A 142,952-nucleotide genomic window follows, 5' to 3' on the forward strand; every position below is an offset into this window, starting at 1 on the left:
AAACCCTAGCAAAAGTGGCTAAATACAAGTTTATTTTCTCATCGGATAAGAGGTCTGAAGGTGGTGAGCCTTAGCTCAGTGCTCAACAAAGTCATGAAACATACAGGTATGTTCCATCTTTCTCTTGCACCCTTTGCAACGTGGCTTTTGCCACCCTCTTGTGCAACTCGTGATTGTAAGGTGACTGCTGCAGCTCCAGAAGAAGGACAGAGACAGTGTCCTGTTTCTTCTATCACACCAGCAAAAAGACTACCAGAATCTGCCTGCCTGCCAGTAATGAGTGGAACAGACCCTTTCCTGCACTCGTGGTTTTTATAATCTAGTGAGAGAGAGACATGAAGCAAGTGCCTGCACAAAGAAAGAAAATTACAGGCTGGGTGTGATTCACACCTGTAACCCCAGCTACTCCTGAGACTGAGGCATTCGAGGCTGCAGTGAGCTATTATGGAGCCACTGCACTCCAGCCTGGGTGACAGAGTGAGACTCTTATCTCAAAAAAAGAAAAACTGCCACAAAGTTGTGCTTGCTATGAAGGAAAAGAACAGGGGAGAACACCTTTAGAGTGACTTGCCACCAATGGCAGCAGGATTTGGAAATAAAGCTATCATGGCATAAAGTGCATGCCATGTTCCCAGTCCAGGGGTTCCTTTCCTAGAGCTTCACTTTATCCAGCACTCAGCACAATGCCGAGCACATGGCAGGCATGACATAAGTAATCATAATGGCAATATTATTCGCTTAAAAAGTTAACTACACCTAGGCCGGGTGAAGTGGCTCACGCCTGTAATCCCAGCACTTTGGGAGGCCGAGGTGGGTGGATCACGAGGTCAGGAGATCGAGACCATCCTGGCTAACACGGTGAAACCCCGTCTCTACTAAAAATACAAAAAATTAGCCGGGCGTGGTGGTGGGCGCCTGTAGTCCCAGCGACTCAGGTGGCTGAGGCAGGAGAATGGCATGAACCTGGGAGGTGGAGCTTGCCGTGAGCTGAGATTGCGCTACTGCATTCCAGCCTGGGTGATGAAGCGAGACTCCGTCCCAAAAAAAAAAAAAAGTTAACTACAGCTGGGTGCAGTGGCTCACTGCTGTAATCTCAGCACTTTGGGAGGCTGAGGCCAGTGGATCACCTGAGGTCAGGAGTTAGAGACCAGCATGGCCAACATGGTGAAACCCTGCCTCTACTAAAAATTCAATAATTAGCTGGGCGTGGTGGCAGGCGCCTGTAATCCCAGCTACTCGGGAGGCTGAGGCAGGAGAATTGCTTGAACCCAGGAAGTGGAGGTTGCAGTGAGCCGAGATCGTGCCATTGCACTCCATCCTGGGTGACAAGAGCAAAATTCAGTCTCAAAAAAAAAAACAAAAAACAAACAAAAAAAACAAAGTTAACTACATTTATTGAGCTGTTATATTTCAAACACTGTGCTAAATGCTTTATATGCACAAAAATTGTTTACATTTAGATATATGCTATCATTAACAATGTTCTTTTTAATAATATAATTTAATGATTTTTAAATAAATTTACAAACGCATGCAACTATCACCCAATCCAGTTTTGGAACATTTCCATCACCTCAATAAAATCTACCACCTCAAAAAGATTACCCGTGCCCAGTTATAATCAGTCTCCATTCCCACCCCCAGCCCCAGGCAATCATTAATCTATTTTCTGTCGATATAGATTTGCCTTTTCTGGACATTTCATATAAATAGAACCATAGACTATGTGGTCTTTTGTGTCTGGCTTCTTTCACTGAGCATAATTTTTTTGAGAGTCACCCATGTTGTAGCATGCATCAGTATTTCCCTCCTTTCTATTATTGAATAGTATTCCACTGTAGTGTTGATTGATGTTTGGGTTGCTTCCACTTTTTGGCTATTAGGAATAGTGCTGCTATGAACATTTACATGCTAGCCTTTGTGTAAATGTCTGTTTACATTTCTCTTGGGTAGATAACAAGGAGTGGAATAATTGCTAGGTGGTATAGTAAATTTGTGTTTATCTTTTTAAGAAACTGCCAAACTATTTTCTAAAGTAGCTGTACCATTTTACATTCCCATCAACAATACATGAGGAGTCCCATTTCTCCATATTCTTGCCAGCATTTGGTACTGTCTATCTTTCTGATTATAACCATTCTAGTGGGTGCGAAGTAGTATTTCACTGTGGTTTTAATTAGCATTTCCCTAATGACTAATGATGTTGGGCATCTTTTTATGTGCTTATTAACCATTCATATATCCTCTTTGGTGAAATGTCTATTCAAACCTTCTGTCAATGTATTAATTGGGTTGTTTGTCTTCTTATTATTGAGTTGTAAAAGTTATTTATGTATTTGGATACAGATCCTTTATCAGATGTAGGCTTTAAAAATATTTTCTCTCCTTCTGTGGCTTGCCTTTTCATTTTCTTTAGTGTCTTTTGAAGCACAAGAGTTTTCATTTTGATGAAGTTCAATTTATCAGTTTATTGTATGAATTGTGGTTTTGGTGCATTGACATTAACATTTACATAGTTCTGCTCTGCCCCTAAAATATGTCCAGAATTCAACACTTCCCTTCATCTCCACTCCATCACCCTGCTCCAAGCCATCCTTAGCCTGAATAGGATAATTGCCACAGCCTGCTAATGTCTCTGTATTTCTGCCCTTGCCCCCTGCAGTCTCCTCAACACAGCAGACTGATTCTTTTTAATTTTTTAAAAAATTATTTTCTACGCTGGGCATGGTGGCTCGTGCCTGTAATCCTAGCACTTAGGGAGGCCGAGGCAGGTGGATTGCTTGAGGTCAGGATTTCAAGACCAGCCTGGCCAACATCTACTAGAAATACAAAAATTAGCCAGGTGTGGTGGCATGGGCCTGTAATCCCAGCTACTCAGGAGGCTGAGGCAGGAGAATCGCTTGAGCCTGGGAGGTGGAGGTTGCAGTGAGCTGAGATCTCGCCACTGCATTCCAGCCTGGGGAATGGAGTGACACTCCATCTCAAAAAACAAAAACAAACACAAAAACAAACAACAAAAAACGGGTTTTCTAATTTTTTTTCAAGTGATTCTCCTGCCTCAGCCTCCCGAGTAGCTGGGATTACAGGCGCCCACCACCACACCCGGCTAATTTTTTGTATTTTTAGCAGAGACGGAGTTTCATCATGTTGGCCAGGCTGGTAGTGAACTCCTGACCTCAGGTGATTCACCCGCCTCGGCCTCCCAAAGTGCTGGGATTACAGACATGAGCCACTCCGCTCAGCCTAGAGTGATTCTTTTTTTTTTTTTTTTTTTAAGACGGAGTCTCACTCTGTCACCAGGCTGGAGTGCAGTGGTGTGGTCTTGGCTCAATGCAACCTCTGCCTCCTGGGTTCAAATGATTCTCTTGCCTCAGCCTCCCGAGTAGCTGGGACTACAGGCGCGTGCCACCATGCCCAGCTAATTTTTGCATTTTTAGTAGAGACGGGGTTTCACCATGTTGGCCAGGATGGTCTCAATCTCTTGACCTTGTGATCCACCCACCTCGGCCTCCCAAAGTGTTGGGATTACAGGCGTGAGCCACCGTGCCTGGCCAGAGTGATTCTTTAATACTAGAAGCTACATCATGTTACTCCTCTTCTTACAACCATCACATGACTTCTCATCTCATTTTGAAGAAAAGCCAAATCCTTTTATTCTTTTTGTTTGAGACAGAGTCTTGCTGTCACCCAGGCTGGAGTGCAGTGGTGTGGCTCACTGCAGCCTCTGCCTTCCAGGTTCAAGCAATCCTGCCTCAGCCTGCCAAGTAGCTGGGATTACAGGTGTGCACCACCACACCTGGCTAATTATTTTTTTTAGACGGAGTCTCACTTCTTCACTCAAGCTGGAGAGCAGTGGTGCGATCTCAGCTCACTGCAACCTCCACCTCCCAGGTTCAAGCAATTCTCCTGCCTCAGTCTCCCAAGTAGCTGGGATTACAGGCACATGCCAGCATGCCCAGCTAATTTTTTGTATTTTTAGTAGAGACCAGGGTTTCACCATGTTGGCCAGGCTGGTCTTGAACTCCTGGCCTCAGGTGATCCACCCATCTTGGCCTCCCAAAGTGCAGGGATTATAGGCATTGAGCCACCGCTCCTAGCCGAAAAGCCAAATCCTTTTAACAGCCTACAGAGAGTCGTCCCCCACCCGCTCTCTGCACACTCTCCCAGGACGCTGTTCCCCCTCAGGTCTGAATGGCTTGCTCCCTCACCTTTCAGGGCCTCATTGAAATGTCACCTCAGTGAAGCCTTCCCTGACCACCAGTATATCCTTTATTTATTTTTCTCTTGTTTAGTTCTCTCCATTAGAATGTCTGCTCCATGAGGGCAGGGACCTTTGCTTTGTTCACCGCTATCCCTGGCCCTTGGAGCAGCCCTGGCTCCTTGTATGTGCTCATTAAATATTTGTTGAGTCAAGGAATAATATTCCTTAATTTCATCCATGCAATGAACTTTAGAAGGTGGCATTATTACTGTCCCATTGTAAAGCTGAGGAAACTAGAGTGCAGGGAGGTTAGATAATTTGAAATGAGCAGTCTGCCTGAGGAGGTATGTGCAATAAAATAATGGGCTGGGTGTGGTGGGTCACACCTGTAATCCCAGCACTTTGGGAGCCTGAGCCAGGTGAACTGCTTGAGCCCAGGAGTTCAAGACCAGCCTGTCTTGGACAACATGGCAAAACCCTGTCTCTACAAAAAATACAACAATCAGCCAGGTGGTGGTGTGCGCCTGTGGTTCCAGCCACCTGGGAGACTGAGGTGAGAGGATCACTTGAGCTCTGGGAGGTGGAGGTTGCAGTGAGCTGAGATTGCACTCCACTGCACTCCAGCCTGGGCAACAGAGCAAAACCCTGCCCCAGAAAAAAAAAAAAAAAAATAGAAAGAATGAATGATAAACTGAAACTGAATCAATAAACGAACAAGAAGGACTATGTTTGTATACTAATGATGCCTTCAGCCTTCACCTCTGGGTCATTTACATTCAACCCTTGCCAGTGGGCACTAGCAGCTGAAAGAAAGTAAACAATCTTTTCTTGTACTTTGGGAAGCTCTGGACAAAGAGCCTGACAGGAGCCGCCCAGATAAGAAGCCATGAGAGTAAGCACCAGGAACACACTGACACACTGTGACCTGGTCAGCCTGGTTCCCTGGGGAGGGGGCTTCTGAGGCCAGTTTAGTCCATGTAAATAAGAAAGAAAATTCAGCCTTAATTCAGCCTTGCAGACAAGGTCAGTTGGAAATACCAGGGCCCTCTAGCCTATGAAATATAGAAACATAAATATAAAAATGCTTAGAGGGCCGGGCATGGTGGCTCACGCCTGTAATCCCAGAACTTTGGGAGGCTGAGGTGGGTGGATCACCTGAGGTCAGTGGTTCGAGACCAGCCTGGCCAACATGGTGAAACCCTGTCTCTACTAAAAATACAAAAATTAGCTAGGCATGGTGGTGCGTGCCTATAATCCCAGCTGCTTGGGAGGCTGAAGCAGAAGAATCGCTTGAACCCAGGAAGCGGAGGTTGCAGTGAGTTGAGATCGTGCCACTTCACTCCAGCCTGGGCGACAGAGCAAGACTCCATCCAAAAAAAAAAAAAAAAAATGTTTAGAGGCAGACACATGCATACCCACAAATACACTGAGTTCCAATGTTTAACACAGACATCGATTTCTTTCTTAGCTGATGTATTCTCTCTTCTCTGCAGAGGATGGCTTGGTGTTACAGGCAAAGGCACAAAGAGCTTTGGGGATGGCTGGGCATGGTGGCTCACGCCCGTAATCCCAGCACTTTGGGAGGCAGATCACCTGAGTTTAGGAGTTTGAGACCAGCCTCGAACATGATGAAACCTCATCTCTACTAAAAATACAAAAAATTAGCCAGGCATGGTGGCACATGCCTGTAATACCAGCTACTCGGGAGGCTGAGGAAGGAGAATCACTTGAATCCAGGAGGTGGAGGTTGCAGTGAGCCAAGATCGCGCCACTGCACTCCAGCCTGGGCAACAGAGTAAGATTCCATCTCAAAAAAATAAAAGCAGAAAGCCTTGGGGAGCAGCAACAAGGTGCCCCATGGGCCATGTCTACCTTGCACTCATTCCTTTATCCTTTGCTTCCACCCTGTGTTCTATTTGTTTGTTTGCCTTTTTAATCTCAGGCACTAAAATAACTTCTTCTCAAGGCCAAATGCCATCCATTCTTTAAGACTTGGCTTAAATTTTACCTATTCGTGCATTCTTTTTTTAAAAAATTTACTTATTTATTTATATATATATTTTTTTATTATACTTTAAGTTCTAGGGTACATGTGCACAACGTGCAGGTTTGTTACATATGTATACATGTGCCATGTTGGTGTGCTGCACCCATTAACTCGTCATTTACATTAGGTATATCTCCTAATGCTATCCCTACCCCCTACCCCCACCCCACAACAGGCCCCGGTGTGTGATGTTCCCCATCCTATGTCCAAGTGTTCTCATTGTTCAATTCCCACCTATGAGTGAGAACACGTGGTGTTTGGTTTTTTGTCCTTGCAATAGTTTGCTGAGAATGATGGTTTCCAGCTTCATCCATGTCCCTACAAAGGACATGAACTCATCCTTTTTTATGGCTGCATAGTATTCCATGGTGTATATGTGCCACATTTTCTTAATCCAGTCTGTCATTGATGGACATTTGGGTTGCTTCCAAGTCTTTGCTATTGTGAATAGTGCCGCAATAAACATACATGTGCATGTGTCTTTATAGCAGCATGATTTATAATCCTTTGGGTATATACCCAGTAATGGGATGGCTGGGTCAAATGGTATTTCTAGTTCTAGATCCCTGAGGAATCGCTGCACTGTCTTCCACAATGGTTGAACTAGTTTACAGTCCCACCAACAGTGTAAAAGTGTTCTTATTTCTCCACATCCTCTCCAGCACCTGTTGTTTCCTGACTTTTTAATGATTGCCATTCTAACTGGTGTGAGATGGCATTCTTTTATTTAAAGACTTTTTACTAAGCATCTATTTTGTGCTGACTCTGGAAATACAGAGATAACAACTCCATCCCTCTACTTGGGACAATTACAGGTACTTCAACTCAACAAAAGTAAACTCTTGGCCCGGCACAGTGGCTCACGCCTGTAATCCCAGCACTTTGGGAGGCCGAGGTGAGCAGATTGCCTGAGCTCAGGAATTTGCGACCAGCCTGGGCAACACAGTGAAACCCCATCTCTACTAAAATACAAAAAATTAGCCAGGTGTGGTGGCGGGCGCCTGTAGTCCCAGCTAGTTGGGAGGCTGAGGCAGGAGAATTGCTTGAGCCCGGGAGGCGGAGGTTGCAGTGAGCCGAGATCGCGCCACTGCACTCCAGCCTGGGCAACAGAGCGAGACTCCGTCTCAAAAAGAAAAAAAAGTAAGCTCTTGGTTCTCCCCTGACTCTACTCTGCTGTTAGTGCTCCCCACCTCAGTAAAGGCACCAATATTCACCTAGGTGCCCAGAGTCATTCTCGATTCTTTTAGCAGCCCACATCCAATCCTATTAGCCTTACTTACTTTCAAAACTATATCCCGAATCCTTCTCTTACCTCCGCATCACTATCATTGTACTTCAAACAGCCATCACCCTCCACCTGGAACACTACAACAGCATCCTGACTGGACTCCCTGCTTCTGCTCCTGCCCCTTCCAATCTGTTCTCCAAATAGGTGCCAGAGTGATCTGTCAAAAAAACAAGTCCCCAGCCTGGGCAACACAGTGAGACCCTGTCTCTACAAAAACATTAAAAAATTAGCCAGGTACGGTGGTGTGCACCTGTAGTCCCAGCTACTTGGGAGGTTGAGGTGGGAGGATGGCTTGAGCCTGGGGGGGTCAAGACTGCAGTGAGCTGCGATTGCACCACTGCACTCAGGCCTGGGCGACAGAGTGAGACCCTGTCTCAAAGACGAAGAAAAGCAAATCCAATGACCTACCTTATTGAAAACCCCTTAAAAGCTTTCTGTGCCCCTATCCTGAATCCAAAGTGCCTTGCTCATGTCTGCGAGAGCCCCTGCCCATTCTGCACCCCATCCTGCCCCACTCTCCCCTTGCACTCTGGGCTGCAGCCACGCTGGCCTTTGTTCTGTTTTTCTAAAACACCCCTTGAAAGAGCTATGTTCCCTCGTGCCTTAGGATCTTTACACCCTGTTGAGCCTCTTCCTTGTAGAAGCCTCCGATTCCCCATACTTGTCTGGGTCCTACTGTCCCATGCTGTGGGACCCGGACTAGTGTGGGGAGTCAGAGGCTTCTGTGAGAAAGGGACTCTCTATGCATTCTGCACACTTCCTGCAAAGCATCTGAGCTTTTGATTGTGTGTGTGTGTAAGATTTATTTGAATGATGTCTGTCTTCCTGCCAGATTAAGGTTTCTAAGGGTACTTTGGGCTGGGCACAGTGGCTCATGCCTGTAATCCCAGCACTTTGGGAGGCCAAGGCAGGGGATCACTTGAGGTCTGGAGTTCGAGACCAGCCTGGCCAACATGGTGAAACCCCGTCTCTACTAAAAATACAAAATTAGCCAGGCATGGTGGCATGTGCTTATAATCCCAGCTACTCAGGAGGCTGACGTGAGAATCACTTGAACCTGGGAAGCAAGAAGTTGCAGTGAGCCCAGATCACACCACTGCACGCCAGCCTGGGTGACAGAGCGAGACCCTGCCTCAAAAAAAAAAAAAAAAAAAAAAAGGGTAGGGACTTTATTATTTCACTATTGAATCTCAGTACCTTGGACAATGCCTGGTTCATAGTAAGTGCTCAATAAATATCATTGGACTATGATTTGGGGAAAGAATGGACAAATGAAGCTAGGTGGGTTGTAGTTTGTATGGTAGTTAAGCATTCAGGCTCTGGACTCACAGAACCAGGCTCAAATCTAGGTTCTGCTCTCTTCCTAGCTGTGTGACTTAAGAGTGAGTTGGTTGACCTCTGAGAGCCTGTCTTCAATCACAAAAGGAGGTCGTAATACAAGCTACTATACAGGGCTTTTGGAGGAACTGAATGTTAACAATGCAGGTAAAATGCTTGTCATATTTAAGTGCTTAATAATGCTAGCAGGTATTATTACAGAACATGATAGGTACACACCATGTTTGTTGGATTTAAATCTTTATGACCACATAGCTCAGGTGGGGGTAATTACAGGGAATGCCCTGAAAATGTGCCAGAGAGGGGAGGCTGGAAAGGACAAACCCTGAAAAAGCATCTGGGACACAAGGTCTTTCGGGGAGACTGAGGAGTATCCCATTTGTGGGGCTAAAAACTTCCCTCCAGCTCAAGACTGGGTAACCCTTATTTATTTATTTTAGGGATGGGGTCTTGATATGTTGCCCAGGGTGGAGTGGGATGGCTATTCACAGGCAAGATCACAGGACACTAAAGGCTCAAACTCAAGGCCTCAAGCAATCCTCCTGCCTCAGCTTTTTTTTTTTTTTTTTTTTTTTTGAGACGGAGTTTTTGCTGTTGCCCAGGCTGAGTGCAATGGCACGATCTCAGCTCACTGCAACCTCTACCTCCCGGGTTCAAGCAATTATCCTGCCTCAGCCTCCCGAGTAGCTGGGATTACAGGCGCCCGCCACTATGCCTGGCTAATTTTTGTAATTTTAATTTCACCATGTTGGCCAGGCTGGCCTCAAACGTGGCTGCCCAAAGTGCTAGGATCACAGGCGTGTGCCACTGTGCCTGGCCCTGCCTCAGCTTCTTGAGTAGCTGGGATTACAGGTGTGTGCCACCACACCCAGCCCTCCTTATTATTATTTTTTAAAATTTGAGATGGAGTCTCCCTCTGTCGCCTAGGTTGGAGTGCAGTGGCATGTTCTCAGCTCACTGCAACCTCCCCCTCCCGGGTTCAAGCAATTCTCCTGCCTCAGCCTCCTGAGTAGCTGGGATTACAGACACACATCACCATGCCTGGTTAGTTTTTTGTATTCTTAGTAGAGATGGGGTTTCTCCATGTTGGTCAGGCTGGTCTCAAACTCTCAACCTCAGGTGATCCGCCCTCCTCGGCCTCCCAAAGTGCTGGGATTACAGACGTGAGCCACCGCACCCGGTCACCTCCTTACTGATTTTAAACGTAATGTTCCTTGGTGAATCTCCACGTAAACTATTTCTACTGTTGGTGTCGGGGACTGGGAGAAAAGCAGCTTACATGGTAAGGGTGAAGTTTGGTGTGGTGGATGCAGAGATCCCTTGTGAGATATGAAGTCCCTCTTGGAGCAGACTAGGGCATGTCTCAGGGAGGGAGCAAAAGGGCCTCTGAGGAGTTGGGAGTGAAGATTCTTGAGGATTGGGTGCTGGCAGCTGCCAGGCATTCCTTCTGACAATCAGACTGACCTCCCACTACAGGGCTGGCATCCACTCAGCAAACATTGATGGAGTCCCGACTCTGGGTAGGCTCTTAAGCTGGGAGGCAAGTGAGACACAGTTCTTGCCCTCAAGAAGTTCACAGTCCAGTGAAGACAGATTAATCAAACCATAATTATAATGCCAATTTTCATTTCCTTTCTGCACGACAGCCTGGATAATTTTCTTGGTATTTTCCCCCATTTTACTATTTGAACAGCTGAGGAAGCACGAATAATAATTTCAGCACAGTGCTATGGTTCCTGGACCAGCAACACAGCTGGATGTGAGACTAATTGAGCAAGGAAGAGGAGGGGCTAAGGAGGGACTCCTGGAAGACTGACCTTGGATGAGAAGTGCCAGGAAGGGCTCCAGGAAGAGGGGATAACATGCAACCACAGCATGCTGTTTTTCTATGTGACACATGCTTATGAAAAAAGTGCATATCAGAGGTAGGAAAATTAGAAAATGCATTCAAAATAGGGAACATAACCACCCAGAAATGTGCTAACATTTTGGTGTCTATCCTTTCCAGTGTTTCTCGAATTTTAATGCTCATAAAAATGCCATACAGAACTGTCAAAATACAAATTCTGATGCAGCAGGTCTGGGGTAGGGCCTAAGATTCTACATTTCTATGAGACAGGCACATTACCACTTGGCCACTGTGCCTGAGTTAGAGTCTACTTTTTTTTTTTTTTTTTTTTTTTTTTGAGTTCGAGTCTTGCTCTGTCGCCCAGGCTGGAGTGCAGCGGCACTATCTCAGCTCACTGCAACCTTGCCTCCTGGGTTCAAGTGATTCTCCTGCCTCAGCCTCCCAAGTAGCTGGGATTACAGGTGCCTGCCACCATGCCTGGCTAATTTTTTTGTATTTTTAGTAGATGAGGTTTCACCACGTTGGTCAGGCTGGTCTCAAACTCCTGACCTCAAGTGATCCACCTGCCTCAGCCTCCCAAAGTGCTGGGATTACAGGCATGAGCCACCACACCCTGGCCTAGATTCTACATTTCTAAAAAGCTCCCAGGTGATGCTGACACTGATGGTCTTTGGAATCACTTCAGCAAGGTTGTAGCCGATATGTGTGTGTGTATAATATGTTCAACTTTTCAGTATTATGAATGATGATGTAGTGAATCTTTCCCCACAGATTTTTAAATTATTTGTACAATTTTTTAATGTAAATTCCTAAACATGTATTGCTGGGTCAAATTAAAGCATAATTTAAGGGTTTTGATAGATACTGCACATTCTCCTCCAAAAATGTAGAACCAGTTTATATTCCCGCTAGCAATTTATAAGTGCCTAATTCCCTGCATCAATATTGACACATAACTCTTGCCAATTTTATAGTCAAACAGTCGAACAGTTGTCCCTCAGTATCCATGGGGGATTGCTTCCAGGACCTCCCACAGATACCAACATTTGCCCATGCTCAAGTCCCCAACATAAAATGGTGTAGTACTTGCATATAACCTATGCATATCCTCTCTTATACTTTAAATCATCTCTAAATTACTTACAATATCCAATACATTGTAAATGCTATGTAAATAGTTATACTGTATTGTTTAGGGAATACTAACAAGAAAAAAAGTCTGTGCATGTTCACTGCAGATGAAAGTTTTTTCTCTAATACACATATATACATACACATACATATATACATGTACATGTATACATACATATATACACATGCATGTACACATACATATATACACATACACGTATACACATATACACACATATATTTATACATACATATATACATACATGTATACATACATGCGTGTGTGCGTGCACACACACACACACACACACACACACATATATATATATATGTTTTGCTCTGTGGCCCAGGCTGGAGTGCAGTGGTGCGATCTTGGCTCACTGCAACCTCCACCTGCTGGGTTCAAGTGATTCTCATGCCTCAGCCCCCGCCGAGTAGCTGGGATTACAGGCGTGTGCCACCATACCCAACGAATTTTTGTATTGTTAGTAGAGATGGCGTTTCACCATGTTAGCCAAGCTGGTCTTGAACTCCTGACCTCAAGTGATCCACCCACCTTGGCCTCCGAAAGTGCTAGGATTACAGGTGTGAGCCACTGCGCCCAGCCTTTCCTGAATACTTTTGATCTGAGGTTGGCTGAATCCATGGATGCAGAACCCATGTATACAGAAGGCCAATGGTACCTCATTCTTGTTTTGATGTATACTTCTTTTATTAGTAGTGAGGATAATAGCTTCAGTATTTTTACTGGAATTTGCCTATCTCCTTTTGAAATTGCCTATTTGTGTCCATTTTCTATTAGGGTGTTTACTTTTGTTCTTACTGATTTGAAAGAAGGCTTATCTATTAGGGTTATTTAACCCTTCAATTGTTATAAATGTTTAACATCGTGTGCTTAGGAAACCACAAGTATTTACGTAAGGCTGGAGTGAAAAAGAGAGATGGACCATGTATGGAAGGTTAGACAGACCAGCAGGGACAAGGGCATCAAGTGTCAAAAGTGCCAGCCTGCCGTTGCTGGGGGACCATGGACAGGTCCCAAGTATCCTTGAATTATATCACAGCTCTCACTCTAGAACCTGGGATGGTTGCATAAGTCAGACAGCGCTTCCTCACTTTCAGCAGGGCTGGAGGAACACAGCTTTCTTTTCATCAGAAAGTTTAAGCTTCATTTAGACTCCAACCTGCTTTTCTTTGTTTTATGTTAACACATACATGCTTCAGAAATGTTATTGTCAACTTTCTTGAGTAAAATAAATATCTGCAATAAAAATTGAGGAAGAGGAATTTTCAAAAAGTAATCTAATGTCCGTTTGGAAGAAAAATAGGGGAATGGCACTAATTAATTTTGAAAAAATAAAAATTAGTTATGTCAGGTAATAAAGCCACAAAAGTTAAATGAGTAGTTCACCTTAGACTGAACAGACAGATGAATGAAACAGACTCGTGGCCCAGAAGTCGACTCTATACATATAATAATTTATAATACAAAAAGTAGCCGGGTGTGGTGGCGGGTGTCTGTAATCCCAGCTACTCGGGAGGCTGAGGTGGGAGAATCACTTGAACCTGGGAGGCGGAGGTTGCAGTAAGCCGTCATTGCATCACTGCACTCCAGCCTGGGTGACAGAGTGAGATTCCATCTCGGAAAAAAAAAAAAAAAAGGCTGGGTGTGGTAGCTCACACCTGTAATCTCAGCACTTTGGGAGGCCGAGGCTGGTGGATCATGAGGTCAGGAGTTCGAGACCAGCCTGGCCAATATAGTGAAATCCTGTCTCTGCTAAAAATACAAAAATGAGCTGGGCATGGTGGTGTGCGCCTGTAGTCCCAGCTACTCGGGAGGCTGAGGCAGGAGAATTGCTTGAACCCGGGAGGCAGAGACTGTGGTGAGCCAAGATCACGCCACTGCACTCCAGCCTGGGCAACAGAGCAAGACTCTGTCTCCAAAAAAAAAAAAAAAAAAAATCAACGTGGGTCATGGGACAAACAAACATCAGGGTAATTTGTTGCTGGACAGCCTTTCTCCTTCAACAATTGCTTAATACAGAACTAGCAGCAATGTCTTCACAAGTTTCTGAGGAAAATTATCTTGTATAAGGAAGCCCAGACCAGACAAAGTTAAAATGGAATGTGAATGTAAAAGATATTTTCAAGGCCGAGCGCGGTGGCTCACGCCTGTAATCCCAGCACTTTGGGAGGCTGAGGCGGGCGGATCACGAGGTCAGGAGATCGAGACCATCCTGGCTAACAAGATGAAACCCCGTCTCTACTAAAAATACAAAAAAATTAGCCAGGCGTGGTGGCAGGCGCCTGTAGTCCCAGCTACTCAGGAGGCTGAGGCGAGAGAATGGCGTGAACTGGGGAGGTGGAGCTTGTAGTGAGCCGAGATTGCGCCACTGCACTCCAGCCTGGGCAACAGAGCAAGACTCCATCTCAAAAAAAAAAAAAAAAAAGACATTTTCAGACATGCAAGAACCAGAAAGTTTATAATGCTCTGTGAAAAAATTATGTGAGGGGGAGTACTCTATCAACGTGAAAAAGAATCCAAGAAAGACTGTCATGTGGTGCAAGCGGTGGTGGCAGGTGAATATGATCCAGAAGTGAAGAACATAGAAAAAAATAAAAGTTTGAAATTGTTTGAAGTTTGTTTGAAATTGATGTTTGAAAGATTTTTCATAAACATACAATTAAAATGCTGTGTATTGGTTTTCAATTTTTAGAATGAAAGAACTAATTATATTAGCAGAACAGAAAGTATTGGAAGCCTTGACAATGTGAAATACCAAAAAATGGTAGTTGGAGGAGGGAGAAGGGAGAATCAAGGAAAGTGAGCTAATTTTCTCATTCTTGAGAGAGGGTAATCAATAGATACTGCCAAAAGGTGATAAATCAGGAAACAGATGTTTAAATATAGTGTTTAGCCAGGTGCAGTGGCTCATGCCTGTAATCCCAGCACTTTGGGAGGCTGAGGTGGGCTGATCACCTGAGGTCAGGAGTTCGAGACCAGCCTGACCTACATGGAGAAACCCTGTCTCTACTAAAAATACAAAATTAGCTGGGCATGGTGGTGCATGCCTGTAATCCCAGCTACTTGGGAGACTGAAGCAGGAGGATCACTTGAACCAGGGAGGCGGAGGTTGCAGTGAGACGAGATGGCGACACTGCACTCCAGCCTGGGCAACAAAAGCGAAACTCTGTCTCAAAAATAAATAAAGTGTTTAAAGTCATGAAAGGAACTCTAGAAGAATTAAAAGTAATAATATATCTAACAAAATCAGGAGGTAGTGGTAGGAGATCATGTAAGTTGACTAAATTCCACACATTTTATAGCCAAGGAGCCAACAGGCACCATCTATTAATGGCATATGATGGTTGCCACTGGAAGAATTAAAATCAGAAATTGCAGGAAATGAAACTAGAGTTGGGGAGAGGAGGAAGAAAAGCTGACCTTTTATTTTGGACCCTTCAAGACTGAATCTTTTTTTTTTTTTTGAGACGGAGTCTCGCTCTGTTGTCCAGGCTGGAGTGCAGTGGCGTGATCTCAGCTCACTGCAAGCTCCGCCTCCCAGGTTCATGCCATTCTCCTGCCTCAGCCTCCTGAGTAGCTGGGACTACAGGTGCCCACCACCACGCTCGGCTGATTTTTTTTTTTTTTTTTTTGTATTTTTAGTAGAGACGGGGTTTCACCGTGTTAGCCAGGATGGTCTTGATCTCCTGACCTCGTGATCCACTCGCCTCGGCCTCCCAAAGTGCCGGGATTACAGGTGTAAGCCACCGTGCCTGGCCCTGAAACTTTTTTTTTTTTTTTTTTTTTTTTTGAGACTGAGTTTCGCTCTTCTTGCCCAGGCTGGAGTGCAATGGCGCGATCTTGGCTCACCGCAACAACCGCCTTCTGGGTTCAAGCAATTCTCTTGCTACAGCCTCCCAAGTAGCTGGGATTACAGGCATGCACCACCACGCCTGGATAATTTTGTGGTTTTAGTAGAGACAGGGTTTCTCCATGTTGGTCAGGCTGGTCTCCTACTCCCGACCTCAGGTGATCTGCCCGCCTGGGGCTCCCAAAGTGTTGAGATTAGAGGCGTGAGCCACTGTACCTGGCCTCTGAATCATTTTTATTTGTTTTATCATATGCATCCACTTATTTAATAAAAAAGCTATATTGATAACCGTTTTTAAAATTATGGGACATCCATAACAGAATAGTATATAGCAGTTAAAAAAATGAGCTCCTGGCCGGGCGCGGTGGCTCACGCCTGTAATCCCAGCACTTTGGGAGGCCCAGGCAGGCGGATCACGAGGTCAGGAGATCGTCCATCCTGGCTAACACGGTGAAACCCGGTCTCTACTAAAATACAAAACATTAGCTGGGCGTGGTGGCAGGCGCCTGTAGTCCCAGCTACTCGGGAGGCTGAGGCAGGAGAATCGCGGAACCCAGAAGGCGGAGCTTGTAGTGAGCTGAGATCGCGCCACTGCACTCTAGCCTGGGCAACAGAGTGAGACTCCGTCTCAAAAAAAAAAAAAAAAAAAAAAAAAAAAAAAAAAAAAAAAGCTCCTGACATGGAAAGCATATATTTAAATGAAATGGGCAACTTGCAGCAAGATATGAATAATATCATTCTAGTTACATAAAATATGAAGTTTCTTATACATGTTTGTATACTCATAGAAAATGCCCAGGAGGATATAGACTAAACTGTTAACAGTGACTCTCCTCTAGGGAGTTGGCAGGAGGAAAGAGAATGAGGACTTCAAAGTTGCACACCTGGATCCCAGTCAAAAGGTTTCTGTTGTTGCTTTAATAAATAAAAAAAAATTTTTTGTTTTTTAAAATTAAAGTATTGGCTGGGCGCAGTGGCTCATGCCTGTAATCTCAGCACTTAGGAAGGCCGAGGCGGGCGGATTACCTGAGGTCAGGAGTTCGAAACCAGCCTGGCCAACGTAGTGAAACCCCGTTTCTACTAAAAATACAAAAAATTAGCTGGACGTAGTGGCGTGCGCCTGTAATCCCAGCCACTTGGGAGGCTGAGGCAGGAGAATTGCTTGAGCCTGGGAGATGGAGGTTGCAGTGAGCCGAGATCATGCCACTGCACTCCAGCCTGGCCAACAGAGACTCTGTCTCAAAATAAATAAATAAATAAATAAATAAATAAAATAAATAAATAATAAAATAATAAAATATGAAGTCTTCAGGTCGGGTGTGGTGGCTGATGCCTGTAATCTTAGCACTGTGGGATGTTGAGGCGGGCGGATCACCTGAGGTCAGGAGTTCGAGACCAGCCTGACCAACATGGCAAAACCCCATCTCTACTAAAAATACAAAAATTAGCCAGGCATGGTAGCAGGTACCTGTAATCCCAGCTACATGAGGCTGAGAATCGCTTGAACCCGGGAGATGGAGGTTGCAGTGAGCAGAGATTTGTGCCACTGCACTCCAGCCTAGGAGACAGAACGAGACTCCGTCTCAAAAAAATAATACTAATAATAAATAAATAAATAAATAAAGTCTTCATAGAAAATTTGGAGAATTACAAAGAACAAGTCACCTATCCTCATAACCTTCTGGTACATTTCCTTCCAAATATATTTTTCTTTTTTTTCTGAGACGGAGTCTTGCTCTGTCGCCCAGGCTGGAGTGCAGTGGTGTGATGTCGGCTCACTGCAACCTCTGTCTTCTGGGTTCAAGCGATTCTCCTAACTCAGCATTCCGAGTAGCTGGGAATACAGGTGCGTGCCACCATGCCCAGCTAATTTTTGTATTTTTAGTAGAGACGGGGTTTCACCACGTTGCCCAAGATGGTCTCAATCTCTTGACCTCGTGATCTGCCTGCCTCCACCTCCCAAAGTGCTGGGATTACAGGCGTGAGCCACTGCGCCCGGCCCCAAATATTTTTTTCTTAATGCATCTGACGATTTCTAGCTTTAGGCAGGTAGCGGTGTGAAAAGAGCCCTGGAGTTAAGCAGAGCTGGGAGTCCTACCAACGCCACCAAATTCCAGTTGGGACCCTCGAGTAGATTACTTAACCCTTCTGTACAACCTTCCTCATCTCAACAAATGGTAACTTTATCCTTCCAGCTGCTCAGGCCAGAACTGTGGGGTCAACCTTGACTCCTCTCTTTCTCATCGAGTCCATCAGCAAATTCTATCAGATCTACCTTAAGATATAACCAGAATCTGGCCACTTCTCTCCACCACTGGATTTCTGCAGTCTTCTCAATGGTAAAGGAGCTGGCCCCATTTCCTCTCTAACCTCATCCCCTGCTACCCTCTTGCCCCTTGCTCAGGGTGTCACAGCCACACCCACCCTCATATATCAGGCACACTCCCACCCAGGGCCTTTGCTATAGCTGCTCCCTCCACCTGGATGCTCATCTTGAAGATACTCAGGCAAAACTCCTCACCAGATTCAAGTCTTTCCTCAAGTCTCATCTTTTCAATGTGTCCCCTGACCACCCTAAATCAAATAATCAAATATTCCCTCACACGCCCAGTCCTTTTTTTTTTTTTTTGAGACAGTCTTGCTCTGTTGCCCAGGCTGGAGTGCTGTGGCGTGATTTCAGCTCACTGCAGCCTCCGCCTCCTAAGTAGTTGGGATCACAGGCGTGCACCACCATGCTCAGCTAGTTTTTGTATTTTTTAGCAGAGATGAGGTTTCACCCTGTTGTCCAGGCTGGTCTCGAACTCCTGGCCTCAGGTGATCCACCCACCTTGGCCTCCCACAGTATTGGGATTACAGGCGTGAGCCACCGTGCCCGGCCCTTGGTCCTTCTTATTGTACTCCCCACTAATTAGGCTTACAACCTTTTAACAAACTATAAATACATTTATTTATAATGTATGAATGCCACAAAGGCAAAGTCTGTTCCATTCACTGATGTATTCCAAGCACCTAGGATAATGACTATTACACAGCAAATGCTCATTAAATATTTGTTGAAGGAGTGGATTAGGTCAAATTTTCTTATCAACACAATGGGCTTCATACATTGTTGTGAGAATTAAGTGAAATACTATATTCCAAATAACTTGCATAGCAGTCATCTAGCCTCATTTAGGATAGTTAAGGATGGCTTCTGAAGGAAATATTTTCAGGGGAGGGCTAAACAATGAGGGGTTAGCCAGGTGGAAGTGGGGGAGAATGTTCCAGAAGAACAGCTTGTAGGAAGGTCTGGAGCTGAGATAGAATGGTGAGGCAGGGCCGGGCGCAGTGGCTCATGCCTGTAATCCCAGCACTTTGGGAGGCTGAGGCGGGAGGATCACCCGAGGTCAGGATTTCAAGACCTGCCTGGCCAACATGGTGAAACCCCATCTCTACTAAAAATACAAAAATTAGCCGGGTGTGGTGGCCCATGCCTGTAATCCCAGCTACTTGGGTGACTGAGGCAGAATTGCTTGAACCCAGGAGGCAGAGGTTGCAATGAGCTGAGATCGCCACTACTGCACTCCACACTGGGTGACAGAGTGAAACTCTGTCTCAAAAACAAAAAACAAAAAAAAAAACAGGCAAGAAACTTAAAGAATTGATTCTGTGGTGGCTGGAGGGCAGGGGGCAAGAGGGGAGAAGGAAGATAAGGCCACACAGGCCAGGTCCTGCAGAGCCTGGAAAACCATGGGGACAGTGAGGACCTGGCAGGGTCTCCTCAGGACAGTGACTTGGTCATGTCTGCCCTGCGAGGCAGAATCACTCCCACTGTGCTGAGAACGGTTTGGCCCAGGCAGTGCTGGGGCAGACTGCCTGGTAGGAAGCACAGCGGCAGTCCAGGCGAGAGGGAAAGCGGCTTGGGAGACAGCCGTGGAGATGCAGACAACAGGCGTGGAGGCCAAGCAGGCAGGGTGTGACGATGAATGGACGTGGGGGTGAGCATGCAAGCGATGCCTGCCTGAAATACTAGGTAGGTGGGGTGCCAAGCACTGCAATGGGGGCCCTGGAGGAGGAGCAGGCTTGCAGGGGGGAGTGAGGAGGGAGGGAAGTAGAGGAGAGAGAAGGCTGACACTGGCAATGAAAAGTGCAGGGACTCTGGAGCAGACATCAGCAGATGTGGGTCCCAGCTCTGGCGCTTACCTGCCCTGTGGTCTCTGATGAGTGATTCCACATAAGCCTGTTTCCTCATCTGAGTGCGGAGAGGAGGATCCTTCTGCCGGCTGCTCCCAAGGACTGGTGAGCAGGCCCATCGCGCCCTCAGCGCAGAGCCTGCCTGGGGCAGTCCTGACTACCGGTCTTCCTCAAGTGAACACCTGGTACTTACCCCTTACTTGAAAATGTTTAATGGCTTGTTCTTTTATTTAGCAAAGTTAATCAAATTTTCTACCATCAACAATCATGTAATGATGGTGCCTTTTTTCTGAATAGAAATATGCCAGGCACCGACCTAGGTGCTGGGGATACCCAGAAGAGACTTGGTGCCAGGCCTGTCACTCGCAGCCCCCAAGGAGATGGCTGCCAATACTAGAACGCGGTGAAGGACTCAATGGAGGTGGCCCAGGGTGTTAAGAACAGAAGCACTGCACCTGCCAGGGATCCCTGCATCCCTCTGACAATCACCTCAATCCCCTTAGCTGCAAGATCTGACTCCATCCGGCCCACCTTCCTAGCCACACCTCTCTACTCCAATCTTAATGCACCTCCTGGAGTTTCTCACGAAGTTGGTCTGTGACAAGCTTCCAATCCTTTGTACGTGTTCCATTGGAAAACCTTTCCCTACCTTTAAAAACTAACTGCTACTTTGGCTGGGCATGGCGGCTCATGCTTGTAATTCCAGCACTTTGGGAGACTGAGGTGGGTGGATCACCTGAGATCAGGAGTTCAAGACCAGCCTGGCCAACATGGTGAAACCCCGTCTCTACTAAAAATACAAAAATTACCTGGGCGTGGTGTCGGGCACCTGTAGTTCCAGCTACTCAGGAGGGTAAGGCAGAAGAATTGCTTGAACCCGAGGGGCAGAGGTTGCAGTGAGCCGAGATCATGCCACTGCACTCCAGCCTCGCGACAGAGTGGGACTCCATCTCAAAAACAAACAAAAACTAACTGCTACTCATTCTACGAAACACTCTGAATGCCACCTCCTCCAGGAAGCCTTCCCTGGGTCAGATGCTACCTTGGTGTGGTCGTTGCTGACTTACGCATTTCTCTTTGTAGCTTGTTCTGGGTCTCCTTCATCTGTATCCCTAGAAGTTCCACAATTTGACAACCTGGTAGGACTTGTCTGCTCACCAGTGGAGCAGCTGCACAGCTCAGTGGGTGATGCAGCTGTGTGTCCAGGGGCCAGATGGACACACTGTTTTTTGTGTCCATTATCCACATTGCAATAATTACAGGAGATCTCATTAACCAATTTCCATACATTCAGTCTCTACTGCCACAGGGCCATCCCTCTCCTCCAAGGTAGTGGGAGAGGGGCAGTCCCAATGCCCCGACAGTGCAACCCACAGAATCTTAAAGGGAAAGAGAGGCAAAGGGTATGCTCCCCGGCCTAGGGTGCTCTTCACATGCACTGGTGGCTCTGGCCTGGCTGGCTCTTGGTGGCCTGGTTTTCAGGGTTTATAACCACTCCTTTCTGAAAATGGGTAGCCATGCCAGGAGCCTACACTGGCACAAATACTTAGGATACCCTCCCCGTCTCCTCAGGAGCAGGGAATCTCCGGAACCCATCCTAGCTACTGATTTGGCCCAGACTCTTTGGTTCCAGAAACAGCTGAGACAGAGTCCTGGTTTGTAAGAAATCTGATTATTCAAATTTATTACCATCAAGAATTATGCAATGATGCTGTAGTTTTTCTTAACAAATAGAAAACAGACTGTGTACAACAGTGAACTCTACAGCACTAGCATCCACAAGGTAAAAATGAATGTTTCATCATCCAACATTACCAACCCTGGAATGTTGATCTTGACTTAGCCTAGCTAGGTTTGGGGACGTCGGCACCACGTCCCTCAGCTAAAACAGCTATGCACCCTTCCCCGCCCCCACTTACCTATCTAGATAGCGCTGCCCAGAGGAAGAGGCGCTCTCCCTGCCCCTCAGCAAGCTGGGATAATAAGGACTGATTAGAGTACCATTGATAGAAGTCCAGTAGTCTTGCCACATTGGTTTATGAGGGCATCTTGGAGTGGAAAAGAGCGATTATCGGGGGCTTTGAAAACAGCTGCAAACCAGGGAGGAAAATCATCTGGCCCCTGCTCTGAGGACAGACATGTGCTACCAGGCCCACTGGCCTGGACCTGAAAGGCCAGCCACGCCCCCGCTTGGCCCTGAGGTGCATGGGGTGTGGCACACACCCTGACCTGTGCTATTCACCTTGGCCACACAGCCAGACCCCACAGCCTACAAACACCACACCATACTGCAATGCTGGGGACCAAGGCCAGGCTCTGTGGGCCCAGGTCAGCCAGCAGCTCCCTTGGGAACCCCAGGCACATGGAGTTGCTTCCCCTCTTGAGGGTTTGAAGCAGAAGCCAAGGGCTGACTCTTTTTTTTTTTCTTGGGTTTTTTGTTTTTTTTTGTTTTTTATTTTTGTGGTTTTTTGTTTTTGTTTTAACCTTTGCAAACACGATGGTGATGAGGAATGCCTTGCCAGGCTCTCCCAGACACATCTGTGGTTCTGGGCTGTGAATGTTAAACACACACTGGGATAGACGACCAGGGATGAGTGTTCCCTATCTTCTCCCCGCCCACCACTGTCAATGTGGCCTAAAAAAAGGCTTTAAAGGGAAAACAAAACTTAAAAAAACATTGAGTTTCCCTGCATTTAGCTGAAACAGGATCTCGTCTGAAGGGCTGGAGGAGCAGCCGGATCAGCACTGCCTCCCGGCCCACGGCCGAGCCTCCGCTCAGGCTGGCGGCCCCAGCTCTGCACGAGGAAGGCAATGTTCTGTCCTTCAGCAGAAGTCATACAAAATAAGGATCCAAAGTGAACTCAAGAAAAAAAAAAAAAAAACAAAATAAACCCCAACCCCTACAGTGGCCCATTCTGCAGATACGGATTCGCGAAAGGAAAAATCAGAGGGAAGAGGCTAAAATCCCTCAGTCTACCCCACTCAATGTATTGAAAAGGAGGCTTTGCCCCAACCCCACCCCATGAGAAGAAGCATGAGAAATGCGGGAGCGCAACAGAGAGCTTGAAGCGGGCTCCAGGTGGGTCTGGTGGACAGAAGGGCCACAGTGCCTGCCTGCTGGGCCATCCACTTGCCCAGGGATGTTCTAGGCTCTCTGATTGGTGTGGCAACGTTCCTGAAACGCTGTGATCCCCGTGGGCTGTGCTCTGCCAGTGACAGCATCTGCGTAGGAGGGCTGGACGATGGTCGGTATGGCTCAGAGGAGCTGGGTCCCCTCCGGAGCCCCACGGTGGGGGTGGCGGAGGAGAGGGGAGCGGTAGTTACGTTGCATAGTGGTCAAAGCTGCCGAGGTACTCCAGGGCCGCACGGTAGCACAGCTGATACTGGTCCTGCCAGGATAGGGGGCTGGTCAGTGTGGGTCGCGCCAGTGGACACCCCCACTACACAGCTGACACTCACACTGCAGCCATGGAGTTAGCCTCTGCTGGCCAAGAGCAGGTGCTAGACCCTGGCAGCTACATCAGGCAGTGTGCGGGGGAGCCTGAAAGAGCCTCTGAAGGCTCATCTCTCTCCTGTCATTCTCTCAGGCCCCCACATCTACCTGCCTTCCATCTGCCATCCCAATCATGTTTCTCTGCTCCTGACTGGGCACCCCATAAGGATTGCTCTGTGCAACCTTGCCCAGAGCCAGGCACACCACTGGGGCTCAGCAGAGAGCTGCCAAATGAAAGAACACATCTTACTCATCTCTCCCCTGAGCCCCCAGGCAGCACAGGCAATGTTGCAGCATTTTTGTTTTGTTTTGTTTTGTTTTGTTTTCAGCAACAGGGTCTTGCTCTGCCACCCAGGCTGGAGTGCCGTGGTATAATCATAGCTCACTGCAGCCTCGAACTTCTGACCTCAAGTGATCCTCCCACATCAACCTCCCAAGTAGGTAGGACCGTAAGCACACACCACCATGCCTATCGCAGGCCACGTGAAAGGTTGGCAGCATGAATGAATGCACATGCCTGTAGGCATCAAACTGCTGCTAAAGCCTAGGGTTCCCAGCAGCGCTGCTGCCAAGGCCCTGGCCCTGCAGCCTGGTCTGCGTTACCTCTGTCTGCACCATGGCAGGACGCTGTGTACGCAGGGTCTTCACGGTCTGAAACATGTCGACCACGCCCTCATAGCGCATGCGCTCCAGGACGATGCTCAGAGTGATGAACACCCCGGTGCGGCCCACGCCAGCACTGCTCAGAAACACAGTTGGGTCAGGAGTCCTGCTTGCCTCATGCAGTGGGTCTGCCAGGCCTTCAGGCCCACCCACCCCAGCCCTCCAGGGGGCCAGTCCCACCTGCAGTGCACCGTGATAGGCCCGTCCTGTCCAAACTGCTCCTTGGTCTTATGCACCTGCCCGATGAAGTCAATGAATCCCTCGCCTGTCTTGGGCACGCCCTGCTCTGGCCAGTCTGTGAACTGGAACTGCCGGATTGTCCTTGACTGCCCATCCTGGGAAAGGTGGGTGGGGTACATGATTAGAATTCGTGCCTTAGGCAGCCACCCCTCTGGACTAGACCAGGGTAGTACCATGATACAGGCATGCATCTGTGTCACTGCACCCGAGGCCACAGGGGGAGATGTGCTCACACCCTAATACCCACCCACCGCCTCAGATTTCTGAAGCTTGAGCTAAGGTACCATGCAGGCAGCCATCCACCCAGCGTGTGGACAGGCAGCGTTATGGACACACTCAATGCACTCACTCACCCGGGCATCTGTGACCTTGAACTCACGCAGGATATACTGGGGCATGTTGTATTCAGCCATCGGGTCAACAACAAAGTACTGGTAGCGAGCAGAGCGCTCTGCTGGCCAGTACTGGTGGCATTTCTCCTGTGGACAGAGGGTCGGGCCCCCATAATCAGGTGAGAAGGAATAGGGGAGGGGTGCCAGGCTTCACAGGATTCTGGGACAGATGCCTCAGGTGGTAATAACGGGCGCCTGAGGCCATGCTGACAAGCAGCTGGGGTGTCAAAGGAGACAGTAACATAGGCGGCAGCTCCCCCAAGGGTGGCTGGTGTTCTCCCAGGTATGACAGGGGCCCTGGGGGAAAGGGTGGGCTCACCCTGCCCATCTCCCGAAGCTTGGTCAGCATGACGATGATGGTGGAATTGTGCTCCCATAGCATGCGCCAGAAGTCCTCGGTGCTCTCTGCCAGAGGCCCCTGTGTAGCTATGTAGGCCTTCTGCTGTCTGGGGTGGACATAAGACTGGACATGCTGGAGGTGCTGCTGCCCCTAGAGTCTCCCCTTAGGCTGCCTAGCCCCTTGGGGCCCTGCTCAGATCACCCCTCCTCCAGGAAGTCCTCACTGCTCTACCCAGCCCTCTCTGGTCTTCTAGGCTGGCCCTACTCTGCTGCCCACCCCCACCAGCCAGGCACAGGCCTAGGCCTCTGTAGGGCATGGTGGGGCAGTGACATGCATGCTGACCTATAACCATCCAGGAAGCTGGCATTGATGTAGTCAGAGCCCTCCACGCCACGGATGGGCTGCAGACACACACGGGTCAATTCGTAGGGCATGATGTTCACCAGCCGGTTCTTGAACTTGTTGCAGGGCAGGTTGGCGCTGATGAAGCGAGACGTGTGGGCCTTGGAGCTGGCCAGCAACTATTGAGAGGCAGGGATTGGTCAGGCCAGGCTTCCTGTGGGGGTGGGGGTCATCTGCATGACCCAGTCTAGGCCCTGGAGCCAAGCAGGCCCACCCGAGCCCCACCTTGAACTCGAGCTCCATGGCGGTCACACTCTCCCCTGGAGGCACTTGGCCCAGCTTCTGGATGTGGGCATACAGGTTGCGGGCAGGCACCTCTGTGTGGCCGCACGTGGCAGCCTCCAGCAGCGCCTCATGGATGAACACGTACTGGTCCTCCGTCTGCACCATGTAGTTCCTCTGTGATCGCATGCAGGTCACGTGGCCATAGATGTCCACCGTCTTCTCGTGCTTCATCCGCTCCAACATGGCATCAATCACGATGAAGCAGCCGGTGCGGCCCACGCCCGCGCTGCAGGATACGGGCTCGGCTTGAGGCACAGGCGCCCCCACCTCCCACCCCACCCACCCCTCTGGGTGGCACTGTACCCTCTCACCTGCAGTGCACCACCATGGGCCCTGCGTCTAGGGGGTTGCAGGCCTTGACCCGTCGTAGGAAGGCCAGGATGGGAGTTGGGTACTCAGGAACTCCATGGTCTGGCCAGGCCATGAACTGAAACTGACGCAGCTCACGCTTCTCACTGGAGCCACTCTGGGGGACAAAGTGGGGACATACTGGCGACTAGGAGCCTACCTGCCATAGACTCAGGACTGAATGACCTGATGCTGAGGCCATACCCGCCACTTCCCCATGGGACTCAGAAGCCACACAGAGTAGCCTGAAGCTCCTAGCACTGTTCCCATAACATGGATCATCACATCACTCACACACCTGAGCCTCCGACCCTCCAACACCCAGGCTCCAGCTTCCCCCCGACCCAGCACACCATACCCAGGCCACTGTCCTAACAGTGTCTGGGTAAGAGATATGCACTGGGGAAAGGCTATACCTTGTGGAGTGCGAAGGTGCGCACAGTGTATGTGGCCAGCTCCACTGTGTCCAACAGGGTCACCTGAATAAGGCCATAGGTCTCGGTGCCACGGGCTGGCCAGTACTGATCACATTTTACCTGCAGGAGGATGAGCAGGGCAGGCTGAAGGAAGCCCACAGGCTCAGACGGGCAGAAGCAGGGTGGAGGCTGGTCGACTCCCTGGCTGTAGCCTTTCTGGCTACAAAGCCCCCCAGCCCTGAGCTCTCAGATCCATTGCCCCCTGTCCTCCACAAGCCACATCAGGTCCTCAAGCTATGTCACCGCCCTGCCCTAGCTAGTGGAATAAGGGTCATAATTGAAAATTATTTATTCAAGGCCAGATCGCACCAGGCACATTTTCTGCCAAATTTACCCATAACGTTTATGTGCCATTTTCAAGCTCTGTAAATTTTACGTTCCAGTCAATGCTTTGCAGTCCAAAAACAGATAACAGCAGCTCTTTCCACTAATTAACTTAGGAGATGTGTTAATGCCCCAGGAACACTCCAGCATCTGGGGAACACACGAATACCCCGGGAACACGCCAGCAACTGGGGAACACATTAACATTCTCCGAAAATGACAGCATTTGGTGAAACATATTAACATCTTAAGGAACCCACTAGCATGTGGGGAACATGCTCTATCCCAGAAACACCCAGTATTTGGGGAGCATAATACCCCCAGTAACAATAGCATCTGGGGATCACTTGAGCGACTTCCTCCACAGAAGAAAGCGGCACAGAAGAAGGTGCCCTGTATCACCTTGTGGCTGGGCATTTCCCACCCGCCTCCTGGCAGGGCCCTGCAGCCTCACCCGGGACTTCTCCTCCAGCCGTGTCATCATGACCACAGTGGCCGTGCGCTGTTCCCACACCATTCTCCAGAAATCGCCCATGGTCTCGGGCAGGGGGCCCTGCGTGGCGATGTAGGCATTCTGCTTGCGGTAGCCATCGATGTAGTTGGCATTGATGTAGTCACTCCCAGGGACGCCTATGGATAAGAAAGGAGGTGGGAGGGCATTACTACAGGGTCCCCAGCCCAGCCCACCATGCCTCAGTGCACCCCTGAGATTCGTGGACATCCTCTGTAGAATGACATGTTGCCCTAGCTAGCAAGGGGGAGAGCAAGGGGATGGGAGGGGCACCCCCTTGGCTCACCATCGATGGAGGTAAGGATGACTCGAGAGTGGTCGTAGGCGATGACATTCGCATAGCGGTTCTTGGGCTTGTTCACCTCCAGGTTTGAATTCTCCCATGTGAACTGCTGTCCAGGGTCGATGGACTGCAGAGAATGGAGAAAGCGGGTGGGGTGGGGTAAGAGCCAAGGTTGACCTGCTTCTCCTGCAGGGGACCCAACCTTCCCGGTGATGCTCACATCCTGCCTTCACTCCACAGGCCACAGCCAGGCCCTCTATCTCGTGGTGCCAGCCACGGAACTCACAGGTTGCCACATCACCTATCAGAAAAGTGATGGACTGGGGACTCCTCTGACCATGGTACCAAATCCCCTTGCCTGGTAGAGTGGTCTGAGCTGGGATGGGGCAGGTGAAGGGTCTCTCAAAGCCCTGCACTCACCTAATGAAATGAGCTAGGACAGGTGGTGGCCCCCTCTCAGGCAGTCCCGAAACTGCTGAGGGCTCTGAACACCCAGAGTCCCTCCTGAAGCCCTGCATTCACCTAATGAAATGAGCCAGGACAGATGGAAGGGATGGTGGCCCCTCTCAGGTAGTCCAGGATCCCTCTCTGCTTGGCTCTCTTCCTTTCGGCTGCTCCTTCTCTGTTTCCTCTCTCTCCCCTGCCCTTCCTGTGGGCAGGACGCAGAGCTCCTCCAGGGTTCCTTCTAGGCCCTCTTCTCTCTCTACAACCTTTCCTGGGTGACCTCATTTGCTCACCTGATTCTTACAGCATATGCTGGAGCTGCCCATAACCTCAGCAGCAGCACAGAGCTCTTCCCCGAGTACCCAGCAGCCTCTCTGACACCTCCACCGGGAGGTCCTTCAACCGCAGTCCTTTGAAAGCTGAGTTCATCAGCTTCCCCTCCAAACCTGGCGCTGCTGCTGGGACTACACCTTAGCGAAAGGCACCCTCACCCGTCAGTGCCAGGCCAGAACCTAGAAGTCAAGCTCAAAATTCCTCCGGCCTCCCCCCACCCCGCCCTGCCAGTCACCAGGTTCTGGTGCTCCCCCACCCCCTCAGCTCTCTCCAACCTGCTGCCACTGCCCTGGGCCAGGCCACCCCAATTGAGGCTCAGCCTCTTCCTGCCTCTTTCCTCTTGTCCCACTCTGACCCACTCAGCCCCACAGCCAGAATAATCCTTCCAAAATGCAGATGTGAATATCAATTTCCTGCTTAAAGGCCTTCTGTGGCTCTTCTTCACCTCGGAGAGCAATAATGATAATAGCAAAGCGTTAGTGAGGACCCACGGTGTGCCTGGCACCGCTGTGAGCACTTTGCATGTATTCCCTCCTCAAATTCTCATATGAGATAGGTTCCATTATTATCTTCACATTTTCCAGATGGATACGATCTGAAGTTCTCAGCATAGCACGCAATGTCCTCCATATGTTGTCCCCAGCCTCATTACTCTCCACAGGACCGCGTCACTGCTTCCGTGAGACCCCGCAGCACACCCCACCCCTCAGGCTGCTCTGGGGCTGTCAGCCCACCTTTTGCACGCCTGTCGGTCCTATTCAACACCAGGGCGTGCTGTCAGAGTCACATATTCAATGCTGATTATCTGTCTGCACATGCTCCCCACGACTGGGTTCCCTGAGGGCATGTGTCTCCATATCCCCAGCACGGGGACTGGCACATGGAAAATGTGTGATCAATGACTGACTAAACGTTAAAGACAACAGAGCAGGCCTGGTGCAGTGGCTCACGCCTGTAATCCCAGCACTTGGGAGGCCAAGGTGGGCGGATCACGAGGTCAGGAGATCGAGACCATACTGGCTAACACGGTGAAACCCCATCTCTACTAAAAATAAAAAAAATTAGCCGGGTGTGGTAGCGGGCACCTGTAGTCCCAGCTACTCGGGAGGCTGAGGCAGGAGAATGGCGTGAACCCAGGAGGCAGAGCTTGCACTGAGCCGAGATCACGCCACTGCACTCCAGCCTGGATGACGGAGCGAGACTTCCAAAAAAGAAAAAAAAAAAAAAAAAAAGACAACAGAGCTATGGGGTCCTGGCTGAGGGAGAGCCCACGGCAGCCTTGGGGAACCTGAGAAGGCTTCCTGGAGGAGGAGGGTCTTGTAAGGAAAGCTCTGATCAGAGGAGGGAAGCAGGTAGAAGATGGAAGGGGACTACTGTGAACAGAGGCCCCACGAGCCCAGATGGGGAAGCAGGGCTGCGCTGGAAGGAAGGGCAGGTGTAGGACATGGTACAGATGAGTGTGGGTGGAGGCCATGGGAGGCAGGGAGCCCACGTTACAGGCTCCGTGACCCAAAGCCCAGCCTTGTGTGGAGCAGGGCCCCAGGGGGGCCCTATAGGCAGAGGCAGCACGGTTGCTGTGCCGCAGACATACTCATCCATTTGCCTGCCAAGCCCAGCTTTCTTTTCAGAAACCTGGCCCAGAGCCCTTGGGAAAGGCAATCTTTGAGCCCTAGGACGCATCCCCCAAACACAGCTGAGGGTGGACATCAGAAGGGGCGCAAACTCACAGGTTAGGCTGAGCCAACCCCTCAATTGCCTGTCCACCAACCATCTACTGAGGCCAGTGCCAGGTGCTGAGGAAACAGCTGTGGACAAGGCAGAACGACAAGCACAGGCTGCTGCTTAGAGGAGGTGGAAGAGGAGAAGGTCTCTCTCTCTCTTTTTTAAGTAAAAATACTCTTTTTTAAGAGTATTTTTTTATTTTATATTTTTTGAGAGGGAGTCTCACTCTGTCACCCAGGCTGGAGCGCAATGGCATGACCTTGGCTCAATGCAACCTCCGCCTCCCGGGTTCAAACGATTCTCCTGCCTCAGCCCTCACAAGTAGCTGGGACTACAGGCATGTGCCACCACAGCTGGCTAATTTTTGTATTTATAGTAGAGATGCAGTTTCGCCACGGTGGCCAGGCTGGTCTCAAACTCTCGACCTCAGGTAATCCACCCGCCTCGGCCTCCCAAAGTGCTGGGATTACAGGCGTGAGCGACTGCGCCTGGCCAGGAGTCTTGTCTTTAAATCACCTCCTTCTCTAACAAATCCCCTTCCTAGATGGGCAGCCTGGGGATGCTCAGAGTCACCCCGACACCATCTGTGGGTGGGAAACCCTCAGACTTTTGAAGGCTCAGCCCCCAGCAGGCTCCTAGGAGTTAAGTTCAGAACAAGATGAACGTGTGGAGGGCTCCAAGCGGGACTTGTACAGCCTGAGCAGCCAGTCTCGAGGCCCCGACTCCCCGTGAGCTGTGGCATCCGGAGTACACACGTGAGCACATGCATGTGCAGAGCACAGGGCAGCAGGCAGGCCTGGGTTTGAATCCTGGCTCCACTACTCATCGGCTGTTTGACTTCGGCAAGTCACTTCCCCTCTCTGAGCCCCCGCTTCCTCACCTGGAAGATGGGATAATAACAGTCCCCATTTCTGAAGACTGTGGGGGAACCAAAAGAGATAATGCATGCCAAGTGCCCAGACCGGTGCTGGCCTGCAGGATGCTCTTGATAGATGCCAGCTACTGTGGCTGTTATCACTGATCTATGTCTGTATGCCTGTGGCCTTGTGTCTGCCTGTGAGCACTTGAGCACGTGTCTGAGTGTCCAGACCCTGGCGTCACTCACAGCCTTTTGAAACCATCTCCTAAGGGTGACCCCAAGAAGGTGCTGGGCCAGGCTATGGCCAGACCCAGCATCTGAGGCACCCGGTTCCCAGCTGACCCTTACCACTGCCAACCCTCCTCTCTCTGCTCCTGAAAAAGCTGGACCCCTGCTTCCTCACCCACCACAGCTGGGACCTAGGACAGGACAGGAGCTGGTTTGGGTAGGCCTGGGCCAGGCACATGGTAGGGGGCGGGAACATCTCACCTCATACTCCTGGGAGAACTTGAGGCCATCGTTGGCTTTGAGGCGCTCGATGTTGTCCGCCAGGTCAGTGATGGGGATGGGTGGGTGGTCTCGCATACCTAGGGGAGGTAGGGCATACACAGGCAGCATTAGTGTGAGGCTTGAGCAGTGTGGCAGAGAAAGCCCCAACGCATGTATGTGCACATGTGAACATGTGTGACCATGGAGCACTTGGAACTGGTGGCATGGAGACAGCAGCACATGCGGCGACAGGGATGGCGGAGGGTGGGAGAGGACAGAGGGCGGTGTTGTGCCATGAGCATGTGGAGCCTGTTTTGGTGGCGGGGTGCTGAGTGGGGGCACTAGGCCCTGCCTGGCAGGTCTCTCAAGATGGAAGAGAGGCTTCCTTCCTCCCAGGAGGGGTGGGACGCCCAGGTCGGTGGCAGCAGACGTGACAGGAGCTGGGCTCCATCGCATCTGCCTGCAGACAGCCCTCCTGCCCCTCACTGGTGGCAGTCACCATGGGAGACTCACGGCCATCGTCATCCCGGGCACCAAGTGTGTAGATGGAGTGGTCATGAAGTACAGACACAATAGAGAGAGAAGCAGAGACCAGGAGGGGGGTGTGAGACAGAGGAGAGGAGATGAGAGGTAGAGGCACGCAGAAGGAAGGGTGTCAGGCCGGGACTGGAGGCCAGAGAGGCAGAACAGAGACGGGGCCGGTGGGAGAGAAAACAGGCCTGGAGGAAGCAAGGTGGGCAGAGGGGAGGGTGGGGAAGGAAAAAGGTTAGGAGACAGTGGGATTGGGGGAGAAGAAAGGGAAGGGGAGAGAAGAATTCAAGGAAGGATGGAGGCGATGGGGTAAACAAAAGTAAGGAGTGGAAACAGACACAGAAGCCAAAGTATCCCCCAAACACGGGAACTTTGAAAACTAACTTGAGGTATTCGGGCAACTGGGGACACTGGAACCTGCAGAGAAAAAAACAAACAAACAAACGAAAAAAACAACGGGGCAAGAAAAGAGAGCCCGTTAACTTTTTCTGCTTACAGCACCATCACACACAGCGGAGGTGCCGAGCGGGCTTGCGAGGGGCTGGCGGAGAAGAGGATGGGGCGGTGAGGGGCTGGGGCTGCGGACAAGTTCCGTCAAGGCTCCTTCTGTCTCCCAGTTAATACAGACTGGGTGTCCCACCCCCAGAGGCGAGCACTTCTAAACCCTGGTGGCTCGGCAGCCTTGGGGGGCTCTATGACTAAATACTTAAGTCCAAACCAGCCCTGCCCCTTTTGATACCAAAATTTGCCCTTGGCGACTTTCAGATGATTTCCACGTTGGAAAAAAGAGCCCTCCTTCTCAGATCCCACACCCTCTCCTCTCCCACTGTGCCCTGCTCATTGCCTCCTTCCCAGGTATCTTCCCAGGATCTTTGAAAGGGGTTTCTCCACTTTCTCAGCCCCCACTTGCCACGCTGCTCACTGAAACACTTCTGCCCACAGGACGTGGCCACCACCCTCTCTTCAAGGCCCCATCTGCCAAAGCCAACGGTCCTCCCACTGGGTGTCCCCACTGCCCTACCTCATTAAGTCCTCTCGTCCCTTGCACAACTCCCCCAACCCTGGCATCAGGGACACTGCGCTCCTGCTCTCGTCTGGCTGTGGCTGCTCCTTCTCAATCTCCCTAGCTGCTCTCCATCCATCTTTCCTTAATGCTGCACCACCTTCCCTGCCCTGGGCTTTTTGGTCCCGGTCTCCTTCTGGCCCTCACCCTGGGATCTATTCTCAGGCTTTGACTACCACATGCTCCTTGGCCCCTCCCACAGGGCTTCAGCCCTGATGTCAGCTCAGAAGTCCTCAGACCCACAGACCCACCAGCCCCAGGACACCCCTACCCCCTGCTCATTCAGCCAGCAACTGCAGAGCCACCCTTACCTCTCCCCAAGTGGACTTAAGCCCGGACTCTGCTGTCCTCACCTCCTTCACATTTCCCAAGTCTGTCCCCTCTGTTCCCACTGCCACCTTTCACTTGGTTGCTGGCCTTTTAAATGGTCTCCCTGCCTCAATTTCTCCTCTCTAATCCAGTCTCCTCAAGGAGCCAGAGTGACATTTCTAAAGCATGGTTCTGACCACCTGGCTCCCCCGCCGAAAACCTTTAATACCTCCCTGGCATCCTGAAGAGGAAGTCTAAGCCCCTTAGCCTGACATTCAAGGTCCTTTTGACTGGACCTCTGCCTAGCCCTCCAGTCTTCTCTTGGCTCAGTATTCCCCAAGCCCCTAACTCTCATGCTGCAGAAACCCTCAGGTGCTCATAATTTGACGCACATGCAATCTGCCCAAGCTTCTGCACATGCTTCCACTGAGGAGCTCTCTCCCATCCTTCTTTTCCAGACCAATAACCACATGGCTCAGCATCCCATCCCCGAAGAGGCTTCTCTGCACTCCAGGTCCCAGCATCCTGGTGCTTGATTCTTCAGAGATCTAATCATGCTGGGTTGCAACAGCCTGCTAGGTCTGCCTGGCACTCTCTCCAGACACGTGCTCATGAAACTCAGTCACCATGTTGTGAGGAAGCCCAGGCCACCTGAAGAAGCCTCATGTTGGGTGTCCCAGCTGACAGCCACAGCAAGGCTCAGAGCTGGCTCATCAACCACCAGTCACATGGATGAAAGAGGCTTTAGAGTCCAGGGGTTGGCAAACTTGGTATCCATAACAGGCCAGAGCGTAAATAGTTTAGGCTTTGTGGACATCTGGTATCTATTCCATCTATTTAATGGTGCCTTTACAGTGCAAAAGCAACCATAGGTAGGTAGCATATAAATAAATGGGTGTGTCTGTTCCAGTAGAATTTTATTTATTTGTTTATTTTTGAGATGGGGTTTTGCTCTTGTCACCCAGGCTGGAATGCGATGCTACGATCTTGGCTCACGCAACCTCTACCTCCTGGGTTCAAGTGATTCTCCTTCCTCAGCCTCCTGAGTAGCTGGGATGACAGGGGCCACACACCTGGCTAATATTTGTACTTTTAGTAGAGATGGGATTTCATTAGCTGGTCTCGAACTCCTGACCTCAGCTGATCCACCCGGCTCAGCCTCCCAAAGTGCTGGGATCACAGGCATGAGCCACCACGCCTGGCCAGTAAAAATTTATTTACAAAAACAGGTGGTGGGCTGTACTTGGCCATGGGCCATAGTCTGCCAACCCCTGCTTTAAATGACTCTAGCTCCCAGCCTTCAAGTCTTCCGGCTGAGGGCCCAGACTTTCTGGAATAAAGACAAGCTGTTCCTGCTGTGCCCCTGTCTGAATTCCTGCCTCACAAAAACCGTGACAGATAATACATAATTATTGTTGTTTTAAGCCACTAAGTTTTGGGGTAATTTGACATGCAGAATAACCAGCTCATACATACACAAACCCTGTGTGTATGCATTAGTTCACTCATTCCTTCATTTGTCTGTGTGTTCATTTCACAGGCATTCAACAAGAACCCATCGTGCGTTGAATACAAGGGATGGGGGATGACAAGACACAGTTCCTGGCACCACAGAGCTCAGAGACTGTCACTGAGGTAATCCCAGCTCACTGTGAGAGGCGTCAAAAGGAAGAAGGAGGGAGGTTCCTGGAGCGAAGAAGAGACACCTAACCCTGTGGGGGTGTGGGCAAGAGGAGAGGTCTGAGCTGTCTGCTGGGTGTTGGGAGGAGTAACATTTCAGGTAGAAGGAAGAGCTGGACAGCCCCGTGAGAGTGGCTAGGAGAAGGGGCAGGTACGTGGTATGGTAAACCCGGGGTTGGCCTCCAGGAAGGCTCAGGTGCAGGCACTTCATCTCCCCACAGATGTCTGGTGAGGCATCTCCCACTGCTAACATGCCCCTCTTTCATGTGGAGGGGTCAGAGCGCGGGCCAGACACTGGCCACCCTGTGGCAGAGACGTGGGCTCTGGGAGGTCCTCAGCCCATATTCAGAGGCCTTGACTGAAGACAAGGCAGTGGCTAAGTGGCTTTGCCACCTGAGAGGGTCCTGGCCTGGGGCACCTGTCCAGCTGCAGGATATGGGGGCTCCCCAGTCATTCCAACCAAAGTGGATGAGCACAGGGAGAAGGGCAGAAAGGAAGAAAAGGAGCAGGAACAAGTGCATGCAGCCCAGGAACTTTAGTGGCGACCCTGAGACCTGCAGAACGGACCCACAGGCCTGCTAGGTCTGGGCTGGGGGCACACAGGCCATAGGAGTGCCCTACCTGGGGTCTGGTAGTTGAGCCTCCGCATCTCCACAGGGTCAGAGGAGTGGGCCAGCAAGGAGTCCTTCAGTCCGATCGACTGCTCATCCTTAGAGGACGGGGAGTGGGTCCTTTTCCTAGAGAGACAGAAGGGAGGCTGGTGAGAACCTGAGGTCCAGGCTGAGACAGTGACACATGGCATGGCTGGCTGCCAAGGAGCCCCCATGTCCACGGCTCTGTCCTCCTACTGCCCCACCTCTTCCCAGGATCTCTGAGCGCGGAGGAGCCAGGGCCAGAATAGCCTTGACATGAGAGAACACAGGGCAGGGAGGGGGTAGGGAGAGCAGGAGTGTGGCGTGAGCAGAGGGGCAGTGCAGCAGGGAGGAAGGGGTTGCAGGGGCGAGCAGCTCCTTTGGATAGAAGGCAGGTCACTGCAGGACAGTGACTGCTATCTCCAAGGCCACCCAGCTGAGTAGCAGGAACCACCAGGAATAAACATGCAAATGACACATAAAATACACAAACAGCACAGGAGACAGGGCCCCAGCTTTTTGGCCCTCAGAGTATCAGGGTAAATGCCCAGGGCAGCAGGGGAGGGACGGGAAAGGCGTCACCCTAGCTGGGCAGAGTCCTCTCTCACTGGCCTCAGTTTTCCCATCTACAAGGACAGGGTCAGAGACAGACCATAGGATTCAGCTGCCAACAAATAGCCAGAGGCTACTTGTGGTCTGCAGACGCATGTGCTTCGGGAAGAAGAATTTGAGTGAGTGTGCTCAGGTGGGTACAAGGACACGCCTCTCTGCTGTTCCACACAGTGACTGCTCTTTGCTCTGTGCGAGACTGTCTCTCACAGCACTTAGGCAACTTCTCAGAGAACTGGGAGCTGGGTGATGGTTCTGGTGAGCTTTGTACGCTCAGGGAAAGCAATGCAGTCTGTATTATGCATGTGCCCCAGAGAAGCAGCATCCTCTGCAGAGTTGAACTGGCAAGAGTGAGACAGAAACTGCCTCCTCACACCAATGAGGACTCAGTCCTGAACCAGGGAGCCTGCTGAGCTGACTGGACAGTTTGCTGCTTAAAGCCATAGGCCAGGGGACTTCTGGTCAAAGCGTCATCCCTCCCTGCTGGCCCAAGGATTAGAAGTAGAGCGGGAGGTGTGTGAAGAGAGAAGGAACAACTCCTACCTTTCTTGTTTACTAGGTCCCGAAAGACAAGCAAGGACAGAAGAAAGGAACGGTCACAGTTTCCACCAAGCACTCAGCCCTCTAATGACATGGGGACCCTGCAGGCCCCTTATATGGCACCCACATGACATTCACAGGGAGGGGGTCTACCTCTCTGGACAGACCCAGAATGCAGGTGGAAGTGGGAAGGATGAGTGCATCTGCGGGACACTCCTCAGGGACCCGCCCACAGGTCCATCCACCCTGGGAGGAAGGAGTGGACTCTTTAGGAAGGAACAGTGGGTCCAGGGTAGGCACACAGGATATAGGCTCTCCTGCATGGTGCAGAGATGTGCTCAGACACACAGACTAGCATATCTTCATCTGCCAGGTGTTCACTGACATGCCTGTGGGCTCAGCCCAGTGCTGGGGGCTGAAGGCTTGGCACACAGGCCCAGCTGCGTTTGCAGTGGAGCATCACAGGGGACAGTGTGCAAGGAAGGGGTAGGGGCCAGGCAAGGCCTTGCAGGCACCAGAGCATGGACTTGAGTCCTGAACGATGAGATTGCTGTTGCCAAGTGGGCAGGGGGAGGGAGATCCGCAGAGGGCACACCCTGTGTGGGCCTGAACACTGAATGAGTTCAGTGTCGCAATGTCAGGAGTGTGGCAGGGGTCAGATTAGCCAGGTGTTTGGCTGTCAGGCTAAAGAGGCTGGGCTTTACGTGGGCAGCCATCAAAAGGTTTTAAACTGAGAGTGACAAAGTTAAATCTTTGGAAATCCCTTTCAGGCTGGAAGGTGCATGGATAGGAAGGGAGACTCCTAGGGCAGGTGGTGGCCACTGCCGATAGAGAACTGGGTGGGAAAGACACACTGAGGCTGAGGCCGCTGCGGATGGCACGGGCACAGCAGGCCATCAGTCATGTCTGTTAGTGAGCATCCATGGCCTGTGGGCCTCCAGCTCGACCTATCTAGGCCTAAGCAGGAGAGTAGGGCTGGGGAATCATCCAGGAATGGTGGCAGAAGGAAAGGACTCGAGGTAGGAGCTCAGGAGATGGCGGTGTCTTAAAACTGAAGAGGAGACAGACGCACTCTTATCCACAGAAACACAGAGACAGACAGACGTGCCAGGGATGCACATGAGACAACCCTCTGAGGCTTTAGTTCCTCACGCCCAGGCTGCTGCAGAGGCTCCCTCACCTGACAGATGCAGGCCTGCAGACACAGGTAGGCACACACACTGCTCCTGCCCTTCCTGCCTTCCTGCTGAGCCTGAGGCCCAGGGTCCAGGATGCAAGGCTGCACACTCTCCACAGGCACCACACCCGGAGAGGGCCTGAAAGGCGAGGGGCAGGTGGCCGTTCCCGGAGCTCTGAGGGCAGTGCTCACCTTTTGAACAAGAGGATGGCGATGACAATGAGGATGATGAGGATGACTGCCAGCACAGGACCCGTCACCCACAGCATCTCCGGCTCCTCCTGCTGCTGGGCTGGTGTCACCTGGACCACGATCTCATCCGAGTAGGGGCTGGAGGCATAGCGCTTCTGTGGCCCGGTGGAGAACAGCAGGCTGTGAGCTCAGCGTGAGAACCCCCCACCCTCTGCCTATCAATCCTGGAAAAAGGGCTCTGGGTCTGGGTTACCCTGGGCCTGGTCTCCCAGACCCTACAAGGTGGACCTGGCAGGACTGGGTCCCTGGAGCCACATTAGGTCTGGCCTCTGGGTCCCAGGGCCGCGTCTTAGGATCCCCGGGACAGATCTTGGGTCTTTAGTGCTGCCCCAGGATCTCGAAGCCCCCAAACTGATAAAGACCTGGGGTCTTGTGGTGTTTGAGACTGGCATCGTCTCAGGCCAGGCCCAGGGAATCAGGGTGCTGACAGCCAAGCCGGCTCAGGCAGACCTGGTCCATGGGTTCCTTCAAGGAGGCAAGCACAAAGCACTGGTAGCTCAAGTCCGGAGACAGGGGCCGGTTGTAGAAGCCCCGGTAGTTCTTCTTGTCCCCCAAGGTAAAGGTCTCGGGGAGCACATCCAGTTGAGCAGCCACATATGGCTTCAGACGTTCTGCCTGCCGCCGCCGCCGCCGCTGCTCCTCTCCGCCTTGCTCAATGGCTTCTAGAAGCTGGCAGAGCAGAGCATGGGGGTCATGCGGGGCCTCGGAGCATGCCGGCCGGCCCTGGGGCTGTGGCCTGGGATGTCAGTTCCCTGGGCCGAGATCAAGGCTCACCTTCCGTGTAAGAGCCCACACCTGCCCAACCCACTGCCCCTACAGAGTAACAGACACCGTGAAGCCACTCCTCCCCACCAGCCCATGAGAAGCAGCCCTGTGTGTAAGCTGCCCCACCCTAACCAGGCTGTTGCCACACTGGCTGTGAGAAAGGACTGAAGGATTTCAACCTTCCAGGGACTCCTGGCTATAAGGCTCACTAAACCCTCCATAGCTTCTAGATCTGCGAGGCTCTGCAGTGTCTACAGGGCTTGGCATTCTCTAGACCTGCAGAGGCATCTCCACGACATCCCACCCCAGGGATTCTTTGTAAGCCCTCCGGGAGTTCTGTGAATACTCCCAGATGGTTTCCTCAGAGTCCCTCTCTCCAGAGAGGGGTGGGCTGCCAGCCAGAAGAGAGATTTCAATTTGGGGAGTGAATCTGAGAGTCACTGGGACAGTGCTCAGGGCAGGAAGGCCACAGCTGACCACTGCAATGGGGCTGTCAGTGTCCCCATCCCCTCCCCAGGTACCTCGTCCAGCTCCAGTTCCTCCGGTGTGCTCCACCTTGGCGTCAGCATGCTCCCGCCCACACGGTCAATGGGCACCACAACGATGTAGAACCACCTGGGTGGGCAGGGCAGGAATCAGGACTGTCACTGCTGGTTACCTCCAGCCCTGCCCCGCCTCCCCCGATACCTCGTGTGCACACCTGACAAGCGAGGGGTCCTGCACATGGGGCATGGAGAGATCGAAGCGGCCGTCCTCTATGTAGGCAGAGGCAGGCAGTGGCTTGTGAGGCAGGAGGTCGGGGGCCGTGCGGATGGACACCAGGTGCTGCAGGCCCCCTGCGCTGCTGCCACGGTTCATCAGCACAAACGAGTACTCTGTGTTGGGCTGCAGGTCTGCGATCAGCTTCCGCATCGAGTGCCCGTCCACCTCCACACTCTGCCCATTGTACAGAATCTGTGGGGGACGGGAGGGGCAATCAATGCCTTTGGGTGAGGTTCCCTACCACGGGCTGCAAGGCACAGTGCACGGATACACAACCACATTGCTGCTCCACAGCCGGATGCACATGGGTTAGGACTGGAAAGACAGCACCCAGCAGGCCTGTGTGTGTGCCAGGCTCAGCTGGCCGTGGCCCTTACTCACCTTAAAGGGCACAGCTGACTTATAGGAGTCGGGAACCTCCCAGCTGAGCAGCACAGACGTCTTCATTGCAGCCGCCACCCGGAAGTTCTTGGCAAACACTGCAAAGGCATAAAGAGAGAGTCAGCTCTGCTGGGTATATGAGGTGGGGTGAATGGGCTGGAAGGGTGGAAGGTGAATGGCCAGGATGAGACACTGGTTGGGGAACAGGGGGTTGAAGGATGGCTGCAGAGTACCAAGCGCCCCACTCCCAGCCAGCTTCAAACGGCACAGTTGAACTCCCAGCCCAAGCTCTTCCACAGTGAGCACCAAACAGGGCGGGGGATGCCACAGCAACCAGGGTCAGAATCTCCAGAAACGCGAGTGTAAAAGCTTGAGCCGATGGACACCAGGCCAGAGTGATCAGAGGGTCAGTGGGTTTCGGTCATGAGAAGCATGTGGCCACACACCAGAGCGTGGTGGAGCATGTTCACTAGAGGTCGGTGGGTCATGGCCCCAAGAGATTAGTGTCACACACCAAAGATCAGGAGGTTGCACACCCAAGAATAGTGAGTGACAGTCAAAAGAGATCAGTGGGTCAAGGTCACAAGAGATCAGAAGGTCATACAGCAGAGGTCAGTAGGTTAAGGACAGCAGAGGTCAGGCACCAAGAATGTGGTGCCCATTCACTAGAGGTTAGTGGTCACAGTCATGAGAGATTGGAGGTCACACACCAGAGGCTGGTGGATCACAGTCGCCAGAGGTCAGTGGCTCAAGGAGAGCAGAGACCCCCAGATGCAGCCACACTCGGGAAGGGCTGCCATGTCCACAGCACACACCTTGCTCCACTGGCATGGTCCGGGACTGGATGCTGGGGCTGAGTGGGCCAGAGCCTTTGCTGGTCCATGCGCGGACCTTGATGTCGTAAGTGGTGTCTGGCTTGAGGCCAGTAAGGGTAAAGCGGGTGTCTGTCGTGATGTTCTGCAGCTCCTGTTGGCTGTTGATGTCTCGGAACACCACGGTGTAGCTGGTGATGCGCCCGTTCCTCTCCGCCAGCACTGGCGGGTCCCAGGCCAGTTCTGTGGTAGACGTGGTCAGTCCTGTCACACGCAAGTTTTGGGGGAAGCCGCTGGGCAGGTCCTCGGGGGTCCTGATCTCCTTCTCGAACTCCTCACCCAAGCCAGCCCGGTTCTTGGCGGCAAGCCGGAAGATGTAGGTGGTCCCCTTGTGCAGGCCGGTGACTGTGAAGTGCTGGTCATCCTTGCCGAAATCTATGGTGTTGGGCCGCGCCTCGTCGGCCCGGCAGTACTGCAGCCGGTAGCCCAGCAGCTCGCCAGGCAGTTCCTTGGGTGGGTGCCACTGGAGCAGCGCAGTGTTCATGGCCGTGGTGCTGATCATCATGGTGGGCCGGCCTGGGACTGAAGGACCACGGGCTGGGCTCTGGCGCTGCCCTCCTGCTGCCCCACCCTCAGGTCCGTCCTGACCCCTCACTCACCTGCACCTGTTGTAGTAACAATTTTGGGCTTGCTGCGGGCACCATCCCCTTTGGTGGTATAGGCAGCAACAGTAACGGAGTAGGTGGTTTCCGGGGTCAGGCCGCTGATAGTGGTTTCCTGAGGGAGGAGGAGGGGTTCGTTCCCATCACAAGAATGCAGGGAGAGGCCAGACCTTGTCAGGGTACTCAGGACCCTAGCCTGAGGGGAGCCCCGGGGCACACAAGGCCAGGGGTTGTGGAAGGTGGGGCTATACAATGGTGGCCTCTGCTGGAGAGGAAGCAGGCAGGTAGGATGCAGGCCTGGGAGGACCCCGCCCATCCCAGGAGCCGCACGCCTGGGGCAGACAGCTCATTATTCTTTTCAGACAAGAACAAAGGGCCAGACTGTTTCCCTCACTCCACTGTGCTGTGAACGGAGACTGAGGATATAAACAGGGCACAGCCTCGCAGGCACCCAGCACCTTGCGTGGCTCTTGGCAGCCACACGCACACAGCCTACAGCTCCTGCATAAGCAGGCGTAAGGCCGCCTGTGGACACCAGTGCATGCATGCACAGACAGAGCAAGGTGGCAGGATGGGCTAAGGTGCCATCCTATAGGACCCAGTCAGGACTCCGCTGCCCCCATCTAGGCCACTAACTCTGTGAATGTCTATACCCTGCAATACCTCTTGAGAAAGGCAGGGGAGGGGCTAGGAGAATAAGAAAACCTCCACACCTGGGGAACTGGCTTCCACATCTGTTCTCAGTGATGCCTGAGACAGCAGCCAGGGCAATGTCCTCCCTCCTTGGCAGACCCTGCCCATATACCCATCTGCAGCAAAGGCATCATCTCTGGACATGCTGAGAAACACCATGGGAGGTCAAGCCACACCACACAGAGAGAAGAGTGGGAAGCAGGGCAGGGACCACCGTGCAGTGGGAACAGAGCCGTCATCAACCCTGGTATCCCTCCAGCTCTGGCCTTGAGTGGGGCCCCTGCAGCTGCCACCACCCCCTCATGGACCCCTCCTGCCACAGCTGGAGGGTCTCCCAGGGCTGGGGCTCCAGAATGCACCAATGCCAGAATCCGACTCTCCAGACAGCCCTCCCAGCCTGGGCCCTAAAGCAGGTGATTTTTCACTCCAGGGATCAATAAGGCCTAACGATCAGGATTGGATTTAACTCCATCCCTGTCTGGCCGGGGCAGGGGCCAGGCCCTGGTCGATCATGAACACTGGCCTCAAATTGCTGCTCGACAGGCAAGAAGTAAGGATTAGAGGAAATGCCAATCGCTGCTCAGCTCAGTGCTCGTGTCTAAACGCCAATTTTCTCCGGATGTGGCTGGAGCCCTGTGGATCTTGGCAGCGCAGGCTGGCAGGAAAGGAGGGAGAGGAGGAGCGTCCCATGAGCCCAGCTTGACCCATGTCTTGTCCGCGTTCGCACACCTGTTACTTACATAGTCCTCGGACTCCTCTGGCCGCCACTGACCGCGGGAGAGGGAGAGAAAGGGAGACAGGATGGTGAAGGACTCTGACCTGGAGAGGGCCTGGCCTGGAAGGGACCTTGCCCAGGGAGGACAGAGGGAGGGCTTTTGGGCCTCGAAGTACCCATGGGGGTAGCACCCCAGGACAACTCCCGGTTCAAAGATTTGAATCCCTGCCTCACTGAGCACCAACTGGGTGTGCCAGGGCTGAGGAGGGTAGGGAGACAGGGAGGGCAGGCAGCCTGCAGGGAGAGGACCCACTGACAGAGGGTCCTAAGAACACAAAGCAGCTACAGATGCTCTGACAATTTTGGGCTTGCTGGGAGGGAGAGGCTGCCAGACGAGAAGGGTGGGTTCAACAGCTCAGGCCGAGGGAAGACACTGAGGGGTGAATGGGGTGCCCATATGCCCTGGTTTGCCTCGGACAGTCCTGGCCTGTGCTTGTTGCCATGGAATTGACTATTCAGTGTCTCCTTCCACCCGCCAAAGCATCCCAGATGTGATCATACATTACACAATCACCCCAGGCATGAGAAGTGTCCCACAACAGTAAGAGTTGGGGGTGAACAGGGCACATGGGCAGGGTGGGCCCAAGGGCAAGCCAGTCAGCAAGACTATGAAGGCTGTGAGTGCCAAGCTCAGAGCCTGGGCTGTAGCCCACAGGCACGGGAAATCACCTATACCCGTTCCTTCCTCGGGGTGTCTGAGGATTAAGGTAGGAAGGAATGTTTCGGGGCTGGCAGTGTTGCGGGCCTTTGGTGCATGTAGATATTCTAGATGGACAGGTGGAGGGACTGTGAGGTCTCCATTCTGAGGCCCCATGAAACATCACAGGGAGATGGTCCAGGATGTCTCCAAGCCGGAAATACCTGGGGTCCTCCAGCCCAAGCACCCCCACAGTGCCGGTCTGGCCTCTGTCCACTGGCCTCCATGCTGGGTGGCCTAAGTTCCTCCTGTCCTGGGACACTCTGTTGGAAAGTCCTTGCAAGAAGCATGGAACAGAATATGAGAGGAGACTCTGGACAGGTCCTTAGTGCATGGCCACTTTATAGGGTGTGGCTGGGCCCAGGTCCCTTCCAGTCTCCTTGCCTGCGGGGAGACCTGGGCTGTCCCAACCAAGCCTTGGCGTGGAGGTTCTCACATCACATGGACCCTGTCCTGCGCTAGAGGCAGAGCAAGAAAGAAGGGAAGGACGGAGGATGAAACCAAATGGAGATGAAGGAAAGGGGTCAGAGGAATGGCAGGGGGAGGAGGGAAGGAGGGAGGAGAGAGAAGAGAAAGAGCAAGACAAAAACAGAGACTCCAAGAAGGAGAGAGAAATGCAGGCCACGAGAGGGGAAAAAGGGAGGCAGGGAGATGGAATCTGACGTAAAAGGAGACAGGTCTGGCTCCACACTTCCAGGCTGGGGGTGGGAACCTGCACCACGTAGTTCCTTCAGGCATGATGGGGGATGAGCTGAGGGGATGGTGCTGTTGCGTGAAGGACAGAATGTGCCGCCCTTGACAGAAGCACAGGGACAGCTGGGCCCTGTGGCCAGGCTCGGGACCAGGCCCCACTGCTCTCCCACTGGCGAGGAACAGAATGACCCAGTCCTGAGAGGGCTATGGAGCAGGCCTCCATCTTCAGTGTCCTCCGGGAGCCCAGACTCGAGTTACCGCCCCCATGATGGGATGTCTGAGACTAAATGGGCAGCGTCCCTGAGCCTCTGGCCCAGCTCCCTTCTGAACCTCTTGGGACCAGAAGGGGGCACTTGAAGTGGCTTCTCTGGAACCCCACTGGCCACAGCTGTGGCCACTGGCCCCCTCAGAGAGGAGGGGCTAGGGGAACCCATTCCTGGGATGTTTCTGGGTAGGTGTGTTCACTGAGGCTCCACGAGGAGCCCTCAACCTGCCCCAGGAATGCAGGTGGGTGCACATGCCTGCCTCCTCCACCCCGGATGCCTTAGCACTGGGCAGGCTGAGAGGGGGAAGAGAGCACCCTCTGGGCAGAAAGAATTTTGCTTCAGATGGCTGAGCCCAGCTGGAGGAGTAAGGCTCCTGTCTGTGTGGGTGACCCCACCCCTCTGCACAGTGTGTACAGCATTGAGTGCTGTACAAAAGTACATTGAGTGTGGTACACGCACCCCTGCTCTCCACCCAGGCAGGGGTGAGAGGCTCAATGGGGAGGCCCTGCTCCTGGATAGGGAAACCTTGAGAGCACCACACCAGGTGTTGTGACTCTCCAGCAGGGTCTTTTGGGAGGGGGCTCATGACAGCAACTGTGGCCCTTTCCTAGGGGTCCACAGACATGGCTTCTCATCCAAGCGCAGCAGCCACCTACTTGCTGAATAATTCCATACCACTCTCATAACCCCCCAGCATTCCAAGTTCTTCATCTGAATAGCAACCAGTGTTCAGAATACCCCAGGGACCTCACCCCAAGCTCAAGGGCAGGACCATCCTCCCAGGAAGACAGATGTGCACAGAGGGAGGTGTGAGGCTGGCCAGCAGGCCTAGCTCTTGAGGGTGAACATCAGGGGCTGAATCGTTCCCTGCAGGGCCAGGAGCAGGGCAACACTCTACTTGGCTACTCACAGAGCTTTGCAGCAACCACGGACCCATGGCCGCCAGTGGGGTAAGACAGCCCTGGAGCACTCTCTCTACCCTTTCTGTGGGAAGAGTGGATGCCAGCCCAGCACTGTCTAGGGGAAAGGCACATCTCAAAACCCCGACCTGGTGGGGCACAGTGGCTCACACCTGTATTCTCAGCACTCTGGGAGACTGAGGCAGGCGGATCACCTGAGGTCAGGAGTTCGAGACCAGCCTGGCCAATATGGTGAAACCCTGTCTCTACTAGAAATATGAAAATTGGCTAGGCGCACTGGCAGACGCCTGTAATCCCAGCTACTTGGGAGGCTGAGGAAGGAGAATTGCTTGAACCCAGGAGGCACTCCAGCCTAGGCGACAAGAGTGAAGCTCTATCTCAAAACAAACAAACAAATAAAAAACCCACACCCAAAAAACCCCAGCCTAACCCCTGATGCTGCAAAGCATCTCGGGTCTCACAACCAAGGAAAGGCAGTCACAGCACTGCTGAGGGCAGACAGGGGAAGAGGGACATATCTGGGCCCCAAAAGGGAGCTTGTGCATGCTGGTCTGTGCTCACCCTGCCACCCCACCACCACCCAATGCTGCACCTGGGCCTCGGCTAGCATGACGTCTTGGATGATGGGGAGTCCACGGGGCTCGCCATTCTCCAGCCGCACGTAGGTGACCTGGTAGCCGCGGATCTGGCCATGCTGCTTGCTGGGGACAGGCAGCTTCCAGTAGACATGCACAGCAGTGGAGTTCAGTGGCTCCACCTCCACCTTCCGCGGAGGCCCGCTGGGCACTGGGGGGTCAGGTAGAGAAGGAAGTCAGGCCTGGAGGTATCAACCCTAGCTCAGGTGGGCACAGCAAACTCGAGGGTCCTGCCTCAGCACCCCACTCCCCCAGGAAAGGCCCTGATACAGTTTCCTTAGATCATCTGTCCCTGGTGAGGCACACGGAAGGCTCCCTCTGCCCGCCACGGGTAAGAGCCCAGGACTGGCCCTGCCCACCCCTCTGGCCCAGGCCTCTCACTTGGTGGGGAGGGTCGACATGGGGGAACAGGTGGAGGTGGGGCACCAGGTCTTTGACCACCCCCAGTCAGCACAACCTGTCCTGACTCCTCCTAGGCCCCAAATCATGCCAATGTCCAGCCAACGTGGAGTCTTGCTGATTCTACTTTGAGTATCTTTTACACCAATCTGCCCAATCTTGACTTTTCAAATCTTAGACAGGGCGGCTTCTCCCATCTTAGCCTGTGAAGGTTTCAGCTGCTTTGGAGACAGCCTCAAAGGCTGGGATTTGGGCCTCAGTTATCCCGTAAGTGACATCCCCCCACTTTAGGCCATTACACCTGAACCAGAAAGATGAGCTGACCTGGGCCTGTGTTCAGGAAAGGAAGGCCCTGGGGAGCTTGGTGGGTGGTGTCTGAGGCAGAACGCCTCCCCTCCCGCCCCGGTGGCACTGCCTACCGTCCTCATCGGTGCGCACCAGCACCGGGCTGCTCTCGGGGCCGGGGCCCACGTCTGTGTGTGCCCGCACCCACACCCGGTACTCCGTCCACTTCTCCAGGCCCACCAGGTCCCAGCTGGAGTGCTCACGGCTGATGCCATCCACCACATGCCGCCCGCGGTCCTCGCCGTCCACCGCCTCGTAGGCCACGGAGTACTGGGTGATAACGCCGTTGCGGCTGTCGGCAGGTGGCGGGACCCAACTTACCCGGACCGTGGTGGAGCCCATGCTCACACACATCACCTTCTGGGGAGGGGCGGAGGGGGCTGGGGAAGACAAATGGGGGGGAAGCAAGCAGATGGAGGGTGGGGATCACAGGCACAATGACTGAGTCACAGTGGACTGGAGACTCACCCGGGCAGGCTACCCCTTAGGTGCTGAAATGGCCATCCCAGGGTCCCTCCAGGCAGGCTGCTGCCACTCTCGCCAAGGACGCCTGACTCCCTCTGACCTGCCTCCCTCTCTCTCCTTCCCTCTCTCACACACACACACGGTGATACACACACAGTTATCACACACACTGACTCTCACACAGCCTCACACACAGTGTCTCTCAGTCTCAGTGCCTCACACACGTCTCACACAGTCACACGCTGTGTCACACACACAGGGTGTCTCATACATATACTGTCTTGGTGTCTCACAGTGTCTCTCACAGTGTCACACACATACATAGTGTCACATATACATAGTGTCTCACAGTCTCCACATAAATATAGTGTCATATACAGTGTCACACATATACAGTGTCATATAGTGTTTCACACACAGTCTCACACATATACAGTGTCATATACACTGTCTCATACGGTCTCACACATATACAGTGTCACATACACATAGTGTCTCACACAGTCTCACGTATACATAGTGTCATATACACAGTGTCTCACACGTGTCTCTCACACAGTCTCTCACAGTAAATACACAGTCTCTCATGGTGTCTCACACACACACTGTCATACATAGGCTGTCTCGCACATATACAGTCTTGGTGTCTCACAGTGTCACACACACACAATGTCTTGGAGTATCAGTGTCTCTCACACAGACTCACATATACACAGAGTATCACATACCCGTAAGTGTCTTGGTGTCTCACACATGGCATCTGACACACACACACTCTCACACACAATGTCTTAGAGTTCTGACACAGCATCTCTCACACGAGGTCTCTCCCACACATATGCTGTCTCACAGAAAACATACACGATATCAGATACACACAAGCACGTGGCCATCCCACTGCCACCCGCACACACAGCCACATATGGAGAACTGCTTCACATCTGCTGTGCCCACGGTTCTGCTCTTCCGAGGAAGAGTGGCCCCAGTGGCCCTTTTGGCATAAGGCAGCCTTCACCTGTGCCTGCCTGGAAACAGTCTCTTTGCCAGTGCCACAGGTAATCACCAACAGGAGGCCGGACATGAAGGCCAACAGCCCCTGGCGTGGAGAAAAAGTACCCACCAACAGAGGTGCCCTCACTCAACAGCTTCTTTGGGAATTAGGAGGCAGACACGTGTCTCCTTGTGTCCAGTGATGTGTCCAGACTCCACGCCCACCGAGGACTCTGCTGCAATGCACAGGTTTCCTCTTCAAGTTCTGTCACCACCCCCTGCCATGGGGACTTCAGCAGCCCCTTGACCCACTGGCCCCAGAGCCCCTCATCTCTAGGACTTTCTCCTCCCCTGCACAGCTATGGTCATGCCCTGGAGGCTGCCAGTACTGGGGATGGCCCTCCCTCCAGAATCACGGGCTCTCACATCCCCTTGCAGACCCCACCCCCTTGTTCTTGCTCAGTCACTCCAGGCCCCGGGCACTGAGACTGCTCGCCAGCTCCTCAGGATGCCTGTCCATCAACCTTGTCCTTCCCACCCTCCATGTTCAGCTTCCACAGTCTACCACCTACCACACTCTCACCAATATCGCAAAGTCCCTCGCCTCCTGATCTTTCCATGCTCCTTCCTGGTCGCTGCCAAGCCCTAGATGAATCCAGCTCTCCCCCTCCTTCTCTACAGCGGCACTGAGGCAGGCTGGCGTCCTATGCACACGTCCCTAGAGGCCTCATCCTCCAGGACTCTCCATGCTGCCTGTTTCTGCCCCCTGCCTGGCTCGCTCTGCCACCTCACACGAAACAGTCCCCCTCCTCCATGCTCCCTAGACCTCCAGCTCCCTTTGCCTGCCTCCTCTTGGCGCATGACCATGTCTCCCACACTGCAGAGAAGACCGGGCTTTCACAGCAGCTCCCTCCATCTCTTGCTACAACCCCCCCCCCACCGTACTTGCATCTGCAGCAATTCTCTCCTTTCCACCCATGAGAATGGAAAGTTGAGCCACCCTGTCCAAGGCTAAGCTCTCTCACCACCCATACTGTTCCCCTTCTCTCCACCTCCCAAGGCTCCACCAGTTACCCTCTTTTCCACGGTTTCTTTTTTTTTCTATTGACTGTTTCCAATAGCATTTAAATATGCTTGAAATTTTCCCATCTTAAAAGAAAAATCCCAGGCCGGGCGCGGTGGCTCCCGCCTGTAATCCCAGCACTTTGGGAGGCCGAGGCGGGCGGATCACGAGGTCAGGAGATCCTGACCACCCTGGCTAACACGGTGAAACACTGTCTCTACTAAAATTACAAAAAAAAAAAATTAGCTGGGTGTGGTGGCGGGCGCGCCTATAAACCCAGCTACTCGGGAGGCTGAGGCAGGAGAATCACCTGAACCCGGGAGGTGGACGGAGGTTGCAGTGAGCCGAGATCATGCCATTGCACTCCAGCCTGGGAGACAGAGCAACACTTTGTCTCAAAAAAACAAAAACAAAACAAAACAAAACAAAACAAAATCCCACCCTCAGCTCCACAGCCCTCTCTAGCCATAGTGGTCCCCTTGTTCAGAGCTACACTTTCTGGCAACGTCTGGGCTTGCTGCCTCCACATTCTCAGCACCCACACAGGCCTCATGAAACATCCACCAGCTTTGGTCCTACCATGCACCAAGCTTCATCTCCAGGGCCACTCCTCCATGTTGCTCGGTCCAACAGGTACTCCTGACCGCTCAGCAGCATCTCGTCTACTTCTTGAAACTTTCTCTCCTTCCAACCTCCAAGTCGCTCCCCTCCCCTGATTTCCTCTCATCTGCAGTCTTTCTTCTCAGGGTCCTTTAGCTCCAGCCCAGCCCTGGATTCCCACAGCCTGCTGAGCACTGCCATGTGGATGGCACACGGCATCCTGAACTTGGGTGTCTGAGACCAGCTGTAGTTTTCACACCTGCCTCTGCCCCATTTCCCATTCTATGCCAGCACCACTCTCCTCCCAGGTTAATACACCAGAAACAAGATTCACCTCCACTTCCCTCCCCCTGGGCCCCTATTCATAACCCATTACCAAGTCTGACCAGTCAGCATCCCTGACAGTTCTCAGATCCACCGCCATCACCTCACCTGCGCCACCATCTTTTCCCTGGACCGCTACAAAGCCTCCTAACCGGTCTCTGCTTCCTCACAGGCTGCCCTGTCCATTCTCACAGAGCAGCCAGAGTCAGCTCTCCTGCCTACCCTGTGTCCCCAAGGCCCTGACTGCCATAGCTCCGGCAGCTACTGCAGCCACACTGGCCTGCTGCTTACCTTGTGACCATAACCATGTGCCTTGCAGCTGGAAGGCCTTCAGGCCTGCAGACTCTCCCGGAGGCCTGTGTGCTCCCTGCTCCTGTTCATTTACCAGTTGGCTCCCACCCTTCCTTCAGGCCTTAGGAAAGTGTCACCTCCCCAAGGCAACCCTCTTTGACCCCTCAGATCAAAGGAGGTCTCATCATCTCTCCACCCTGTCTCTTCCAGCCTACCTTTTTTTTTTTTTGAGATGGAGTTTCACTGTTGCTGCCCAGGTTGGAGTGCAATGGCGCAATCTCGGCTCACCACAATTTCCGCCTTCCAGAGTCAAGCAATTCTCCTGCCTCAGCCTCCCGAGTAGCTGGGATTACAGGCATGTAGCACCATGCCCAGCTAATTTTGTATTTTTTAGTAGAGATGGGGTTTCTATGTTGGTCGGGCTGGTCTTGAACTCCCGACCTCAGATGACCCGCCCGCCTTGGCCTCCCAAAGTGCCGGGATTACAGGCGTGAGCCACCGTGCCTGGCTCTTCCATCCTACTTTATACAAATGTCATTAAAAGCTCATTTGGAGGCCAGGCACGGTGGCTCACACCTGTAATCCCAGCACTTTGGGGAGGCCAAGGTGGGCAGATCACCTGAGGTCAGGAGTTAGAGACCAGCCTGGCCAACATGGTGAAACTTTGTCTTTACTAAAAATACAAAAATTAGCCAGGCGTGGTGGTGGTTGCCTGCAATCCCACATACTCGGGAGGCTGAGGCAGGAGAATCACTTGACCCCAGCAGGCAGAGGTTGCAGTGAGCCGAGATGGTGCCATTGTACTGCAGCCTGGGTGACGAGCAAAACTCCGTCTCGAAAAATAAATAAAATAAAAAAGCTCATTTGGGTAATTACAGGTGCAATGTCTGTCTGCCCTGCTGGAATGCAGGATCCGCATGGGCAGACACCATGTGTCTGGTCATGCTGCCAGCCCTGTACCGTGCATGGGGCCTGGCCCCCAGCTGCAGCACAGCAGGTGCTTCTGGAATGAATCCATGAACACAAGGTCACAGCCTCTTGACATCACTGGTACATGCACATGGTCCCACTTCATAAGGACCACTTCAGACACCGCCATGTTTCTGGTCATCACATGGCCACATCAGATGTGGTCACCATCTCAATCCCACAATGCTACCCAGCCAGTCACATCCATGACACCCTATCACACAGAGTCTCACACAGCAGCTGACTGTGGCTGTGTGACCACACACAGGACGCCCCGCAGCAACCACAGAGTCACACACACACACAGTCTACTGTCTGGGGGGCTACCGAGACCCACAAACACGGTTACAGGATCAGGCCAGAGTCGCCCACAAAGACAAGGGTCATGCCCAAGATCCACTGATGCACATACACAGGTGCTGCACAGCCAGCTGGTCAGGTGTGGTCACACACTCACACTCATGGGCAGTGCCACTCCCACAGCTGCAGCATCGGAGTCTCTCACACACAACACCAGAGTCTCACACAGACAGCCTTGCAGACAGTCCCCTGCACGGCCACGTGGTCACAATTCAAGGCACACGTGGGCAGGCTGGGTCACATGGCCGCATTCTCAGACCTGTCCCCGAGTACAGTCAGCTCAGGGTGATCACATGGCTCCCAGGTAACTTTCATGGGGAGTATGAGGAAGGGAATGTGGGTGATGGGGAGACGAGATGCGGGGCCATAGGGAGGAGAAACAGCCGCCAAAGCAGGTCTGGGACACGGCAGACCCACCGAGGATGGCCCATCAGCTAAGCTAGTGTGACCAGCACAGAGTGGGGACGGAGATGAGGCACAGACACAGAACTTACCTGGGCAGTGTGTGGGGCATGGGCGGGAGGAGGGGCAGGAGGCTGGGCAGGGAGCAGGGAGGGCAGCAGCCGCCTGGACTGGACAGACTGGGAGGCACTTACCTGGCCCTCTCCCGAGGCCCAGACTCAGAGCCCAGGCCAGAGTTCGGTTTGGCCAGCAGACCTGACCACCCCACCTGCCTGGTCGAGGGGGAAGGATGTGTGTGCATGTGTGTGTGTGTGTCCCAGCCCAGGTGTAACAGGCAGCGGACTTGGGAGACACTTACTGGACTGTGCTGTGCGGGCCTCAATGGTGGGGGTGAAGACGCCCACCCCCATATCCGAGCGTGCAGCCAGCTGGAAGCGGTAGAGTGTGTCGGGCTTCAGGTCCTCTAGTGTGTAGGAGGAGGTTGGGTCGAAGGTCACCTTGTGCTGGGAAGAGCAGGGAGCACTCACTGACAGCTCTGAGCTCAAAGTCACTCACAGGTTGTTCCCCAACATGGGCTGCAATGTGACACCTCTGGACCCACCATGGCTCCAGGACTGGCTCCACACCATAAGGCCACATGGAGCACAAAAGGAACTCAGGGCTTAGCCCATGCCACAGACGCCTCACAGACCACATGGACCACAGGAGCCATCTGGGACGCATGGCTTCTGGGGAAACTTTAGGGCTCTGCCAGTCATGTGAGCCACAGAGCCTAGGAAACCCAAGGCAGACCCTGGGGACTTTGCCCCTAGCACAGGGTGACAATGACTCCAGATTCATACAGGCTGTGCGGGCCACATGACACGCATGCACCACTAAGCCTCCAGCAGAAACCTTAGAGGCTGTGCCCACATAAGCCACAGAATCCAGAAAACACCCTCCTGGGTTAAGCCCATCACAGACCCTCAGGGACCAAGAGACCCCCTCAGCGCTTCTCTGCCCGCTGCACACCTGTTGGTCTTCGTCCTCTGCCGCCCAGTACACCAGTTCATACATGATGATCCGCTCCTGAGGGGGCAGCAGCCACGAGAGCTGGATCCTGGTGTCCGACTCCACCTCGGCCTGGAAGTCCGCGGGCTGGGCAGGCACTGCAACACCCCACACCAGGCAGGTCAGCCTCATCTGCGTGAGGTCAGGGGTGCCCAGGGAGGAGGGAGCCGAGGAAGTCAGGTCCTAACCTCACACCCTTATCCTACATCCCAACTGACCACACATCTATGGATTACGGCACCTTGATCCTGCCAAGAGCCCCCAACCTCACAGCCGAGGGAGGGGGAAAGGCACCGCCACAACCTCAGCCTCCCCTTCTCTGCCGTTGGCTGCCCAGCCGGCATGCCCCCACCTACCTCCCTGCTGCGTCTTGACCTGGATAGTGGGGCTGGGAGGGCCATCGCCCACAGCGGTGAAGGCAAGCACGCGCAGGCTGTAGGTGATGCCAGGCAGCAGGCTGCCCACGGTCGTGAGGAGCCCCGCGTCGGTGTTGTGCTTGTGCCAGGCGTTCGGGGGGCGGCGGGAGTCCGGAGTATAGTAGACGCGGTATCCCCGCACCAGGCCGTTGGGCTCCTCGGGAGGCTCCCACTGCACCAGCATGGTGCTGGCACTCAGCATGCGTGCCTGCACGCGGCGCGGTGGGCTGGAGGGCGCCTGTTCTCCCGTGCGTGCCCGCACTGCCTCGCTGGGCGGCCCTCGCCCGATGCTGTTCACCGCCAGCACGCGGAAGGCATATTCCGAGAAAGGGCTGAGGCCGCCAATGCTGTAGCGGGTGGTGGCCACACCATCCACCTCCTGAAAGGGGCCCTCCGTGCCCGCTGCGCGGTACTGGATGCCATAGTAGGTTACAGGCTCCGAGTTCCCAGAGTCCCAGGTGAGGGTGACACTGGTGGCAGTTGTCTCTGTCACCACAAGATCAATCGGAGGCTTTGGAAGAGCTGGAGACAAAGTGGAAGGCTCAAAGCTGCCCGAGGTCAAGATCCTTAGGAACCAACCCTAGACTTGGGGATTATCCAGGATATCTGGTGGGGTCACCTGAGTGTGGCTGATACCCACAGCCTACCTTGAAAAATGGCTGGAAAAGCTTATGGTGACCTCTGAAGGCACAAGTGAGGGACGGTGGCCAGGCCTGTCAGTGCCCCCCCCAGGGCCTTGGGTCATTTAGTATGTACACATATCAACTGTGGGATTCACTGGACCCTCCCATCAGCACACCAGACTCATCTACCAAACAGACCTGGAGGTGATGTGACCCTTGCAGTCCCATGTAGATGAAAGACACCCAGACTGGGTAGCAGCTATGTGCCTCTGCAGGTCACCTGAGCCCACCTGGTGGAAAGTATGTGTAATAGGCAGGGGAAGGGGAGATATTTCCTTAGGGACTGGCCCGGATAGAAAGAGTGATGGGGTTGCTGGCCCCACAGACCCTGCAGCTTGGCTCAAATTGAAGTGGAAAGGTCCTGAGTCCACAGTCATTCAACAAATAATTAACAAGCACCCACTCAATGCCAGACATTGTGCTGGGGCTACAATGCCACACAGTCACATCCCTGCTCTCATGGAGTTTACACCTCAGTACAAGAGAGAATCAATAAACAAGTCGATCGTACTCATGATTCTGCCATGTGCAAGGACAGCAGGAATCAGGGTGCTGAGGTGGAGTAAGATCCAGGGAATCTCCTTGGATGGGGTGATGAGGGAAGGAAAGCATCACCAAGCTGAGGCCTGGAAGGGTACATGGAGCCAGTGACAGAAGGGGCCAGGCAAGGAGCATGGCAAACGGAAAGCAGCATGTGTCTGGACAGCTGGCGCGTGACAGGGTGGGAAGCCAGTGGCCCTGGGAGACCACAGTGAGGATCCTGATCTGTATCCTAAAACAACGGGAAGCCACTGGACGGTGTTTCTCCCTTTCCTAAAAGGGAGTCACTTGATCCTGAATTACATTTTTTAAAGATCACTCAAGCTGCAAAACAGATAATGGATCAGAGGCTGTTGAGAATTGCAGCGGGGAGACCAGGAAGGAATCTGGTTTTTTTTTTTTTCATAGGGTCTCGCTCTGTCACTCAGGCTGGAGTGCAGTGGTGTGATCATGGCTCACTGCGTCACTGTAGCCTCACCCTCCTGGGCTCAAGTGATCCTCCTGTCTCAGCCCTCCCAAGTAGCTGGGCCACAGGTGTGTGCCACCATGCCCAGTTTTTTTTTTTTTTTTTTCGTAGAGATGGGGGTCTCACTACGTTAACTGGGCTGGTCTCAAACTCCTGAGCTCAAGCAATCCTTCCAACTTGGCCTCCCAAAGTGCTAGGATTACAGGAATGAGCCACCGTGCCTGGTCAGAATCGGTCACATATATGTGACATATGTGTAATACATGTGTGCCTGTCCCCAGGTATCAGGGCAGAGAGAACACACTTTCCCCTACTATTTTACCACACCCTTCTTGCTGGGAGGCTATTAAACCTGAAGGTCTGGTACTATGTAGTGGTAAGGAGGGTGAGATATGGATTCAGACCACACTGGGTTTAAGTCCCTGCTCTGTCGTTTATTTTTATGTGACCCTGGGCAAGTGATACACCCTCTCTGTGCCTCGGTTCCCTCGTTTCAAAAATGGAAATAATAAGAGCACCTATCTCCCAGGGTAAAACAGAAAAAAACAAAATCAACTGTGCTTGCTAGCATGATGTCTCCCACCAAGAAACTCAATATGCCTTAACTATTATCATTAAGCCGGCTAATAACAGAAATCCCTCCCTCCCTCTAAGGGCTGGAGGACCCCAGGGCAGGGACACCCAGGAAAGGGTAAGAATCCCTCAGCCATGCCTGTGCCCATGGCAGCCAGCTCACATTCGCCCACCACCAGGACCTCCCAGATGACAGGGAGGGCACTGGTTACAGCACCTGCCACACTCACCTTTCACTGTGACCTGGGCTGTGGCCTCGATCATGCCCAGCGAGGAGATGGCCACACAGGTGTAGTTGGCAGAGCGTACGACATTGCTGAGCTCCAGGACGTTGCGGCCAACTGGCATCTCATCCTCCTTGGTGAGCTCCTCGGCCCCCATCATCCACTTCACGTAGGGCATGGGTGCACCCACTGCCACGCATGTCAGGTTCACGCTGCCGCCTGGCATCACCTCCTGGCTGCTGGGAGGGATGGAGAAACGAGGAGCCACGCGGCGCACTGCAGGAGGAGGGAGAGAGGCACTCACAGGCCGGGCAGGACACACGACTGCATGGAAGGGCAGGGGCCCCTCATTCAGGAAGCCCCTCTGGTCAGAGCCAAACCCATGCTCAGAGACAGGAGGGGTGGCACCGCCAGACCCCAGCTCATCATCCACTCCCACCCCACCCACTTCCAGCCTAGAAGTGGCCCCCACACTCAGGGACTGTCTGGAGCACGATGACTTACTCAATGAGAGATCTTGCAACCAAGCTCCCATTTTATAGCCTAGGAAACTGAGGCCTGTCAGGAAGGTCCTGTCTGCCCAGGGTCACACAGGGACTCAGTACAAGGTCCAGGCCTGGTCAGGACCACAACCCAGGGTGTCCTCCAGGGCCTATCTCTGCCTGCTCCTGGCTGGAGCACCAAGGAGAGAAAGCAGGCCCTAGGGTGGAGGGTCCTCAGAGCATGGCTGGGCAGAGCAGAAGGCCAGTCCAGAGGGACACAGCCACCTGCCGTGGAGTCACTGCCTCCACCTCCAGGCCATGACCTGAGGGGAAGAAATAAGGCAAGCGGCAGGGCCGCCTGCCAGGGTCTCAGCCATGCTCAGGGCACAACCTGGGAACCCAAGCAAAAGGGCTGCCCTCAGGAGGACTGGGGAGGGGCAGGGGTCAGGGCAGGCCAGGGACGTGGTCTGCGGGCAGGATGGGCATGACGATGGCAGTAACATGATGAGGGCGCCGAACAGACGGCTTCCTGCGCCAACAAACAAGGGTCTCAAGGGGAGGGGTGGCTGTGCCTGGCCACGACCTCCAGCCTTGGACTCCCCTGACCAGAAGCTGTTCTGAGCTTCTCAGTCCAGGGTACAGCCTAGAACCACCCGCCCCCGAAGTTGGAAGCTTGACACAGACACAGGAGCATGCAGAGGGAAGGGAGGTGATGAAACCCAGCCGTGAGCAGGCATGTCTGGCATGCAGATGGGCCATGCAGCTGGTGAGCAGAGGCCAGGGTGTGTCCTACACGGGCACTCTCACACGCAGGGCCAAACGCGGCAGGCAGCAGGCTAGTCAGTACCCAAGAGCACTGCTGAGAGCACTGGTCTCTGATGACCCTCGCTGGGGGGCCCAGGCATGCAAAGACCCCACAGCACCACATCAGGAGCATCTCCACTATAAGCACCAGACTATGCTGCTCACACAGCCCCAAATCACAGAACCAGAGCTAGAAGCAACTTCAGAGACCTCCCGGTCCAACGTCTGACCTCACCATACAGGGGTCAAAACTTAGACCCAGAGATCAGACATTCAGCAAGTCACCAGGTCCTGTCAACAGCGTGGCATAACATATCTTCCAAATCCATGTATTTCTCTCCACACACACAGGCAACTGCCACCACCAAAGTCCAAGCCATCATTATCCTTCCCTGAGTTGCTGCAATGTGTTCTGCGTCAGTCCTCCTGCCTTGTTGTCCACTGCCCCAATTCCTGCTCACGGGCCCTCCACAAACAGCTGGCACAAATCTGATGCCACTCCCTGTTTAACAAGCTCCTGCATGGCTCCCAGTGACTCCTCTGCCCAGCCCAAGAGACCCTACCTAATTTAGCACTTGCTTCAACTCCTTCCACAGCCTGCCTTACTTCGGTGCTCCAGACAGAACCCAAACCCTGGCAGCCCCAGAGACCAGGCCTGACAGGTGCTGGTGGGCTGGATCTGTGTCCCCAGGTTCACCCAGGGCATGAGAGTGTCTTGTAGACATTCAGAGTTCTGCTTTCTCCTCAAATCAATGAGCATTCCCATTGTCTTTAAGGAAACCACTTCTACCTGCATTCTTCATACATGGGGCGTGTGACCCAGATCTGACTATGGAGAAACAGCCTTTGGACTTCCGCAGAAACTATTAGAAAAGCGACCTTCTCTCTCTACTGAGGTAGCTAAGCTTAGAGCAGCTGGGGATGGCTTCTCCCAACACACAGGAAAAGCTGCTTGAGAACAAAGATGTCGACAGAGGAGAGGAGAGCTCAGAAACAGACAGACAAATGCCTGGCCAACCTGTTTTAAGTACCTGGATCTAGCCCTGCCCAGCACCAAATCTACTACACTTTTCAGATTTGTAACACAGGAGTTCCTTGTTTTGCTTACGCTGGTATAAGTGGGTTTCTGTCATCTGTTCTAGTGCCAGGAGTCTCTACCAATGATGACAGCATGTCACAGACACAGTTCTTGTGGCAGAACAGGTGGATCCCGGGGCATGGCTGGCAAGTGTCTCATGGCAACAAAGGACTCTCTGAGCACGCACCTCAAATGGTCCAAGGTGAGAGCAGGAGGCTCAGCCAGAACCACCACCCAGCCCAGTGGTGCATGCCCTCCCTCTGCTCTGGAGATGGGCCTCAGGGACAGGCACAGGCAGGCAAGTCTGTTTGCAGATCAGGTCCAGGCCTGCCACAGAAGCGGGGTGGGGGCAGCACAGAGGAGCAGCCTTAATGAACTAAATCTCTCCTGTCCTCTCGGCCAGTGGGTGCCCTGTCTCCTCCTCTTCATGGGAAGGGAAGCTATGCTTAAGCACCTACTAGGTGCAGGTTTCCATGCTGTAGATGCTATCACCTGCCAATTACAGTCAAGGGAACTGTTTTAAAACCAAGCCACATGACCAAGTTTATATACGTAGTAGGAGTAGGTCTGTGTGATGAAAAACTGTCACCCTTTCGAGCCCTAGCTGACAGGCCTGAAAAAAGACCCAGAAGGCTCTGGGGAGAAGCATCAGAATTAGCAGAGGCTGGCAGGAGAGGACGCTGCTCCAGCGGGCGTAAGGATGGGTTTAGACAGCCTGTGCCAGGGAGAGGTCATGATTGCAGGCTTGACCCCAGTCGGTGGTGGAATCATGGGGCCTAATCACGTCGTTGGATACCAGGACAAAGAGCCCCAGCAGAAGGAAGTAGGTCCTTGGCCAATAAACCTTGGGCACCAACCTAGAAACTTGACTGGACTTTACCCCCAAATTGTCCCTGGAGGACAGGGTCTTCAGGCCAAAAGGCAGACTTCATGGATCAGCCCTGGAGGTCAGGCCAATGCCCTGAGCCACGTCTTCTAAAGCCTCCAACTCCTGCGGCTGTCAGGAAATTGAGGCGCTTCACAGAAGAGTTGTGTTTATTTTTTCCCTCCCAGATGCAGGTGGCAGGGAGAGCTCTAGGGGCTAGGCATAAGTGTGAGAGGTCAACAGTGGCCTTTAGGGTCACCTGCAACACCAAGCAAGGGCCTCAGGTCCAGAGGCTCCTGGGCACACCACCTTCACTCTCACAAGGACACTGGGCTTCAGCCACGCAGAAACTTTACTGAGACTGAGACATTTTCCATGTGAGGGAGGTCAGGGTATGTCTACAGAGGAAGGGTGGGGGAAACAGGCAAGGGACAACCTCCTTGTATTCCAAGTGCCAACAGGGACCCGCATCCTAGACCTGCCCAGACAGCCACCCCCATGCCAACAGCTGGAGTGGCTGGCATCTCACTGCAGCAGCCCCAACCATCCTCCACCCACTGCTGCAGGCACAGGGCCTCCAAAAAGGAGCAGGCCTCACCCTGGACAGTCTATTGACAGAAGCAACAGCAGGGAAAGAAAAACTGGAGCTGGGAAAAATGCACTCAGGGTCTAATCTTAGGCTCCAACAATGCCGGTCTATTACCGTTCCCTGTGCATCCTTAGTGCTGACATTTTATAGACAATTTCCAAAACAGGGCCCTGCCATTTCTGGATTATATTTCAGCTGTAACTTTTAAGTCTAATTATTTGCGCTGACAACCCCCTATAATAGGGCGGTGCGGCGCCCAGAGGCATCAGCATTCAGTAGAGTGACAGCCTAATCGCAGGGGGAGGCAGCCCCGCAATCTGCATTCACTCAGAGAAATTTCTCTGATGAAAATAACACAACATTAAGGAGGGGATGAGGGGCAGGATCCACTGTATCAAGATAAAATAACTCTTTAATAAATAACCTTGTGGCTGCCGCAGAGCAGTAATTAAATGCCGGCATACCCGGCACACAGTTTTAAGTAAAGCTGGAAAAATGTAAGATGCAATTATCAGCACCAAACAAATTACCAGCCCGGCAAATCCCCCTGGAATATTTAGAAACTCATGTCTGCCTTCCCGCTAAATATTTGTCCATGTGCTTATTTTTGGTGGGACCATAGGGTGGGGTGGGGGAAGGGAGGGGACGAGGGACCAGGAGGGTAGAGGAAGGGGCATGGAAGGAGCCACTCTGGGCTGGGCTGTCTCTGCTGATGACTGTTTTCTGGACGCCCTCGCAGATCTGCCCGGTCAGCAAAATGGTGTAACAGAAATGCCCCAGTGCTCAGCTGTGCATACGGATGGATGCTCAGGGCTGATATCTGAGCCGAGGCTATAGCCCTCCTCTCGACTGGCTCCCTCACCCTCACAGAGGAAACTCAAGCCACGGAGGATGTGGCAGAGGGAACGAGGATGGCCTGGGTTTGCTCCCTGAGGCTCAGCCTGTCCTACACTGCTATCCTGAACCCCCAAAACCCAATGGACAGGTGAGTCTCCTCTGACCACACAGACCATGTGATACATGAATGACCACTAGCCCCTGCTGCCAACCCCAGCATCAGGGGTGGGGGTCTGGCTCCAAGGGTGGGGCGGAAAACCAAGCCCCAAACAGACCTGCTCTGCAATGGGCTCGAGGACAGTCTCCAGGAAACCCTTCCTAACCTGTGGCTGAGTCAGGGGCCACTTCCAGGCTCCCATATGGATCCTGCTAAGTTGCAGCTGACCGTTCAGTTACTCCAGGTAGAAGCAACTTGAGTCTGAATGCAAAGCATCAAGCTAAGGAATGTCAGTTAGCTGGCTGGTGGGCTAAATTTCACCCTCAAACAGACATGGGAGCTAGCTGGGAAGCTTGGGCAGAGGGGCCTGGGGCAGGTAGGAGGATCTTAATTTGGATCTGGCTGGAGAGGGAAAAGACAACCTTATGGGAGACTTCCTCAGGGTGCCAAGATGACGCTACTCACCCTGCGCCATGGACACCAAGCTCCCTGAGGCGGACCAGGGCTGACTGCCCCATTAAGCCCTGGTGGGGGACCTGAGGGCCTCAAGGACAGGGTACACACTGCAGGACTTTTGCCCTGTGCTGCAGGATACTGGGAGGACAGCCTGCTCTAGCCTCTTGCCTTAATGTTCCAGTAGTTTCAGCTGAGCCTGGGTCTCTAGGCGAGGAGGGCGGTGAAAGGTCCCACAGGTGCACACAAAGCGCTACAGGTCTTACATCTCTCTCTGACCACAGCCCCCCACAACCATTCCTGAGCACCGCCTGGATCAGACAGCTGGCCCGGCCTGGGTGCAAAGGTGGGGTACAGTTTCATGCCATGCAGCATGCCCACCCCACCACCCTTGCAGGGGAACCAGGCTAAGGGGACATGCAGACACGTGGTGCACCAGGGACCCAAGCAGCAGGAACATGCAGGTCAGGGGTCTGCCCACCCATCCCTGGTCCTGCCTGCCCGCCGGCCCAAACAACAGAGACTGGCAGGCAGGCACGGCGCAGTGAGCCTGAGGGAGCTGACCGAGCCCGCTGGGCCCTACTGACAGGCGTGTCCCATCGACGGGCGAACTGTAGATGGATAAGAAGTGAAAAGGACCAACCTTCTCGCTGATCTGAGAGATGAGAGTTTGGGTTGATGGCAGAGTGCGATGAAGATGAGGAGGGAATAAAAAAAAGACAAGGAGAAACACAGAGAGAGTAAAAACAGGCCAACCTTCATCTGCCCACACAGCACGGAGACGAGACGAGACTCCTGTGCCCCCTCGCACACACACATGCACACAGGTGCACACGAACCACATCGCTCACAAAAGACTCAGGACTCATGGAGGACATGGTGGACAGGGCTGAGGCCCGCCAGCAGGCGCCAGGGAGGCCGAGGGTGGGGCCGGGGCAGGTGAAAATGGGGCACAGGCAGGCCCCCATGCCTCACACGCACCCCACAGCTCAGACAGACCCTGTGGACCGGGCTCTGGGGTCAAGGCCCACCCAGCCCACAAACCTGCCAAGGTACAGGACCCACTAGAAGCCACCCCCACACACACCACCGGTGTGAGGAGCATGTCTGGGCACCTGTGGGGAGAAAGGCACTGTCCCTGTTTTAGACAGCTGTGGCCCCGCAGCCAGGTCCCTAGAGAAAGAGGGAAGGCTGGTAGTCCTGGCACAGGTAGGCCAGGCTCTGAGGAGGGCAGGGCTCCACCCTGGCCCCAGCAGCTGTACACCCAGAGAGCTGTAGATGGAAGGAGAGAATGAGTCACTCAGGGAGAGTCAGGTGGTGAAGGAGAAAGGCTCTGGCCCACCCAGCATGCCTGGGCCTGCTAGACTGTGGGTGGAGCTGCAGGCAACTGTGAACAAAGTCAGATGTAACTAGATGACACATCCCCCCACAGTGCTATCCGAGAGGCTACTGACTAGTAGCCGAGTGCTAGCTGCAGAGGCTACTGACTAGCAAGTGCTTCCTGTGTGCCTGGCAATGTGCCTGGTGCTTCACGTGTACTGTCCCATTAAATGTAGCAGTCGCGTGGCCTCAGAGAGCGACACTGGGAGCCCTGAGAATTTGGGGGACAGAAGGGAGATGTGAGGTAGACACCGAAGCCAAGTCTGATGAGGAGACGAAGCCTTGCGACCAGTGGACACAGGTGAAGAGAGTCAGATGGGTGGAGACAATGGCAGTGGGAGGCCATCAGTAATTTCCCCCAGGTGACACGTTGCAACGTTTGTTTTGACTGAGGGGTGCTACTGGCATCTAGTGAGCTAGAGCTGCTGCTAAACACCCTCCAATGCACAGGATGGCCCCTCACAACTAAGAATCGTCCAGCCCAAAATGTCAACAGTGCTGCGGCTGAGAAGTTCAGGGCTAGAGCCCACATCAAGCCGTCTGAGGCTCAGGAGCCTGCTGTGGGAGGAAACCTCGAAGCCTCTCTGCTGGGAGATGGGACGGGGTGCAGGCCAGAAAGCAGGCTGGCACTGGGGACTCCTCCACGGCCATCCACCCACAAGCAGGGCTCAGGATGCAGAGCTGGTGGTCAGCCCAGTACAGGCTGTCCCCAGGCGCTGGGGCTGAAGGGCCCCTAGTACTGCTGAGGGCAGAAGGCAGGGGTTTTGCCAACCATGAGATGACGAGCAGTGGGGGCACCAGAGGCAAGGGACCCAGGGAGCAGGGCCTTTCAGGTGTGTCTAAGTCCCGTCAGTAGGACAGTAGGGCCTATGGGGCAGGTTGCTCTTGGCAAAGCAGGGTGGTGTAGATTCAATTAGGGTCTACATGAGGCAGGTCCTGGGGACAGAGCTTAGAAACGGTCCTGAGACATCAGGGCCTAGAGGAACGTCGTATGTGTGTGTGAGAGAGACAACAGAAGTCAGGTTTGGCTGTTTTGGAGTCCCTGGCAAGTGGGGCTGGAACTAAAGGAACCCCCGTATTTCCTACCAAAAGGCATGTGGGGATGGAGCCAGAAGGGTAGATTCGAGAAGAGCTGGTAGGGTTAGGGGTTGGGCCATGGCAAGAGCCAGTCAGGGCCCTGCCTGAGTCTACCATGTGTAAACAGGGAGCCCCACAGACAGGGATGCTCCAAGGGGCTGCACATAAGAGCTCCCTGGGCAGTGACTGAGCTGCCAGCTACAGCAGCTGAGCTCAGTCGATCTCCAAAGAGACCCTCTGCTCTGCCTCCAGGGCTGGGGCCAGTGTAACAGTGACTTCAGAGAATGCTGCCTAGTCAAGAGGACAATGCGGGGGTCCATCCACCTCTGGGCCTTCTGCCTCAGCATTGCCTCCTGTAGCTGTGCCCTGGGAAATGTGCCCATAGGCCACGCCCTTGCAGCTCGCTTGGGTTTACAGTGGCTCTACTGGGCCTCTCCTCTCCCTGGTGCGGCCACATGCAAAGGCTTTCTTGCTGAGGCCTGGAACTGCCACTCTTGACCCTACAGTCTTTTGAGCAGAGCTCTAGAGAGCATAGCATTTGCAATAGTCAGGGTGGGAGGAGGGAGCACAGCATTTGCGATAGTCAGGGTGGGAGGAGGCAGATCTTTGAGAAGGGTCATTCCAGCTGCTCCTCTGTTGGAGTGGACTCGCCAGCCCCCATGCCTGCCAGACACTCTGCCTGGGGCAGGGTGGGGCCAAGGCTGTGCCGCTTACAACTCCACTCCTCTAGGCCATTTGGGAAGTTTTCAGGCTCTTGTTCCTGAAGACAGACAAGCTGACCTGAGGCCTGAGCCTTGATGAGCAAGACACCTGACAGTAAGCTAGGGGACCTCCCATCCCATGCCCCCAACTCTCATGAAGCATCTTTAGTAGTCTCTGAAGCACAATTTGCCCACCACAAATAGTTCCTCTGCAGCTCAACTGGTCACCAAATGGGCTGGCAGCCTGTGGCCTCTCCAGAACCACCCTCTCCCATGACAGACAGCAACTCCTTGATAAGTGTATTTTGGTTGACAGCCTAATTCTCTCTGCTCTGAGTAAGCAAGTCTGATCACATGGCCCCAAAGAGTCGGACAGGCCACCGCCATCACCCACCACGTGCACTGGGTGGAGAGTCAGACGACACCCCTCAGGAAGCCGCGCTAAGCACTTGGCGTGATGGAATCATCACTGCAAGGAGCCATGTCCGCTTTCCTTTACAATCCCCTGGGTGGAGACAGTTGTACTTTTTTTTTTTTTTGAGATGGAGTCTTGCTCTTTCACCAAGCTGGAGTGCAGTGGCGCGACCTTGGCTCACTGCAACCTCTGGTTCAAGCGATTTTCCTGCCTCAGCCTCCTGAGTAGCTGGGATTACAGGCACGCGCCACCACGCCCAGCTAATTTTTGTAGTTTTAGTAGAGACGAGGTTTCACCATGTTGGCCAGGATGGTCTCGATCTCCTGACCTCGTGATCTGCCTGCCTCAGCCTCCCAAAGTGCTGGGATTACAGGCGTGAGCCACCACACCCGGCCAACAGTTTAACTTTTAATGACATCCATCTGTACAAGAAGGCTAGGTGAGGGGACAGTATGAGGGTAGAAGGGGCTCTCAGGGCCCCTTCTGGGCACATGTATACCAGACCCAGTGTGTTCTCAGGAAAGGGCAAGGTGGCCAGCTTTAGTCACCCCTAGGCTGTGAGCATAGCAGAGATTGGAAACCCCAAAACAGTCCCCAGGTTCCTCTCTGCTGGGAACTTGGACTTCCAGAAAGCACACTGTCCACTCGTTCCCAGCAAAGAACATCTGGAACACACCAGGTGCTCACCCGAGGCAACATAACCACAGGGGCTCACAGCTGAACACAAGGGTTCCTCCAGGAAGGCTCCAGGCAGACCTGGCCAGAGGATAGGCTCACCTGGCCTGGTCCGTTCCTGAGGCCTTACTACCCCAAAGCCCAGAGCCATGGTGGTTCTGGAGCCCACCATGCTGCGGCAGGCAGGAGGATGTACTGAAGGAAAGCCAGGCCAGGTATGCATGCATTTACACACAGATAAGTGTGCCCGTGTGTGCACACACACATGCACATACACCAAGAAGTCGGATTGGATGGCTCCAAATTCCCATGAGGCTCCGGGCCCATGCGGCAAGACCTACAAAAGATACAAATGCTCCCAAGAGTGGCTGCTTCCCCATGGGCCTGCAAGGAAGGAAGGCGAAGTAGTGGCAGACGCCAGGAACTTGCCCAGTGGGAGCTGTTGCTGCTGCTGCAGAAAGAAGCAGGAAGGAGAAGAGACTGGGCCCATGGCAGTCCCTTGCGTGTCTGCACCAAGGGCTCTGGGCAGAGAGCCCGGCAGGTGCAGCACAGCTCTGTGGTGACAGGGGCCAGGCACTGCCTGAGTCCTTACCTCGCACATACAGGTTCGCAGGGGCTGAGTAACGTGTGCCTGCCGAGTTGGTCGCCACACACTCGTACTTGCCTTGGTCGGATTCCTCACTGCTCTCTATCTGCAAGGCACCTGTGGGTACACGAAGCGAGAGGTCAGGCACGGCCCATGTCGAGTGTGGCCTGGAACACGGTGAGAGGTCTCGACAGCATCTGTGGCTGATGTTGACCAGATGTCGAAGCTCATCCAGGCCACACCCTGGCACCCCTGCTGCTTCCAGGAAGCTCTCCCTGAAGAGCCCAGTGGCCTCCTGTCTAGAACCAATGGTTGTGCTTTGGAGCACAATCTCATGCTCCCCACAGTCCAGCAAGACCCGTCTTTGCTCTGCCAGGGACTGTACCCCAACCCCCAGCTCCATTCAGTTTCTGCCACACTCTTGCCAGTACTGGAGCCTATTTCCCAATCAACATCCCTGTTAGTGTTCCTGGCCCCGCAGCCCCACTAAGCCAGTCAGAGCCAGGTGTGGGAGCAGCCTGCAGACTGGCGGGCCTGGGATTCACAAGCACGCCATGCCCTCATCAGGCTGGAGCTTGAGAATTTGCCGCCCACCAGGAAGGAATGGGCTTGCCCTGGGGGCCTGGTGCCCAGCAGCCTCTGCTCCCAGCACCATCTTCCCCTCCTACTCCACCCCCTCCCCGCCAGCCCCACCCATTCCGGCTCCTCTCCTCAGCCCAGTCCTGCTAAAGTGCTTCGACCCACCACGGCTCCTGCATAATTCAAGAGGCTAATGGAGGTTGGAGCTCTCACTCGGGCCAGTGCCCTGAGGGGCTGCTCTGGCCGCAGACGGACAGACAGGAGCCAGGATCGGGGTGGGTAGCAAAAGGACCCTCAGAAAGGGTGGAGGAATCTTGGGCTTGAGGCCAGTTCTGACAGGTCCCGGCGGGGGAGGCCAAGGCAGAGCGGCAAGGTGGGGGTGGATCCACTGGACTTGGCCATCCCCTGGCCCCACCAATAAACACTTGAAAAAACTGCTTGTGAAAGCACACTGGGCAAGCTGTCTGTGACAGACACACCCCCGGGCACAGGCAGCACACCCCTCCCTGGAACAATCCAACAGACAATTACACCCACACAGGACGGTCCAACAGTTAAGAACCCCCACAGGACACAGTCTGACAAAACCACCTCCTGCACAGAACAGCCAGCCTAACCTGACAGCCCCCACCTTCCCAGGGCCCAGGCTGATGGACAATCACACCCACACAGGACATGGACAGAAGCTGCCGGGCCCCCACTGCCTGGACTGGACAGGAGCCAGAGGAAGAGTTCCAAGTCATGCTCTCATGGTTGGGGCCCAAAGGGGTACCACCCTGGGTCTGACCTATAGCCACCTCACTACCTGATGTCCCTCTTCCGCCATCTAACCCAGGGCAGCAGGAGGGACTGGGAACCCCCAGGGGGCTGGCAGCTGGAGGTGAAGGAAGAGGGGAGGCCACCAATGCAGGACGCAGGACCAGCCTGCCTCTTTGGTGCTGGCCTCAGCCCTCCCCACCAGATGCCAGGGAGCACCAGGGCCCAGTGCACATGCCAAATACCATCTCCTTTAAGAGCAGCCCTGATGGGCACCCAACAGGTCATGCTGATGGGATGGATGGACACTGGTACAGAAAACGTTCATTCAAGCAGGTCGGGTTCAGGCCGCTGAGGGGTCGAGGCTGCCCTAAGGTCACCTGAGTGAGGCAGGGGGGTGTGGGTGGGGTGAGGGAGACCTGGTGGCTGGTGCCACAGGCTTGGGGCAGAAAGTGGTTCCTGAGTGAAATTTCTGACCCAGAAAACAGGAGGTTCCTCTGCAACAAGAGCCTAAGAGTGGTCAGGGGGCCTAACAGAGACCGGGTGCCTATTTGCATACAGAAACCCCCAAATCTGGAACCAACACCAGGACCCAGGAGCAGGGACAACAAAGAGTCACCACAGGCTGAGTAGATGGGCAGGTGGATTGGGGGGCTCCCAGGTGAAGCAAGAGCCAGCCTCCGGGTGATGGGCAAGATAGCACCCAGGAAGGCAGCTGCTCTTCCCTGAGACCATCCTGGTCCTGAGCTCTGAAGGTCTAGATGTGCCCAGACACTGAGAGAACTGGAGAGAAAATGACGTGAATAGACAAGCCACCATTTTACAGGTGTCTGCTCTGCGCCAGACACTACACATCCTCCTCTCCTCTAATTCTCATGACCCTGTGCGGCAGGTGGCCGTGACCCAATTTAAAGAGGAAACACACTTCTGAGAGATGAACTGAGTTTCTGAAGATCACATAGGTGGTAAGTCAGATTTGAACCTGGATCTTCCTGAGTCCAGAATCTGTGCTTTTAACTCTTAGGCTGCAGGGCCCTGCTGCGTGGAGGCAGCCTAGTGGGGACTCCGAGCTGACAGGTCAGGTGATGGAGTTACGCACGAGCCTGTTTACCTCCCTGTTGTCATCCTAGCACCTACACGGAAGTCTTAAGTGAACATTCCTCCTAATCCTTGCCAGGCTGAAGGGATGATCCTCATTCTACCACGGTACAGAGCCGGGATACTAAAGGGAAAGTCAAGTAATAATTGAGGTCCCCCCAAAAGAGACTGTCAAGAGAAAAGGCAAGGCTTGGTCACACTCCTCAACCTCAAGGGAAGCTCTTCTGTCTAGGGAAGCCGGGGGACAGGCTAAGTTTCACAGTAGGAGCTGATGGGGTCCCTTCTGTGGGGATGGCCTGGAAGGCCTGGGCAGCAGGGCTTGCTGTCCTAGGCGGGGCCCGGCGAGTATCTTCACAATTCAGACTTGCAATGGATGAGTCCACAGGAGGGAATGACTGAGAGTGGATGTGTGTGGTGGCCGGTGGTGTTGGGGGTGCTGGAGCTGGAGATGAGGAGGCTGAAGAGGTTGGGATGGGGATGGGGAGGTGACAGACTGAACGGGATGGAGTGGAGGTGACGGCAGTGGCAAGGCGTGGTGTGGCGAGAGGCACGGACAGCATTCTTACCTCTGATTGGTGAACCACCTGGCGAGGTAATTTGAATGCAAATAAGATCAGAGAGAAGCATTAGTATAAAAGGAAGGAAAGCCACACAAAGCCAAATCAGGTAAAATAAAACACAAGAAAGGGCCTTAAATACATGGAGAAATTGAGGCCTGAGTTAGGCCGACACGGACAATGTGTGAGCAAGCAGGCAGAGCCAGACTGAGTGTCGGTGAAGCTGTGTCCCAGGTCACTGGCTCTGCTCTGGGGAGGAGGAGGGGGCTCAGTGGGGCTGGGGGTGACGAGAATCAGGGAGGTGAGTCAGGACTCCTGCAGACCCCACTGGCTGGGGCCAATGGAGGGGGAAGGTGAAGAAAAGAGGTAGTAACCCCACCCCACAGGGCCACCCAAATCCCACCGGTGGGTAAGATTCCAAAACAAAGCACTTACCAAAACAAAGCCTGGTGTTAAGGCAGACAGGACACAGGCTAAAGGGAGGGCTTGCCATGGGCTACTAGCACACTGGGCCTCCCACAACACGCAGCCCAGCCGAGAGGAACGGGCAGCAGGACTCAGCAAACTCACAGCCCAGAGACAGAGTCCCTAGAAAGCCCACTCAACCCTGCTAAAAACTGGGGGACTACTGAACTTCCCCACTTTGGCCTGGCTGGCGAGAGGCAGAGATCAGGGCCCACCCTTTTCCTGTCTAGCACCTCATAACCCTGAGGGTTGGTAACCCAGAGGGCCAGGCGTTCACCCTCCATATCCAGGCCTATTAGGAGATCTGAGGGGGTTTCATCCCCAACAGGTACCTTCTCTGAGGCTCAAGCCCCCTGTGCAACCACTGCCTTCCCCAGAGGAGTGAGGAGCCCACAGATGGGCCCAGGTCCAGCCCACGTCTACCCTGCCCTGCTGCCTGCTTCCTGCCCACGTCTGGGGATTGGGAAGTGTGCAGAAAAATCAACATCAATCCGTTTCATGGGACTTGACAACAGCACCTAGAGGAATTCTTCATCTCTAAGTTCAAATGAGAAAACAGAGGCCAAGAGACATTCAGGGAATTACTCAAAGCCCAAGGTCACACCAGCTTGTGAGTGAAGTGGAAGGACTTGACAAGGTCCATCTAACTCATAGCCTGCCCACAGGATGAGGCTGCCAGTCCTGCAGATGCAGAGGCAGGGGAGAGGGCAAAGGCTGGGACCTGGGAGTGAGGGTTATGTGGGAAGAATCCGCACAATGATTCTCTCTCTCCAAGAGACCCTTTCAGGAGGTCCATAAGGAGGTCTGCAAGGTCAAAACTGTTTTCATAATACTAAGAAATTATTTGCCTTATACACTTTCTCTCATCAACGTAGAGTTTTTCAGAGGCTACATGACATGTGCTATCACAATTGCCCTAATGCAAAAGTAGCCAGGAAATCCAGCTGCCTTCTATGTAAGTCCCAAATTAAAGAGATTTGTAATAAGGGTAAACCAATGTTGTCCCTCTTGGTAAATATTTTTGTTTTAAAAAAATAACTATTTTTCCTTAAAAATGTTATTTATGCTAATATATAATAGGTTTTTATTATTTTAAAATGCATTAATAAATATTTTAAAATAATCTCAGTCTTAATATCTAATATGGTAAACATCAATAGAAATAACCCACACAATGGCTGGGCACGGTGGCTCACCCCTGTAATCCCAGCACTTTGGGAGGCTGAGGCGGGCAGATCACCCGAGGTTCGGAGTTCAAGACCAGTCTGACCAACATGGTGAAACCCTGTCTCTACTAAAAATACAAAATTACCCAGGCATGGTGACTCATGCTTGTAATCCCAGCTACTCAGGAGTATGAGGCAGGAGAATTGCTTGAACCTGGGAGGCAGAGGTTGCAATGAGCCGAGATCGCGCCATTGCACTCCAGCCTGGGTACCAAGAGCGAAACTCTGTCTCAAAAAAAAAAAAAAAAAAAAAAAAAAGAACCCACACAAACAAACCCTCTTTGAGGTTCTCTGATATTTACAAGTAGAGGTCCTGAGACCAAAAAGTTGACATTGCTGATCTCCTGTCATCCACGCCAGGACTTGGTGGGGGTGGGAGCAGTGGATATGGTCCAGGGCTGGCATCCCTCGCTCCTGGCCTCAGCTCTTCCAGAACCTAACCTATTCTGAAAGAATCTAACAGTAATTTCCCCACCAAACAGAGAATCTGCCTTTTCCATTTCACAAGATGGGTGTGGGGGACTGAAGGGGCCCAGAAGTCAGCATCCTTAGGGGTGTATTCGTGTCCAAGAGGTGCCAGGGAGCTCTGGGCCAAAGGGAAATTGTGAGCATGCACTGGCAGTGTGCCTTCCTGGCAGGCCCCGCAGATGGCAGAGCAGAGTGGGGTGGGGACAGGCTCTTCCAGCCAGAGCTGGGGCCAGCCAGCAGGGTGAGGGGCTGCAAGCCCTCTGCGTCCCACCCACGGGCCTCCTCCTGCAGCCAGATGCTGCATCTCTTCTTAAGACCCCCAGGTTTCGCCTCAGGGTGCTGGGGGTGGGGAAGAGACTGCTCTCTGGATGAGCACATGGACTTAGTGAGTTAGGCTGTCCTCTACGACAAAGGATGGCAGCTCATATGTTCAGGCCACAGCAGGAGTGAGGGAATCTCCTCAAGCCCTGTCCAGGCTCGGCACAGCCTGCAGGCCAACAGCTCCTCTCAGGACCCAGCAGGGGCTCTGAGCCCCTGCTCACAACTCCATTTCCACTCTATAAGCTTGTTCCTGTTCCTCCTGGGCCTACCCCGGTCTCAAGTTCCAATTCTCCAGGAGGTGGTTTTGGCAGCATGTCACATCACTACAGAGAAGAAAAGGCCTGCTGAGCAGAGCTCACATCTGGGCAGCGCATGCCGTCAGCTACCTCCTGTCCAGCTCCTACTTGGGGGGTCATGCCCTGGTTAGATGTGCTGTGGCTCAGGTTGCAGATGGTGGAGGACTTCTGGATACTGGTCAGTGGGGGCCTGGGGTCTGGAGAAGCTGGGAATGTGCAGCTCTGAAGCCCCAGAAGGGTCCAGCTGCTCCTCAGGTCCCCAGGTTTGCTATTGTGATACTAGGTCCTGAGGTGATCTCACAGGGGAGCTCCTAGGCCGAGTCTCGATGTGTGACCCCAAGTGACTCCCTTAACTCAGCTGTGAAGTGGGCATGGTAATCACAGCCTGTCCTACTTCACAGGGCTGCAAGAGAATCAGCTGCAACAAAAGCGGGGAAAGCTCTGTTGTAAACTGTCGGTGATGCGTAAACCGTAAAGGTCCCGGTAAACAGCTGAGTGCTCAGGGGCCTGAGTCCACTCCATGAAGGGCTGTCCCTGAAAAATGTGCACGGAATAGCCTCAGCACCCTTCTAAATGGTAATGGGATAAGGCCAGCAACAACTGAGGCCAACGGTCCCAGGCCAGGTCAGGCAGGGAGGGGAGAGAGCCCAGTTATTACTGCAGAGGTGGGATGGTTGAGGCCCCTTAGGTGCCATCTGGCTCCATCCCATGAGCTGGACCCTGGGCCCACGACCCTGAGGTCACAACTTCCAGGTGGCAGGAAGACAAATAAGGAAGTCTTCCTTGGACCTGGAAAGCAGAAGGAGGAGTGAACATTAGAGCAGATATTAGCCTACAGGGACAAGTGCCAAAGGTCAAGTTCATGAAATCATTCACTTGACAAGGGCTCAGAGAAGACCTGTCCTACAGCTGACCTCACCAAGTGTGATCAGACCCAGGCCCTCCCTGCAAGGCCTAGCTGAGCAGAACTAGAGCCAGATGGTGACAATGTAAAGCAAGGTGAGGCCTGAGGCCGCAGCCAGAGGCTGAGCAGGGTGGAGGTTTTCAAGTGGAGCAGCCGGAAGGTGAGCAGAGGGCCGGAGGTGGGCAAGGACCAAGGACGGGTCAGCACAGCTCAGTGTTAGGAGGGTCAAGGGCACAGAAAGTAGAAAGAGCTCCATGAAGCCCTTACCAGAGGCCAGGCCATCAACTCAAGGTTTGACTGCCATTGACTCACTCACTGCTTACTGTAACTCCTTTTCAAACATGAGAAAACTGACACACGAAAAAGTTAACCAATGCCAGAGAGCTGGTAAGTGGTGTAGCCAGGACCCGATGAGACACGGGCAGGGGAAGACCAAGAAGGGCCCTCTAAGCCTTGCTTGGGAGTGTCACTTGACCAGGTAGGCAAGGAGACACCACTGAGGCACAGGAAGGTATGAGCAGCAAACCTGACCTACAGGATGATGGATTCTCGGGAGGGCCCGGAGGCAGGGAAAGCAGTGTCTGGTGCCTGGGATAGGACTGACGCAGCAGGAGGGGAGAAGGGGGCCAATTTGAGAGCCACGAGGGTGGTACATTTGAGAGCTCTCAAACCAACTTGAGACCCATGTTCCAGGCTGGAGGGTGCCACTTATGGAAAGAGGGTACAGCTGTCTGAAAAGAAGGTCATCACTCATCACTGATCACCACTGGTCAGGGTGACCAGAAGGCAGGTCGAATTTTGGATCTAGAGCTCAGGTAAGAGGTTTGGGCTAGAAAGACTAAAGCTAGAGTTGCAGGTGAGGAGATGGCAGTTGGAGCTTTAGGAGGGGGTGAGCTCGTCCAGGGCAAGGCTGTGTCCATAGGGCAAAGGCAGGGCTTGGTGGAAGGGAAGATGCTGCTGCAGGGAAGGGGCACTAGGAAGAGGGAAGTCACAAGAGACAGAGCCCTGAAAGGCTAGGGAAAAATGGGAGTGTGGTTGGGAAGGAGGGAGGAATGTTAGCTGCTGCCGAGAGGACAAGGAGGATGGGGCCTGAGTGGCATCCAGTGGAGTGATAGGCAAGGAAGGGGTGGCCCAGGGCCGGGCACCCCAAGCACTATATAAATACTAGATGAACCAATGTGTGAGCGAGCCTTCCCAGAGCTGCTGCCAGACAAGTCCATGTGGTTCCGTGGAGGGGCCCAGGCCAGCAGGGAGGAGCGTCTGGCTGCTTGGGGAGCCTGCCTGGAGGAACTATGAGAAAATGCAGAGGAGCCGAACCATGCTGGCCGCTGTGCTGCGCTGGGCAACGGCCACAAACACTGCCGGCCGTTTGCTGCCTTGATTATGGCTGTTTTAATTAACTGCGCTACAGCTGCCTCCATCTTGTTGAGTTTTAATTAAATTAAATGAGCTAACACTTCGTGGGCTGTCTCAGGCGGCCGTGGCTGGGGCCAGAATCTTGCCCTGCTGGGCAGCTTGTCTCTCCCTCCTCCTGCTGGGCACCAAGGGGCTGTGAGCCTGGTGGGAATTGATGGGGAGGGGCTGGCATCCCAGGGAGTGGGAGGGCACCTCTGAAGCCTGCAGGCCCCTGAAAGGGGCAAGAGTCATGTCCTCCTTTTCAGCATTGACATCACAACTGACAGGCAGAAGGGGCTCTGGCCGGCACTGGCCATCCTGCCCGAGGCCAACCATCCCATAGCTAGCAGGAGGGCTTCTGAAGCAAAGACTATTGGTCCAGGCCGTGCTGGCAGCAGATGCAGAATGCAGCCAAGCTGATTCTGAGCCTCTTTTCCCGCCTGCTCTGTTCCCACAAAAACTGAATCAATTATCCTGGCAGGAGCCTCACAGGCAGATCGATCAATGGGGCGACACCTCCCTCCTGCACGATGGCATCCTTGCTCCCAGGGCTCCGAGCTGGCTCGACGGAGACATCCAGAGGAGACAGGTGGCTCTGGTGGTCGAGGGACAACAGCAAGTCCCCTTAGTTCCAGGCCCCTGAGATCCAGCCTTTTGAAGCCTGATGAATCAGGCACCTTTGGCCTCTTTTCCCAGCTAAGCCCTGCCATCTGAGGAAGCAAAGAGAAGCATCATCCAGGCCCTGTCTCAGGCCAGGCTACAGGGAAGGAGGAGGGTGAACATCCATAGAGCACCCTTGAAGAGTCCACCACACTGGCACATCACATGTGCTGGGAGGGGCAGAACTGGCCCAAAGTCTGGAGTCTGACAATCCGAAGAAGGTAAAGGCACAGCCAACCACGAGCTATCTTCCCTGAGCCAGGCACACCTGCAGTAAGACCCAGCCTACCCCACCAGGTGCCCTCCGCTCAGCCCTGGAGGCGCCCAGGCCCAAGGGAGTAGGCTGTGCTGGGATCTGACAAGACGCTTGTTCTGAGGTCTGCATGGCCCCTTGACCCCTGCCCTCTGCTCACCTGAACGCAGCTGCTTGATGCGGCCGTTGCTCGCGGCAGGGTCTACAGGAAGGAAGTCCTTGAACCAAGAAATCTCAGGGTCTGGATTTCCGCCTGCGGCACATAGCATGGTGGCTGTGCGTGCCTTCTCCACCACCTTCAGCTGAGGCCCCATGTCGATGGAAGGGAACCCAGGGGGCAGCTGTTCCTCTGCAGACAAACAGCAATGTGTGTATTAAGGCTGGCTCTGCCTGCCCCCTATGACCCCTCTAAGGGTAACCTCCCCAACTGCAGGTTGGCCAGGGCCCTCAAGACTCCCCTCCCCGATCCTTGACTTCTAAGCATGAAGCATACCCCGATTTGAGGAACCAGGGTCCTAAGTCTCTTTGGCAGGGCAGAGGCTGCAGTGGGGCCCACCCCTGCCCTGTCAGGGAGTTTCCAGGTCTGAGAGGCAACGCCTCAGACTGAAGGCGTCAGCACTTATCTCTCCAGGCCCTGAGAAGAACGAGAATCAATGCTCTGCTGGTCACAGCAGAAAGCACTGCATGAATGCTGGGGCTGCAGGGGGTGGGGGGGGCTAGCGGGGAGCTCGCGCAGCATCCAACAGCCACAGCTCAGCCTGAAGGCCTCTGTGCTGTCCAGCCCCCTCTCCCCTGTCCGCACACACAGTGTTCCCTTCATCCAGCCTTCAGCTCTATCACATGGCAGAGCCCCAGGTCACCGCCTGGTCTCTAGCCCTGACCCGGGGCACCCCCAGCCCTACCAATAATCCCCTTCTAACTCCGATCCTGACCTTGACCTATTCGTTACTGCAGCCTTGACCTTGAGCTTTCTCCCTCACTCAGTCCTGACCCTGGGAGTCACGGTCAGGGCTGCAGACCATGCCTGAGCGTGTGGAGGCAAAGGAGATAAAAAAGCTCTAAAGACACAAAAAGTTGGTAGGGGGAGAAAAAACTCCCTCCTGGCTGCCTTCTCCCAGCTTGCTAGGGGTTGGCGGCACACAGAGGAGTCACTAGCATAGAGTAAGAGGAACAGATGTCAGCAGCAAACCCACTCCCACTGTACATGGGCTCCTATATCAGCCCCGAGGGGCTGCAGGGCAAGGCTATCTACTCTCCACCCCTTGGAAGCACAAGTCCAGGACAGGCTCAAGACTAGTATAGACCAAATGGGGCTCCCACCTTCACCACGAACTAGCTTTAGGGCCTGGCATGTTGCTCATTCTTTGTCTCCTTTATCTGTACACGGGGTTCAAGTGCCCACCTTGATGGTAAGGCTACTGTGAGGTCTGTATCTGATCATGCATGCAAGGTGTTGCGGAGCATCTGATGCGGAATTCACTCCCAGTGAATATTAGCTGGTGTAACTAGTAAGGGCTGAGCCACTGGGGCAGACAGGTATTGAGACTAGAGTCGGGAGCTCCCTTTTCCACCCTAGGCTGGTGAGAGGCCCTTCCCACTAGGACCAAACCACCAATTTTCTTTTTTTTTTTTTTTTGAGATGGAGTCTCACTCTGCTGCCCAGGCTGGAGTGCAGTGGTGCGATCTCAGCTCACCGCAACCTCCGCCTCCTGGGTTCAAGCAATTCTCCTGTCTCAGCCTCCCGAGTAGCTGGGATTACAAGCGCCCACCACCACGCCCGGCAAATTGTGTATTTTTAGTAGAGACGGGGTTTCACCATGTTGGCCAGGCTGGTCTCGAACTTCTGACCTCTGGTGATCCACCCGCCTCGGCCTCCCAAAGTGCTGGAATTACAGCTGTGAGCCACCAGGCCCCGTCCCAAACCATCAATTTTCAAGGCCTCAGCAGAGTGTCTCTCCCAGTGTGGATGCCAGGCACACCCAATGTGGGGCAAGGGGAATGTGTGTTCTTTGTCTGTCTCCTGGGGAAGGCGGGGAGCTGGGCTCATGGTGGGGGAGACCAGCACCACTCTGTACCTCCTTTCCACAAGCCCAGCACAAGATGGGTGTGTGGGAACATGTGCCAAGGGAAGTCAGGCTTCTATGCCAGAGTAAAGGCACATGGCATCCTCAGACATGAAGAAGGTAAAGGCTGGCAGAAACTAGCCCTCCCTGGAGCCTCTTGGAGACCCAGGGAGAGCGACTGGGGGGCGGGTAGAAGAGGGAGTTGGACGAGCCCCAACAGGCAGGAGCAAGATACCTATCTATCTGCTGCCAGACCCCAGGGGATGCTCCCCAAGGCTCTAGCTGCCAGGGACATCCCAAAGGGACTGTGGCCCATGAGGAGCAGAGGTCTCAGGCTAGAGAGCAATAGGATTCCCAGCACGGCCTTGCCGCCCCAGCCTTTCCTGGGACCTGGCTGTACGTTTCCCCACCTGCAGCCCTAGAAGTTCTGGATATAAACCCAGTGTCTCCTTGGCTGTAAATATGATCCCACAGTGCCCTTTCAGATTTTTAAAAGTAAAATGTTCAACAGTGGCAAGAGAAGGGAAGGAGGACGGAAATGAAGAGGACTGAGATGCACCAGGCAGGGTATCAGCCTCCTTTGGCCCAGCTGCTGCTTGCTTCCATAAGAAGGCCTGAGGGGGACCAGAGGTGCAGGGCTCACCTCCCCAACACCTGGGGACACTCGGGGCTGCTAGGGCCATCCTGGGTGCCCTCCAGAGCACCAGTCTAACTCTTTCAAGACCTCATTCCTACCTGCCCAGCTCATGGGGAAGACGTGGCCACGGCCTGCCAGAGTCAGGGCCCAGGAGTCAAGTGGCCTTCATCTCCACCCGCAGATAGGGAAGGGAAGGGAAGTACAAATGTGTGCAGCCCTGTGTCTCGGAATCTACTCTGAATTCCTTACACGAGGAAGGTCTTTGGGATTTACGCCAAATTAAGGACAATTAATTTTCCTCCCTCAATTATCACGCCCTCAGTGGCTCTGTCCTTGGCTCAGATCATCCCTCAGGCACTGCCGCCAGAGCCTAAAACCAGAATGTGTGGAGAGCTGTCCATAAAACAGCGGGACCCAAAAGCCAGTCCCCTGTGCCAACTAGGCTTCTAGGCAGCACTCGGAAGTCTGCCACTCTGCCACCCGGGAAGGGAAGTGGGTCTTACAGGAGGGCTCCAGCCCCTCAGGAGCGACTTGCTGCTGCCTCTTCCTTCTCTCCCACCCAGGCGCCTCTGAACATTCAACTCAGCCAAGTACAGCAGCCCTTTCCTGACGCCCACCATGCGCCTGGCCTGGCTGAGCACTGGGCATCCTGGTGTAAACTGATCTATCAGCCAGACTGGCACACTTACCACCTTCCCCCACGGGCACCCGCGGAAGCTGCGTCTACCGCAGCCTCAACACTCAGGCTGAGGACCTGGGCAACTCCTCAGATGATGTCACATGATCACTCCAAACCCATCAACAACTGGGAAAACTGAGACCCAGGTATGAGGGACAGTAAGATTTATGAAGCATTTACTAGGTTCCAGGTACTATGTTAAAATGCTTTACAAAATGACTTAAATCTTTACCAAACCCTTATGAGGTACATGGGCAACCAGGAGCTGAGAGAGATCTAGACATCTGGACACCTGCCCAAGGTCACACAGCTAAATCGGAGGTGGGGCTGGGAGGAGACCGGGTGGTAGGCCCCCAGCCCCAGCGCTCTAGGCGTGAACACCCCGCGCGCGAGAGGGCCGGCAGCCTCCCCCACACCACGCCTCGGCCGGCAGGGCTCAGGCTCCACTGCAGAGCCCCGCACACGCGCCGCGGCGTTTGCATCTACCGCAAAGCGAACCCCAGGGTCCCCCACACATGGACAGTCGCAAGCACCCACCCATTTTCCAACCCCGGGATGCACCAGTCACGCTGAGTCCCCTCAAATCGCCTCCTGTTGGCGCCGAAGGGGAGGAAGGGCCCCTCCCCGCTCCAGGCCAGCCGGTAGCCATGGCGACGGTGGAGCGGCGGGCGCCGCGGCGGAAGGGCTGCGTGTGCCCGAGTCCGTGCAGGCGCGCGCGTCCGCTGTCCGCCCCGGCACCGCCCTTCCCGCCCCCGCCTGGGTGGAGCCTCTGCGCCCCTTCCCAGGCCCCGGCTCCTCAGCTCCAGGGAATCCTCCCACTAGGCTTTCCCGCTTCACCGACGCGGCCCTCCCCTCCACCCCCAACCGGGTGCCCTGCACAGTGCGGGGAGGGGCCATCTGCCTCCTCAGCCTCAGCGCCGGGGGCGTCCACACTACGCGTCTCAGGGCCATGGCCTGATAAGAGGGTGCCCTGGACGGAAGGAGAAGCCCATGGGGCCTTCAGAGGTACCCAAGAGCCCGAGTCTCCACACCGTTTGCGGATTCTACCTGCATGCATAGACAGGATGCACACACATTCCCTAGGGTCTCCCCGGCTCACGCAGATATGTGTGCAAGGTGGGGAGTGTGCACGTGTGTGTGAATGCCTCCTGCACCTAACTGCGCTGGCCTTTACCCACTGCAGCAAGGAGACCTGTCCCCTTCCGTGGAGAGGTTTGATTGCCCCATGGGCAGAAGACGATGACAAGCCCTAGCGAGGGGAGGGTCGGGGGTCGATGGTGGGAATCCAAGGTTCAGAAGTGGATGAGCGCTTGGCTAACCTCCCACAGCAGTGTTGGAGCTGATCGGTTTGACTCCACAGCTCACTTGCTATCTTGGTGGCTTCCTGGAGGAGGGAGATTCAAGAACAGGAAACACATGAGCATGGGAGGCAGAAAGCTTTCCAGGGAGGAGGGGAAAACTGCCTTTGTAAAGGCTGTTGTGGGGGAAGGTGGTGGGATGACAGTACCAAGGCGAGTCTGGTGGGAGCTGGGGCATGTGTTGGGGTCCTGACAGAGGAGCCTAAGATGGGGGTGGAGGCTACTGAGGCCCCCTACAAAGTACACACAGGTCTCTTTGTCCAGCTCAGCCTTGGACGCCTGAGGGTGAGTCTCTGGGCCAGAGGGAGGGGGCTGCACCAGGGAAGCTGACAGATGGAGACGCCTTGCAGGGTCCTGGGGCAGGCAGCACCGTCTGTCAGTATGACCTTTTCACCCATGTTTACCCAGCTTCGTGGCGTCTCCGTGCAAACGCAGGCACGCACCCGCACACACAGACACAGGCCCCCTGGGGTGGCACCGTCTGTGAGCCTGACCGCCTCCCCTAAGCTTGAGTGTTGGGCCTGGCCTCACCCTGCCTCTCAACACACAGACACCGTAGAAACATGCACAGCCAGGAACCCACAGAAATATACATGGAGAAACAGACAGGTGTAAAAATAGAAACCTACATGTGCATGTGGAGGGGCACCTGCAGTGACTAGCACCTGTGGAAACAGGCGCATGCAAGCAGATCCAGAGGCGGTGCAGAGACACGCAAACACACATGTGGAGACATGCACAGCCAGACACACCTATGCCAAAACACGTGCGCCTGGAGACACATGCAGGGACGAGACACATGAAGGAACCTCGTAGGTGGCAGGGCTGCTGGCTCCCCCTGCCCTTCAGCCGCTCCACAGAAGCCAAGGCCACCTCCAGCAGCTCCATCCTCAGCAGGGCCAGAGCCAGACGTCTTCCAAAAGTCAAAGGCTGCCAGATCTGCACGCTCCCACACTCTCCCAGAGAGCCCAGTCCCACCCCCAGGCTTCCAGGCAGTAAGGGGGGCCTGGGGAGCCTTGGGCCCATCTCCCTTCGCAGCTTTGAGTCTCGATTTTCAGCTGTTTTTCCAAGAGCAAACTCCCACCTCTTCCAGCACTCAGATTTCATCAAACTTGGCATCTTAAAAGCCTGTTTTGTTTTTCAATCTGAGCTGTTTGGGGCCTGTTGGCAGGCACGGCGTCCCCCTCCCAGTCATCCCCTCCTTCCTCGGGTTTCCCTGGCACCCCACATCGCCCTACTCAACCTGGTTGAGGCCTCCCCACCACAAGAACCCAGGGGCCATGCCCTGCGCATACACCCGACCCACACTGGAGTTCCAGACTCGGGCCCACACTGGACTCTCCTTCAGCGGCTCCCCAACCTCAGTCCTACTCCAGGGAGACTCTTGTCATCCATTCACTCCCTAGGTTCGGGCCCTTCCAGTCACTACAGACACTGATAGCCTCCCTCTCACTTCTCAGCCCTGCTGTCTCCCAACACCAAAGCCAACAATGGCTCCACGGAACTAACTGTTAAGGACACATGCCGAGCCTCTCTGCAGCACCCCGCCCTGCTGACCACTCCTCCTCCTTCGCACACTTTTTTCTCTTGGCATTTCTTGACCTCACACACTCCCGGTTTCCCTCCAGTCTCTCAGGAACCTCCTCCCAACATGGAGAGTCGGTTCCTGGGGCTCCTTCTGTCCTGGCTCTGGCCCCCTGAGATTTGCTATTTCTCAGCCTGTAAGATTCCAACTCCAGATGTCCCCTGGAGTGCCAGGCAAATGTGTACGAGGCCTCTTTGACACCTCCCTGGATGCCTGCGCACACCTGGCTCAACAGATTTCTAATTGGACTCACCAACTCGCCTCCTCAAACCTGGTCCTCCTCTAGTACATGAATCTTAGAAATGGCACCCCCACCTACCCAGCCCCAGAGCCAGGAACCTGGAGCCTTGCACCTCCCCAATCCTACAGGTAGCCAGGCAGGCCTCTACTCTTTCTAATCTTATTTTTTTTTTTTGAGATGGAGTCTCGCTTGGTCGCCTAGGCTGGAGTGCAGTGGCGCCATCTCATATCACTGCAACCTCTGCCTCCCGGGTTCAAGCAATTCTTATGCCTCAGCCTCCAGAGTAGCTGGGATTACAGGCTCCTGCCACCACACCCAGCTAATTTTTAGAGTTTTAGTAGAGACGGGGTTTCACTATGTTGGCCAGGCTAGTCTCGAACTCCCGACCTCAAGTGATCTGCCCACCTTGGCCTCCCAAAGTGCTGGGATTATAGGCATGATCCACCGTGCCCGGCCTCTTTCTAACCTTCTAGTGATCTGGTCCCCTATCTTCCCCTACCCATACCCAGATTTGCGCCAATGCCATCACTCACCTGGACTGCAACAACCTGTCATTGGTTTCCTTCCAGCCCCCACTATGCACCCACACGGACCTTTCTGAAGCTTAAGTTTGATCACGTCATTGCTCTGATTAAAATTTGGCCAGGAGCAGTGGCTCATGCCTGTAATCCCAGCACTCTGGGAGGCCAAAACGGGCAAATCACTTGAGGTCAGGAGTTCAAGACCAGCCTGGCCAACATGTTTCGTGAAACCCCATCTCTACTAAAAATACAAAAAATTAGCCGGGCGTGGTGGTCCATGCCTGTAATCCCAAGCTATTCGGGAGGCTGAGACATGAGAATTGCTTCAACCCAGGAGGCAGAGGTTGCAGTGAGCCGAGATCACGCCACTGCACTCCAGCCTGGGTGGCAGAGTGAGACTCCGTTTCAAAAAAGTCCTCTCAGGGCCAGGCGCGGTGGCTCACGCCTATAATCCCAGCACTTTGGGAGGCTGAGGCGGGTGGATCATGAGGTCAGGAGGTCAAGACCATCCTGGCTAACACGGTGAAACCCCATCTCTACTAAAAATACAAAAAATTAGTCAGGTGTGGTGGCGCATGCCTGTAGTCCCAGCTGCTCGGAAGGCTGAGGCAGGAGAATCATCTGAACCTGGGAGGCGGAAGTTGCAGTGAGCTGAGATTGTGCCACTGCACTCCAGTCTGGGCGACAGAGTCAGACACCATCTCAAAAAAAAAAAACAAGTCCTCTCTCCCCAGCAAGCAAACCAGTAGGAGGGAGCACCTTACCAAGGATGGAGAATGTGCATGCACAGGGCATTTGGGCATTTAAACCGCCATCCTGGTGAGCCTGTTCCCAGAGCCATTGGCTCTACCGTGGTCATGAGGCTAGGGAACACGTACAGTGGGCCTTACAAGTACCTGTGAGTATAGGGGCAGGGGGGCAGGCTGGGCACAGGGGAAGTGCCCAGTGTCCATGGCTAACAGAAGAGGCAGGAGTACCACCTACTAAACAGGAGCACCCATTCGGAAGGGAATCCACTTGGGCACCTCAAGGCAGATCACAGCTAATAAAAACAGGAGAACTTACTTAATACCTCTCCCATCCCCATCCCTGAGGCCTAGAACCTCCAGGAAATGATTGTAGAACCTCATGTCTGCGTGGATCTGAAATCTACTGCAGTCATGGGGGTGTAAGGACAGGTCACAGAGGACCACAGCAGCTGGACCAGGGGTATACAGGTCATGCCTCAGTTGCTAAGGGAGAGGTAGAAGCTGGCTTGGGTTCCAGGTTCTGGGGCCACTTCTACATCCTCTGTGCTGCAAATCAGGTAGTTGACAGCCCCAGCTTCTGCCAAAGCAGACTGTTACCCCAGACACACATGTAGACAATAGAAAGGGATCACATCTTGCCACTTGGGAAGCCATCTTGTGCCTGCAATAGCCCTTTACCCAACTCCCCAGCCATCAAAGTCAGGCCTGGGCCAAGTCATTCCACCATGGGTGGAAGGAATATACAGGTTTGGAGCAGGGAAGGAGGTGGAGCAGGGAGAGATGACTCCTTGAGAAAACACACATGCACCCATCTTGCAAATGTAAGCTCCCTCACCAGCTCTGCTCCAGTTCCAGCCCAGCCCAGGATACCTCAGGACAGGGTCATATGTCTATCATTGGCCCTCTGTCTCTAGGGCTATTTCCAAAAGGACTGTGTTGTGGAGTGGTCAGGGGGTATATCAAGAGGTCCTTCGTCATCCCACGAGCCCCAAAGCCAGCCAGGGTCAGAGCTCCTGCAGAACCCAGAGGTCCAAGCCCAGTACAGCACTGATTAGCCCCCACCCTGGTCACTACCTTCATGTGCCTGACAGCCCTTCCCCAGAGCCTGCTCCAAGGCTGGCAACACCAGGCACTCCATCGAGACACCTGGATTCCCTGGCCCGCATGGCATAGGTGGTATGGTGCTGGCTGGACACTGAGGCCAGGTGTGAACAGACAGAAGGGATTGTGGGCTTGGTGGGGTAGGGGAGGGAGAGGAAAGGGTCCCAAGACCTCCTGCAGGCAGGTCTGGGCAGGATCCCTATCTGGTGCACCCCACCTCCTGGCCTGGCTACAGAGGAGCTGCTGAGGTCGACCACAACAGGTGCTGAGAACAGCTCAGCCAGACCATTCTGGCCACATCCAACTCTGTCGAACTTCCTGGCTGACCAACAGCTCCAAACAGGGATCCTGCGGGGTCCCAGAGACAATGAGCCCAGACACAGCATCTCCGACCTCCTGCCAGTGCCAGACTGACCCCACCACACTTCAGCTCGGGCTGCTTGCTGCCCACTCCTGCTGCTGCCCACACAGCTTGTAAGGCACACACCACCTGCTGTCCACTCCCACCCCCACAGACTCCCGAGGCACACCTACACACACAGCCTACTGCACATCACCTGCTGTACACTCCACACATATGCACATGCATTGTCTGACATCCACACACATACACTATGTGCTGCATGTACAAGCACACAGCCTGCTGCACACCACCTGCTGTACGCACCACACACATGGCCTGCTGCACAAATATAGTGCCTGTTGCGCGTGCGCATGTGCATGTACACACACACACACTGCCTGCTGCACACACACACGGCCTGATGCATACAAACACACAGTCTGCTGCACACCACCTGCTGTACACACCACACAGCCTGCTGCATGCACACAAATGCACTGCCCACTGCATACCACCTATTGTACACACACGCACACACACACTGCCTGCTGCACACCATCTGCTGTACATACCATGCACACTACTTGCTGTACACCCCTGCAAACTACCCGCTGCGCACACACACACTGCCTGATACATACACAGCCTGCTACACACCACCTGCTGGACACACACACATAAACACACTGCCTGACACATACACACAGCTTGCTACACACCACCTGCTGTACACACACGCACACACACACACACAGCCTGATACATACATAGCCTGCTACACACCACCTGCTGCACACCCCACAAACTACTCGCTGCACATAAAGATGCACACACACACCACACTGCCTGATAAACACACTGCCTGCTGCACACCACCTGCTGTACAAACACACACACACACACACAGAGCCTGATACATACACACAGCCTGCTGCACACCACCTGCTGTACACCACACAAAGTACTCGCTGCATGCTGCACATAAACACACACCACACACCGCCTGATACATACACACACTGCCTGCTGCACACCACCTGCTGTACACACACACACACTGCCTGCTGCACACAGTCTACTGCATACCTACTGCACACCCTTGCTGCACATAAACACACACACACTACCCGATATAAACACAGGTAGCCTGCCGCACGGCACACTGCACACATATACTGCCTGATAACAAACACACACACTGCCTACTGCCCACACACTGCCTGATGCATATGCCTTGCTGTATACATAGCCCATAAGGTACTCACTACCTGCTTACACACCACACCCACGCACTGCCTGATGCACACACGTGCACACAAACACTGCGCGCTGCATACGCAGCCCATAAAGCATGCAGTACCTCCTGCACACACTGCCCCTTCCCCACTGCCTGATGCTAACGTGTGCACCGACTACTGCACACCCCGTTCTGTGCGCACAGCTTGCAAGGCAGCACCCCTGCTGTATACACTGCACCACACACTTCACACAAACACTGCCTTAAACATGGCACACAGGGCACCCACACCACACAAACAGTGCACGTTATCTGCCCTATCAATGACCCCAAGACAAGTAATGCTACCTGTACTCAGAACCCTTGGAGCTAGGCCCCCCAGGAGAAGTCCAAAACAGCTCATCTCTGCTCCACAGCTTCTTTCTTCTCCCCGCCTCTTTGTCCCTCCCAGAACCTACCCAAAGTCATCAGTGCCCTCCCCACACCACTGAATGTCTGGCGGCCTCCTGGGCTTTCCCGGCCAGTCCTTCCAGGCCTGAAATCTGCGGCCCCAGGTGAATCCATGACTTACAGACTGAGCTCCAAGACCTTCACTGCCCCCCAACCTCCTGGAGGGAAAGGCCAGGAATCCAGGCCTGCCTCCCTCCCCTCCCCCAGGGCTCCCCCTCCCTGGTGAGGGAAAATGTCAGATTCCCTGTTTCAGTGGCGGCAGCGGGCGGGTTGGAGGGGGAGTGATTCAGCCGCCGCCTCAAGAGTGCGGAGCGAGAAGAGCTTTTCCTGCCATTACCCAGCGAGGGAGAGGCTGGCGCGCTAATGGCTTCAATTACCACTCAGACAGGAACGCTGGGCGGCGGGCCCCACGCTCATCACAGCCAGGACAGGCTCACCCCGGCCAGCTTGTGCTGGGCACCCCCACCTCGTATGCAGTCCTGGCGGGGGTGTCAAGGGGAGGCCACACTGGGAATAACAATCCTGCTCAGATGCGAGGTGCAAAGGGCACGGCTGTGGGGGATTTGGGGGGGCACTCCCACGGGCTGTGGTGGGAGTGGCCCTGGAGCCACAGCAGTTGGGCCTGGTGTGACATGAGGCAAAGGCAGAGGGCACAGAACAGACTGCAGGCCTGGACTCCTTTTTGGGGGCACACTGATCTTCACCTGAGCCAGTTCACCCCAGACAGCCCTCAGCCATTCTCCAAGGAGACCAGCTCACAGGGAGAGCTGTGTGCAACTCAGGAAGGACTCTTACTTCCCCGACCCCAACTAGCTCCGTCCCCTCCCCAGCCCTCCTCGTACCCTGTGGTGGCCTCCCAAGAATGGCCCTGGCTCCTGCCGGCCCCACCCCAGAGCTCCAGTCCAAGTCCAACCATCCTTTCACCCAGTTCCTGCAGGCACCCAGCTTTCTTGACCCTCCTAGGAGGGAGGGGAGGGGTGGGGTGAGGCAGGGCAGGGGGCGGGTGTTCACCCTCTGGGCTGCTTCCCTCTGGCCCTCCTGCGGCACGCCTTTCTGTCAAGCCCAATGCTGGTCAAGGTTATACAGACCAGCAGGATAAGTCAGCATTTTGTCTTCCTGGTGCTATGTTTCAGAAGCAGGAGGGGCTCACTCAGGCCCACAGCTCCACACCCTTCCCCGGAGCATGGACAGGGTCTGGGTACTTGCGCCACACTCTCCCCAGCCTCATCAGACACTTCTCACACCCCAGAAGCACAAACATATACTGCCGGCCCCTGGTAGAGAAACCAAACGGAGGCACCTCCTGCAGGTCCTCTTTTTTTTTTTTTTTTTTTGAGATGGAGTCTCCTGTCGCCCAGGCTGGAGTGCAGTGGCGCAATCTCAGCTCACTGCAACCTCCTCCTCCTGGATTCAAGCAATTCTCCTGCCTCAGCCTCCCAAGTAGCTGGGACTACAGGCGTGCGCCACCACGCCCAGTTAATTTTGTATTTTTTGGTAGAGATGGGGTTTTGCCATGTTGGCCAGGCTGGTCTCGAACTCCTGACCTCAAGTGATGTGCAGGCCTCTGCCTCCCAAAGTGCTGGGATTACAGGCGTGAGCCACCACACCCAGCCCCTCCTGTCAGTCTGAAGTCCGTCCTCCTCACCCTAGGCCTGAAAGACCACCTCCATCCTCCTCAACCCTTTGAAAGGTAAGGCTGCCCAGGGCAGTGGCAGAGGTAAGAGGGCTCCTGACCCAGGACCTGGGGCTTAGGCGCTTTTGAAGGACTCCTCTTTCAATACTAACAAGGAGGCCCTGTTCCCCAATCTGAGAGCCTGAAAAGAAGCCCTCTGGGGCCTCTGGTCCTTCAGCCACCTCCCAAATGCCAGGGCAGGGCAGACGGCTCCCTGCTAGGACAGATGCCAATAGGAGGACTGGGCAGCATTGAAATACTTGCCCCCAGGTCACGAGTGGGGAAACAGGTCAGAAGTGGCAGGGAGGAGCCTGAGAACACTCAGCAATCAGTGATGCTGGCCCAGGGCCTGTTCTCTGAGTTCCTATTGCACAGGTACGTCCCCCTGTGGGAGCAGGCAGTGGAGCTGCACCACCCGGATGATGCCACGCAGCACGGAGGCCAACCACCTTCAGCTCACGTGGTGAGGCCTCAAGATGCACAGCTTCCAGCCCCACAGCAACCACCACCACATTCCTGGGAAGCGCTTCATACACAGCATTCAATCTTCCAAACCAGCTTGGGTGGTAGGCATTATATCCATTTACAGATGGAGCAAATGAGGGTCAGAGGCATAGTTACTAACCCAAAGACACACGAGAAGTGAGTGGTCCAGAGTCTTAACCACTGTCCTCTATGGCTCCTCTAAGCTTGTAGAGCCCACGGACTCATACAAGACACAGATGCAAAACAGTAACCGACACTGGACGCAGTGGCTCAGGCCTGTAATCCCAGCACTTTGGGAGGCCAAGGCGGGCAAGGTCAGGAGTTCGAGACCAGCCTGGCCAACATGGTGAAACCCCGTCTCTACTAAAAATACAAACATTAGCTGGGCGTGGTGGCACCTGCCAGTAGTCCCAGCTACTTGGGAGGCTGAGGCAGGAGAATCACTTGAACCCGGGAGGTGGAGGTTGCAGTGAGCTGAGATCTCACCACTGCACTCCAGCCTGGCAGCAAAGTGAGACTCTGTCTCAAACAAAACTAAAAAACCCCCCAAAACCAAACAACAACAACAACAACGAAAAGAGTAACTGAATGGAGATGTGTGTGTGAACAGATAAAGCCACAGCGTAAAAATGGCCAATGTGAAAACACGTGCAGCTGTTCTTGTAATCAAAGAAATGCAAATTAAATTGAGATGCCATTTTTTGCCTATTAACTTGGCAAAAAATATTTTTTTGATGATATTTCCCAACAGTGGGGAAGATGTGCAGGAAAGAGGCCCTCTTCTGCCCTGCTTGGCAGGAGTATGAATTGACACAATCTTCTGGAAATATCAAAAGGCTTAAAAATGCATGTGCCCTTTGACTCAGCAATTCCACTTCCACGAACCTAGAATAAGGGAATAATCAGGAAGGTGAACACATCCATCTGCAACGACGTGTATGGCACCTTATTTATAGAAACGAAAAAACTGAGAACATATGTGTCCAACAATAAGGGAATGGCTAAATAAATTAGGGTACTTCCATGTGACAGCTTACCCATAGCCATTAAGGATAATGATACAGGCCGGACGTGGTGGCTCACGCCTGTAATCCCAGCACTTTGGGAGGCCAAGGTGGGCGGATCACGAGGTCAGGAGTTCCAGACCAGCCTGTTCAATATGGTGAAACCCCGTCTTTACTAAAAATACAAAAATTAGTCACGAGTGGTGGTGCGCGCCTGTAGTCCCAGCTACTCGGGAGGCTGAGCCAGGAGAATCACTTGAACCCAGGAGGCAGAGGCTGCAGTGAGCCAAGATGGCACCACGGGACTCCAGGCTGGGTGACAGAGCTAGACTCCGTCTCAAAAAAAAAAAAAGAATAATGATACAGAAGAATATTTAGTGGCAAGGAAGATGTTAGCCATATTTTTTTTTGTTTGTTTTTAAAGCAGTCTACAAATCATTGGACAGTATGTGGTCCCATTTCCGTTCACACACGCACACATACATATGTATGCACAGAAAATGGGCCACGAGTAAATAACCAAATGTTATTACTAGAGGTAAACTGAGACATTTTAATTTTTTCCTCTGTGCTATTCTATACTTTCCAATTTTTCAAAAAGGAACAGGTATCGACATCACATTCTTAAAAAGAAAGCAACAATCGGCCCGGGTGCGGTGGCTCACACCTGTAATCCCAGCAGTTTGGGAGGCTGAGGCAGGCGGATCACCTGAGGTCAGGAGTTTGAGACCAGCCTGACCAACATGGTAAAACTCCATCTCTACTAATAATACAAAATTAGCCGGGCATGGTGGCGCATGCCTGTAATCCCAGCTACTTGGGAGGCCGGGCAGGAGAATCGCTTGAACCCGGGAGGCAGAGGTTGCAGTGAGCTGAGATCACACCATCGCATTCCAGCCTGGGCAACAAGAGTGAGACTGCATCTCAAAAAAAAAAAAAAAAAAAAGAAAGAAAGAAAAGAAAAAAAAGCAAGCAACAATCGATGCTATATTTTGAAAACATAAACACATTCAGACTGATGAATCAGTTGTGGCTGGGGTCTCATCATGTCACCCCCGCCTTGTTTGTGGCTTCCTATGTCCCTAGGAGAGTGTTCATTTCTCAGCCAGATCCTGTGTAATCTGCCCTCCAAACCTCTCCAGACTCATGCTGAATTGCTTTCTCCTTCTTCCTGTGCTCTCTAGCTCCCCCTCTGCCCTCCAGAAAACCCAAATTGAACTACTCAGAGCTCTCTGAAAGCTCCATCCTCTCTTGCTTCTGGGCCTGGGCACCTGCCTAGCTGCCAACTGCCACCCCCAACTCCCACCTGTCCTCAAGACTTGGCTTAGACACAGCTTCCTCCTCCTCGGTGCTCAGAGGACTTCAAGGTGGTCCAGGGAGTGTTTGTGAATGAATGGAGAAGCCACCAAGTGAGAGAAGACACTAAAATCCATGGACAGAGCCCCAGCCCTCAGCTCACAGGGGCAACAAGGAACACACCTGCCTGACACCTACGGCCAGGGTCCACATGGAAATGCGGTTCACTGCCAAACAGCCACAGCCATAACCACGTAACCCAAGGGATACACAGCTGCAGCTCCACACCTCAAGTCAGACCCCAGACCCCACCCAAGCAACGACCCGGCTCAGCAGGAGAATACAAAGGCATCATGCCCCACATGGCTGGCCTCAGCATAAGCCGCACAATCCAGGCCAGATCCAATGACTATCCCTGTCCACCACTGACTTTCACTGACCCCAAGGTGGCCAGTCCTCCTTTCTGCCAAATGCACATGGGCCCAGGACAGGATCAGGGCTGGCTGGCTCTTCCCACGCCTCAGCCTGGCAGCCCACCGTGCCACGTCTCCCTAGCACGTACCTTCGAGCACTGAGAGCTTGGCACTAGTGTTGATCTCACCCAGGCTGTTAGTGGCTGTACACTCATAGATGGCTTCATCTCGCTGCACCCGCAATGGCTGGATCCGAAGCACTGACCCTGCCCCATCATCAAACTCAATGACCTGTCAGAGGACAGACATGGGGTCACAGCCTACTCAGGACACAGGAGCCTGCTCAGGGTCAGTTGTCCTCCCACCTCCAAAAGGTCCATGAGGAGGGACACTGAAAGGAGAGAGTGTGGGCAGACCCTGAGCCCTGCCGACCCCTTCCCACCACAGACGCACCTCGAAGCGCTGGGAGCTGACTTTCTTCCCCTTCTTCATCCATGTGATGCGTGGCTTGGGTTCTCCTGTGGCTTGGCACACGAAGGAGGCTACCCCTCCCGACAGCCCAGTCTGGTCCTCGGGGACTTTAATGAAGACAGGTTTGCCTGGAAGAGATGGAGACACCAAGTCACCACAGCACAGTCACTATAGGAATGGCCAGTGAGGAAGGTGGCAGTCATGGGGGCAGAGAGAAAGACCTACAAAGAAAACAAGGACACCTCACCTTTATGTAGCGCTTAGTATGTGCCAGGCACTGTTCAGAGAGTTTAACATTTTTTAACTCTGTTAAGCATATGAGGTGGGTGCTATAACTGTATCTGTTTCTAGAGGCCCAGAGAGGTTAAGGGATTTGTCCCATATGACACAGCTGGTAAGTGGTAGAGCTAAGATCCGAACCCAGGTGTTCCAAGTCTGGAGTTCACACTACCACTGCACCCTTCTGTTGCCCGCCCCACATCAATTCCAAGCTCCAGGAAAAAGGCGTGCTGGAGAGCTGCTGGGAAGAGCTCCAGCTCTCCCTGAGAGTTGTCCCTCCCCCTGCTCTCCATCTCAGTGATGGCACCACCATCCACCCCGGGGCTCCGGCCAGGAACCGAGACTCCTCCCTCTCTCCCAGCCCCCACATACCAGCAGCAGTCCCAAAGGCCTAGACAGTCCAGTTCCTAAGTCTCTCTGGATGTCTTCCCAGGTGAATGCTTTCCTGTAAATCTGCCTCTCCCATCCCTCCCCCCCGACTTAGTTATTGCCTTCTGACAGTCTCCTCAAGGTGTCCACAGGGAGGCAGAGGGAGGAGAAGAAAGGCAGGGGCTCAGACATGGCACTGCCACACCCTCATCACCTCAGTACACATACCAGGGCCAGTCCACAGCCCCTATCCCTAAGAATTCCACCACCTAGGGTCACGAACCCAGAGAAGCCCAACCCATTTGCTACAATCTTGTAGCAATAGCTCGTAAATCTTGACAGCTGATCCGTTTCCTATTAATCAGACCAATGAACAGCTCCAAAAAGGGCTAGTGCTGTGAGAAATGACCTTTCAGACCACCTGTTTGGTCCCCAGGAGCCCAGGCCCAGCCTGGTCCCTGGCACAGAAACGTGTGCGATGATGACAATCCTTTGCCAAGCACCCACTCTGCACCAGGTTCTTTATCTTTAGTCCTTCATTGCTATTATCCTCAGTTTACAGGCTCAGAGGGGTCAAGTCACTTGTCCAAGATCACATGCCAGTGAGGGGCACATCTGGGACCTGAATTCAGGCATGTTTGACTGTCAAACACCTGGTACAAAACAGTTCACACAAGATTGTCAGGGACCTTGACAAGAACAGAGTCAGTGGAGTGGTGGGTGGGGGCCAAAGCCAGACCAAAGAAGGCCAAAGAATGACTGGGAGGCGATGAGGGAGAGAAGGAAGTACAGGTGACTATACAGCCGGCAGCTGGAAAGCATGAGGCGGGAAGGGAGGTTTGTGAATTTTTTTTTCTTTTTTTCTTGAAGACAGATATGAAAGGCAATGTTTAAATACTGATGGGAGCCAGCAGAGAGGGAAAAGGTGTTGATCCAGCAGAGAAGGGATGGCAGATGGGGCAGAGTCTCCAAGGAGGAGAGGGTCTATGGGAGCGGGGTAGGGAGTGGCAGCTGCAGGTACCAACAGAGAAGGAACTTTTGAGAACTCCAGGGCCCAGGGGCTCTGGGGGTTTTATGTAATTATTATGCAAGTCACTCACCATCTCTGAGCCTCCTTTTTCCCAATCTCCAAAACAGTGACACAGGATTCTGTCATAGATGGAATGAGATGGCTGTAAACTGCTTTACGTGGTGGGCCTTCCATGAGGGAAGCTGTCACTCATACCAGCATTATCAGTCTTACAGCAATCCCATAAGGTAGGTAGTATTATTATCCCCATTTAAGAGGTGGGGAAATAGAGGCTCGGAGGGTGAAATGACTGGCAAGTCAGAGGGATGCAGGCATGGAGCCAGGCTTTGATCCAGCCTTCTCACTCCTAAGCTCACCTACGGCCTTCCCTGGAGGGAGACCTTGGGACTGACTATGTTCTTAGAGTGCCTAGGGCAGGCTCAGGCAGCCAGCTCAGGGAGGCTGTAGGGACCAGAAAGACAAGAAGACACCACAGAAGGTCCAGAACCCCCCAGCGTGCCTTGCCCTTCCCCTGAATGCCCTTTGAAGGAGGCTCCAGGCTCTCCCGACTGCAGCTGTCTGCAAAGTTGGCCTCTGTTGTCCTTCCAGATAGACCCTCTCAGACACGACTCTCCTGCTCAGGCTCCACTGGGGGTGTCTCCTGTCCCCCACCCCCATACCGTGCACTCTTCCCCCACACTTGAAGCCCTCCACAAAGCAGCTCAGGGTTCTCCACCTGCGCTGCCACACCCTACCTAGTCCAGATACCACCTTCCCTTGACTGGCACTCCACTGGCCTAACACGCGGGCGCCCCTGCCTCCAGACCTGCCCCACGCCTCCCGTCTGTTCTCTACTCAGTGTCCAGAGTGAGCTGACAGCCTCCCCCGACACCCCGCCCTATCAAAACCCTCCAAAAGACCTCCCGAATCACTCTCAAAACACCTGTTATGGCAGACAAAGCCACGGGGTCTGACCCAGCTGCTCTCCCCAGAGCCCCAGCTTTGGCTCCTCTAAAAAGCAACGTCATGTTCCCTGCAGCCACAGGGCCTTTGCATAAGCTGCTGCTTCTGCCAACCTCCGCCATACACTCTAACTTCCATTCATCCTTCTGCTCTCCATTTAAGTATCACTGCCTTCTCCAGTCCCCCTGACCCCAACCTATGAGCTCAGTTCCTAGTTTGAAACTCCCGGGTAACTCCCTTGCCTCCCACAGCACTGCTCCTAGCTTATTACCTACCTGCCGAGCTTATAACTTTCACTCACGGTTTATTATGCACACGTGTGAGGTTATTACTTTTCCACATTTTTGGTGTTTGATTAATGGCTGCTTCCCCTCCTAGAACATAACCCTGGGCAGGGCAGATAGCATGCCTGTCTGGATTCCTGTCCCAGTGTCTGACCCAGTTCCTGGCACCCAGGGGTGGAGAATGAAAGAAGGACCGAACTGAGGAACCAGGAGGATGAGGACCGCGGCCCCTGCTGCACCAGGGAAGAGAAACCCAAGGAGAAAGTGCCCCTCCAGCTCCTGCCGGGACCTGCAGCGGCAGAAACCGGGGGCTGGAACCGGCTGAACCGGAATGGCCGGGCGAGTGCGCCTGGGGGCGGGGTGGGGCGGGGCCTCCGCTCCAAACAAAGACGCGGAGAGGAGACGCCGGGGAGGAGAGCCAGGTGTGGGTCACCGGCGGCCTGGAAGGAGGAGGGCCCAAGAGCCGTGGGGGGCTGGGCTGTGCCCAAGGCCTGGGGCTATCGAGGAGGCAGAACAACTCCCCTCCCGTGGAGGCTGGAGAGGAGCCTGCACCCTGCCCGCCCACCCAACAGACTAGGCCAGGCTGGCCCAAGGCAGCCCGGGGGACCAGACAGGCAGGCCCCGCCCCTCAACCAGGCCTCGGCCTCCGCTTCCCTCCAATCCACCTCCACCCGCAGGACACAGCACAGGAGACAAGGCGTTGCCCCTTATGTTCAGCAGAGGATCTTTGGGGAGCACAGATCTAACCGCACCTCTCCTCAGCTACCAACGGGCCTGATGTTCCTCTCTCCGTTCCTCTCTGAAATGTGCTCCTCCTAAGCTCTCAGGCTCACTTTTCTTTAGTCTTTTTTTTTTTTTTGAGAGGGGGGTCTCACTTTGTCACCCAGGTTGGAGTACAAGTGGCACAATCTCAGCTCACTGTAACCTCCGCCTCCACCTCCTAGGCTCAAGCAATCCTCCCACCTCAGCCTCCCGAGTCGCTGGGACCACAGGTGCACACCACCATGCCTGGCTAATTTTTTGTATTTTTGGTAAAGACAGGGTTTCACCACATTGCCAGGCTGGTCTCAAACTGCTGAGCTCTGGCGATCCACCTGCCTTGGCCTCCCAAAGTGTTGGGATTACGGGTGTGAGCCACCACACCCGGCTTCTTTACTCTTTCAACAAGTATTTTTTGAGCACCTACTATAGTACAGGCCCAGCACTGTGCAGAGCACACAGCTTGGACCCACCACCTAGGCCACCCTGACAGGCCAGGCCCTCAGACTCCTCCCTGCCTTTGAGTGTGCCCAGCCCAGCCCCTCTCTCATGTCCCACCCAGCCAAGCTGCTGTAGGAGCCTGCTCTGTGTCCCATGGCCTGAGGTGCCCAGAGCTTCCCATCCCAGCACTGACCAGATCCCACAGTGTCAGGTCCCCAGGCAGGCAGCAAACCAAGCTACTTGGACTACTCTGCCCCGTGCCTGACCCACAGCTGGTGTTCAGTGAGGGTCGGAACACAACTTCTGAGACTGGGTCAACAGGGTGCCGCCAGAGCACACCAGGAGGGCCTTTCTGCCAGTTACCCACCGCCACCTGGCCTGACACCCCACGAGAGCGTGCCCCCTCCCTGACACACACAGTGGTCGGGGGCCGCACAGCCCTTTCAGCACAGCTCCCGGGGTATGGACGGCAACATTCTCGAGCCACCAAGCCCATGCAGGGTGGGAGGAAGTGGCCTAAGAAAGGAGTAAGTGGAACTGGCTGGAGGAAGGGGGCTGCAACCACCTCCCAGGGAGGCTGTAAGGGTCCAGCCCCAGGGAGAGTCAAACTGGGCCACCATCAAGGCTCTTCTATGGAGAGACTGACTGCTATTTTGTGCCTTTCCCATGGAATACACATACACATGTACACACGGAGGCAGGGCCATGAGGGCCGGCAAAGGCAGGGCAGGGAGCTTCTGGAGAGACAGATATCCCTGGGTCTGAGCAGCTGAAGCTGGGACTCAGTGAGCTCCTGTGACTGTTCCTGGTACCCCCCTGGAGCCCACTCAGAGACAAGCCTGGTTCCCAGGGACAGAGCAAGAGCCCCAGGTCATGGCCTCAGATAAGGGGAATACATACTAGGTTCCAGGCGCCTCATCCATGTGACCTCAGTTAACCTTTCCAGGTAGGAGTGATTATCCCCATTGTGCAATAGGAAAACAGGCCCAGAGAAAGAAAGCAACGGAATCTGCGGGAAGTCCCACAGGGAGCAGAGTCTAGACAGGCCACCCATAGAACGAGGGGGAGAGCATGACGACAGACAACAGACCCTGTGTGCTCCACAGGCTCTGGGGAGGAGGGAAATGACACAACAGACACGCTCCCAGCTCCTCAGCCTCTGCCCACCTCTGTCAACCCACCCGCCACCCACCCCTCCAGCCAGCACGCATCCTGCTCTGAGCTCCTAGGATTCTGGGTAAATGGGCCATAACCAGGGTCTCACTCCCACCTGGTCTTCGGACCCCACCTCTGTCCCGTGCTGTCGGGTTCTCACTGTGGCTCTCCCATGAATTCCACAGAGAAGCCCAGCCACATTCGTGCTTCTTCCCCCCAACCCCACCTCATTATGCAATACCCCCCCATTAGCAAATGTCCACTCACCCTTCAGGGCTCCCCTCTTCCAGGAAGCCTCCCAACTCCTCTCCCAAGATGCTTCTGCTATGGCCTGTGTCAGTGCCACCTACCCAGCACACCCTGTGGTCACTGCTCACAAGCCTGTGCCTCCACACTGCAGGTCTTGCCTGAAGACAGGCACGCGACACGCACTTGAGATCAGCAAAAACCTCTGCCCTGGCTCAGGACACCTCTGGCCCCACAACCTCCCCTCCTGAGAAGCCACAAAGCCTGGCTGGGGAAGCTGCGCTGCGGCAGATCCTACCCCAATGTGTGCCCAAATCTCCACTGGAGCTGCGCGTGCGGCACTGACACTGGGGCCTCTGGGCTAACTCTTGGCAGCTGCTTCTCCACCCGCTTCCCTCCACTCCCCTCAGAGGCCAGGGCCCCCATTCATTTGTCTCGTTAAGAGGCCTATTGAAACACATTTGTCCACTCCGCGCTTCACTGCCCCAGCTGTCAATTCTCTGGGGTGCCTACCCTATCTTCTGCAGTGGCCCTGTCCGTGTATGGCCACTTGCCCCTGGCTAGTAGTTGCCCAAGCTCAGCCTGAGCCCTGCCTCAGTGCAGGGAGAGATCCAAAACTGTGTGCAGTGTAAGACAGGCCTGGAAGACAGACCCTGGCTCCTGCGGCTCGGTCACTATGACCCCCAGCCCAGGCTCCTGCCCCATGGCTCTCTGCCTGGGAGAAGGCCTGAGTCCCCTGAACCCCCTACCTGAAGAAGGCAGGATTTCAGCTTCTTCAGCTGCTTTCTACCGTCAAGACCTGGTGTTTGGGCTTTGGTTCCTAAGGAACCAGCATGGAGGTTCTTTGCTTTAAAAACTGTTCCCCCTTGCCCCTACCAATTACTACTGGGAATTGGTGAACCACTGAAAGAAGTCAGCGTGGTGGGTGAGTGGGGTGGGTGGAGGGACAGCGAGGGATGAGGTTGATAGAAGCTTGATAATGCAGGGCCTATAGAAGGGTTACGACCCTGGGGGCCTGGGGGTGGGAGGGAATGAAGGATTCTAAACTGAAGAGTGACAGGATGATGTTTTCACCTTGTGACACGACTCTACCTTTGGAATGCAGAATGGATTAGGAAGGAAAAGACTGGAGGCAGGGAAACCGTCAGGAGGCTGTTGCGTGCAAAAGCCCAAGAGCCGAGGGTGGCTTGGATGAAGGCGGTAGAGAGAGAAGTGGATGCATTCCAAAGATATTCAGAAGGTAGAAGCAACGGAGCTTGGTGATGGATTAGATGTGGGATATCACGGAGGGAGGAGGCTGGAGGAGGCCCAGGTTCTGACTTGGGTGACCGGGTGGGTGGTAATGCCTTTCACGGGAGAGAACACGGGAAGACAGCAGGCTGGGGGATGAGAGTGAGGGGTACAGGTTGGGGCGCGTTGGGTCTGAGACAGGAGGAGGAGGGCAGCTCTTCTCCCAGGATGTGTTATCTGTTGAAGCCCAACTGGGCCATCCTTCCCCTGCCCTAGAGCTCCTGTCTGAAGGCCCTGAAAGTGCCTGGGGTTGGGTCGGCGGGGAGGGCAAGGACAGTACTTCAATGTCCAAGAGCTACTGACCACACCTGGACAAGCCTTCACCTTCCTGCCAACCATGTGGGTCACACCTGATAAGGCTTTCTACTCCAACCTGCCCCTGCAGGTTCCAGCCAGGCCTGGAGATCCCCTGCCCCACTTCCCCATGTGATTCCCCACCTGTCTTTTTTCCTTGCTCTCACCTGCCCAGCCCTCTCTTTGGTACCTGGTGCTCCCATGACCCTTTGCTCCACCCCTTGGGAATGCCTGCCCCTTCTCCTTTCCCTTCTAGCTCCACCCAGGACCCAGCACTTGAGGACAAAGGGCGGGACCACACCAGTCCCACCCCACTCCAGAATCAGTTCCTGAATAATTAATGAGCCATTAGGAGAAAGAGCCCTGGTGGGGCAAGGGGAGAGATCTGTACCCAGAGATACGGAGGCGGGTGGGGGAGCCCTATGGCCTGGTGACCCGTGGGCTGACCCCAGGGTTGGCCCTGGATCACCCCTGGGCTCTGGACAGGCTGGGAACGGCCCCTTCCCCCAGGGACCTTGGCTCCGACCTCGCCCCTCCCCCTCAGCCTGCAGATTGGCTAATCTGCCCTGTGCCCCGCCTCCCACCAGTAACCAAGCAGTGGTAACCATGGCGATGGGGCGGGCTGAGGCCAGTCTCATAGTGCCAGGCAGGGGGAAGGGCAGCAGGAAAGGGACCAAAGTTCGGAGTTGGATCTGGATGGGGACAATTCCACCTCCCTCCAACACAAACACACACAGAGGGGCGTTGCTCAGCTTCCTGCCGGCCAAACACAATCCTCCCCCCATTTCCAGGGCTGAGGAGCTGGGGTGGGGGGGATGCTCCTTTGCCTAGAAGGTCCCCATGAAAGGAGAAGGAGGGGCTCAGATCTGCATACTTGGATCCTGAGGGTCCAGCGTAGGGGAAGAGCTATGGGTGGCTCCCGCTTTTGACCCTCCTTGGGCCTATGGACACACCCGCGTCCTGGGCACACATCCATACGCATGCCCTGCGTGCCACCCCCCATTCCCATGCCGACCCCTGGCTGTAGCTCACACTGTGCCTTCAGCACAGATCTGCAACAGTGCACACAGCACACGCACGCGCACATCACACAATGACCACATGAATCCAGGACAGGTCTCACCCCAGCCCCATAAGACAGGGTCACGATTCGACTGCCCCGCTCTGGTGCCTAAAGATGCTCCTAAGTACCCAGGTATTCCTTAGAAGGAGGCTCTCCAAGCAGTGGGGGCTCTCTAGGACAGAAGGTCTAAAGGGTTTCTGGCCACCCTGTCTCTCCTAGTAGCTGGTCTGTCCCCATCCCAGAGTCCTGCTGGGAAGGATGCCACCTTTCAACCTGGGAGATCTGTACCTTGAGGGGCCAGACTTACTGTCACCATGGGCGCCTGCCACCAAACCAAGCATCACCAGTGCAGGCACAAGGGGCACCATCGTCCTCCCTGGGGCTGGCTCAGGGGCCATCCAGGGCTCTAGCTCCACAGCCAGCCACAGCCCAGGACAATCAACCTGTAATGGAGAGAAGGGCAGAGCCAGTTAGCTGGTATTTACTGCTGTCCCTAATGCCCACCCCTGACGCTTTCTGACCCCCAGTCATCCTCACTGACCATCCAGAGCCTAGTTCAACAGAGCCCCCCACTTGGGCTGTGCAATGACCACCTAGACCTTCTGACCCCAGTGACCACCCAAGCTCCTCACTTATTCCCCAGCACCCACAAGGACAGCCCAACAGTCACGGTGGAGGGAGAAAGAGCGCAGGAGGCCTTCAGGCCATTCTCTAAACCTGAGTAGGAGGTACAGGGAGCGAGTGAGACCAGAGGAAGTACAGTGTGTTCCAGTCCAAACCTTGAGCTTCTAACTCAGCCCCATAAGAGGACAGGGAAACAGGGTCAGAGAGACGCTTACGTGGGACAGAGGACAGAGAGACAAGACAGTGACAAGGAGCAGTGAGGGGCAAAGCCAACTGACTCTGGAGTCTCCCTGGTAGAATTCTGTTGCCCCTCCTCTCCCCAGCAGGGAGGGAGAAGGTGGGAGGCCAGACTCCACAAGCACGCTGAGCACAGGCCCCTGAACACAGGCTTGTTAGCAGAAGACAGGCTCCAGGTATCAGAGGCTTCCAGCCAAAGCCACAACCCCTCAGTGCTCACCAGGACGTGCTCTTGACAAGCTGCTGCTGCCCTGCCTGGCCACCCTCGTCCTACCCATTCCCATGGCACCTTCCTACTTCACAGAGAAACCACAGGGAGGCCTCAGTGGCCAGGAATGGGGTGTTAGACCCTAGAATTCAAACCTCCCATCTCTTCTGCCCTTGCCCCAGAAGCCCGGAGCCAAACAAGTGTAGGGATGATGGGGTGTGAACCTCAGGGGCCGATGTTTGAGACAGGAAGCTATGCACAAAAAGACTGAGTAGCGTCTGGGACTGGCTGAATGCCTCTAGGCCTTTACTTCCAAGGCTCCTGGCCTGGAGTGCCTGCAGGCACCTGGGTGAAGCCTCTAGCATGGCCGCACTATACATGGGAGATACGCTGCTATCACTCCCTGGCCCCACTGGTGAGCTCCCCAGGGTCTCTCTCCCATACCCCTCACCTGGGGGGCACCAGGGGATGTATGGAAGTGCCCACAAGCTCTGATCACACCATGCTCTGGGCAGAGGGGTGAGATGTGGTCAATCCCTCATGAATGCTGTGAAGACGCAACAGAGCAGAGTGCACGACGGTGAACACGCCTTGGGGCCCCACAGTGATACGCATGGACTTTGATAGGGGAGTTGTGATCAGACCCAGGTCCCCGCTGACCCACAATAGTAAGAGAATTTGCAAGGTGACAGGGCAGGTGACCAGGAATGGGCAGGGCTCAAAGGTGCTCCAGTCGTTTCTGAAATTTGAACCCTTGTCTCAACTGAGATAATCAACGTTCATGAGGTCAGAAGGCAGCAGTTGAGCAAAGATGTTGGACAAAGCAGGTGGGAATGCAAAGTGGGATGGGGCCAAACACAAAGGAAAAGGGGTGAGAGTTGTCCCCTGTCCCAGGATCCCACCAAAAATCTGAGACAGGAGCTGAACAACAAAGTAAGAACGTTGAAGGGTGTCCAGCCTTCATTTACACCAGTTCTTCAAGTAAGAACGTTGATAGGTGTCCAGCCCCATTTACACCAAGCTGGGGATGGATCTGCTCCACGATCCCAGAGCTGAGGTGGCTGAGACCACAATGACGCCTGCAAGGCCACAGTGGGATGGAGGTCACACATCACCAAGGCCCTGCCTGAGCTTGCGCTATGGTGCCACATGCAGCCAACGATGGAGCACCTTCCCAGCGGCCATCAGGTGGTGGATTATGAGTGGCTCTTCCTCCCTGGGCCTGTGGACACATCTGGTATCCTATGCCAGGCCAGGTCATCATGGGGGTATGGTCCCCTGATGGACCATCCTGGAGCCCCTGATTGAGACACATGAGTTTATAACTCAACAGTTGTGTTGCACCGAAGGACAGGGCACAGTGGCCTCGTACCGGCATCATCGGGTATAACAATATAATAGTCACAGAGGTTAACTTCCAGGAACAAGCATTCCAAGCATGCAATCCCTGCCAGGCAGGCTTCATAGGGACATAGGCCCCCAGCACGAGCATATCTCCCTGCTATGAAAATAAAATGCACAGCACCGTCATCATGGGATATAGCTCCCCAGTACAATGAGCAGAGGCTTAATCCCCTGTAGCCGCCTTGGTGCAGTAATCATAGCAGTATAACTCCCAGGCGCAGACATCATGGAGGTGTAATGGTGTGGTCTAGACATCACGTGGGTGGACACAGAGGGTACAGACATCATGGAGTGCAGCTGCCTGATAAGGACATTACAGGGGTGCAACTCCCCATACATTAGCAGAGGTGTAACGTGCTGTTACAGACATCATGGTGGGGGCAGAGCTCCCAGGAGAGCCATCATGGGGGTAAAACTCCCAGAATAGACACCCATGTGGTACAAGCCTGGATGAGAGTCTGGCCATGGGTGTTGGAGAACTTGGGCCTCAGGTAACCCTACCCCCAACGTGGGGCCTCCAGGAACCCCCTGTGTATCTGGGTTGGGGTGCTCAGGACACTTTGTTCAGATCCAGAAAGTAGAACAGAGAGCTTCTTCCAGTGGTCCATGATGGACACAAGGACACAGATGCCCAGGGAGATGGGGAAACACAAGGGACACACACAAACACATTCTCAGGCAACTACTCTGGCAGCCACACAGCTGTACGAGCCAGGGCCTCTCCCTCACCAGCTCCTGGCGAGAGCAAGCTGCCTCCCGCCCTGAGACTCCGGGCACAGAGCCTGCCCTGGTGTCAGGCGGTTCAGGCCACTCCCAGCTCCAGGGCCTCCCTCATCAGAGCAGAGCAGCCCTGGATCCCCAGGCCTGGCCTCAAGAGTAGACCTTGGCCCCCAGAGTCCCAGGGTCCCAGGGTCACCTGTGGGGAGAAGGTGGGAGAGGAACAAGGGGCAGGGCTGCTGCTAGCCTGACTGCGGTTGCGAGGTTGAGCATCTTGTGAATCCATGCAACGGTGTTCACAGCAGAGCACCCACTTCACCAGCATGGCTGGGTGAGCCTGGGCTTTCAACAACCGAGATAAAAACAAGGCCGGAGCACTGGGGCACTCAAGCTCGTCTCTGAATTGCACTGTGGACCATCCGTTCTGCCAAGCTGACATACTTGGGCAGGAATACAATTACATACGGTATGATATTATAGAATATAATTGGACACAATTTTTCCACATTCAGAATGGTTTTAATATATCCTTTTCCTTTGCTACGTCAGTGTAAAGCTGCCAACTGCCCTTTCTTGGGAAGAACTGTCCTTTATTCTCAAATATTGTCCTTGGTGTTAAAATGTTCTTTCCTGTATGAAATGATGGGGACAGCAGATAGCAGTTGTTTTTTTATAATGCCTTTACTTGGCAAAATAAAAAATTGCCAACCCCATGTCTGGCTCTTGAGTACTTTTGGAAATTGTATTGGTTCGTGAAACCAAAGAGCCTGGGAATCACTGCTTTGAGGGAAAAGGAAGAAGCAGGCACTAGACCAAGCCACAGCGTTCGCATATGAACGTCACAGAAGATTCACGTTACAAAACACAGAAGCCATGTCACCTCCATGCAGCCCACCCTAACCACCCTGCCAGCCTCTGTGGGGGCCCAAGGGACCATGTGATGGGGGCTTCCCTGGCTGGAGAACAGCTGTGATCATTCCTGAGTCCTCATCATAAATACGCAAACACAGATTGATTTGTTTTCCTTGGGCATGCATTATTATTCACAAATATTAATTAGTCTCCAAATACCACCTGTTTCTGTAGCCTCCCCCACCTCACCTCCCCAGACCAGGACCCTGGGGCCCAGAAATGGACATGAGCAGAAGGAGGGGTATCCAGGGCCCTACAGAGCAGACGGCCAAGAGGAAAGGCCAGCACTTGGGCAACAGGAAGGGAAGCGCCTGTCGGCAGGGAGAGCTCTGAGCCGTTCATCTTCTAACCAGCGGGCAGCTAACCGAGCCCTTTTGTCATGTCCTGGACAGTTCACCGCGTGGCACTGCAGCAGCGGCCGCGGAGGCGGAAACAGGCCTTGTTATACTTGGGAAGGGAAAACCAACATGTTTCCAGCTCTCACCAAACCAACCACTGGATTATGACGGGAATAAATTACAGTCTCAGCCAGGACCCCTGACCCAGGGAAGGAGGGGCCTGTGGGGAAGAGGGTGAGGCCGCCTTCCCTCCTCCAGCCAGTTGGCCAGAATCCGTGAGCAGAGCCAGGAACAGCCCTCCCTCCCACGGCTGGTATCGGGGCTCCCACCAGCTGGACTGAGTCCCACCCTGTTGCAGCTCTCAGTTTCTCCATCTCACTGAGGAGTGGAGGGGGAGATTAGGAGGAGTGTCGCAGAGACTTGGAGGCGGCAAAGGGTCAGCAGGAGACTAACTCTGGAGGCAAATGACCAAAGGGGACCAGCAGAGGTATCTTCCTGCAGCTGTAACCCCTAAGCCTCCAGGCCCCTTCCTCTGGGGCTGGGGTCCCCCTTGGATTACTGTTTCCCAACTTTGTGCCTCCAAGCCTCTGTACTTGCTGTTCTGTCTATTGGAAAAAAATGTCCTTCTCCTGCCCCAGCACTCACTCACCCCTCAGAACTCTGCTCAAGTGGCCCATCACTATCCATCTTCCCCACTGACCCTCCCCAGTTTTCCAGGTTTGTACAGTATAGTGAAAGCAGCAAGAAGCTGTAGACCAGAGGTTCTCAATTCAGGGTAATTTTGCCCCCATGGGACATTACACGACTGGAGACATTTTTGATTGTCGAGACTGGGGAAAGCGGGGAGATGCTACTGGCATCTAGGGGGAAGAAACCAGGGATGCTGCTAGACACCCTACAATAACAAGCCCTGCCCCCACAATAAGGGTTATCTGATCCAAAATGTCAATGGTGCTGAGGCTGAGAAACCCCAACACAGACAACAAGATCCTTTGCCAATTGAGCCTAGAGCCTGACCTGGCCTCTGCCCCAGAACCCAATCCCCTGTGGGCACCCTGGGCCTTGTACCCAAGGAAGCTCCAACCTGGCTTAACTCCTGTATTTGCTGGCGCCTGGCCTCAGGATCTCAGAGTATCTTCCCCTGTACCCCCACATCAGCCCTACCCAGCCTCCAGAAGTCAGGTCCTATAGCACACCCCATCTGCACCCCACCAGACATGCCATCAGCTAGTGGCCTCCCGAGAGGACAGAGGGCTCCACCTTCAGGTACCTATTCTGGCAAGACTGGACTTCGAGTTAGGTCAGACCATCATCTGAGGATGGAGAGGCAAAGGGACACATGGTGTCCCTACACCCACCCTCCCCATCTGACCTTTCCAGCCTGTGACACAGCCCCTCTTGCTGCACCCTCTACATAACCCCAGTGCCCATCTCACCAAGCGTAGGGTCTGGACCGCAGGAGACACCCAGGACATACACATTTCCTTCCCCTACCCAGGCCAGACCCATCTCTTCCACAGCCTTGTTAGTTCAGCCACCCGTCCAGATGTTCAGTGGGCAGGGTGATGAACAAGAGAGTCACAGGCTCTGCCTTCGAGGAGCTTACAGAGGGTGAACAGACCCACCGAGCTCTTGGCTCAGGATGGCCCAACCAGAACTCATCTGCCCCAATTCCACTCCTCCTCCAGGGTGTCCAGTCTTGGGCACAGCACCACCATGTTGTCAGTCACCAAGCCCGCAAACCCTCCTTAAATGCTCCCTTGTCCTCATCCCACACATCTAACCTATCAATAAGTTTGAATCTGACCTGCCTCCATCCTCACTGCCACTGTGTTAGTAAGACCTCATCACTTCCTGCCTCTTCGGTGGGCTTCCTGCCTTCAATCACTCCCAACCCATCCCGCACACAGACCAATGCCACCTTTCAGCACATAAAAATGCAAATCTGCACTTTTGTTTGCCACTTTATTTCACAGCAGGCATTCAGACAGTGTTCCGTGAATGACTGAACGGATGGGCAATGGACAGATCAACACATGGATATTGCTTCTCTGCTTAAGAACCTTCAATGCTGCTGTATTGCCCTCAGGAAAAAGTCTAAAGTCTTTAGCCTGACATCCAAGGCCCATGATGCTGACTCTAAACCAACTCACCAACCTCATTCCCTGCAACTCCAGCCCACCCATTCTGTGCTTCTAACAGACAGAGAGGAGAACAAGGGGACATCAAAGAGATGCAGAGGACATGCCCAGATCCTGCAGGCACCAAGCTCTTTCTACCACAACCTACAGTCGATGGGAACAGTCTTTTCTACAGAAACGTGGCGAATGGAGAAGCAGAAGAAAGATCCTGGTGTAAGTTCCAGGACATCACCCGGAAGCCTATTTCACACCTACAGTAGCTGACGAGCTGTATGTCATTGCCCATCCACCTCTATCATCCACTCCAGCCAGAAACTCGGGCACCATCCTTGACACCTCCCCTCCTTCATGCCCCACATTCAATCCTTCACCACGTCCTGTCTATTCTACCTCCCTAAATAGCACTCACACCCCTTCTCTCCACTTCTGTCACTGCCTCCCTGGTCCAGGCCTCCACAATCTCTCACCAGTGCACACTGGATCACGTCATGCCCCCTGCTGACACCCCCTCTATAGCTCTCCACTGACCCTGCATCAAATCCAAGCTGCTCAGCCTGGTCCATAGGACCCCTGTGCACCCCTGCTCCTGGCCACTCTGTGGGGCACACTCACCGAGTCTTTGCTTCTTCACCCCAGTCACTCTTGCTGGATACTCAGCACCAAGGGCAGGGCACCAGGGCCTCCACTCCTTCCTGGACAGAAAGGAAAGCATAAGAAAACATCAAGAATTTCATCACAACAGCATATGTATTGACACAGAAAGACATTAAAAATTTGCTGTTTATGCAGAAAAAAAAGCAGGTTATGGAAATGTTCATGTAGAACCATCCCCATCTGGTAAAAATGCCCATCTTTTCCCTTCACTCCCTCGCTCATTCATTTTGATACTCCCTAAGCACCTACTATGTGCTGGGCGTCCTTCCAGGCACCAACCATATAGCTGTGAGCCACACAGACCAAGTCCCTGACCTCAGCAGTAGACTCTGTGGCCCAGCTCCTCAGCATGACCCCAGAGCCAAGCAGAGTCGGCCCCTCCCACCTCTGCAGCCCTACCTGCCCATGCTCTCCTCCTGCCAGAACGGGAACTTCCTCTTCTGATCCTCAAATGTGCCAAATTTCTTCCTGTCTCCCAGCCTTGCCAGTGCTGAATGCCACTGCCTGGCACAGGCTACCCATGCTCTTCTGGCCAACTTACCCTCGGATCTCAAGTCCAGTGGCACTTTCTCAGGGAAGCCTTCCACGATGTCCCAGACTACCTGCCTGGACCTTGGCTTGGAGCCGTGACCACAAACATGACTATTTATATATTTTTACAATTACTGAGTCACTACCATAAGCTTGATAGGAGCATGGACTGTGGCTGCCCAGCTCATTTCCGTATCCCCAGCGCCTGGCTGACAGCTGGCACATAGTAGGTGCTCAGTCAACATACACTGAATGAGTGGATGAACGCATGAATGAGTTCAAAGAAAACAGCCCAGCCTGGAAGAACACACCCCAACATACATGCCAGTCTTCAAAGAAGCTTCAGAAGCAATATTTATTTTTGACTTTCTCTACTCTATAATTTTTAAAATGAAGGCGTGCCCCTGGATGCCTCCTCCGCTGGCACACATGCAGCGACAGAGCCCAGCCCCTTCCTTCTAGAGCCATTATTGAGTCCCCACCAGCGTGGGTACCATCCTGGGTGGGGGTGGGGGTCAGACACACCCACACCACCTCATCACCACTTCACGGAAGCTCAGCTGTTTGGCCTACTCGACGCAAGCTGCACCTTGCAGCAGGCTTCTCACCTCAAGCCCCCACATGCACAGTGATCCCCGCCCCACACCACTCTGCCACCTTGGCTCCTCCTATAACGGACACAAAGAAACCACAGTGGGAGGGTGGTGCGTGGGAATGTCCTCACCGGCCCAAGACTGACCCTCATCATGAAATCAAGGACACACCTCTGCACCTGGGAATTACCCTCAAGTTGCACTAACCACCTCTGCCAATATGGGGGTACTCTCACCGACTGGAGGCCATCCCAACTGACCCAAGATGGCCCTCGCCAGCTTGGCGACCCAGCCTCCACTGCCCCACCTACCTGCACCAGAACCCGCAGCCCTCTCTGCATGCTTCCCTCCCCGCTCCCCAAGCTGAGTTTCCAGCAGCTGCTGCTCCCAGCATACAGGCTGCCCAGCAGGTCTGGCCAGACAAACCAGCTTCCAGGCCCCAAACTTAAAGGCCCATTTGTCTAGAGATGCCCGCAGGGCCTCACAGTATTCAAGTGAGGTTTTTGGCTGCACCATTGTGCAGAGACCCTGGGCAGAGGGACACAGTCCAAGGCAGGGAACTGGGTAATGGGAAAGGCCCCCCAAGCTGGCCAGGCGCTGCTGCCACACCCAGCCACAGCAGGGTCTCGTGCTTGGAGACTGAGACAGGCCCTACATGGAGCAGAAGCCACACCTGGAAAGAGGTGTGTACCCAAAGTGGCCAGGGGCCATTTTAGAAGACAAAACATTTGCAAAGACCCTGAGGCACACAGAACAGCATGAGGGCAGGATCCTAGAAAAGCCAAACAGTAACTTTGAACCACATCAGTCTGGGATCAAACTGACCTCAAAACAACCTATCAGGCAACCAAATAAAGACTCAGATTCACCAACTGCAGCTCCCAGAACCCACTCTACACTCACACTGGGACAGAGCCCAGAACAACCAGGACAACCAGATACACCCCCAGAACAGAGCCAGAGCTGACATCTGGAAGGTTGACTAGAAAGCTACTCAGAAAGGGCCTGAATGGTTCAGGACCCAAGTTAGAAATCACACTGCTGGCCAGTCACAGTGGCTCACCCCTGTAATCCCGGCACTTTGGGAGGCCAAGGCAGGTGGATCACTTGAGCCAGGAGTTCAAGAGCAGCCTGGACAACATGGCAAAACCCTGTCTCTAAAAAAATACAAAAATTAGCCAGGTGGGACTACACCTGTAGTCTCAGTTACTCAGGAGGCTGAGGTGGGAGGATCACTTGAGCCCAGGAGGTGGAGGCTGCAGTGAGCCACGACTGCACCACTACACTCCAGCCTGGGCAACAGAGTGAGATTCTGTTTCAAACCAAAAAAGAGAAAAAGAAAGAAATCACACTGCTTGGCACCCAGGAAGGCCTCAGAAGGGGTGAAGTCCACAGTCATGTCCAATATCAAGAAAGAAAGCCCTTGGGGCCAACGCAGGGCTGGCCCCAGTAGGGTTCCCCATCATCTGCCAGGCCTGAAACCTGGCCCGGCAGTGGGTCAGGAGGAAGTCGATGATACCTAGGGGAATGCAGGCACAGCTGCCCTCTGGAGCAACCCCCAGAATGCCCCTGTGGCTGCACCAGGAACAGTCCCCAGAAACAGCAGCTAAAATACTGCTAAGGAGCTAAAACCAGAGTTCTCAGACCTAGAAGAAACGGTCACACAGAGACATGGTGCATCTGGACCACAGAGGCAGATGGTGGCAGAAAGAGCCTCAGTAGAAGCCCAGGGCCCAGGGAGGGTGGGAGGAAATGGAGAACTCAATACCCCAAGGCTGCCCCTTCTCAAAATTCCCTTCCACCTACCCCAAACATGGAGTCTCTTCTGCAGGCCTCACCTCTAGTCTTCTCAAGCCCACCCACCTGAAGGTCAAACACCTGAGCAACACAAACAATCCCATCGATAACAATAGGGGCAGGCACCCCCTTTGTTGAGCTCCTTGACCTGCTAATCTCAGCTCAGAATTGCAGCTACCTTAGGCAGACAGGGACCCTAACCTTAGCAGTCTATCTTCTTATTAAAGGCAACCTCATGTGACCCCTGATGGGAGGGTGGGTTTACACCATCCCTGTTGAGGATGATTACAGTAACTGCAAACACAGACAACAGTACTCACTAGATGCCAAGCCCTGTGCTACACACACTTTATGCATACTATCTTTAATCCTCATAACAACCCTTACAAGGCATGGGTTTTTATTATAATCATTTGACAAATGAGGAAGCGGATTCAGAGAGGTTAAGCCACTTGCTTAAAGTCACGCTGCTAGTAAACAGAGTCCAATCCTAGCAGTATAAAACTCGAGCTCTTCACCACTGTCGGAGGTTACTTTCTCTCGAGGTGCACAGCTCTATGGTCTCTCATACAGCTCTCGCTTCTCTTTGTCTGACCGACATTTCTCTCCCATACCCTCACACCAAAGCCCCTCCTTGATGTGCCTCCCCCACTGAGCCTCCAATGTCCCAAGTACCTCAAGGGCCACATGTCCAACTAAGAGCTTATTCTCTGCCCCTCCTCACCAAGTCCCTAACACAGTGAAGCTTCAGGGCCTTCAGTGAAGGCCCGCTCAACCACTCCGAGGAACCTGGACTCCTTCCTCTTCCTCTCCTTCACTCCCACATCCAATAAATCATTCTGTCCTGACAAGTGTACCTTCAAGATGGCACCATGCTACCACCTATCAAAGCCAGCATCTTCTCTCACCTTACTTACCTGCACCCTCTTGCCCCACTGGGCATCCTGTCTCCATCCTTTTCCCATAGCCACAGAGCATTTTCTGGAAACATAAACCTGACCACAGCACACTCCACCCTCCCTATCCAAGCTTTAAACCTTTGGTGTTTTCTCTCTGGGTTCTCAGAGTAAAATTGCAGGTACTTAACAGGGCATTCAATGCCCTCTGTGATCTGCCACATCTCTGAATACTTCACAAGTGACAACACCTCCCAGTCTTTATTCATACTGGTTTTTATCTATCTCAAGTCCTTTCTCTCTTCTTCAAACTCCTACTCATCCCTCCAAACCTAGTTCAGATCACTTCTTCTTGGTCTCCTCTGGGACTCACCTCACCCTGACCTCCGAACTCTCCCCCGTCTCTTGATGAACTCTTGCAATGTTCTAACCCAACTCAGAACCGCAGCTGCTTTAGTTGAGCAGATGCCTGAACCTTAGGGGTGGGCTGCCTCTTCTACATAGCTGTTAGTCCCAAAGGAAGAAAGGCAGCCGGGGCTGAAAGCGCCTACCCCGGGGTCTGGCACACAGTCAGCAATCAATGACAGGTAACTGAATTGCTTTTGCATTCCCATGGTGCAACCTGCTCCCCCAAGGACCACGAGCTTCTCGAGGGTAGGGCCCTGACTGCAAGCTGGAACCAAGCACACAGCAGTGTCAGTCACAAGGGAAGTGACTGCCACTGCTGACGATGCACTGCCACACAGTTCCCTTGGATTCTTACAACAGCCCTGGGACCCAGTCCGGGTTGGATTAGCTGCCCCATTTTACAGGGAGTGAAATTGAGACTCAGGGAGAAAGGGGCCTCTTTGAGGCCTGAAGCTGGAAAGTGGAGGAGCCGTGGTGTGTATCACAACCCCTCTACTGCAGGAGGTCTGGGTCCCCTCCTCCCCGCCCCCAGGGAGGACCCTCAAAGCTAGACTCCCATAGTTCGGGCTGATGGAAAAAAGGGTGGACTGTGCCCAAACTGCCAGGGCTAGTATTTTGCTGCGTATCAATACACTTCCCAGTAAAAGATGTGTAGCTAGTTTCCGTTTGCTGCAGTCTAACTCTGCCCCGCCAAATTCCTTCACCAACACCCAACCACCCCCTCCTCTCTTGGCAGCCTTGTACACCAAGCCAACCCGCACAGGGCACACAAAGCTGGATAAAGGGGAGGTATCAGTAGTTGCAAGAAGAAGGAAGAAAGGGAGGAAGGAAGGAAGGAATTATGTTAAAACAATTTTCTTGTTAAAGGAAAGAAAGAGGGAAGAGGAAGAGCAGTTGGAAAAGGAAACTATAAAGGAAACTAAAAAAACCACTATAAAGACATTTCAAATAAGAGACTGAGCAAGTAAAATGTGCAAGAAAGTGCATATACAAAAATACACAAGGATGACTGTGCATGTGCACAGGTATGCTGCGAGAGTGTGCAGGCACAGATTTCTTGAGCCCTGGCCGGCATGCGGGCCCAGGTATGCGAGAGGGGGCAAGAAAGCAGCTGAATAGGGAGTGTGTGTGGGGGTGGAGGGGGTGAGCTGAGTGTGGAAATGAAGGCAAGAGGGTACGAGAAAGTGTGGCCTGTGCCTGGGGCTGAGAATGTAGGGGGTTGTACTTGGGGAGTTACACCTGCTCCTTCTTGAAGCCCTAGGCTCATTCATATAATCAGTAAAAAACAGGGATTTTCATGCTCCCTGAAGCAAGAGTTAATAAGGAGCTAAGCACAGAAATTTCCTTAGATAGCCTGTCAGAACTCTCTTCTGGATCCCTCAGATCCCCGAAGCCTCCCAAAGGATTCCCCACCAGATCTTCCCTTCTCAGCAGATCCCTCCCCATGAGCACCCGCCTGGAACCACCACCCCACATCCTTTTCTACGCCTCTCACCCCAGTGCACTTCCCTGGTTCTCAGGCCAGATCCGACACCAGGTCGCTCTGGATCCCTGCCCTTGTTCCTTCAAAAGTGGAGCCTTCCTCAACCTAATCCAGCCTCCCGGCCCTGCCCTGTGGCCCCTCAGGGAGATCCAGACAACCCCCAGGCTGGGGCAGCCTCCCTCTCCCATTTCACAGCTCAGGCAGGTAGCGCTCCCCACCCCCAACCTGCTCCAACTCAGGGGCCCTGCACTGGGGGGCAGGGGGGCTTGAAATGGGGAGAAAGTCTAGCCCCTCCCCCTCCGGGGTGGAAGAACCAGAGGGGCAGCATTCCAGGGAAATGGGGGGGCGCCTAGCACAGAGGGTACAGAGACACCAAGAGATGGGTGAGAGACAAGAGGCAGAGACTTAGGGAGGGAGACAGAGACCCAGGGAGAGGAAATAGAGAGACCCAAGAGGAGAGAACAGAGAGACTCAGGGACAGGGAACAAGACGACCCAGGGAGACAGAACCGAGAGACCTGGGGAGAAAGAACAGAGTGACCTGGGGAAAAAGAATGGAGACAGCTGGAAAGACCCTGGGATTGCAGGGGCGTGAGATTGGGAGGCACTGACAAGGGGAGGCAGAGACGCCGAGGAAAACAGAAAGCAGCCGAGACAGAGACGCGGGCACGGCGATGGGGAGCCGGGACGGGACGGGACGGGACGCGGGGCGGCCACTGAGTGAACTTTCGGAGAGGGTCCGAGTGGCCACGTCCTCACGGGACAGGTCGCTCCAGGGCCTCCAGGGCGTAGCACCCGGTTGGGGGCGGGTACAGCCCGTTCGGCCCCTCCCCATCCCGTGCTCGCGAACGAAGGGGGTGGGGGGCTTCAAACTCGCGCCCGGCGCAGCCCGGGACCGCACGTGCGCCGGGGCCGCGAGCGAGACCCGGGCGCGCCGGCTGCGGATCCCCCGCCGGCTGGGAGGGGGCGCCTGTGCGGCGGGGGCGGGGGCGCGGCCTGGACCCGCCCGGAGCCCGGGGCTGGGGGGTCTGAGGGCCGCCCCCGGAGCGCGTCCGCGCTAGAAGGGGGGACGAGGCGGGACCGATGAGGGAGAGCAAGAACGCAAACGGGAAACTTTGCGCTGGGTGGGGGGGGGCGGGCTGCGGCTAAGGTGCGGTGGAGAGGGAGGGAGGCGGCGAGGGGCGGCGGGGAGCGAGCCAGCCAGCAGCGCTGGGGGCGCGTCTGCCGCGGGGTGAGCGGGGAGGAGCCGCCAGGCTGGGGCGTGGGGGGGGGGGCTTCGCCGAGGCTGCGGGCGCGGCAGGTGGGGGCGCGGCCGGGCCTCAGCGGCGCCCTCGTCCCCCCCGGGACCGCCCCCAGCTCCGCCGGGTGGACTAGCGGGGAGGGCAAGGAGAGCGGGGAAGGGACGGGCGACGGGCGCGGAGGGGGCTGGTGGGGGGCCGGGGGGTCACTCACCGCCTATCCAGGGGCCGTCGGTCCGCATGTCCCCCCGCAAGCCGCTGGGGCCGCTGCTCCCACTCCTCTGCCGCCGCCGCCTCCACCTGGTCCCGCTCCCGCCACCGCCACCCGAGCTGGAGCCGGAGCCGGAGCCGGAGCCGGAGCCGGAGCCCGAGCCGGAGCCGAAGCTGGAGCCGCCGCCTCTGCCGCCGCCACCGCTCCCGCCGCTCCCGCGCCAGCTCCAGCCGCGCGCTCCCCTCGCGCTCGCGCCCGCGCCCGCGCCCCTGCCGTGCGCGCCCCCGGCGGCGCCCCTCCCCTCGTGCACTCTCGCTCGTAGAGCCGCGGAGCCGCTGAGGCCCAGACAGGCCACAACCCAACGCCAAGTCGAAACCGACCGGAACCTCAATATTGAACCCGAACCCCAATAATGAACATAGACCAAACTCTGATACTACATCCAGATCCTTCTAGTGGCTTCCAGCCCTAGCATGAACCTAATACCACTCTAGGACCCCATTTCCTCCCCATACAGATCTGAACCTGATACTGAGCCCACACCTTGCCCTAAACCCAATATTGAGTCCAAAGCCCTTAATCTGCCCCCAAATTAGCACAAGTAGTAATTTTGTTGTGAACCTCTATACTGATCCCAAATACCAATTCTGACTCTAAATCTCTTTATTACTTCTACTTGCCCTAACCTTGATAGTGACGCTAGCACCAACGCTGGACCTTAAATGGAACCCTGTACTAATGCTCAGCCCCCAGTCCCTAAATGAACCCTGAAGTCCAAAAGCTACCTTGCTATGGACCCCAGTTCTCTCTCTTCTGAACCCCAAGCCTTACATAAAACTCCAGTACTGCTCTCCCATTCCCAGATCAACACCAATGCACTCTGAATTCGATTCTCAATTCCAGAGTTGGGATTGGGTCACCATAAAAGGACCCCCAAACACAGATACTGACCTGAAACCCCACCCAAACTTGAGACCATTTAGGACCCTAAACCAACCCAGCTTTAATAATAATCTTGGAACCCAAGATAAGACTGGCTTTGCAGAAACTCCACACAAAGCCCCTTCATCCTCATGTTCGCCCTCCACTTCTCTGACCTAGTGTCAACCCCAAGCAGAGACTGGCTAATACCCCAATATTATACCAATTCCAGCTGTGAACCTTACATTGGCCTCGGAATTAAAGACATGATAATGCCCTCTAAATGTAATTTAAATGTCAGTACTGAGTTTCTGACTTCTCATACCAAACTCAAATGATGACCCTAGAAGTTTCTGGGTGAAACCAATAACCTACCTGAAGATTTATTCCAAGACCTACTGATCAGAGGGATTTGATGAGCTTCAATCCAAGCGCCCCTGCCTCCAGACCCCGCCCCCACGCAATCCGTGTTAAAACCACTTAAGGGTCAGCCAAAGCCACACCAGCTCTTTCCTATCTACCCCACCCCTCCTCCCCCTGCCGCTTGCTAGGCTTCACCATGAAGGATGGGGGACCTACCCCCACTGCCCTGGGTCAGGTAACTGAGCAGAAAAAGAGATGAGGTTTCTCCTCTGTGGGGTTTCTTCTGTGGGGTCTTTCTGATAACCCTGTAAGTTTGGAGTCAGGTGAGAAATAAAATTTGGAGATCGTTGAGGTGCCTGGATTCAGGGATCACGTGGTAATGTGCAGGGCATGGTTGCTGTGGTGTTCAGGGATCTGGGCTGAGGGATCAGGTTCTGGTAACCACCTGATTCACTGCCTGTTTTTGTCCTGAACTTGAATTCACAAACAGTGCGTGTGCGCCCCCTGGCGTATGAGGAGGGGATGGGACTGGCTCCAGTGATTCTGGACAATTTGGTTTGGATGACAAACGGATCAAAAATGAATATTTCCAGTGAGTGGTTTTTCACCATTGGTAATTTTGGTGCACCACGGGGGAGGTATTGCAAATTTTATGCATCTTTAAGCATTTTTGCCTTTTTTTTCCAGAACTTTGAGGATTTAGAGATTCCCTCTCGGCCCCCAAATTTTAAAAGTATACTTTTCAGCCAGTTATGCCTGCCCATTGCTGAGTTATTAAAACAGTTCTTTTCCTTGGCTTCATTGGCCCACCCTCTCCTCACTGGCTACTGTCTCTGATTCCTTTACCACCTCGTCTTCTGCTCTTCCGGGACTCTGTCCTAGGCCTCCTCTTTTCTCCTGCTCTGCCCCTTTTCTCTGGATCATCTTGACCACTACCAACCATATGCTGATGACTTCCAAGTCTCTATCTCCAGTCTGGGCCGCTCCTGTGAGCTCCAGATCCATATAACTAAGAGCCTCCTCTGTCCCGCCCACCCCAGATCTGCTTACCTTCAATACTGCCCGTCTCAGGCAGTGGCATCTTCAGCAATTTAATCACTGACATGCAGAGACCTTCCCTCCTGCACCACTGTCCAATCAGTCATCAGTCCTGCAAATTTTGAAAAACAGAGACTAGAGACCATATGGCTCCATGAGGGACACATGCAGAGAGTTTCTGGCTTTTGGGTTTCAGTCCACACACGCACAAAGCCAAACTGGTCCTAACCTCTCTTGCATGCAGTTATAATATAATGCCCCTTAAGACTTGCTCTACCAGCCAGGCATGGTGGCTTACGCCTACAATCCCAGCACTTTGGGGGGCTGAGGCGGGCAGATCACCCGAGGTCAGGAGTTCGAGACCAGCCTGGCCAACATGGTGAAACCCCATCTCTACTAAAAGAAAAAAAAAATACAAAAATTAGCCAGGTGTGCACCTGTAATTCCAGCTACTTGGGAGGCTGGGGCAGGAGAATTGCTTGAACCTGGAAGGCAGAGGTTGCAGTGGAGATTGCTCCACTGCACTCCAGCCTGGGCCACAGAGCAAGACTCTGTTTTTTTAAAAAAAATAAAATAAAAGACTTGCTCTACCTTTAGTGTGTTTTGGCACCTCAGAGCCAACTGTACCTGTTTGGAACCATTGTTTCCTCCAGGAAGCCATCCTAGCTGTCACCACTATTTGTATCTGTGCCTATCTCCCTGACCTATGGACAGCAGTTCCTTGCAGGCAGGAGAAATGAGTCCACCTTGTTCCCTGTCATATCCCAGTGGCCAGCACAGGGTCCTCACACACAATAGATACTTGATACATATTTGTTAAAGAATGAAGATTGTCTTTCCTATCTGTGCTCAAGGAACCATCAGACATAAATGACTAAGTGAGGGAACAGCTCCCCAACCAAGTCTTAGAGCTCATCCAGCCCCAGTCTTCTGTAGCCCTGGCATGCACTAGAAGAGGGGCTCGTGGTGTTCGCTAGCCTGGGTGCCTGCTAGCCTGGGCCTTGGTAGTCCTGAAGCTCTGGCAGCCCTGTTCCCTCTGCCCCTCATTGTCAAGGCTACTGAGCACAGTACTGGAAGGTAGGTGAGCTGGGACCCCTGGCTTCCTGTGGTTGAAGTTAGCAGATGTGCTCACTGCTGTGCCAACCAGGCTCTTGCTCCAAACCCCACAGGGACACAGGGGTCTCAGAATCCTAACCCATTGGCGTCTGCCCTCTCATTCACCCACATGTGGCAAAGTGTTTGTTGAGGCAGGGCAAGAGAATGCCTGTAAGCAGCCTGCCCAGATCTCTGCATGTACGCCATCTGGAACTAGATACAAACCCAAGGTAATGAAACTAGAGGCTTAGGTGCCAAAGCCACATGGATGAGAAGCTCAGGTGGCCGGGCCTGGGAGAGCGTGATAGCTGCTGAAGGAGAAGAGCCAAGGCTCTGTCCAGTTTGCCAAACTGTGAGCACGGGGTCCATGTGGGGCTGCCCTGCTGCCCTGCTCCTGGGCCTGGCGGGGAGGGATGTCCTTGTGCTCATCTGTGAAGGCCGAGTGGCACCATGTGGTCATTGTGTGTCTGCTGTGTTCCAGCCCCAGGGTGCAGGGTGAGGAGAGAGCCAGATGTCAGCTCCCACTCACTGCTCACCCTTTGTCCAGGTCCTGGGCCAACTGGACACTCTCTGCAACTCATGACGTAAATACACCTTTTGGTCATCCCTTAGTTGGTCTAAACCAAATTAAATTCAGCTTGAGTCTCTACCCATCAGATCAGCAAGATTTCCCTATCACTCATGGCTGCCCTTCAGCTCCCTCCGATCATCCATGAACTCCAGGGGTTTGCACAATCCCAGAGATGGTCACCCAAGGCTGTGGTGCTCCACAGCCTTGCAGAGAAAGGTGGAAGGATTTTTCAGGCTGCTGCTGCTGCTGTTGCAGACATCAGTGGTCACAGTCACAGGGCTTCCACTATTTTTTGCCCATCTGCAGGGCCTCACTTGTCCAACCTGGTCCTTGGGAAGATAACCCTCTACTCCCTCCATCCCAGCTCTTTCAAGAGGACCTCTCCCACAGGCCCCCACAGTTGCAGCCCTTAGTCCTTGGCTTTCGAATCGCATGCAGCCACTTTCTTGTGGGGGCAGGTCAGGGTGGGATGGAGAATGCCTGTTCCCCTGCCCCTCTCTTCCATGCCAAAGCATCAATTCCCCAAGACACAGTGGTATTCTCCCTCTTAGCTCAGACACAAGAACTACAAAACGGCCTATTTACTTTCTCAGGTATGAGGTGGCAGAAAAAAGGCCCAGGACTTAGAACACAAAAGCTTGACTAATGCTTTTTTAATTAAAAAAAAAATTTTTTTTTTTTGTAGGGACAAAATCTCATCATGTTGCCCAGGCTGATCTCGAACTCCTGGGCTCAGGAGATCCTCCAGCCTCAGCCTCCCAAAGCGCTGGGATTACAGCAGCCATGAGCTGCAGTGCCTGGCCCTGGCTAATGCCTTTCATTTCTTCCGGCTGAGTCACTATGGGCAGGGAGAAATGATACAGGAGTTAATTTCTCAATGAACACTGCTTATGTTTCCCGGAGAAAACAGAAGCCACCACAGGAGGACTCCCTCATCTCCCACTACCAAATCCGCAAACCCACACACCTCTCCTCCTTCCGCTCTGTCTCCCCTGTGCTCAGGGTGCTCCGGCGCCTCCAGGCTTTGCTCTCTATTCCCCGTCCACTGCACCCTCTTCACTATAGCATTCCCATCTGCCCATGCGCATGTCTTTCCCATCCTAAAAAAAATTCCCTCCCTTGGCCCCACACGCCTCTCCAGAGTGGGAGAGACTCAAGTGCCTCTCTGTTCTCCTTCCCCACAAACCCAAAAGCCATTTCTACAGGACGCCTCTATTCCTCCATCTCCTGCTCGCTCCCCAGCCCACCACAACCCTGCTTTCTGGCTTTCACTGATGTTGCTCTTTTTTTTTTTTTTTTTTTTTTTTTTTTGAGACTGAGTCTTGCTCTGTCGTCCAGACTGGAGGGCAGTGGCGCCATCTCGGCTCACTGCAACCTCCACCTCCTGGGTTCAAGCGATTCTTCTGCTTCACCCTTCCAAGTAACTGGGATTACAGGTGCCCGCCACCACGCCCAGCTAATTTTTGTCTTTTTAGTAGAGACGGGGTTTCACCATATTGGCCAGGAGTTGGTCTTGAACTCCTGACCTCAAGTGATCTGCCTGCCTCGGCCTCCCAACATGCTGGGATTACAGGCGTGAGCCACCACGCCTGGCCTGATGTTGCTCTTGATATAATGACTCTTCCCCTCCATTTTGCCAAAGCTAATGGCTGGGCCTCTGTTTCCAGCTTAGTGTACTCCTCAGTGGCCTTTGCTACTTCCTGCCATCAGCCTGGGTTACTTCAGTGCCGGTGCAGACAGACAGCTCCTGGACCTCTCATCACAATGGCCGACCCTTGAAGGCTGCCCAGCCTACTCCTTCTAAGCATCCCACGCTGGGTCCTGTCCTCTCCCAAAACTGCTCCTCTCCTGCTCCCACCTTGCTCCCTCTACCTCGCGATCACTGCTCCGTCTCATCAGATCTCTCTGCTGTTGACCTCGTGTTCTCCTAGAGAGCTCTCCTCAGCTCTCTCCTTTTCACTTTTCTCCTGGTCCAACTTAGATGCCAAGGTCCAGCATTTTAATAACACTCTTGTCAATAACCCAAGCCTCTTGGCCTCTCTGCCTTTTTATCATATCTGTCTGGCAAAAAGCCAGCTCCAAGTGAGCCCTCCTGTCTGCCGTCACAGGGCGGTGCTCAAGCAACCACATGACTCCACAGGTCAGACAGATGTTCCCTTAAAGCAGGGACTACATAGGGGCCCTCTGCGCAGTTCTCCAGTCGGCTTGGAACCGCACTCTCTGTAACGGCTATTCCAGCCCTCCCCATTCTCTTTACACCTTCAGCCAGCCCATTTTCCCCTCGCTGTCAGATGGGACCTTGCCACATCTTTATAGAGAGGATTAAAGCCACCACAGAATTTTCCTGGCTCTCCACTAGCACATTCACACACCTCCCCACATCTGCCCTCTCTCCTGCTGCCTTACAGGAAGCACCCTCCTCCTCTCTCAGGCCAGTGTCTCTGCCAATCCTAGATTCCCTACCCACTCCTGCTTCTCAGGCCCCTCACCTATCCATTGTCCCCTCCTTCCCTGAGCACCACCCCCAACCTTCAACTGGAGCCATCCATAAACCTACTCCCTGCATGCTTACTTTCTCCTCCATTTCTCCATCAACTTTATTTATTTATTTTATTTTTTGTAGAGGTGGGGTCTCACTATATTGCCCAGGCTGGTCTCGAACTCCTGGCTTCTAATGATGCTTCCACCTTGGCCTCCCAAAGTGCTGGGATTACACATGTGAACCACAGCACCTGGCCTTTTCTTTCTTTTACATTTAAAAAATTTCAATAGCTTTTGGAGTACAAGTGATTTTTAATGGATGAATTATATAGTGGTGAATTCTGAGATTTTGGTGCATCCGTCATCTGAATATCGAACATTGTACCCAATATGTATCCCTTACCACCGCCATCCTCCCACTTCTGATCCTCTAAAGTCCATTATACCAATCTGTATGCCTTTGCATACTCACAGCTTAGCTCCTGCTTGTAAGTGAGGATGTACGGTATTTGGTTTTCCATTCCTGAGTTCTCGGCCTCTCTTCTTTCTTTCTTTCTTCCTTTTTTTTTTTTTTTTTTTGACAGAGTCTCGCTTTGTCACCCAGGGTGATGCGATCTCGGCTCACTGCAACCTCCACCTCCTGAGTTCAGGTGATTCTTGTGCCTCAGCCTCCCGAGTAGCTGGGACCACAGGTGCATGCCACCATGCCTGGCTAATTTTTTTTTCCTTTTTTTTTTTTTTAGTAGACTTAGGGGATTCGCCATGTTGGCCAGGCTGGCCTTGAACTCCTGGCCTCAAGTGATCTGTCCGCCTTGGCCTCCCAAAGTTGCTGGGATTATAGGCGTGAGCCACCATGCCCGGCCCCAGCCTCTTCTTCCATAAGAGTGTTCTGTTTGCCATTATGGCATTCCTACTCACTTCATCCAACATTTGGTCAAATCTGGCTTTTACTATCTCTGCCCCCAACATCTCCCCAAAACACAATGTCTGTGCTATGATCTCCATGTCTTAAAATTTGAAGGCCAGTTTTTTTTTTTCGGTATTCATTTTCTTAGACCTCTTGATTACTGCATTCTTCAAACCCTAACTTCTTTGGCTCCCTTGACACCATACTCTCCTGGTTTGCCTCTTAACTCCTTGGTCTTCTTCTCAGTCTCCTTGGCGGGGTCATCCTCCTCCACTCAATCCATCAAGTGCTCCTGTCCCTCGACGCCCATGCCTTGGCCTTTCCCCTTCTTACTGTGGACTCTGTCCCTGGTGATCTCATCCATGCCTACAGCATTGAGTACTGTCCATCTGCCGATGATTCACACCTTTATGACTCTTACCCAGGGAACCTCTTGTGTAAGCCCTTGATGGAGAGGAGCCCAGCCAGCTGCCTAGTCAACATCTCCACCTGTGTCCCAAGGGCACCTCAGCCCCAGCATGCCCAAGATCTCCCACCAGATCTTCACTCCCTGATTCCTTTCTCCAGTTCTCTGTCTGAGTCAGTGGCCCCACTGTCCATCTATAGGCAAGCCAGAATCCTGTTCATTTACCTCCAGAGCACCTCTCTAATCTGCACCTTTCTCTTCAACTCCGCTGATGCCTCACTGGTCCAAGCCACCATTAACTCTTATCTGGACCTCTGCAGCGCCTCCTCACTGATCTCTCTACATCTGCTCTGCCCCTCCCCCATCTTATCTCCGCGCTGCAGCCGCAAATGGGGTTATGTCACTCCCCCACGAAAACCTTCGAATGGCTTACATGGGGCTGGATTAGGAGCCAGCTCCTCCACATGGATGAAACGCCCTCCCTTTGCCTACCTCCCCACCTCATCCAACACAACGCTTCTGGTTCAGTCCTCTGCGGTGGCGCCAGCTTCCTTTCAATTCCTCAAACATACTGCATTTCCCCCTTCCCTCTCCCCATTCTTTCTAGAAGACTTTCCACCCCACCTCCTTCACATGGTAACTCATTCTTCACTTTTGGTTCAAGCATCACTGCCTTGGGGCAGCCTTCCCTGACCCTTAGTCTGAATAAGTACAGGGCCCTGTTGCTGTCTGCCAGAGCATTCCTTTATACTTCTTGTTACACATTTAATGGATTGATGCCTGTCATCCATGTCATTCACTCAATAGCTATATGTTAAATCCATATAAGGTGTCTAGAGTAATGTCTGGCACCCAGTCACTACCCAATACATGTTAGCTATTGTTATCCTCCATATCTGGAGACCAAGGAAAGGCAGAAGAGCCCACAAAGGAGAAAAAACAAACAGTCACTAGGAAGGAAAGAAGAAAAGCAGGGGAGAGTTACTCTTTCACTCATTTCCTCTATTAGGCTCACCCTTCTGACGCCGCTCCTCCTATGGCACCTGGAGCTCTTTTCCCAGATATTTGCGTGGCTGTCTCCTTTTCATTTTTCATGTCTGTGTTAGGTCAGGTTTCCCAGAAGAAGACCCTGAGATGAAGTGATTTATTAAGTAAGGGTTCCTGGGGGAAACTGGCAAAGCAGAAGGGGAAGCCGAACAGAGAAGGGGAAGAAGCCAAGCAAGGGGGGATTTCAGGCCATGTTCTTGGAAGAGTAGCTTCAGCCTGACCTCAGGGGGACCCGTGAGTGGAAATTTATGCCTCAGTGTTGTCCCCACCCCTGCCAAGGGCGTGAGCCTTCATACCTCCTAGCCTCCTTAGTCATCTGTTGAGGGCTACCAGTGGGGCTGAGAATGGCGGGTGATGAGTACACCCTCTTCGGGGACTTTCTAGCTTGCATGCAGACAGAGTGGCTCCAGGAAGTCGAGGACCGTCCTCCATAAAAGAACTGGTGCTAGCTGCTGGAAGGCAAGGCACGCTGAAGGTGCGGCTGCGTCTGCCTCTCACCCCCTCACCAAAAATGGTGGAAGGGGATCTGAGGGGTCTATCGTGTCTCCACTGAAATGCCACCCTCTCAGAGAAGCCTTTGCTGACCAGCTGACCACCCTATCTAAAATAGTTTTCCATCACTGCGACGGCACTCTATTTCCTTCACATAATTTAGCACAATCTGTAGTTTGATTTCATTTTTGTTTAACAACTGTTTCTGCTGCTAGACTCTAAGGTCTAGCAGGGCAGGAATCTACATTACTTTATTCCTGCCAGATCTCTAGCACTAGGACAGTGCTTGGTATATAGGAGGTGCTCAATCCATCTGTTTTGAATGAATGCATTAATGAATTAGGCACATGCACTGAGCGCTCAGCTGGGTGAGAGGCAGGTAACTCCAGATGTATGTATAGGGGGCTAGCTGCACCGTGCTGGCCAGAATGTGGCCCGCACAGTTGTGCTTGTGAAGGGGCCATAGAGGGTCAACTCCTCTCTGAGGCAGCAGACATCACCCCGAGGCTGTGTATCTCTCTGGGTCCCCAGCCCTTTGTGCAAAGTGGGATGGAGCCCATGGGGATCCAGGCATATGGGCAGTGGGATTCAGAAGTATAGGGGAGCTTCTGGTAAGGGGCTTGAAGCTGCATAGGCGCATGTCATGGACACCTCCCCACACACATGCCACCAACACCACCCAATGCCTCAGGCTAAACTGGCCTCAGTGAGGGCAGACTAGGCTGCGAGAGGGCGGCCTTGCATTTGGGAAAATATGGCCCTGGCTCTGAGTAAGACCCATGGCACTTATTAGCTGTGTGGTCTTGGACTTCTCTAAGTCTCAGTTTCCTCTTCTGTAAAAAGGGGATAATACTGACTTTGCAGCATTATAGGAAGGACATGAAATTGTGTTTGTAAAGAGCTTCATCAGAGCCTGGCACATTGTAGGTTCTTGAAAATAGAAGCTATTTGATGATTATTAGAATTAGCATAATCAAGCCTCTAATAGCACCAGTTTGGAGAACTATTTAAAAGCTAATCCCACCAGGCCCCATACCCTGGTAATCCCCGACTGTCTGAATGAGAGCCTGTTTCAACATCCATCCACCTTCTTCTGCAGTTGCCCTCCCCCACCCAGCTCCCCACTGCTCCTTCCTCAACCTCTTAAACTCTCAGCCCCTTCAGACTTCCTCCCTGCAATTCCTGCCTAACTGAGGACACAGCAGCTGCCTCCAGGGGAGGCCACCATTCCACAACCACAGAGTAGTGAGGCAGAGCAGCATCTTTCTCACTCTCAAAAGCCACTCCCAGATCATTATTCCTTCAGCCTCATGGAAAAATCCCTGCTCATTTAAGGCTCATGCCATCTGGCTCTTGCAATTCATTTATTCAACTAAGATTTATTGAGTGCTTTTTCTTCTTTCTATTTCCATACTTTACCTTCTTTTAGAAAAGATTTCAGTGACTTATAAAAAAACATGTAATAGAAGATGCCTGGCACATAGTAGGGCTCTCTATCTAGCTGACTAGATGAATACACTTTGAAATGTCACATAGATGTTCACCTCTCCCCAGTGCCCCTTCAGAGGTGGGTTTCATCGAATGTAAACAGGGAAGTAGAAGACTCAGTCTTATGCCTCTCTTGAATTGTTCACTTGGGAGCTGGCTCACCATTTCAAATGTTCTTCTAAGCTCTACAGGGAATCACATACCATAATGCTGGTCACCACCTGGAGCTTGTAATATCCTACCTCAAGAAAATAAATATTTGCTGTCATTATTATCCATAAGAAACTCTATAAGCAAACTATTACAAGGGCATGTGATGCATTTTAAGGGCTGCCACGTGTTTCAATTTGTCTCTGCTGGGAAGTATTTCCATGGGTCCCAATGAAGAGGTGGGGGATGAGGCAGGTTCTCTGCCCCTTCACCACAGCCTCTTTTTATTCTCTTTAAGACCATTGCCCAACACTGGGCTGCCATATTTACTTGCTTTAATGAAGGGCAGTGCAACTTGAAAGAGGAATTACAATGCAGGAAGAGAATGTGGTAGCTGGGTAATAACGAGGATTTTCCCAGAGACCAAAGAGAAAAGTACCTAAGAGTGGAGGGCTATCTTCTCTCTCCTGTCCTCCATTAGACAGCCTCTCTCCAACTGCATTCTTCATCAACCCTTCCCACGCCCACCAGTGCAGCTTTTTTCACTTTCAGAAAATCCCTTCCTTCCCCACCAGTCTCCTGGATTCCTTCCTTTCCCCTGTGCAATTCTCCAAGCCAGGACAACTCCTTTGGAGTCATGTCTGCAGGCTTCGTGAAGTTGCATCAGCATCAGTAATGCTGGAGTTGGAACCTCCTCCCAAGATCATTCTTGTGGAGAAGGGTGTTGGCATTTGACAGCCCATCCTTCAAGACGGGTGAGAGCCGTCTAATAGGGCTTTCTTTTCGATATCCAATATTTCCATTGGCTTCTTTACATACTGAACCTGCTAAGTAAAATGCATTCGTATCCATAGCTCAAACACAGACATTACTTCTTAGGTCTAGTACATTCTAAAGCCACATTGAGAAAGGAAATAATTCCTTAATTGCCTCATAATTAGCAGTGTGTCTTCTCTATTCCCTGGGAATCAGTAAATCCGATTATTGTGGCAAGGGTAGATGTCTGTTCCTTTCTTGATCCCCTTTGGGGTTTGTTCGAATAAGAATATGGTCATAGTCCCTTTAATGATTTCTCAATAATTTTCGCAAGAGAGGCTTTGATGGTTTGATTTTAGGGAGCCTCAATTACATCCTTGCCAAGGGCTGATATCAATTTGGGGAAAGGGAAAGGGGAGGACCTATTCTCCCAGTTACATAAAATTAAAGATAAATATATGAAGAGAGAGAAAAAATGACAACAAGAACAGGAATCAAGACAGTGTGATACTGGCATGGGATAGACATCAAATCAATGGAACAGAAATGAGAGTCCAGAAATAAACCCTTACACTTACGGTCAATTGATTTTCCACAAAAGTGCCAAGGAAATTCAATGGGAAAAGGATAGTCTTTTCAACAAATGGCTCTGACACAATTGAATATCCACATGCAAAAAATATGAATTTAGACTCTTGTCTCATGCCATGTGTAAAAATTAACTGGAAATGGGTCATAGACCTAAATGTAAGACATAAAATTATATAACTCCTAGAAGAAAACATAGTAATAGTTCTTCATGACTTTGGGTTAGGCAGAGTTCTTAAATACAATACCAAAAAGCACAAATAATTAAAAAAAGGAAAAGTTGGACTTTATAAAGATTAAAAACTTCTCAATCCAAAGAGCACCATTAGGAAAGTGGAAAGACAAACCACAGACTGGGAGAAAATATTTGTAAATCATATATCTAATAAAAAGATTTGTACCCAGAACATGTAAAGAACTCTTAACAACTAATAAGAAGGCAAATAACTCAATTTAAAATTGTGTGGGATGGCCGGGCGTGGGTGGCTCATGCCTGTAATCCCAGCACTTTGGGAGGTTGAAGCGGCTCATCACCTCAGGTCAGGAGTTCAAGACCAGCCTGGCCAATATGGCGAAACCCCGTCTCTACTAAAAATACAAAAAAAAAAAAAAAATTAGCCAGATGTGGTGGCGTGTGCCTGTAATCCCAGCTACTTGGGAGGCTGAGGCAGGAGAATCCTTTGAACCTGGGAAGTGGAGGTTGCAGTGAGCCGAGACCATGCCACTGTGCTCCAGCCTGGACAACAAGATGGAAACTCCGTCTAAAAAAAAAAAAAAAAAAAAAATCATGGGAGGCTGACACAGGTGAATTGCTTGAGCCTGGGAGGTGCAGATTGCTGCAAGTCAGGATTGTGCCATTGCACTCCAGCCTGCGGACAGAGCAAGACCTTTTCTCGAATAAATAAATAAATAAATAAATAATAAAATAAAAAGAAATAAAAATTAAAACTAAAAATAAAAAGAAATTGCAGACGGACACAGTGGCTCATGCCTATAATCCCAGCACTTTGGGATGCTGAGGTGGGTGAATCACTTGAGGTCAGGAGTTCGAGACGAGCCTGGCCAACATGGTGAAACCCCATCTCTACTAAAAATACACAAATTAGCCAGGTGTGGTGGCAAGTACTTGTAATCTCAGCTACATGGGAAGCTGAGACAGGAGAATCGCTTGAACCCAGGAAGCAGAGGTTGCAGTGAGCCAAGATTGTGCCACTGCACTCCAGCCTGGACGATAGAGTGAGACTCTGTCTCAAAAAATAAAATAAATTAAGGCATAAGAACTGAAGAGACATTTCACCAAAGATCACGTATAAATGGCCAATAAGCACTTGAAAAGATGCTCAACATCATTAGTCATTAGAGAAATACAAATTAAAACCCCAGCAAGATACCACTTCACACCCACTGGAAAGGCTATAATAGAAAAGATAGGCAATAACAAGTGTTGGTGAGGATGTGGAGAAACTGGAACTCTCTCATATGTCGCTTACGGGAATGTAAAATGGTGCCATATTTTGGAGACAGTTTGTCAGATTCTTCACATAAATTTACCATGTGACCCAGTAATTTCAATCCTAGGTATCTATCTGCCCAAGAGAAAGGAAAACATATGTCCGCAGATGGATTTATATGAGAATGCTCACAGCAGCATTATTTGTAATAGCCAAACAGTAGAAACAACCCAAATGTTTATCAACTGTGAATGGATAAACAAAATGGAGTATGTCCATACAGTAGAATACTATTTGGCAATAAAAAGGAATGCAATATGGATAGATGCTACAGATGAAGCTCAAAAACATTATGCTCAGTGAAAGAAACTAGACACAAAAATCATATATTGTATGATTCCATTTGTATAAAATGTCCAAGAAAAGAAAATCTATGGAGACAGAAAGTCGATTAGTGATTGACTGTGGGAAAAGGAACTGACTGGAAATGAGCGCAAGGATTCTTTGGGGGATGATAAAAATGTTTTTAAACTAAATCATGGTGATAGTTGCACAATTCTATAAATTTATTAAAATTATTGAACTGGCCAGGCGCGGTGGCTCACTTCCGTAATCCCAGCACTTTGGGAGGCCAAGGAGGGTGGGTCACGAGGTCAGAAGTTCGAGACCAGCCTGGCCAACATGGTGAAACCCCATTTCTACTAAAAATACAAAAAAATTAGCTGAATGTAGTGGCATGTGCCTGTAATCCCAGCTACTCCAGAGGCTGAGGCAAGAGAATTGCTTAAACCTGGGGGTGGAGGCAGAGGTTACAGTGAGCCGAAATTGTGCCACCACACTCCAGCCTGGGTGACAGAGCAAGACTCTGTCTTGGAAAATAAATACATAAATAAATAAAAATTATTGAACTATACACTTTTTAAAAAAGACAACAGGGTAGAAAAAAGAAATGGAACCGAGGGTAATATTAAGATCCAAAGGTACTCATAGTAGAGATGGACTCTAAATATGACTGAGCTTCCTGACAGTCAAAGGAAAAAGGGAAACAGGCTTGATTATGTGATTCCTAGGTATCCTTAAGATTAAAAACCAAAATAAACTAAACTAGGTGTTAAGGAGCAGCTTTGTTTTTTCAGTTCCTTAGACCTAAGAAAAATTTCTTCTAGTGAGAGGATAATACATGAACTAGTGAACATCCTGGATACTAGCCTACAGTGAATTTTATTTATTTATTTATTTATTGTTTTGAGACAGAGTCTTGCTCTGTCACCCAGGAGTGCAGTGGTGTGATCCTGGCTCACTGCAACTTTTGCCTCCTGGGTTCAAGCAATTCTCCTGCCTCAGCCTCCTGAGTAGCTGGGATTACAAACGCCCATCACCACGCCCAGCTAATTTTTTGTATTTTTAGTGGAGACGGAGTTTCACTATGTTGGTCAGGCTGGTCTAGAACTCCCAACCTCAGGTGATCTGGCAGCCTCAGCCTCCCAAAATGCTGGGATTACAGGCACGAGCGACCGTGCCCAGCCTACGGTGACTTTAAATATTTTTTGACAGTTTCATATAATGCTTCTTATTGTCATTAGAGGAATTAAGCTAGAGTTGTGCTATCCAATACGGTAGACACTAGCGACATGGGGCTATTTAAACTAAAATTAAATAAAATTGGAAATTTGGTTCCTCAGTCACCCTAGTCAGTTCCAAGATCTCAATGCTAGTGGCTAGTGGCTTCCATACTGGACAGTGCCTGTAGAGAACATTTCCCTCAATGCAGAAAGTTCTGTTGGACATGCTGGTTTGGAGGGCAGTTTAGTAAAAACACATAAAAGTTTGGAGTTGCAAATGGTGGTGAAAGAGTGATGCTGTCTCAACTTTGGCCAGGGCAGAGCTTTCAAATCTACTTTCATAACCTCATACATTGAGAACAGGGACAGAAAGACGGCTTGGGGAGAGGAGTAGAAATTTTATTTTTAAAAATAGGACAAGGCTTAACATAGATATATTTGGGCTTTTGAACATGGAGTGGTAGGATAAACTGAGGACCACCAGGGCACACTTGGGGAACAATGTTTTTGTTAGTTGAGCTGTTTAGCTAATGACTGTGCTTTTGTTTTGCAGAGCACCCTTTGGCTGGCTTCTCATTTGCTGAATGGTATATTCAGGCTGGCAGGATTTTTATATACAAAACAGAGGAGGGCCAGAGCCAGCCTGGCAGGGAGAGGCTGTGGAGTGGATAGTGGGTGGGAGAACGGGAATGAGAAGGGGAAAACTGTGGCTAATGCCTTTGGGAGAGATGCTAAAGGGGCATGGATTTTGAAGGAGATTCTCAAGGGATTCTGCTGTGCATAGGGTCATGTAACCTCCTCCAGCTCTTCAAGAAATGTTCAGTCACTTTGGAGTCGGGTTTGTACTGAGGGGCATTTCGTGGTATGTAGGGACTGACTTCAAGTCTGGTCTTGGGTGTCAGATGCAATGGCTCAAGAGGACCCAATCATGTGTGGGTTAAAGGCTGGGCCTTTTCTGGGATTTTCTCCCCATCAAGTGATACCCAGCTGCATCTTGGTTAAATTGTTCCTTTCAAACTTCAGAGTATAACTTCACTAGGACTGCCAGGCTTGCAGATTTATGGCACAAAGAAATGAAGACTGATCAGCCTGAGAGGGGATGGAATTTGGAATACCAGCTCCAAATCAGGGGGAAACCGTGGCAACCACCTTGAGATAGAAATGACAACTATGGTGGTGCAAGTTCTTCTCTGTGCCCATATCTGCCTTCCTGAAGCATGAGATGTACGATGACCAGGGTAACCAAAGGGACATGTGGTCACCTGACTTGTCACCAGACAACAGCTCTTTCCGCATCATGACACAGGCCATATGCCAAGAGGGGATGGATCTTGGCAGTATGAAAAGTCTGTCTTTCTTGTCGATATTCCACCAACAAGTGGTACCCATCTCCACCCCGGCCTTCCTCATCTGGAGAGAAACGGAGGGATTGAACAGCTGATAGCTTGTACCAGAGTCCAGGGAGGTAGAGGCAGACTACTGCAAGAGATTAGAGGAGACAACTAGGCCAGAGAAAGTGCTAGGTGGTTGGAAGAGGTTTTCCTCCTTCTGGCCTTGAGCAGGTGGCCATTTGGGGTGCAGTGAATGCCCGCATGAAAAGGCCCTTGCTTACTAAGGTGCTGTTTGGGTTCAGCCATTTCTGAAAACGTTTCTCTGGCTACTCTCCTCATGTGTTGAAAGAAACACTCAAGTCAGATGTCAACAATGATTTCGTACATTTTTCTTTGATTTTTTTGTTTGAGACAGGGTCTTGCTCTATTGCCCAGGCTGGAATGTAGTGGTGCAAACACAGCTTACTGCAGCCTCTACCTCCCAGGCTCAGTTGATCCTCCCACCTCAGCCTCCTGAGTAGCTGGGAATACAGGCATGTGCCACCACACTTGGCTGATTTTTGTTTTGTTTTGTTTTGTTTTGTAGAGAAGCAGTCTCACTATGTTGCCCAGGCTGGTCTCAAACTCCCGAGCTCAAGTGATCTTCCTGCCTTGACCTTCCAAAGTGTTGGGATTACTACTGCATCCAGGATTTTGTACACTTTTCGATGCCTCAGGTGTGCATTTGTTGACTGATATGGTTGTTTATGACAGATTTTTTCCTTCCTTGCATGCTTAGATTGTATCTTGGAGTGAAATCATCCAGAAGTGTGGAGCAAGGCCAGTGTCAGCTGTGACCAGATTCCATCACATCTGTGAAGTGAGCAAACATGGTGGCATCTAAGGCATGGTGAACTACACACCTAGGAACAAAGGATACCTGGCATGAGAGGGAACAAGAAGGCACCCATGGGGGAGGCTGCAGTCTCTCCTGGCACTGGCGCTTCCAGGGGGTGTGGTTGTTAAGAACCGACGGTTCAGCCAGGCAGCCACAGACAACCTTTAGGACAGGCAGCCAGGAAGACAGCTAGGGGGACACATGTGATCTGACCAGGTCTGGGGCAGCAGCCGCAAATTGTTGTCACTAACGAACCATATGGTGATCCACTGCCACTTTCCAAGGCCTGTCTTTCTTTGGCTACAGCCAAATTGGAGAATTAGCTGGTATGTGATAGGAATCACCAATTCTGTATATTTCAAGCTGTTTGTGGTTTTCACTAACATCTCTAATTATCCCAGGGATGTAGTCTAGCTTTACTTTGTTTGGCTAGGGAAGGAGAAGGCAAGAGATCACACTAGGTCCTTCCTCTGGAAAAAAAAAGAAAGCTCTTAATCCACGTAGATCAAGGATCTGGTGTGGGAATGCAGGCTGCTGGTGCTATGGATTTCAACGACACCTTCGGAAACAAGGAGAATGACTGCAAGATAGGGTTGGGGCCTTGCTGGGCCTTCCATGGGGTGGACTCAGGTCAACAGCTCCATTTACCCTGACCCCATATATTCCCACTCTGACCATGGCATCACGGTAGCATTCTGGAGTTCTAGAAATCGGTGTTAGCTCAGAGATGGTATCCAGGTATCTTGAAAATGTCAGGGGCAGCCTCAGGCCCTGAAAAAGGATAGAGTGTTAGGAACAGTAGGGATCAGCTCACCCTGCTGACCCACCTAGCCCTTGCCTCCCTCACCACTCCCCCTCAGAAGGTGCATTACTCAAGATTCTTTCTGTTGCACCCGAACAAGAAAGGACAATATATTGGTTGACATAACTCAAAAGCCCAGGGTGTGGAAGAAAAAGTTTAAATTGTGCATTGTGCTTTTAATGTGAGTCCGTTATAACCAGTATTTGTTTTTCTTGTATAACTTATGCAAGGGGGAAAAAAAAACACTTTACAAATACTTTTTTTCCCAACACCAAGAAACTATACCAGCCTTGTACTGCTGTTTGGTTTAAACAAGAGCACTGAAGTCATACTCAGTTCAGGTGAAATATTACAGGGTTGCTGGAAAGTTCAATTCCTTATAACGAACTTACAAGGAGTAAATACAATTTTCTACAATAAACAAGCATCATAGTCTCAGGGTTAAGGGTTGTAAAACAATAAACCATTGCAGTTAGAGTAGAATGTCAGAGGAGAGCTTCATGCATACAAACTGCTCAATATCATGATGACAAGGTATAAAATAAGAATAAATGTAATTTGAAATAAGATCTTAACTCCATATGGTTAATAGTCTCTCTCTTTCTCTCTCTCTTTCTGCGTGTGTGTGTATATGTGTCTCTCTTTCTCTGTACTTTGTACCTTTCACCTTACTTCTAATTTTTGCCACACAAAAAATTATGTCCAGTCCAGTGCTTTGCATTCTCAAAAGCACTGTGTCGATAACTATTCATTCTCTGAAGATTCCTTATTTATTGGGATTGAAACCTCTGGTTTCAATTACAATGTTAAACAAAGATGAAATAATAGACTGGTGCTTATAATATTTTATTTTCTCAAAGCCTAGACTAGATACTCAGAAATGGCTGGGTTCAAGGACTCATATAACTGTCATCACGTTTCTCTCTGTTTCTGTGCCTGTCTCCATCCCTCTCCATCTCTCATCTTGGTTTATTCTCTGGTTCACATTGCTTGTTGGCCTCATTCTCTTCTATTGCAGAATTATTCCTTCACATGGACAGTGAAAATGGCTAAGGCAGCTCCATCTTCCACTCTCAGAGAATACAGGAGCATTTTCTTGATAGTTCTGACAGAAAACTCCCAGGGAAGATTCTGATTGGCTCAGCTTGGTCATGTGCCCATCTGTGAACTAATCACTACGGCTAGAGATTGGAAATGGAGTAGTCTGATTTGCAGGCTCATGTCACACACCCACCTTTGGGTCTTGAGGATGAGGACTGAGTGGGGATCAGTGCCCCCTAAGCCACATGGAATGAGGGAGAGGTGGTTCCCTAAAGGAAAGAATGCCAGCAGACAATCTTGATCTAGGACAAACAGATGGAAGGTGGTGTTATATCAGGTTGATGGGGATAATAAAATTGTGATGTTGCTCATCAATGGCCATTTGGCAGTAAGGCCCAATACTCTATGAACAGACAATTTTTTTTTTTTTTTTTTTGAGACTGAAATACTCAGGCTGAAATACTGAAATACAGTGGCTTGGTCATGCCTCACTGTAGCCTCGACCTCCCAGCCTCAAGTGATCCTTCCGCCTTAGCCTCCTGAGTAGCTGAGACTACAGGTGCATGCCACCATGCCCAGTTAATTTTTAAAAAATTTTTTTGTAGAGATGAGTTCTCAGTATGTTGCCCAGGCTGGTCTTAAACTCCTGGGCTCAAGTTATCCTCCTGCCTCGGCCTCCCAAAGTGCTGGGATTATAAGTGTTAGCCACCGCAGCAGGCCCAGACCAGCATTTTTAATGCTGATATGGGTTATCAGAATACATCTAAGGAATGTGAATTTGGAGCACCATTCAGGTGTGGGCTGTTGCACCCTTCACTTACCAGCACTGGATTGGGTATTGGGAGGCATGCTCAGGGGATGCTCCAGTGGCCTGTAATTCCAATGTTGTTTTCATGTGCTGCGAAGGTGCAGCTGCTATGTTACAAAGGTCATGTCCTCGTATCACCGAGACCATCTTTAATGAGGGAGCGTAGACCATTTGGAATGGCAAAAGGGTCTGGAAAAGAGGCTTGGCTGACAGCCTAGGGCAATGCTCAGAAGCTGTACTTATAGCCTTGAATTATATAACCCAGATCTACCTCTCTGCCCCAGATGAATGTGGGTGACTAGCAAAGAGCTTTGCTAGGAAGATGTCTAGCTGTGGTTGACAGTGAAAGGGAAGAAGTAGGTCTCTTGGCAGGAAGGGTACAAAGCTTCTCTTATGGCCCGAACGCCATTCTCTAGGAATGACAGAAATTGCCCTAATTATTAGGTATTGTACAGGATTCCTTGTGCCTCATACATGGTCTGTGGAAGCAGCTGGTGCTGTTTCAAAAAGGCTACCCCGCGGCACTGAGTCCACGCATGATGATTTTAGGCCTTGGGGAGGGAACAGATGCTGGGGCTAATTAGGGCATGATTCCTCTGGCCCAAGATGGCAGAGGATGTCCAAATAAAATGTGACACCTGCGCCCCAGTGCAGTTCATAGAAAACACTGCCCACCAACCCGCCCTTCTGGAGATGACTCAGCGTGCGATGCTTTTTGAAACTGGCACACCTTGATTGCTGTCTTCTGAAACTGGACAGTCAAGTCTGGAAGGCGTACTTCCTCCCGTGCCCAGCTACCCCAGCAAAGATCAAGAAGCATCCTCGGTGGCAGGAGGGTGTTGGGAAAAGTTCTTATCAGTTTTTGGATTTTCTGTTTTGAGATCATCTCATCAAAAAATGGTGAGATTCTAAGAATTATTTTACCCGCAGAACTTCAACTGGAAAGACTAGAATTGCTCCCCGAGGGGACTCCCCAGCCCAAGGGACTGAACAGAACATGATTAAATGTGCTTGGCATGCTCTATGCAGATCGGATAGGGCCTTGGGGCTGGTGTGAAGATGTTCTCATCCACACGCTGCCCCCGGAACGGTGCTGCTGACTGAGCACTCTCTATCGTGATAGTCGGGCTGTAGCCATGATCACTTGTTGATCTTGCTTGGCAACAAGGAGACAGGGACAGTCTCTTTCAGGATGCCACCAAGCTGAAGGATAAACTCCAAGTGGTTTACGGCTTGTCACTGCACAGAAAACAAGTTCAGAGCCTGTAGAGCAGACATCTGTTGTTTTGGCCTGCTCCAAAGCCATTTATCCTTCTCCCCGGTCTTTACTTGGGGAGTCACATCTCAGCCACTCTCAGTCTTTGTAGTTTAGGGGGAAGGGCAAGGGCACTAACAACAGCCTTTAGGCAATGAGAGATAAAGGCAGATTCCTGATGATATTGTTCAAGCCAGGGGTTGGCAAACTTTTTCTATAAAGAGCCAATAGTAAATATGTTCAGCTTTGTGGGCCATGTGGTCTCTGTTGCAACTACTCAGCTCTGTGGTTGTAGGGTACAAGCAGCCATAGACAATATGTAAACAAATAAGCATGGCTGCATTCCAATAGAAAGTTATTTACAAAACAGGTGGCAGGCTAGATTTGGCTCACAGGCTGTCATTTACCAACTCTTTGTTTAAGCACCTGGATCCAGCTGAGCCTGAAGCTAACTGCCTCTGTGATTTTTCAGTGAATGAACCAGCAAATCCCCCTTTTTCCCTGTAGTAATTTGAGCTGGTGTTCTGTTATTGCAACTGAAAGATTTCTTGCAATTTATCCAGGTGTAGAGCCAGGTTTGCAGACTGGAGGTTGAGTTTCAAAATGCGTTTGGTGGCCCCAGATAGGCAGAAAATAGCTTAGCAATCGAGAAAATTCCATATCTGAGAGGGGATGGGGCAGGACTCCTGACAGTTTCTAACATGCAGCCAGAGGCCAGGGCTGTTAAGGTGGTATGTCCAAACAGCAAGCCACCCAAGAGAGACCTGGAAGAGTGGGAATCCACCTGTCTGAGGACACTGACTATACCTCCCATGACAAGCTGAACAGGAAATGCCCCAGAGAGGCCAAAGAGAAGCCAGCCTTCTTTTTTGATGAGGCGTGAGTAGGAGGAGACGGATGGTGAGGAGGCGGATGGAGAGACAAAGTTGACCGGTGACCCTTTGAAATGAAAAACCCAGTGACACCTTGACCCCAAGTTGGGGCGAGACACCCATACATCTGTGGGGATGTGGGAAGCCCTCTCCACCACACTTTCTTTTTTTGAGCTGGAGTCTTGCTCCATCACCCAGGCTGGAGTGCAGTGGGGTGGTCTCAGCTCACTATAACTTCTACTGCCCAGGTGGGGAGATGAACCAAGGCCTCCTAGGGGGCCTCTGGCTAAGGATGCCCAGGTTTTACAACCCAAATCAGAGTTGCGATTCTTGTGCCTCAGCGTCCTGAGTAGCTGGGACCACAGGCATGTGCCACCATGCCTGGCTAATTTTTGTGTTTTTAGTACAGACAGAGTTTCTGCCATGTTATCCAGCCTGGTCTCGAACTCCTGACCTCAAGTGATCCTCTGCTTTGGCCTCCCAAAGTCTCTCCACCACACTGAATCTGGAGACAGCAAAATATAATGAAGAGGAGAAGAGGAGCATCAAAGAACCAGTGATTCCCTCCTAGCCTGAGTGGTGGGTGGAGAGCTTGGTGGTGAAGCAGAAGGGCATGAGCTCCCCTGGGGGCTCAGAGAAATCCACTGGTCATACAGGTGAGGGTTTAGAGGATGGTTTTGCCCAGGACAAACACTCCCACTTGTCTAGAGGTTGTCTGCTCTGTGGGGCAGGTGGTATGCCCAAGGCCCTTGCTGCCCTTCATGTGGAAGGGATTTCCATCCCCCTTTATGAGGTTATAGGAAACTCCAACCTCAACAGACTTCCCATTTCTTAAGGGGTTGAATCCTTTTCTGGAGGGGAGAGGAGCTGGGAGCAGATGCCCTTGGACTGGATCGGGTTCCAGGCCTGCCTCACCAGCTGGTGAGCAGATGCCAGGCGACAGACCCTGCAGCAAGCAAGGGGCTCTGCTCCCAGGACGGGAAGAGGCTGAGAGTGGAGGCTGGAACATGCCAGGGGAGCGTGAGAGGTTTGCAGGTCTGGGATAGGAAGAGTTTGCACTGAGAAATGATTACAGAGAGACTCTGTAGCCAATGCTGTCTGCATTCTGCCCCTATACCCCTGGGTCACTTTTGCACACCAGCCACCTGAGTGCTTTCACCTCTAACTGCCTGCACTCCATCTTTGCCAGAGGCTGAGCTCAGGCTCCTGGAACCCCTTTTTAAGTAAATGCAAGGAGGGTGCAAGTGCCTAGGAATGCATGTGGGGCAAGGGCAACCTTTACCAGTGACTAAGGGGCTCGGGCTATAAACCTTGCAGCTCCACTGCTCCCTGGACAGGGTCATCTGACATGTGACCTGCACCAGCCTCAAAGACCTGTGAAGAGATTGGGCCAAAGTCCCCTTCTGTGGGACACTGATCAATAGCCCACCCTTACTTAACCCCCTTCCTTTCTCGGTCCCCACGCCTCACTCTCCTACTGGCTCTTCCTGGGAACTCTTCTTAAATCACCTGCATGCGAATCTTCCTTCCAGGGTTTGCTTCTGAAGAGGGAACTCACGTTGAACTCCCAGCTGCTAAAGCCATTGTCCCTGTGGCTCTGTGAGCTGAGGGATCTGACCCCTGATGGTGGAGAGCTAGGAGGCCAGGTCTTGAGTTAGTAACCCCAGGTTACCAGGTGTGGGAAGGCGCTCCACACATGTGCATGAGTTCCAGAGGCGTTTGGAGTGAACCATTTGACAAGGGGCATTGCACAGCTTTGAGAATCTGGAATGTCTGAAGCCAGCTGGAGTGGGAACAGTTTAGCCAGGGTTTCCTAACAAGGTTAGACCCTCCGGAATCCGGAGGGTCACCTGCATTCCAGCCCTTAGTGAGCGGGCAGAGAGGGAGGCAACTCAAATCAGAGTTGGGAACAGAGGGGAGATGTATGTGGGGAGCTGGAGGTGAGCAGGTCCCAATTTCAATAGACAAGGCCCTGCTCTGAAGGTTGTCTGTCAGCCCCTGGCCCTGGCAGGACACCGCTCCTGGTATGTCTCTGAGGGGGCAAGTTTGGTCCATTGGAATTGCAGGGCCAGAGTCATACAGCCTCAGGGACAGCCCAGAACGGCCCAGGGCTTTGTGGCACCCTCCACCCTCTCATGCCCTGGAAACATGTATGGCTTACGGCAGTGAAAGCCATCTGTGGCAGACAGTGATGTGGAGAAGGAGCTTGGCAAAGACTACCTTTCCCCTGGGAGGGATGGGTGGGAGTGCCATAGTGGGTGGATGGAGCAGCCGCCCCAGGCAGAAGGTTGGGCAGCCTAGCTCTGTTCCAGGTGAATCCCAGGACTTGCGGACATCCTTCCACAGAGTCAGACAGGCTCCAGGACATCACCTGGAGCCTGTCCAGGGTGCTGGTGGTAATCACAGGGGTCCCCTGCGGGCCAGGCTGGGGCTGGCAAGAACATCCCTAAGGAAAGTTTCAGAGTTGAAGGCAATGGATGAGGGGAGGCGGGGAGGGGATGAGGGTGCTGTGGGGCTGGGCTGGAGCTGGAAATAGCACACTCACTTCTTTTTGCTGAAGACCACAAGTATTTCCATCAGGAGAGGGTGGGGAGATGAACCAAGGCCTCCTAGGGGACCTCTGGCTAAGGATGCCCAGGTTTTACACGCTGACTCTGAGAGGGTGTCAGGGAGGAGCTGGAGCACACAGAAAGAGAAGGCAAGGAAAAAAGGTCGGAGAGCAAGGAGAGGAGTGTGCAGCCGCTGTGGATGGGGAACTTGGGGAACAAACTTGTGGGGAGCATGATGACTCCTGTGTCATCTCACAAAACCTTCAGTAAAAAGTCCACATTATGCGTCACTGCCTTTGGAGTTGGAATTTTGTTTATTTGGGATGCAGCAACATGCGGGGACAGTCCTCAAGGCTGTCAGGAGGAGCAGGCCCAGCCCGGCGCAGTCCACTCACCAGGCGACATGATAAGCCGGCGAGACCCAGAGAAGGTTCAAGTGGGGACATGAGAGAGGACCTTGTGCTTGGAATCCAAATAATCCAAATGAAGACCTCCTGTTTCTGCTCCTCTGTTTTCCAGAACAAACGATTCCACGCAGTCCGAAAGAGGGCGGTTAGGACAGAAGAATGGCTACGGGATTCAGAGAAGGCGCCCAGCTCTTCTCTAGCATGGATGGGGAGTGCGGGCTGTGTTGATTTGGAGACCACCTCCAGCCGGACTGCCTGCCCTGGCCTGGAGAATATTTCAGGGGACCTGTGTCTGGGGAAAAGGGGATTGGGAAGCCCCCAGTGCCTGTCTTGAATTTGGTCCTAGGCCCATGAAGTGTGAGTCCTTCACAGCTATAAAGGATTCAGGAAAAAATGGAGGGACTCCAGGAGATCCTGGGAAAAGCAGTGGCCTTGAGCAAGCGATAAAGCCACTGCTGAGTGGAGGAGGGGCCCTTTCCAAGCCTGGCCAGTCTGTCACTGCCAGGACTCTCCGTCTCCAGGGCTGGCTGACAGGGGAGCAGAAATGTCTCGGTGTGATGCTTGTGAGAGTAACAGGTGGAGGAATTGGAAGCATGGTGCTCTTGGCACCCCAGCAGTATCAAAGGCTGACACTCCTGGTGAAAGGCAGTTCCTATGTCTTTGCTATGGGTCTGTTATTAAGAAAAGTTAAGACTGGGCCGGGCGTGGTGGCTCATGCCTGTAATCTCAGCACTAGGCTGAGGCGGGTGGATCACTTGAACTCAAGGGTTTGAGACCAGCCTGGCCAACATGGAGAAACCCTGTCTCTACTAAAAAATACAAAAAAAATTACAATACAAAAAAAAAAATTAATTAGCTTCGCATTGTGGCACGCTATTAGGGAGGCTGAGGCAGGAGATTTGCTTGAACCCAGGAGGCAGAGGTTGCAATGAGCTGAGATTGCACCACTGCACTTCAGCCTGGGTGACAGAGGAAGACTCCGTTTCAAAAAAAAGTAAGATGGTTCTGAACAACAACAAAAAATATTCCTTCTTGTTGCTGATATCTGCCTAACTTCTAGGCTTATTGCTCTCAAGTCTATCATACCCAATTCATATTTATAACAAATGTTTTGCACCAACCATATAACATTCTCTTTACCATCTTGAAACAAATACATTAATAGGCCGGGCGCGGTGGCTCACGCCTGTAATCCCAGCACTTTGGGAGACTGAGGCAGGCGGATCATTTGAGGTCAGGAGTTCGAGACCAGCCTGATCAACTTGATGAAACTCCATCTCTATTAAAATACAAAAATTAGCCGGGCGTGGTGGCGGGCACCTATAGTACCAGCTACTCAGAAGGCTGAGACAGAAGAATTGCTTGAACCCAGGAGGTGGAGGTTGCAGTGAGCTGAGATCACGTCCCTGCACTCTAGCCTGGGCAACAGAGCAAGACTCCTTCTCAAAAAAAGAAAGAAAGAAAGAAAGAAATGCATAAATAATATTACCTACTATGTATATAGTTTCAAACATCCAACATGTTCAAATGTCAAAATATCCAAATAAGGGCCCGACAGTAACATAAAGGAGAAATAAAGGGAACATGATATAGGATGAGATCTCAATCACGACAGCACTGCAGACATCATGAAGGGGCCGCAGGCTTATATGTGGATGTACAGTCACTGAACATCACAGGCATAAACGCAGCCTGAGACACTGTGATGTGTTGACACGAAAATACCTCAAGGGGCTTTGCTCCTGGTGGTTTTCCTAAATGCTCAGCAACTATTGGAAAAGTTCTAAGCAAAACAAAGGTCACTCTTCCCTTGATCTACATTGTAGTTGCCGTGTTCCTGGAGAGGGGATCTGTGACGGAGTGAAGTGGCTTGGGGTACCGGCAGGACTTGGGGGTATGGGGAGCAGTAAACCCAGGTTCAAAACCTTCAAAAGATGAGAAGCCATGTGTAGACAGTCCCCCAGCACGCACTTAGAAAATTGTGGGGGACACTTTTTGGTGGTCACAATGATTAAAGGGGTGTGTGCCATTGGCATTTAGTGGTCAGGGGCCAGGGACACTGGATGCTCTGGGAGTCCGGGACGATCCTGCACAGTGGAGAATGACTCCATACCCTGCCTGACTCGGGAATATCGTGCTGGACTTTCATGCAAGTGCATGAACGGGCTTATAATGATCTGAATCTAGACCCTAACTGTGTTATACAAAAACAGTGTGTGGTGTCCTCAAAACCGTGTGGCCCTGGGACTTGGAGCCTCTAAACTGATGAGGCAAATGCCGAGGGCACTGCACATGCATGAAGGGGAGCTCTAGTCTGTGGCCTGGCCCTTGAACACAGCCAGGGAAGTGGGCATCTGGGCAGCCCCCCGCTACATGAAACACTAGCTCCTCAACACCTGAAATCAGAGGGTCGTGGGGGGCGGGGGCAGTTCTACTCACCTGCTTTTCAGGCTTAGAGGGGCAAAATGACTTGATTGAGTCTGTGTAGCTCTTCTCCGGTGGATCATTACCATGGTGCCCATAGTGCAGAGCTTCCCAAAGTATGAAGAAGCCACCTGAGGCCCCTGTCCTCAAAATGTAGCTTTGTGTAGAGCAGGCACAGGGTGCCTTGGACTCCTCCATTGCTCACCCTCAGCACGAAGCCAGCACCTTCAGGAAACTGTTACTAACGAAAAGACAGAAGGGGCAGGCTGAGAGGGAGGGAGATGTGAAAAGCACTGGCTGCAAAATGTAAGGAAGGCAAGAAGCTCATTATGCAAAAAAACAGGGTAGCTACTGCATTTGTCCAGGTGGCACACTTCTTTCTTCTTGTTGGTAATACCTGTTATTCCTCTGGGGAATACCTCCTGAACTCTGAGACATCCTGGGGCAAAGGTCAACTGTGGTGCCCTGTCTACCTGACTTCCCCAGACCCTCAGAGAGAGGTGGACCACCCGGACCTGGCCAATCAGAATGCTTTTTTCTTTTGGACAGAGCAAAAGGGGTAGGGGATGTAAGCCGGACCAGTCCCCAGGTGTCTGGGCCCTGCGTATATACAGATGCCTAGAGAAACAAGTGCTTTTCTTTTCTTTTCTTTTCCTGGTGTTGCTAAGCTGAGAATATGTGAATTTGGAACTGTCAGTACCCATCTCCCCTGGCAACATGGAGGAAATCCATCTAGAGCTGGAGAAAATAAGATCAGCACACGCAGGGGAGCAGAGGGAGCCCTGTTGGCACTGAACAAGTCTCCGGGCCCAGCTGTGCAGGAT

General features: G+C 52.9%; 1 protein-coding gene across 22 annotated transcripts; it reads right to left on the minus strand.

The window, feature by feature from the left end:
* Positions 1–21,558: 21,558 nt before the first annotated feature.
* PTPRF (protein tyrosine phosphatase receptor type F) lies at positions 21,559–119,510 on the minus strand. 22 transcript variants are annotated; one of them, XM_016960797.4, is made up of 36 exons: positions 114,450–114,653; positions 107,249–107,328; positions 100,363–100,498; positions 91,886–92,031; positions 91,582–91,723; positions 75,758–75,946; positions 69,619–69,636; positions 66,626–66,736; positions 56,527–56,796; positions 53,975–54,556; positions 53,580–53,716; positions 52,927–53,071; positions 47,179–47,484; positions 46,318–46,511; positions 43,115–43,141; positions 41,679–41,796; positions 41,023–41,601; positions 40,208–40,305; positions 39,765–40,018; positions 39,586–39,679; positions 38,750–38,968; positions 38,240–38,394; positions 35,711–35,826; positions 32,422–32,454; positions 31,507–31,604; positions 27,663–27,786; positions 27,320–27,495; positions 26,482–26,601; positions 26,029–26,183; positions 25,658–25,943; positions 25,373–25,551; positions 25,010–25,136; positions 24,652–24,777; positions 24,239–24,393; positions 23,999–24,134; positions 21,559–23,291 (listed from the first exon to the last, which is right to left on the minus strand). In XM_016960797.4, the coding sequence occupies exons 3-36, from the start codon at positions 100,451–100,453 to the stop codon at positions 23,223–23,225; spliced, it is 5,775 nt and encodes a 1,924-aa protein (XP_016816286.1). In that variant the 5' UTR covers positions 100,454–100,498; positions 107,249–107,328; positions 114,450–114,653; the 3' UTR covers positions 21,559–23,222. The 22 variants fall into 22 exon arrangements, with proteins under 22 accessions (XP_016816286.1, XP_063658912.1, XP_016816308.1 ...); XM_063802842.1 differs by lacking the exons at positions 41,023–41,601; positions 47,179–47,484; positions 114,450–114,653 and adding exons at positions 116,781–116,880; positions 119,402–119,510; XM_016960819.4 differs by lacking the exon at positions 69,619–69,636.
* Positions 119,511–142,952: the final 23,442 nt, after the last annotated feature.

This window comes from Pan troglodytes, chromosome 1, assembly GCF_028858775.2.
Source record: "Pan troglodytes isolate AG18354 chromosome 1, NHGRI_mPanTro3-v2.0_pri, whole genome shotgun sequence".
Taxonomy (NCBI): Eukaryota; Metazoa; Chordata; class Mammalia; order Primates; family Hominidae; genus Pan; species Pan troglodytes.

Coding starts and splice junctions, on each gene's coding strand:
- PTPRF (XM_016960797.4), bottom strand. CDS start 100,453: ATGGCCCCTGAGCCAGCCCCAGGGAGGACGATGGTGCCCCTTGTGCCT. Junction 75,947..91,581: donor CAAGCTCTCAGTGCTCGAAG/GTACGTGCTAGG, acceptor GTTTGTCTGCAG/AGGAACAGCTGCCCCCTGGG. Junction 31,605..32,421: donor CAGTTGCCCGAATACCTCAA/GTTAGTTTTCAA, acceptor TACCTCCCCTAG/GTATGCGAGACCACCCACCC.